The following is a 144,179-nucleotide window of genomic DNA, read 5'->3' on the forward strand; positions in this document are numbered from 1 at the left end:
TTTCTCTTGGTGGGTTGGACTAGCATCCAAAAATACTGAATCATTCCATTTCGAACCTGTCCGATTTGATCGTATTTCAAATGTATAGCAATCTTCCAGTAAAACTGCTAAATTTTTATAATCCACCCGGATCAACGAATATATGAAATGAATGCTGATGATATGAATTCCGAAAATGAGTCAGGTTAACATAATGAATATGAAGAAAAAAAAATCATCAACGAACAAATGCATTCGAAATGAAACAAAAAACATTTCTGCATGTCTACTGTTCATCAGAAATCTTCTGATTCCCAATCTCCGCTGCTGTCATCTTCCATTGTGGTGAAAGTTAATAGAACTAAGAGAGCGGTCACAAGAATGCCCGACTATTTCCGCCCTTTTTGCCCAGCTCCTCCATTCATAAAAGCCATTACTACAGCTTCTATGAATGAAGTGTGATCTATGAAAGAAGGACAGGCAGATGATTGAAAGGTCCACCCCTTCAATTCATAGATCACGGTTCATACTCACTATGAAATCAAGAGTCACTTTTTAGGAGAGTAGGGGAAAGCTAAAACCCTTGTAGGATTTATATTTCAGTCTTTGTCCCTGTTGCAGAGTTTCTCTTCAACATCTTGTTCGGGTAAAATGTTGTCAGCAGGACAAGAAGTAAGAGTGGATCTCTTTAAGCCTCCATTCACACTTATGCAGGTGCAATGGAATGTGCACATGTTTTCATGCATTTCTGTGCATTCTGTGTTTAGGGCAGCCTATTCATTTCAGTGGGCTGCCCCACATGCGAGAAATGTACAAAAAAAGTGCCAAACTCTTTTTAAAAAATTGAGCTGCACCAAATCGCATGATAACAATATTTAACTTTCCTCATCTCCCCCCCCCCCCTCCTGAACCATACCAGACCACATGCCCTCAACATGGGGGGGTTCTTTGGGGCATGGGGGTCCTCCCCAAGCTCCTTGTCCACATGATGATGAAGACAAATGCCTCTTCCCCACATCCCTGACCAGTGATTGTGGGGGTCTGCGGGTGGGAGGCTTTTTGGAATCTGGAAGCCCCCTTTAACAAGGGGGACCCCAGATACTGCCCCTCATGTGAATGAGTATGGGGTACATAGTACCCCTATGCATTCACTGGAAAAAGTTTAAAAAGTATATAAAAACACAACACAAGTTTTTGACAAGTCTTTTATTAAAAAAATAAAAAATTATTAAAAAGAAAATGTCCCCTGTTGTAGATCCATTGGCAATAACGCCGCCCACCACCACTGCCAACCCAATGAAGGCTCCTGCTGTTTGGCAGCTCCACTGTCTGAATGCTCTAGTGACGTTACCAAGAGACACCGCTCCCTTGTGACGTCACCAACCCAGCACACCCCCAAGGTTTTTTTTTTTCTTCTCTTTTCAGGTCGGCAGTGGCTGCAGGCATTGTGATTAACGATGGATCTACACTGAGGAACTTTTGGGGTTTTTTTTAAAAAAAGACTTATCAAAAACCTGTGTTGTGTTTTTATGTATTTTTCACACTTTGTTGGTGAATGAGTAGGGGTACTATGTATTCATACTCATTCACATGGGGGGGCTGGGATCTGGGGTCCCACTTGTTAAAGAGGGCTTCCAGATTCCTATAATCCCCCCCACCCGCAGACCCCCACAACCACCGGCTAGGGTTGTGGGGAAGAGGCCCTTGTCCTCATCAAAATGAGGACAAGGTGATTTGGGGGGACCCCTCTGTCCCAAGTTGCCAGCAATAAATTAAATGTGAAGAAAACTGTGTGGGGGGCCCCCCAATCTATACCAGGCCCTTCGGGGGGACCCCACACTGTTTTTTTTAAATTTTGGCATCGGGTTCCCCTTATCTCGGGCTCTTTTATTCAGTTTTGGTCTGGTGTTCTTTTTTGTATTTCTATGGTTTTACATACTGTTGCGTGCCCATTAAAAGAAACATTGCTATGTGGGAGCTGTCTTGCCAGAGCTATTGACATGATTTGAACTTTTCCTTCATTTGATTGTACTTACAAGTCTTAGTTTCCAATACCTTTTTGAGTATGTTGTTCTGCAAGGCGGTTGACAGATAAATGAAACCTTTCAAGAAATGAATCACTGCCATCACCTTTCCTAGGTAGACACCTGTCTCTGGACACTTGCTCCTGGCTTGATAAACCCTATATTTCTCCATGTGAAATCTGGACCAACAATGACAAAGGTTCTCTGACACATAATTCCTCACAATGCAGTGGGATGAAAGTCATTATACTAACTGCAGGAAATCTTTATTCTTTAGTTCATATAAGTCCAGACTTGAAAGTTGAATCAAGCTATTTCAAACAATGTAAAATTTAATGCAAATTATCAAATTAGTGAACAGCCATTATGATCACAGACCAACTTCAAAAAGACTAATTTTGTCACATGTGGAGGTCATGAAGTATCAATGCAGACCTAGATGAGGATTTTTAAGGGCCTTTGAAAGCAAGTTTAGAGGAAATGTAGATTTGAAAATTGTTTCAATTTGTAACAATAAAGAAATATTTTCTTTTGCATGGTGTATGTGGAACAGTAAAAACAGAGCTATGCAATAATAGCTCTATTCCTATACTTTGCATATTAACAAATTGCCAGTAAGCAACTGATAGTATGCTATCACCAGTATGCTAAGCCCAACTGCAGACACATTTTTAAGAGTTATCTATGCGTTGGGGCTGATTTACTAATACTGGAGAGTGCAAAAATCTGGTGCAGCTCTGCATAGAAACCAATCAGCTTCCAGGTTTTTTGTCAAAGATTAAGTGAACAAGCTGAAGTTAGATGCTGACTGGCTACCATGCACAGTTGCACCAGATTTTGCACTCTCCAGTTTTAGTAAATCAACCCCATTGTGTGTTCTAGATATCTCTATTGTGTACACTGTTCTGTAAATTATATACTGCACACTGTTCAGCTCTGAACACTGTGTTGTACATTATATAACCCACACTGTTCTACTCTGTAGGCTGTACTGTACATTATATATTCTCCACCACTCCAGTCTATACAATTTGCTGTAGAATTTATATATTCCACTGCTCCACTCTGTATTCTGTGCTGTAATAATATACTCGCCACCACCCCACTCTGTACACTGCCCTGTACATTATCTACTCTCCACCACTCCACTCTGCACACTGTGCTGTACATTATCTACTCTCCACCACTCCACTCAGCACACTGTGCTGTACATTATCTACTCTCCATCACTCCACTCTATACACTGTGCTGAACATTATATACTCCATACTGTACAACTTTGAACACTGTGCTGTATATGATATTCTTCACTCTGCTCCACTTTGTACACTGTACTATACGTTGCATACTCCACACTGCTGCACTCTGTAATATGTGTTGTATTTTATATAATCCACACAGTTCCATTCAATAAACTATGCTATACATTCCTTACTGCACACCACTCCACTCTGTGTAATGAGCTGTAAATGATTTGCTCTACAGGGCTCCACATTATACACTAAGCTGTATAGTCTATAATAAACACTTAGCCTATTGTTTCCCCTCAGACTGCAGATAGTAGAGACCCCTAAAAAAAAGTTTTTGTTTAAATTAAACTTTTATTTCTTGTACGTAGGGTGTTGATATTTTGGATTCTGGGATGGGTATGTGTATACACAATGTAGAATATATGCTCGGTGTGCACATTTAGTATCAAAGCGCTTGTAGTACAATAAGTCCTTTTGAGCAGTACACAAAGTACAACTCCAGGCACATGTATTTTTATATACTAAGTGTGCATACGACAGTTACCACTCCTGAAGTGAATCTTAATGCCTGAGCGCCATTGGACTCAGGATACTGCAGATATCACCGTACTAAGCAAAGGATAACCTGAGTTTTAAGAAGGATAGGAAGAATAGAAAATAGGAGAAACAAGATTCAATCAGTACAGCAATGCAAAATCATTGTCACTGCTTTGTCTTGCAATAACATGGGGGTCATCAGAAGAAGCAATTGAAAGTTGCAGGGTACCATATAGGCTGACACTACAGGACATGTCAATTTCTCAATGAACTTTGGAGCTCCGGTTCTCTGCAATGGAGCAGAACTGAGCTGAGCAAGCAGCAGAAATTATAAGTACAATCTCTTTTAGAGTTATATGCTTTGATTAAAAGGTTTTATAATGTTACAGGATCTCTTTAAGGCCAACCTTTTTTAAAAAAAAAAAAAATTAGTCCACCACCTGGTGTTTAAAATAAGAAAACAGATCTGGCTACAGGTCGTCAATCTTTAACTACCCCTGCAGTAATCCCTTGTTGCAGCAAGATATCCCAGTCTACTAGTTTGATTGACAACCAGCATCAGTGCGACTCTCTGAAAAGGCCAAGAAGTAGTGGACCCATGACTGGCCTAAACACAAAGGTAAATATAAAGCCAAACAGTACAGAATATACTGTTGGGGGACTCTAAGAAAATAGTTGCATGATTTGGGGGCAGGGAGCTGCAACTGAAATTGGTATTTAAAATCAGTTTAAAATAAACTATGGCAGCTAAATTTATCAGAACTGCAGTCTCTTTTCACTTGATTCTATGTAACAACAGCACTGTTCTCTGCAATGTAGACCAATGTAGAGCATTTCCAAAGATTTCACCATTCAGAAGGTTTGTACCATTTAATGGCAACATAATAACGTGTTAGAGGAGTGTACCTTTAAAGTCCAACTCTGGGAAAACTTACAATCATCTCTTGCAGTGGGGTGGCACCCATGCTGCAATGATTCCTTGTTTGTTTTGTCTAGGGGAGAGGTGAAACAATTTTACTTACCTGATCCTCCACTCTCCCAACAGATGGCACTCCCCCACTCTCTGACAGTGGACTGTCCCTCGACGTCAACAAGTCCAATGCAGGGCTATAGACTCTGATTTGATCTTGATTACGTGAGGATTCTAGACTGCAAGTGCATGGGGGAGAAGGGGCTGCAGGGAGGAATGGAGGATTGGGCAAATTTCCTCTAAAAACATAAATGAGTAACTAACACTTGCAGTGTAGATGCAGGAATAATTTTTTAGTTGCCCAGAGTTGAGTTTTAAAGGGACAGGCTCATTTGAAATCCTCCTAACCCATTAACTGGTCCTTATCTTTCCTGAACTTCAGTGTCATTCCATTTCTGTGTCAGAGCCATGAGCCTAAATCCTATGTAGGTTTTATATCTGAACTTACACTTGGTGAATGAACTGCCCCTTACTTCAACGTGCCAATGTTCGGTCCTGACAATTGGCTGCTAATGGCTAAAGCTGGTCATATACATGTAGATTTTCAGACAATAATATTTATAAGAAAGGTCGAACAGAAATTCTTTGAACATTCGATGAATGGACGAATGTCATTCAAAATTTGTCTTTTTTCTTTTAACATTCGACTTTAAAAAGAATGTAATTTCTGAATGATAACCACATACACTGGCTGATAATTTTTCCTTCCAGCCCCTTCAAATTTTTCTGTCACTGCTGTCGAAAATGAATATTGATTTGACCCCACTAACAATTAGAAAATTCAACGAATATTGTTGAAACATAAATCTATATGTGTATGGCTAGCCTAAGCATGGCATCCTGGGAAGAAAGGAAATTCATTACAAGCACCCTTACAGATGGAAGCACAAAATATTTCCAAGTGCTTTGATGACAGAATGACGTAGGGAGGAAGTGATGCAAAATGTGTTATCAATGGGTTAAAAGTTGTTAACCAGTGTTCTGCATTTACATAAATAAGGAGAAAAAAATAAAAAAATTTAAATTCCCATTAAAGCAGAAGTAAACTCTACAAACTCACGCATGTGCACAGGAGTCACTGTCACACCACACCACTCTCTGCAATCATGGAACACTCAGTGTTCCATGAATGCACGTGTTAATAATGTCATTGGCTAGGGCCAATGTGAATATCTCCAAAATGGTGCAAATTTAGTAAATATTCATGAAACCTACCGGATTTATTATACGCTTTCCTGTAGGGAAAAGTTTAACGTTAGACTTTCATTTCACTTTAAGAAAGAACATAATTCCAAGAGTACAGCCTACTGTAGCAAAAACTTTCAAAAGGTTGACTTTTTGTATATTAACCATCAAAAGTCATCAGCATCTTGTAATTCTATGTAGCTGTCTAAAACTATAATAATTTTCAGTATGTGACCAGGGAATATTGATGCTGACAGGTGTGTGCGAATGTTTTGTACCAAAAGCAGCACAGCAACAGTATACGGACTATTGGCAAGAGCGCACGGCATACAAATGGATAATTAATGCAAAGATCATCCTTTTCCCTGTGAGATTTGCCGTTTTAGTGTCAGCAGAAACCTTTTCTCTTTCGCCGCTCTATGATTTGACTTAGTGCAAAAATAGCTTCGCTGCTTCTAATCTGTGCATGAAATATGGATTTGCTGTGCTGAAGATCCTCCTAATCTTGCAGCGGCTCCTTAGATCTGATATGAAAAGTAGAATTCAAGTGACACAAGAGAACTGTCTTAATCCAAGGACACAGCAATTGAGTTGTGGCCTTGATTTCCAATTGAGTTAGTTAGCTAAAGAGAAACTATATGTGCTCAGTAAGTGCTTATTTTGAGTTATTGGAAGGTTTATTATAAACTACTTTGTTAATCATTGACTCAAAATGTCACCTTTTATGACTTAAAGTGTATGTAAACCCAAAACCAAAACTGTTATATATTGAAACTTACTAGTTCTTGGTGTGATGGCTGCCCTTGTTTTCTTTTTTCAACCTTCTTTCTTTATTTTACCAGGTAATCCTGCAAAATAACACACTTCCTGTCCATGGGTGGCTACGTCACTTCTCCACTGTATCTATGGAAGGAGCCATGGTTGCCACCCTAAACTGCTTTTCTAATATGGGCTACAACTATGTCTGTAGCTCTTCATCTCCATTACATGGAGGGGGGCACTTAGTAGCTTACAGAAGATAACTAAGAAAGAAGATATTTTTCTGTGCAGCTCCCAGGAGAATGTTCTTAGCTTGAAAAAAGAAAACTGATGCAGCCAGCACATCTAAGGACTGTAAGCTGCAATATATTGCATTTTTGTTTTTGAGTTTAGTCATCATTCAATGGCATTGTAAATTCTCCTAGATCAGGGTTTCTCAACCAGGGTTCCATGGAACTCTAGGGTTCCTCCAGAGGTTTCTAGGGGTTCCTTGAGCAATGAACATTTTTGCCTCTCAGGTAAGTTCCCACTGACACCATTGATCTTTTTAGCAATCTGAAAGGGGGTAATTCTTCCCAATAACCACAAGTGTAAGGAGCATTCTTACCTCTGATTATCACACTAATGTATGATGAATTGTAGATATAGTAATTTTTAGCTAGGATTTCCTGAGACCGTAAAGTTATGTCAAGGGTTCCTCTGCGTTGAAAAGGTAGAGCATGGCTGTCCTAGATTGTAAGCTCTAACGAGCAGGGCCCTCTGATTACTCTTGTACCAAATTGTATTGTAACTGTAATGTCTACCTTCATTTTGTAAAGCGCTGCGCAAACTGTTGGCGTTATATAAATCCTGTATAATAATAATTCTCAAATGTTCTTCCTTTGCTGTCTAGGTATTAATGTAGTCATATTCCCTGTGTTGCTTTTTGTTTCACCTTGCAACGATGGGCTCACATGTTGTGGCTTCAGTTTGCAGTGTCATGGCTGATTGATTACCCTATGCCCATGTATTGCTTCAGCTATCTGGTCCCTATGCACCAAGGGGGCAGGAAAACTTCTTGTTCCGTGTCACACATCATCCAATGTATGCCTCACCATCCCTTCTGCGTTGCAACATAAATGTGATAAAACATTGCATGTGAGCTCTCTGTGTGTCTGGAAATGCTCTGCCTGCTTGTGTCTTTGTCAGATCTAATTACTGCGTAGCTCTCATCTGCAGAGCACTAGACTGGGAGAGCCAGGGACTGCAGGATATGTAATTTCTTCATAGGAAATGCCAGTTCCTAAACTACAGAGAGGTCATACATTAACCTATACAGTGTCATGTTTCAACACATACTGAAATACAGAAATGTGAATTTACTCTGTTACAGGCTGTGTGTATAGGCAACAAATGACATCTTAAAACCACATGATCAATGAACATCTTATGCAGGTGTAAAAACAAGGTGGGGGTAGGAATGTTTGACGAGTCTTTAATTTATGGATGTGTAAGTTAAGCTGTGCAATCAGCATCCTTATGGAATGACTGTGGTAAGACGAAAAATTGGCCCCAAAAAAAAAATGCTGGCTAAAAGGTGAAAGCCTGATACCAGATCTCTGACCACTGACAAAGAATCCAGAAAGGTCATTCTCTGTGCTCCATTAAATAGAAAATAGTTGAATACACGGGTAAAATAAATATATGGAAGCTGATTTACTCATGAAAGAAAGAATGGTAAAATATAAAAAAATACCCACAACTTAAATTTTCATTTCTATTTATGATACCTAACCTTTCTTTTTACATTGTACAAGAAATGTAACAAAGTATAATAATTAGCATTAAGTATATTACAAGTATAAAAAGTTATCATTCCAACAAAACAAAATAAAGTGTAACCATTAACCACAGCAATCCATAACAATACCTCTAACCATATATCTTAAATAAATAAATAAGTTCATGAACAATTAATAAATAACATCCAGTATATATATTTTAAGTTTAATATTACCTATACTATTACTAGCATCAGCTTTGATTTAACATTCTGTATATTTAAATGTGACTATTAATAGTATCAGCTTTGATTTAACATTCTGTATATTTAAATGTGAACATAAATTGTTGTATCTCTGCCAAATCTAGAGTACAGTCTATGAACTGTTTCTACCTCCTAAAAAAATCATTAACTTTGGTCTGATTCGAGATTTCCACACCTAACTTTTCAATATATAGCAGATTTTTTCAGAACTGTTATTAATTCTGCCACCATAGGAGAGATACTAGTTATCTGGGGCCTTATAATGGCTATGGATTTAAACATATGTCTTGTCTATCCTGAGATTTATAGAGCCCTTTTAAACAGACATGTAATATATTGAAGTTTACTTGTCCTTATCTGTGGTAGCATTAGTTTTCATTTTTTTCAAGCTAACTACCTTTTCTTCAAGTACAGAAAATATTTGTTGATCTTATCAGAATTCTAGTGTCCTTATAACTTTTCAATCACTGCGCTGAAATCTCAAAACATTGTTATCAGCTTTCCCAGCTATCTTCTGTAAACTACATAGCACCTTTTACCCATGTTATGGAGATGAGGAGAGGGAGATATGTTTGAAGTCCTAATCAGGAGTGCAGTCTATGGTGGCAATGCTGCTACTCCATAGATACAATGCAGTTAGAATTTTCACCCTGGGATAGGAAGTATGTTACTGGCAGAATCACCAGGTGAAGATATAGGGAAAAAAAGACTGAGAAGAAAATTAGAGCAGTCATCACATCTAAGGATTTAGTTACATAGTTAGTTACATAGTTAGTCCAGCTGAAAAAAGACAAAAGTCCATCCAGTTCAACCATAGAAAAAAAAAAAATTATAATCCTAGACCCACAGTTGACAGACTGACAAGTTGTATTACATTACATTTTTGTTTTTGGGTTTTGGTACACTTTACCAGATGATTTTTAATTGAATTCTTTAAGGGACAATCCAGCTATTGGTAACATTTACTGTACTTGACCACTTTGCACCATCCATATACTGTACATATATGCAGGCTCTCGGCAGGTAGGCCTTACTGCTGAGCGGCTGCATATATGCGGCCCTGTATAAACAACTTACCATGCTGAGAGCATGCTCCCTGAACGCTCCCAGTGCGGTAGCCAATCACAGCGGTCACATCACCCAAATGCCCACCTCTGCCTCCAGCATCCAAAAACTCTTAATGGCTGGAGGCGTTGGTGGGAGAGAGTAAAGCAGAACTTAATCCTCCTATCCTTTACAGCCAAGCAAGCTGCCATCTTAGACAATCATATTGTGAAGTGAAAAAAATGCTGTGCTACATGAAACAATGGCACTATCCTTATATAACCAAAAAAACAAGTGATAAAAAAATTACATAATGAAAATAAAACAGAAAAAATATTAATTGTTAATATTAAAATACAATTCCATATATATGTGTGTGTGTGCAAAAACAAAAACCCACACGAAAAAAATAAAAAATAAAAATATGTTTAAGTATGAATCAAACAAAAGTCATTCAAAAACTCAAGTTCAAATCAATAAAGTGTTAATTCAGTGAACCCTCCTTTGGATAGCGAAAAATATGTGCATCTGTCATCAATTCCCATGCAAAGACTTCCTCCACCATATATTTGCTCTCCTCAGGCAGTGTGACCTCACATTATACAATGTTACTGTCTAACTGCACTTTTGGTCCCATATGGACTCAGAAGATCAGCTTGCTGAATGAAGATTCTAAAGTAAGCTCCCTCCTAATGAGCGTCTTTGTGTCAGCCGTATTCCTCATTAAAAAAAACTCAACATAGTGCTTTATCCTTTTAAACTTTTATTCATCAATTAAACATATGAAATACACTCACGTTCTGGAGGTGTATTTTGCACCAGGTATGATGAACATCCAGTAATGTACTGATTAAACACAAGATGGCAGTATCATCTCAGCAGCAGAGTCCTGTACAAAACAGACACCATATGTATTGTAATACAAGGCAAAGCACGGGCCCACTTAATGAATGGTATTGCCAGCTGTAATGTCGTTCCAAGAGCCATCTGTAGAGTACTACAGGCCACTATACAGATGAATGGTAACATCGTGACGTCATCTGCACACTGCTTCCCGATGCGTTTAGCCACTAGTCACGTGACTTTATCAAGGGGACATCCCTTTGATAAAGTGACGTAACTAGTGACAAAATGCGTCGGGAAGGAGTTACCATTCATTGGGATAGCGGTTGTAGTACTCTACAAACGGCTCTTGGAACGACATTACAGCAGGCAATAGCATTCATTAAGTGGGCCCGTGCTTTGCCTTGCATTACAATATGTATGGTGTCGGTTTTCAGCTTGTACAGGACTCTGCTGCTGAGATGATACTGCCATCTTGTGTTTAATCAGTACATTACTGGATGTTCATCATACCTGGTGCAAAATACACCTCCAGAACGTGAGTGTATTTCTTATGTTTAATTGGTGAATAAAAGTTTAAAAGGATAAAGCACTATGTTGAATTATTTTTAATGAGGAATATGGCTTATACAAAGATGCTCATCAGGAGGGAGCTTACTTTGAAGTCTTCAATCAGCAAGCTGATCTTCTGAGTCCATATGGGACCAAAAGTGCAGTTAGACAGTAACATTATATAATGTGAGGTCACACTGCATGAGGTGAGCAAATATATGGTGGAGGATGTCTTTGCACGGGAATGTGACAGATGCACATATTTTTCGCTATCCAAAGAAGGGTTCACTGAATGAACACTTTATTTATTGAATGACTTTTGTGTGATTCATACTTAAACATATTTTTATTTTTTCACGTGGTTTTTTGTTTTTTACATATATATATATATATATATATATATATATATATATATATATATATATATGAATTTATTTTTTTTTCAGAATTTTATTTTAATATTAACAATATTTGTTCTGCTAGTTTATCTTCTATTATTTTTTTTAACACTTGTTTTTTTTTCTGTTATATAAGGATTGTGCCATTGTTTCATGTAGCGCAGCATTTTTTCACTTCACAATATGATTGTATAAGTTGTCCCACTGAGACATGGGTTGTGTGCACTACCAGCTACAATATTTATAAGTTTAATTTTAAATTTTTGTTTTCATTTCACCATTAGCGCTTGAGTTATTCAATTTATTTTAGATTTCTTAAAGCTGGCATCTTCGGCTACTTTCACGCTGAGGAGTTTTTGAAGCGTTTTTTGCGTTAAAAAAAGGCTCCTGAAAAGCTCAAGAAAAATGATTCCCTTTGTATGTGAATGTATATCTATGTATGTCTTCACACTGAGGCGTTGTGCTTGCGGTGCGGTGTAAAAACTCCTGCTTGCACCATCTTTGGGGCATGCTAGGTGAGTTAAAAAAACACCCCAAAAATGCCTTTTCCCATTGAAGTAAATAAAAAATGCATGAAAAGCACCTGAAAAGTGCCTCAAAAATGCCTCTGAAAAGTGTTTTTAAGTCATGTGTCCTTTAAAAAATGCTCAGAAAGTGTAGCAAAAGTGCAGTAATAACGCCTATGCATTTTTGCTGTGTTTTTGCAGTGGATCTTTGTGAAAGTAGCCTTAGCCTCTGTGTGATCTGCAGTTGCCATGGTATTGCATATCATCAGTTATGATAACAGCCATTTGATGGCTCGACAGTTCAGTTGAGTGCACAAGCAACTGGACAGTTAGCATTCACAGCATGCATTGAATGTTACTTTTTTGGGAAACAAGTAAAATAGAAGTATGGGTTTAAAAAAGAAAATTATACTCACCAAGGTGGAAGCAGCTCAGGTCCAATGCTGCAGCTGTCCCCCTCTGACTCTAAGACTGAGAACTGAGCAATCAAACACCAATGCTCTGCCCCTACAGTGCTCACCATATGGTCAGGATTTTTTTTAGAGTCTGGGCCGGCTCTGAAGTATAGCTTTGGATACACTTCTCCTTTAAATTGATGGGTTTTGATCAACTTTAAAATACAGCTATCATTGTTTTTTAATCAATAAAACTGCATTGATTTGAAAGCAGACCAGCTGTGTTCATTCCCACTAGCAGCACACATTGGCTGCACATTCAAGGCTCTGTAAATAAGGATTTTAGACTGAAATTCCCATTTGCACGTTGGCTTTATCCACTGCAGCCAGAGCTGTAAAATATTACATTTCCCAGAAATAGCAGGGTTAAAAGTTAAGATCTTTGTATTTCTATGTCCCTAATAATCTTACCGAATTACGCATTTACATTTTCGGATAATAACAAGATAACATTTTCTGACCCTTTGCTAATGTGAAAATCTCTCAGTCGTGTATTTGTTCATCAACTTTGTCCCATTATATTTTATAACATGACATACTTTCATATCTATCTATGAAATGTACAGTAATAACATATTTTCATTTGAGAAATGACAGACGATCTGCAGGGATATATGGATGTTGTCATTGTCAGAAACCTTGCTAGCTGGCCTTCAAATTAATTACTCCATATAAGAATATTGTATCTAACATGTACTTTGCTGCCCTCTGCTGTATACATTTTTAATGCATTTTACAGAAATAAGAAAAGTTAGTAAAGTCACACTGTAGATCCCAATTGTTCCTGTGACATCAAGCTCTCCACCTTGTCCAGGCAGAGAATGATTTGCATTCATACAATGGCTGACCAGCTGACCTCCTGTGTTCATAATGTATCACGGAGGCCGCTCTGCACATGACCCAGAAGTATGAGAGTTCACTGGAGTACTGGACTTTACTATAATGATTTTCAGCTTTCCAGGTACAGTATATGCATAGTTACAATGGCCCAACTGAACTAATGTAACTATGTCACTATGTAAAAATATCCATTCCAGGAATTTAGCTTTAACATGTTACTAAACCCAGGACCCTGCATTCACTATATCTGGTCTCCCACAGTACACACAACATGGAAATGCAATTATTTTAACAAATATGAACTGATAAATACCTTTTTTCAGCAGCAGTATATATCAGTATTGTGGCTTCTATCAGTATCCAGCTGAGCACTGGTTAAAGCTTGAAGGATGAGTTTTCATTCTACTCTGACTGCCCTATGAGGCTGCATGACCTCTGACTCTTTGTCTGGATAGAGCTAATTGGCCCTGTTCTAGTCACATGCACCCTCCCAAAGAAACAAAAACCTCTATAGCAATACATGCTAAACTGAGCATGTGCAGAGTGACTCCTAGAGCTCTGTATCAGCAGATGGATTGGGGACAGTAGAAGAAAGGGAGGATCAGAGAAGACAGGATCAAAAAGCCTTTTTACACAATGCAGAGGAATAACCCCTTAGGTTCCACAATGAGTATAACAAGCATACTTTACTGCATACACAGACTGATTTTACTTTTGTGAGTTTAGTAACACTTTAAATATTCTGCTGACTTTTGGTCACAATTACAATAGATCAGTGTTTTTCAACCTTTTTTTAGTCAAGGCACCCTTTAGAATTGTGCACACCACTCAGGGCACACCAGGACTCGTTCACACCTGGAAGTGCAAGCAAGTGCACAGGCTTTTTTGCGTGTCCTATCCTGGCTGTCCTACGTGTCTAAGCCCAGATTCACACTGATGCGGTGTGGAATATGTACCCATTTCTGTGCGATTTCTGAACCTCATCACGATCGCATCCTGTTCATGTGATCTGCTGCGGGTGTGTATGCTAATGTTACACTGAAATCAGTTTGTAAAACTCGGTGCAAAATGCAGAATCGGATTGCATGGGTATGAACACCCATGCGATCCGATTCTGGTGCGGACAACAAAAAGGGTCCTGCATTGTTTTGGTATGGATGTGGTGCGATCTGAGCCATACAAAATGTATGGCTCAAATTGAACCGCATAGAAATCGCATGTGATTTGCACAGTAATGCGGTGCGGTTCCTGCTGCGAATCACATGCAATGTGCTGCACTGCATCAGTGTGAACCCAGGCTGAAACATGTAAAAAAGTTGGCAGCATGATTTTTAAAATCTGTCTGCACCAAAATGCATTGTACTGTGGTACCATAACTTTTTAGCAGGTGTGAATTTTAGCACATTTCCTAGATGCATGGAGGTGCCATTGGGAATTAGCATTTTGGTGCTGTGTGGGAAAATGGGCAACGAGACCAAAAAATGTAGTTTGTGAGGCTGTAATCTGTAGGTTGTATTCAGAGATCAGTAGTTTGTAGTGGAGAGTTCAGAGATCATTAGTTTGTAATGGAGAGTGCAGAGATCAGTAGTTTGTAGTGGAGAGTGCAGAGATCAGTAGTTTGTAGTGGAGAGTGCAGAGATCAGTAGTTTGTAGTGGAGAGTGCAAAGATCAGTAGTTTGCAGTGGAGAGTGCAAAGATCAGTAGTTTGTAGTGGAGAGTGCAGAGATCAGTAGTTTGTAGTGGAGAGTGCAGAGATCAGTAGTTTGTAGTGGAGAGTGCAGAGATCAGTAGTTTGTAGTGGAGAGTGCAGAGATCAGTAGTTTGTAGTGGAGAGTGCAGAGATCAGTAGTTTGTAGTGGAGAGTGCAGAGATCAGTAGTTTGTAGTGGAGAGTGCAGAGATCAGTAGTTTGTAGTGGAGAGTTCAGAGATCAGTAGTTTGTAGTGGAGAGTGCAGAGATCAGTAGCTTGTAGTGGAGAGTTCAGAGATCAGTAGCTTGTAGTGGAGAGTTCAGAGATCAGTAGCTTGTAGTGGAGAGTTCAGAGATCAGTAGCTTGTAGTGGAGAGTTCAGAGATCAGTAGTTTGTAAGGCAGACAAATCTGCCTTTTAAATTACTGAACTGTGCTTTACCAACTACGTAACTGTGCCTTAAGTCAGCCATAGATGGCTCGAAGGTCAACTGGTTCAGCAGGGACCGCTTTGGATTCGAACCATCTGTGAGCAGGCTGATTGTACACAAATCAATTGTTGTATGAATTGGGTACAAATAGCCTGCTGGATTTTTTTATGTGATTATTGCCAGCTGCTATGGCCACTAGCAGCAATTACTGTGTTCTTCCAGCAGAGACGGCTCCCCCCTCTACAATAGCTCCACGGGAGGGATTCCCCCCATCAACACTGACTGTGTAGATGGGGATGTAGCAATTGTGCACACAGAGATGGACGCGGTCATCCATCTTGCTAAGGATCCTCCATCTTGTATCTCTCCCCCTGCAATCCCCCCCCTCCCTCTCTGTTGAGTGACACGTGGTCCCTGTGTGCTGGGTTCAAAAGTGCACAGGCAATCAGGTCCAGCGGGACAGCTTCATGGTTATAAATCTCGAATTAGCTAGTGCCCTGTTGTCTGTTAGCTTCTCAATCTGAGAGAATCGTAAAACCATAAACCAGTCCTTCACTGGGCTTCAAAGACATTCCAGCTAGCCGTTAAACAGATAACACATTTAAAACCCACTTTTCCATATAATTTTATATCTGGAGATGGGAAATAATTACATAAAAACCAAGCATATATTCGGATAGCTCAGTTTATTGCGAGTCGTCTGATATCTTACACCCCTAGTTGAAGTCTACAGGAGAGCAGAAAGCCATATAGTTCTAGCTGAAATAGTGAACTATGCCATGTTTGATATCTAGACGTTCAGCAGATGATTTTGCATATTAATCTACCTGTGGATAGAATGTTACATGTACCTAGGGAAGGTTATTGCCCATGGTATAACTTGCGACAGATTTTGGTTCTAGTCTGAGTCCCCTGCCTACAACATCCCTCCCCAAATGAAGCGATTGGTTCTCTGCTGTAAGGAGACACCCTGCTGAGTTCCTAGAAAAAGGCTGTTATGCTTGGAGCAGTGAGTTGAAGAATTCTCCCCTTTTAACATCGGAACCAACTTGGGAGACTGTACCCTTGCTCTGAAACTTGATCTGCTTAACCCAGGACTTTTGGCAAGTACTCTACCTCACTAAAACGTCTTTCTGTTATCTCTTTGCTGTGTTATTGCTCTCTGAATTTATATATATATATATATATATATATATTGGCTACATCTTTTTCTGTAAATACTTTTATTGCACCATTTTGACCTTTTTAGTAATAAATCTTATTTTCTGAAAAGTGTTGAACTGTTTCTAAAGCTCTTTAATGCAAAGGAAGAATCCCTGTCTCTGAAGAGCGCTACTGTGTGTTTAAACCTCTATATATCTCTGCCTGCGGTGACAGTGGTATACAGAAGATTACTCAATCATAGTGTTATTGCTAATATTGGTGAGTTTCCTCCTTTTCTCTACAAAAAGGCGGTGGTGGCAGTGTGAAGGGTTAATTGCATAATTACCTGACCCAGTAACAATCGCTCTCAGGCTGCGGTACATAGATTGTGGTCCATTAGCTGGAAAATCTTTGTGCAGGGTGCAGCTGAGCGTGGTATGGTTACACACATCACAGCGCGGTTTTAGATTGGCTAGTCCTTCGGTCACAAGTTGGTGAGAAGGGCTGTGGGTCTGACGCAGCGATCGTCACAGGGGAAATCGAGTGATTTTCTTTTCTGAAACCCATGGCTGTAGGAAAGAAAATTGCATATATGGTTGGCTTTAGATGTGTCCATAGATGGACTGACAGTTAAACAAGTACCAGATGATTTTCAATCCATAGTGGGCAGGCTGGTTATACACAAGGCGATTTTTTTTTTCTCTAGTGATCACATAACCTTGTTAGAGGGGTGGGGATAAATAAGCAGCAGTACACTGATACTCCTAGTGAATGGCTGTGCGGGGGGGGGGGGGGGGGCTGGTCAGCACAAATCTGATCATTGGAGGACAGTCAGACTGTTCTCACAGCACCAGCACAGTCAGAAACTGACCACGCTAGGACAGATGTGCTCTCATGTCTAGCATGGTCAGTTCAGTTTGAAATAGGAAAGCATGACTGGCAGGAACACCAGGGATTTCACACAAAGAAAGCAATACCAAAAGATCAGGATACTTTTTAACACAATACATGGTACATCAGAACAGGTACATTTCTAGAATATCAAATGTTGGGGTAACATACCCTTTAATGACTTTCTCCTAAAGTAGTATTAAATCCAAAACAAAAAAATATATATATTGCAGCTTACCAATCCTTAATGTGGTGGGTGTGTTAGTTTTCTTTTTTAGGCATTTTTGCTTTATTTTTATCTGGTTATTTGGTCAGCAGCAAACTCTCTGTCTTGGGATATCTCAAGGAAGAGCAACATTTGGGGGTTAATACAGCTTTAAAATGTTACTAAACCCACAACAGTAAAATTAGTCTGTATACGCAGTAAAGCATGCTTTTTATACTCAGTGTTACCTAAGGGGTTAATACTCTGCATTGTGTAAAAAAACTGTTTGATCCTTTCTTCCCTGATTCTCCCCTTCTTCTAATGTCCCCAATCCATTTGCTGATAGTACAGAACTCTAAGAGTCATTCTGCACATGCTCAGTTTAGTGTGTATGGCTAGAGAGTTCTTCTTTGGGAGAGTGCATGTGATCAGCACAGGACCGATCAGTACTGTCCAAACAGAGGGTCAGGGGTTCTGCAGCCTCATAGGACAGTCAGAGGAGAATGAAAGCTCCTCCTACAAGATTAACCAGTGCTCAGCTGGATACTGATAGATGTCACAAGACTGCTATATACTGCTGATGAGAAAAGTTATTTAGCAGTTTCTATTTAATAAAATAATTGCATATCCATGTTCTGTGTACTGTGGAAGACCAGATATAGTGAATGCAGGGTCCTGGGTTTAGTAACACTTTAAGTGTTAATAGATATATAAGTTTTCATGATATTTCTATGACTCCTTTTCTTTTTAGAGTTTTGTAGTGAGAAAAATAAAAACATGATTCAAACTAAGATTACAAATAATGAAAAATACCACTCTATAGTCAGTTGATGTCATGGGTCTCCCATTTTTTTTAATTCTCTATTTATGCAGATACACTCAAAATAGACAGCTGGTTAAACATTTGTAGCAGTATCATTACATAAACAGAATAAGAATAATCATATGTCAGATGTAACTGTTACATAACTGTTTTATACTGTATATATATAACATTATGCTATATGTTATAAAATACACTTATCAGCCATAACTTTATGACCACTCACCTAATATTGAGTACTTCCCCCATTTGGTACCAAAACACTCCTTGACCATTGAGGTATGAACCCCATTAGACTTCTGAAGGTATGCTGAGGTATCTGCCACCAAGCCATCAGTAGCAATTCCTGTAAGTTGCAAGGTGGGCCTCCGTAGACCAGAAGTGTTTGCTTTTTTAGCACATCCTATAGTTGCTCAATTGAACTGAAATATAGAGAATTTGGAGGCAGAGTCAACACCTCAAACTTGTTTTTGTGTTCCTCAAACCATTCTTGAACCATTTTTGCAATGTGGCAGGTTGCATTAGGCTGCTGAAAGAAGCCACTTCCCTTAGGGAATACCATTTTTATAAAGGGGTATAGTTGGTCAGCAAAAATGTTTAGGTAGGTTGTATGTGTCAAAGTAACATGCATATGAATGGAGGACCCTAGGCCTCCAAGCAGAACATTGCCAAAAGCATCACACTACTTCCGCTGGTTTGCCTTCACCTCATGCTGCCTCCTAGTGCCATGTCTTCCCCAAGTACATGATGCACATACGCCCGGCCGTCCACATGGCATAAAGAAAAAACATGATACATCAGACCAGGTCACCTTCTTCCATTGCTCTGTGGTCCATTTCTGATGTTCACATGCCTGTTGTAGGCACTTTTCGCTGTGGACACAGGTCGACATGAGCACCCTGACCAGTCTACAGCTATGCAGTCCCATACACAACAAACTGCAATGCCCTTTTTTCTGCTTTCAACACATCAACTTCAGGGAAAACATATTTACTTGCTGCCTAATAGATCAGACCAAATTTCATATGCCATTGTAACAAGATAAACCATGTTATTCACTTAACCTGCAAGTGGCCTTTAAGTTTCGGCTGATTGGTATATATTCTTATATATCAGCGAGAGGGGATATTTCCTTAACACTTGCAGGTGACAATGGTCATTGACTCTTTTAGGCCTGAGGGTATTTAGGCATATCTAAAGATGCTGAAGCTAAATACTAAAATTCAAATCACTAATCTGAGAGGTGTACTCTGAAGTTGTTTTGGAGTGAAACTGGCTGAAACTATAGGTTTTTAAATTTTTCAGAGGATTTGTTCATAGAGAACATTGGGTCTTCGATTTCCACAATCTCATTGACTAGCAAACCATTGTGCAATATCTACAGGTGCTGTGGCTTTCCAAAATACTGGAATACCTACTTTTGCCAAATTGAGCAAGTGAATGAGTGGACTGTTTTATAAGCCTTTTTAGAGAGGGGTTGATACAGAAATGTAGAGCGTTGGGCTCTCCATCAAAGGAGAATCTCATTAATGAGGGTACAATTTGGCAGATATTGATCAAATGTTTTGAGCACTTCCAAAAGATGTGGAGTGTCGTACCTCTGTTTTGGTTTACTCGCCAACATCGATCCTATACTAATGAGAAGATTTCTCAAAGAGAGGGGTTGATATGCAAAAGTACAGCGTTGGGCTCTCCATCAAAGGAGAATCTCATTAATGAGGGTACAACCTGGCAGATATTGATCAAAAGATTTGGGCACTTCCAAAAGATTGTGAAAAGATAGGCACTTTGCAACAACAAAACCATATCTACAAAGCAATACATCTCTCTATATTTTATGACAGATATCATTGGGTGTAATATTACATCCTCCCAATAATGTCTTATCAATATTATCCTTTTAACAAAAATAGACGTGAATTAAATCTTATTAATACAGTTGCAGTCCTTTTGTGATGCCATGCTGTGAACCAAAAATCCGTGTGCTTCCACCATGTTCAGATAAATTAAGTGAATTGCTCACTCACCAAACTTATTTGACCCTGGTTGGGGTGGTCCAAAGTGCATTGTTGTAATAAATACAGAAAGATCCATCTCTGGCTTATCCTAAGGTGTTCCTCCCAGTCATCAGCACACCGTAGACAATGGCCCCAGGGGAATGATCATAAAATTGCAGGTGAACCAACAGTAGATGGATTCTCTATATCGGGCTCTACTTACCATTGAAGGAATGTTCCAAGCATCACAAAATAAATCAAATAGATTTTGTGCGTTCTAAGTGCAGTATTTATTGGATAAATTGTGATAAATAAAAATACAGCTATGCACTCACATGTAAAGGTGCCTTGCAGGGGCGGACTGACAACTCATGGGGCCCCCGGGCAATAGGGGATCATGGGGCCCCTGTGTCCTTGCCCAAACGCAAAAAAGCCTATGAAAAATGTACCAGGGGCATCTCATGGGGCCCCCTACTGACCCCGGGCCCTCGGGCACTGCCCGAGTTTCCAAATGGTCAGTCCGCCCCTGGTGCCTTGTTAACTGGCACCGGTCTGTATAGCCTATGTGATCTGAAAATGGCCGATGTGCATTTCAAGCCTCTCTTTCACTGAAATGTGCGTGGCATCACCAGAACCTGGAAGTGACGTAATCACGCTTCTATGTACATTTCACCTTGCAGCATCTTCAGGAACTGATGACAGCCATATCCGGGCTAGTTACATAGAGGCTAACCCTCACTGATTGGATGTCTCCAAAAGCAGAACTGACAACCTCATTGGACGGCTCCAGACTAGTGGCCGACATGTCGGATGACATCTATTTGTATCAGGCTACACATACTGCTGTGGTATATATTTAAACAGGGGCATTAACCATGAATATGTACATGAATATCAGCTAATGTAAAACATACACTAAATAAAAACAAATATCCCATTTGGTATCGACAAAATAATAATAAGTAAATAAATATGAAATATATCAGAATAATAACATAAACAACAGAAATGCCAATAGCGATCATAAACCAGCGTCAAATATCCTGGACATGTATGAAAACATCAAATACATCCACAGTGTAAAACTGCCAAAGAAAATCCTTTTTAAAATCAGATCCCAAATGAAGAATGTTTATCGCACTGTTGGAGTTGTTGCAGCAAAGTTCAGCTGAAGGGACTGCTGAGGATGATCACAATGCAGCATTCATCTTGGTGTCAGAGACCTAAAGACAAGATCTAAGCCAGAGGAGAATGTTACCTCCTTTACTGTCCTACTGGTGCTTTGTTTTCAATGCTTCATGATTCAATGATCTAAATTATGAATTATCTTAATTGACATAATTTATTTGCTTTCAAAGGTGAGGGCGGGGATCTGACATCACATACTGCACAGCAAAGAGCAGGGAGCGGAGTGTAATCTGAGACATGAGTGGGGGGAAGAACACACTCCCTTCTGCACAGTCTCATAGAGACACATGCACAGCTGAATCAATCACCTGCTGTGTTCTGGAGGTGGCGGGGCCATCTCCCAGGATTGTCAGGTATCCAAATAGACTGTCAGAATTAGCTCATGCCGATAGCAATAGAATTAGAGCAGATTGGAGTCACACTAGGTGCTTTGGCTCTGGCTCTAGACAAGTTCACAATATAGAAGGGTATGCTTTGCTTATTTTTCATTTCAGAGGTTTACAACCACTTTAACCTTTATGCGATACTGGAGGTTATTTACTAAAGCTAGAGAGTGCAAAATCTGGTGCAGCTCTGCATAGAAACGAATCAGCTTCCAGTTTTTATTGTTAAAGCTTAATTGAGGAAGCTGAAGTTAGAAGCTGATTGGCTACCATGCACATTTGCACCAGAATCTGAGTGCACAAGTTTTAGTAAATCTCCCCCACTACATTTGTACTGAAGCGATAAAACTATTCCACCTGTTAGAAAGGAAAATTATATTCAAGGCAAGGTACACCTGCTTTCATAATCCTAGAAATCAAAATGATATTTGTGAGATGATCATGCACCCAAGGTTCTTGTATAATAAAGTTTATGTGAAATGCAATCTTGCACAACATAAAAAATGTTTCTCATAATATAACGACTTCTGTAAGTTTAAAGTCATGTAATATTCATGACATGCATATTGTTATAACATCTGTCTCAATCCTTTTGCATTTGAGTATCTTTTTGTATTTATACCATTTCTTTAAATAGGAAATCTCATCCCTCTCTGTATTGTGCTGTACCACACAGCATGGTACTGTCTGGAAGAGCAAGAAACCTGTAATTTTCTCTGCTTTATTTAAAAATGGAACTGAAAATTTCATCTGACAGAAAGGCTTTTTATGACAGAAGAGGCTCTGTATTTCTCTTCTGTCATAAATGCTTCTTTCTACCTACCAGCTGAACTACACATACACAGCTCAGTGTACAGTCTGTTCATGATTTTGTAATTCCTGCATGTGATGCTGTGTGCAACCTATATGCTGAATATGGTTTGCACCTTAATGGAAGGGGGTCTGCTGTGCTGGGGGAGAGGTTTATGAGGAGGTTGGAGGAGTATTTAAACTAGGATCGAGAGGGGAGAGAGAATTCGATTATAATGCGGTAGACAGATCAGACAGGGGTCAGTCCTTGTTTGTGGGTGGAATGGGGAAAGATGGGGGAGGGCTATGGCAGCTGACAAGAAGGCTCCCATGTTACAAACAACCATTGGAGTTGGTACCATTTGTATGAAAATAAAAATATGCAAAGTACGTGTGCACAAGGTGTCAATGAATGAATGTGTTTGTTCACCAGAAGTCTTCCAGAAATCTGTAAGCAAAATAGGTGAGTTGGAAGCTTTCGTGCATGCACAGAACGATGATTTAATTGGTATTGCTGAATCGTGGCTTCATTCTTCACATGACTGGGCCATTAATATTCCTGGCTATGTTCTCTTTCGAAGAGACAGAGTAAAAAGGAAAGGTGGGGGTGTCTGTCTCTACGTGAGAAGTGATCTCAGAGCGAGTGTGAAAGAGGACCTAGTTGATGGAGAGTGTGATGAGGCTGAAGCATTATGGGTGTAACTGCACATGGGGGTGCGTACTACAAAGGTAATCATTGGAGTTTGTTATAGGCCTCCCATGTTAATGAGGAGGTGGAGACTCAGCTCCTTGCACAGATCAGAAGGGCTGCAAGGGCTGGGACAGTGATAATAATGGGGGATTTTAACTATCTGGAAATTGACTGGAGTAATGGTACTGCAGGAACAGCTAAAGGGCAACATTTTTTAAACCTACTACATGGTACAGTTCATAGAGGCCCCAAATAGGAATGATGCTCTGCTGGACCTGGTAATCTCAGACCATGTAGAGCTTATTACGAATGTCCATATAAAAGAACATATGGGTAGCAGTGACCATAACATGATTTCATTTATTGTTAACTGTAAACAACAAGCACATACAGGAAAAATAAAAACGTTCAACTTTAAGAGAGCTAAATTTCCAAGGCTGAGAGCTGCTGTCTAAGACTTAGACTGGGAGGGAATATTGGCATCAATGAACACAACACAGAAATCGGAGTTCTTCACAAAGACTGTATTTGAACACATTGCAAAATATATTGCCATGGGCAACAAGTTTATAAGGCTAAAAATCACGGCCAAAGAAAAAAAAGCTATAGATCATAATAAAAGAGCTTTTATTAAATATATATATAATGAAGGAATACTATCATTGTTTAAACATTACAAAGAATATAACAGAATATGCAAAAAGTAAAAAAAGGCTGCAAAAATTGAAAACGAACTACAGATTGCACAAGATAGCAGGACAAACCCCAAAAAACTCTTCAAATACATTAATAGTAAAAAGGTCAGGTTCGAGCATGTAGGCCCTTTACAAAATAATCTAGAGTGGGTGACTGGGGACAAAGAGAAGGCAAATTTATTAAATACCTTCTTCAGCTCTGTGTATACAAAGAAGCATGGGGGAGCTCTTGTCCTTAATGGGCATGGTATTGACACAGCTCCATCTGATCCACATTGGCTCACAATTGATATGATCCAGAAATATTTAGACAGAATAAAGGTGAATAAAGCAACTGGACCGGATGGCATACACCCACGGGTCCTTAAAGAATTGATCTCTGTCATTTTAAAGCCATTGTTTCTAATTTTGTGTTGCAAACGTTTAAAAAGGGGTCAAGATCTTTACCAAGTATTATATTATATTATTATAGACCTGTCAGTTTAACTTCTATAGTTGGGAAGATGCTGGAGAGTTTAATAAAAGACCACATAGATGAGTTCTTGCTGGAGAAAAATATTTTAAGCAACAGACAGCATGAAAGACAGAAGTTGTCAAACAAATCTGATTTCTTTTTATGAGGGAGTGAGCAAAACCTTGGGCAGAGGGGTGGCGGTGGACATGGTATACTTGGATTTTGCAAAAGCGTTTGACACAGTTCCCCACACATGGCTAATTTGTAAGGTAAAGTATACGAGCTTGGAAAAATCCGTATGTAAAATGGATAGAAAACTGGCTAAAAGATCGTATTCAGAGAGTAGTGGTTAATGATTCACACTCTGAATGGTCTAGGGTTGTCAGTAGTGTACCCCAAGGTTCAGTGTTGGGACCCTTACTTTTTAATATATTTATAAACGATATAGGGTCTGGGATTAAAAATCCCATTTCAGTCTTTGCAGATGACACCAAGCTTTACAGTGGAATAACGTCCTTACAGGATGTCTCCAATTTACAAGCCGACTTCAATGCACTGTTTAATTGGGCCACTATGTGGCAAATGAGGTTTAATATTGATAAATGTAAGGTTATGCACTTGGGGACTAAGAAAATGCATGCATCATACATACTGGGGGGGGTAGAACTTGGGGAATCAATAGTGGAGAAGGATCTGGGTGTTCTGGTAGGTCACAAGCCTAATAATGGCATGCAATGCCAAGCTGCGGTTTCTAAAGCGAGCAAAATCCTCTCTGGTATTAAAAGAGTTATAGACTCCAGAGAGAGAGAGATATCATTTTACCTCTGTACAAATCATTAGTAAGACCTCATCTGGAATATGCAGTTCAGTTTTGGGCACCAATTCACAAAAATAACATTGGGGAACTGGAGAAAGTACAGAGAAGAGCAACCAAACTGATAAGAGGTATGGAGGAGCTCAGCTATGTGGAAAGAATAGAGGAACAGAATTTATTGTCTCCTGAGAAGAGGAGATTAAGGAGGGATATGGTCAACATGTATAAATACATCAGTGGTTCATATAGTGAACTCGGTGTACAGTTATTCACCCTGAGGTCACCACAGAGGACAAGGAGCCACTCTTTATGTCTGGAGGAAATGAAATTTAATCTCCAAATACGGAAAGGTTTCTTCACTGTGAGAGCTGTGAAATGTGGAATAGACTCCAAGAGTTGGTTCTGGCCAGCTCAGTGGATTGCTTTAAAAAAAGGCCTGGATTATTTCTTGATACACAGAATAGAACTGGATACTAACATTTACAGTTGCAAGAAAACGTATCTGAACCCCTTGCGATTACGTAGAGTTTTGCATGAATTGGGCCTAAAATGTGCTCTGATCGTCATCTAAGTCACAACAATAGAAGAACACAGTCTGCCGAACATAATACTACACAAACATTAGATGTTGCCATGGTTTAATTGCACATAACGTGTAAACATTCACAGTGCAGGGAGGAAAAAGTATGTGAGGCCCTAGCTTAATGACTTCTCCCAGAGCTAATTGGAGCCAGGAGTGAGCCAACCTTGACTCCAATCAGTGTGATGATATTGGATGTGTTGCTGACAGCTGTTCTGCTCTTAAAAAACACACACCTGTTTTGGGTTTACCGGTTTCAAGAAGCACTGTCTGATGTGAACCATGCCTCGCAGAAAAGTGCTCTCAGAAGACCTACGATCAAGAATTGCTGACTTGCATGAAGCTGGAAAGGGTTACAAAAGTATCTCCAAAAGCCTTGATGTTCATGTGTCCACGGTAAGACAGACTGTCTACAAATGGATTTTAATCAAAAACCACCTCCTAAACAAATGTGATTAGAATAACCCACAACACAAACAACACCTTCCCCTGAAGGTGTAACAAATTTATATATGTGAAAGTGTTCTAAACAAAAATTAGATTTTAAATAAAAACTGTGAAGTCCATCAATCAGTCCATCAAACAGTTGTTACCCCTCACTATCCTACAACATCATAGTTCAAACTGTTCAGAAATTCTTCTAACGATCTCCCATGTGCATGTACCTCAAAAAAAAGGAAATAACATATAGTGCATTATCCTTTATATGACATAAACTTAATTCATCTCACACAATTAATCCAGTGACTAATAGTGAAAGTAGTGAAAAACCGTGAAAAACTGTGAGATAATCAGTGAAAACACTGTGTATGTGAATCACCCTTCAATCCCACAAAAAATTGCAAGCTGGTGTGCACTTCTATTTATAGTAAGGGTACCCTTACCAACACTCCAGAAAACACATGCTTATATTGATCCAACAGCTTTCTCAGGATGAATGATCTCCACAATCCTCCCTGGATTCCTTAATCACAATGATCCCACTGTCTCCAGGCACTTTACTCCATCCAGAGACAAAACATGAGGAACACAATAGTGTAATACCGCCAATAATATAATCAAATGACCTTTATTTGAACTGCTTACATCAAAACAAGCCTTTAAAACACGTAATCATTAGCAGCTTAAACCTCACAGCCTCACAGCCATCCAGGAAGAGCGTCCAGGTGCTCCAGATCGTTGGTTTCCCTTCTCCAAAATGGCCGCCAGTCAACCAAAGAGCACAGCGCAGAATGCTGCATGAGGTAAAGAAGAATCCCAGAGTGTCAGCTAAAGACCTACAGAAATCTCTGGCACATGCTAACATTTTTGTTGACACATCTACAATAAGGAAAACATTCAACAAGAATGGAGTACATGGGAGGACACCACGGAGGAAGCCATTGCTGTCCAAAAAGAATATTGCAGCACGTTTGAAGTTTGCAAAAGAGCACCTGGATGTTCCACAGCACTACTGGCAAAATATACTGTGGACAGATGAAACCAAGATTGAGTTGTTTGGGAAGAACACACAACACTATGTGTGGAGAAAAAAAAAGGCACAGCACACCAACATCAAAACCTCATCCCCACTGTAAAACATGGCGGAGGGAGCATCCTGGTTTAGGGCTGCTTTGCTGCCTCAGGGCCTGGACGGATTGTTGTCATTGATGGGAAAATGAATTCCAGAGTTTATCAAGACATTTTGCAGGAAAACCTATGACCATCTGTCCGCCAACTGAAGTTCCGCAGAGGATGGGTGATGCAACAGGACAATGACCCAAAGCATACAAGTAATTCAACAAAACAATGGCTGCAACAGCACAGAATATGCCTTCTGGAGTGGCCCAGTCAGAGTCCTGACCTCAACCCGATTGAAATGCTGTGGCATGACCTTAAGAGAGCGATTCACACCAGACATCCCAAGAATATTACTACACTGAAACAGTTTTGTGAAGAGGAGTGGTCCAAAATTACTCCAGATCGTTGTGCAGGTCTGATCTGCAACTACAGGAAACGTTTGGTTGAGGTTATTTCTCCCAAAGGAGGGTCAACCGTTATTAAGTCCAAAGGTTCACATACTTTTTCCTCCCTGCACTGTGAATGTTTACATGTTATGTGCAATTAAACCATGGCAACATCTAATGTTTGTGTAGTATTATATTCAGCAGACTGTGTTCTTCTATTGTTGTGACTTAGATGACGTTCAGAGCACATTTTATGCCCAATTCATGCAAAACTCCACGTAATCCCAAGGGGTTCACATACTTTTTCTTGCAACTGTATAGGTAAAGTTGATCCAGGGAATATCCGATTGCCTCTCGGGGGATCAGGAAGTAATTTTTGGCCCTGCAGGAGCAAATTGGATCATATTTTGTTGGGTTTTTTTGCCTTCCTCTGGATCAACTGTAGGCGTAGAATTATAACTTGTTTTTTTTTTTTTTATGGTTGAACTGGATGGACTTTTGTCTTTTTTCAGCCGGACTAACTATGTAACTATATGATCATCCTGGCCTAGCCAATCAAGTTGGGTGAAGACTTTGAACCTAGAAGACCAAGTGAAGATGAAAGCGCCAGTGAAAGAGTAATGAGAGAGACTACTCTCGTTACATTGCTGACATACATGAACATTATTTTTATTATTATACAGGATTTATATAGCGCCAACAGTTTGCTCAGCGCTTTACAATATAACGGGAGACAATACAGCAACAGTACAGTTCAATACAAGAGGGATAGGAGCTTGGAGCTCCTTGGAGCTTACAATCTAGGAGATTATAGCAAAAAGCTCCAGGGGCCACAAAATTAATTAGTGATTTAGTTACACTTTTAAGAAACACAGGTTGCTGTCCAGATGTGACTATACAGTGAAAGGAGAAGCAGAAGTCTGAGGAGCTCATCTGCTGGTCACTCTGCTGTTTCCTCCTATCAGCATCTACTGTAAGAATTTACAAACAGTTACAGAAACATTTTTTTTCCTTTGGTAAAAGGTTTTACATAAATGAATAAAAGGCTGATCATTGCAAGCACCCCTGTCAGTGTTAAATGGTTTGTCTCAACCCTCTGTCACTTTTGCTGAACAGCTTAGTCTGTTAAAGAAGTGGTTCCCAACCTTTTTGGCACCTAGTGTTGGGTACTGCCTCGCGTGTGGCCTAAGCAAGCAGCCGAGCCAACCCCCAATGTAACTTTGACCTTCAGGACAATGATTCTAGCCGATGTGTGGGAGGAGGGTGGAGTCCAACACCCAATACACCAACCTGACTGTGTCTGTCCCCTCACTCCCAGGGGTTCCAGACACTGGGGACCTTCTCCAGGCCCGACAGCCAGGGGACACCAGTAGAACTTACACTCTTCACAGCAGCATTCTTACCTAACAAAGGCACCGCAAGGCTAGCTATGGTTAAAGTTATTTACTGAAAGCCCCAATCAACCATGGCTCCAACAGAATAACAGAGTTCAGTAACTGACTCTTGGTCCAAGGTCCTGCCCTTGGCTGCTCTTGTCCCTGCAGTTAGATGAGCCTATTTTCTTCCTGACCCAGGATGGGAGAAACGGAGGGGTAAATCAGCTCTATGGCTCTCTATTTTCTCTCCTGGAATTCAGATGGGGAACCCCAGAGCACCCTGCACTCCCCCAAGAGGGGGAAGAGCCGAAACACACCATTGGATGTTGCGGATTCCTCTTCAGGCTGACCCACCTCCCTTCTAGGTCCTGCCTAGTCTCCCAGCCTCCTTGCGGGGGGAGGAGGCATCTTAAAGGGGGGGTTAAGGGATGGTTTTTAGAATGATTCAAACATATTACATTTATTATGCACTTTATTTCTATCAGACTATTCAGTAATCTCATTTTGGTTGCTGTCACTGCAGAAAACGCAGCTTCACAAAAGGTAGGATGCTGGAAATGGAAACAGGATTTTCAGTGCTTTTGTGGCAACCTCAGGATATTCCGCCTTGACTTTAATCCAGACCGTATGAACATCTGAAGTTGTCTCAAACATACTTTTAGGCCACCGACATTGCGATCCCAAGCAGTTGATTCTCTTTTAGTATGGACAAAGTCCATTAACCTGGCTTAGCACCAAGCTGCTCAGCAAAAGTGACAGTTACAGTTTAGACAAATCATATAAAACAGATCTGCTTATAATAGTTAGTTTTTATTCAAATAGTTTTAAACTAGCCTTCCTAAAGAAGTAGAAAAAAGGTTGCAGTAACTGCTTAAAGCGGAACTAAGCCCATCGATTTAACGGTTTCAAAAAACAGTTACATTCTCTGCATGCCAGGAATGCTAACTGCCACATTTGCTCTCAACCAAACTGTCAAACCATCAAATGGCTGTATCATAACTGATCACACTGTATGTGCAGTTCCATGGCAGTTGTAGATCAGAGGCTAAGATGACAGCTTCCTTAGCTGAAAAGGATAGAAGGGTTTAGTTCCGTTTTACACCCAAGCCTGACTTTGAAATCGTGCGACTTCACTGTAAGTCGCACGATTTCAAATTTGGGCTTGATGTGACCGGGGTGTAAAACGGAACTAAACCCTCCTATCCTTTACAGGTGCGATTTGTAAGAAATCTCACACAGATGTCTATGCAAATCACACCAAAAGTAGTACATGTACTACTTTAGAAATAGGTGCAGCTCCGACCAAGTTGGAACTGCACCTATTTGACTGCTGTAATTGCGGACAATAGGGTGCGACTTGGCATACGATTTGCATGCCAGTACGGTGGGGTGTTAAAGTATAATTGAAAGCCATACTTCCTTGTAGAATTAAACAGAGTTGAAGGGATAAAACAAAGGTTTTTAGTGCTGTCTGTGTTTCTGTTAGGTGGATTCATGCTTTGTAACTCTCCTGATCATCAATGTCATTGGGAATAAAAGTGAGGGAAAATCAAAAATTTTGAGTTGCAGCCATAACAGGAATAAGAGGAAAAACTTCAGCTGAGAGCCTGAGCCAACTGCTCCTACCCCCTCCACTTACAAATGAAATATATCCCACCTCCTCCCTCCTCCTCCATTGGGAGAACTTATTTAATTGTATAAACTTTTATAGCTCTGCTCAATGGAGGGTGCCCGACACAACTTTTCTGCAGCAGCTCAAACCGGAACCCAAAGCTATTAACTCCCGCACAGAATTTTTGGGTACAAAGCATCCCCTCCCTAGGATCCAACTACCTGCATGACGTTGGACATACTTAATTACTGGTAATTATTGTGATTATAGCTGTACAGAAGAAAACATCAAGTCAGCTAAACTTCAGCTTTAAGGCTAGGTTGACACCTAACATTTCATAAACATGTGTTTTTGCTTTTTTTTGTGCGTGCTTTCGTGCTGCTCACATAGGGCAGGCCATTCATTTCAATGGACTGCCCAATGCAGGATGTATCTGCCAAAGTAGCTCATGTAGTTTTCTGGGCATTGATATGCAGAAAAACATGCACCTGCTTTGAGTGTTTGGGGTGCCATCTACAATGAATGGCACTGCAAGCACGACATGTGTTTCTTGTGTGTTTCATAAACACATGCAAAAAGCACGCTTTTGGATGCACTTCTAAGGCACTTGGATGAGGTCTAATGCTGAAATGAACTTTCATTTTAGAGTGCCCTTAGCCTTTAACCACTGTGGCTCTCACACTTGTACACCCCTATGTACCAGAGCGCAGGGGTCTCCAAACTTTATAAAGAGAGGGCCAGTTTACGATCCTTCAGACTTTAGGGGGGCTGGACTGTGGCCAATAGTAGAACGTGCCCCGGCGTCATTTGAAGTAAACAATGCCACAGACTTGGATTAGGGTTAGTGGGAGGAATAGTGCCCATTGTTGGGGTCACTGGGAGAAATAGTACCCTGTCACTCTGGTCAGTGGAATGGATAGTGCCCCATCATTGGGGTCATTGGGAGGAATAGTGCCCCATATCAGTAGGGGATAAAATGCCCCAAGGGTCAGATAAAGGAAAGCAAAGGGCCACATCTGGCCAACAGGCCACAGTGTGGAGACCACTGGTCTAGCGGATCAGATTGGATGACAGTCAGATGTATATAGACAGAAGGTCAGTTTACATCTGACTGACCATAGAGGACAGCGGGTTGTCTTTGCTCTGCATAAGCGGAGAGGACACCAACTTGTCATCCGCCTTCTCAGTGAGAATCAGCAGACAGATCCCCTGCTGAGCAGGGAGATCCGTTGGCTGAGTCCTCCATGTGAAAGCAGCTTGCTGATTAGGGAATTAAGGTGTTAAATAGATGCATTTTATTTCACATATTGTTTTACTTGTCTGCTTTCACACTGCTCTGTTGCAAAATCACAGTAAAAATGCATGTGTGTTATAGCTAAATTTTTCCCGAATTTTCGGTGCATGTTGCAGCTGTGGGGAAAAAAAGACGTGACTCCAAAAACGCAACTGTAGTTGTGTTTTTGCCACTTTTTGATGCTTTTTCCATTTTATTGGGGAGGGGCGTTTTTGGTGCAGTTTTTTTTACCACACTAAACATGAACCAAAAATACAGCATGCAGGACTATACGGGCCTGCAACTGACTGGTGTGAAGAGCTCCATAGGTTTTACTGGTCATACATTTTTCTTCCACTTTTGGTAAGACAACGGAAGAAAAACTGATCAGTGTGAAAGAGCTATTAGCTGACAGCATCTGCAGATCAAAGTGCATCTTTGACCAGCAGATGAAGGAAAAAGAATAGAGTGCAAATGTAACAATGTTACTCTGTATCTCTCTGTTTGTTTGCACAGTGTTGTTAAACAGAGTCAGATGGATCTTTTATGACAGTGGAAGCTGCTAGAGCTGCTGTAGTAACACAGCAACTTCCAGCATCTTTTAAAAGATTAAAATTTCCACTAAGTGGAGGATGCAGCGGAGATACAGAAGAACTGGATGTGCTACAGAGGCCCAGTGTGCTTTGATGATTGTTTTGGGCACCTGTAATATGTCTTCAGCTAGTTCAAAGTCACCACTACACTCAAGTGCAAGTTATTTATCAGTGGAAGTCCCCTGCAGGATGAAATTACATTGTGTGCAAAGGCTGGATGTCATAGATAAACCCAAAACACTTTTAATGACTTAAAAAAAAAAATCAATACCACAATCAATAGTGGTCAGTGCAGTTTTACTCTCCCACCAATCATTGGTGGTCAGGGACACTTTAACTCCCCCTCCCCGCAAAAAAAAACCAAAACATTGGCACAACATTGGTCATAAGTACCATTTTAAACCGGCATTAAACCCAAAAATGTAATATAATGCAGTTTATCAATCATTAGATATGGTGGCCTCATTCATTTTAAGGCCTTTTCCCCTCTGTTTTCACCTGGTGATCTGGCCAGTAACACACCTCCTGTATTTGAGTGACTCCATTCTGGACGAAAGAGCACAGGGGGCACTTTTAGACAGCAGCATTATCAGTCTGGTGGGGGGGGGGAGCGTTAGATGTACTAGCAGATTTAAATACACTATCAAATTGAAGCCAAACTCCAGCTCACACTTTTTAGGCAGTTACAGCAGTGTTTTTTTTTACTTTTGGGATAAAGGTTTTACATGAATAAATAACAGCTGATCATTGTGGACATCACCCGTCAGTGGTAAATGGTTTGTCTCAACACTACTGTATAAAAAGTGATACTAAAAAAAAAAAAAGAATAAACATGTCATACGTACCTGCTATGTGCAGTGGTTTTGCACAGAGCAGCCCAGATCCTCATCTTCTCGGGTCCCTTTCCAGTGCTCCTGGCCCCTTCTCCTGCCAGGTGCCCTCATAGCAAGCAGCTTGCTATGGGGGCTTACTATGGGGGCACCTGAGCAGGTGCGCTGCTGAACCACGGCTCTGCATGTCCATTCACACACAAAGCCGCAGCTCATCCCCGCCCCCTCCCTCTACTGATTGGCTGTGATTAACAACATCGGAAGTCAATGGCTCTTGCTGCTGCCTCAGCCAATCAGGAGTGAGAGTCCCCAGAGAACCGAGGCTCTTGTGGACATTGCTGGAACGGGATGGGGCTCAGGTAAGTGTTAGGGAGAGCTGGGGAGCTGCTACACACAGAAGGTAAAAAACATTGAGCCTTTAGAACCACTTTAACTGATATGCTTGTAGGCCAGCTTGTTCTGTTGAAAAAACAACAGACTTACTGGCTGGATCATCAGGTAAAAATAAAAGACAGAAGGCCTAAAAAAGTAAGCTGATGCAGCCATCGTGTTAAAGAAGTGGTAAGCTGCAATGTAATAAATGTTTGAAGTTGGGTTTAATACTGCTTCAAACCAGTGCAAATCGTATGTGTGCCAGGCATGCAACCAACCAAAAAAAATACCATACAGGTATTTCCACTCACAACAATAGGTGTGCTGACCAGTTGCATAAAGTGGCAGTAAACTCTGGTATCATTTTTTTAGGGGTCCCCATTGGATTATGCCATAATATGCTAATATTCTTTGCTATGGTATATTATGCTATGCTATATTCTGTGCTATTCTAAATTAGCACATTATGGCAGACTTACCTGCTAAAGAAGCCCTCCAGAGCTATGGTGTGATTGATCCGACAGGCCCCGGGTGTTTCCATTTTTGTTCGGTCTACTTTCTGGGTTCCTAGTCTTTGGCTGCTTGAATGGCCACGATGATGTCACTCCCACACATGTGCACAGGAGTCACATTGCTGCGGTACTGATCTGAGCCATGGTACAGAGCAGGTAAGTATAACATTTTAATTATTTGAATAAAGAAAAAAAATAAAGCCTTTACAACCACTTTAAGTATTTACTGGGAAGACTGGAAGTTCAGGGAAGCAGCACTGAGAGAGCAGGAGCCAGAAACATTGAAAGCTGTAAAAAGCAAATGGTTGGTGTAGGCATCTGAACATATAGTTTACTGGAGAACATTCATTTTACTATGCTCAATGTGTTAAACAAACAAAAAAAATAGACTAAGGGTTTACTATTACCATAGGAAACCGAATGCAGCCAGCACATCTAAGGACTGCTAAACTGGAAGGTTACACTACACCAAAAGTCATTGTATTGTCTTGCCATCATTCCATTTTACACAAAAGGTGGACATAACATTTTATTACTATCCAGCCTACAGATTAAAACACCAGTACAATGAATGAATGACTTGCTATAAAACCTCCATTAACATTCTATGTGAAATCACTTCTAGTTGATAGGTGTAATACCCGAAACAACAAGACACCACAATCCGCCCTTCTCAAATATGGCACCCGGGAGCTCAACCGCTCCTGGCAAGCAGCCAACCCGACAGCTGATTATCCACTTCCTCCCCGTCACCCGGGAAGTAACGTAGCCTGCAATTGGCTGAGAGGTTCTCCAATGGCCCGCTGTGTGTTTAAGCCGTGCCAGCAACCAGCGTACACAGTGGGGAGTCCGGGAAGTGCCGAGCTCAGGATGCCTGAGGCCGGTGCGGAGAGAGCAGGCTGACAGAGAGCGCGGCACCACACTTGAGGGCTCTGAATGAGAGCGCGAGGGGAGCGGAGGCCATGAACCTGGGGTGAGTGCGCAAGACGGTCCTCAGTGTTCACCCCATTGCAGGTGGTGATGAGGGAATTATAGTACTGGAACGTTCCATCTGTGTCCTCTCTGCGGGGTCCCTTGTACACTGTGGGTGCGGGTCATACCATCTCCCTGATGTTCAGAGCTCTGGCTGGTGCCTGTACTGATCCCACAGTCCGGGGAGTCTATGGAGGGCACAGCCTGCTAACATAAAGTCATATCACAGCCTAGTATTAAAGAAGAACTCCGGGAATAATCATGTGCAGGCTTCTGGTGTACAAGGACTGCTGTTATATTGTGAACAAAACAATTAAAATGTACTGACAGAGGATAGTTACTGACAACCTGAAATATGACAGAAACTCTTGTTCCAGAATCACAATTTAGGTAGTAGGAACAAGATGTGACCCTCAACAAGCCCCGGAACAAGTCATCTATCCGGGAAAAGTCAGAACCGTGTGACAAAACGTGAGCCTGGCTAGGAGCATGAGAGAACGGGGAGTCCCGGGATGGAGGAGAAAGACACTTAAGAGGGGGGCATAGAGAATGGGGGGGAGGGGAGAAGGGCAGGGTGGAGGAGGAGAAGGGGGGGGGGGGAGGAGAGAGAGAACAAGGATCTCCGGTATGGAGGCAAAAAACATTTGAGAGGGGGGGCAGTGAGAATAGGGGGGAAGATTACGGTGAGGGAGAAGGGCACGGGGTTGGAGGAGAGAGTAGGGCACGGCGGAGGGGGAGAAAGGGGAGGAGAGAGTAGGGCAGGGGAGGAGAGAGTAGGGCACGGCGGAGGGGGAGAAAGGGGAGGAGAGAGTAGGGCAGGGGAGGAGAGAGTAGGGCACGGCGGAGGGGGAGAAAGGGGAGGAGAGAGTAGGGCAGGGGAGGAGAGAGTAGGGCACGGCGGAGGGGGAGAAAGGGGAGGAGAGAGTAGGGCAGGGGAGGAGAGAGTAGGGCACGGCGGAGGGGGAGAAAGGGGAGGAGAGAGTAGGGCAGGGGAGGAGAGAGTAGGGAACGGCGGAGGGGGAGAAAGGGGAGGAGAGAGTAGGGCAGGGGAAGAGAGAGAAGGGTACGGCGGGGGAGGAGAAAGGGGAGGAGAGAGAAAGGCAGAGTGAAGCGGGGGGATAGAACAAGGTAGGCTGGAGGGGAAGGTGAGAGAGAGAAGCGTAAGGTGTAGGAGTGGGAGGCTGGGCGGAGAAAAAAGTAAGGTGAAGGAGGAGGGGGGAGAGAGTAGGGCACGGCGGAAGAAGAGAAAGGGGAGGAGAGAGAAGGGCTCACCAGGGGAGGAGAGAAGGGCACGGCGGAGGAGGAGAGAAGGGCTCGCCAGGGGAGGAGAGAAGGGCACGGCGGAGGAGGAGAAAGTGAAGGAGGAGAGAAGGGCACGGCGGAGGATGAGAAAGGGTAGGAGGAGAGAGAAGGGCTCACCGGAGGAGGAGAAAGGGGAGGAGGAGAGAGAACGGCTCGCCGGAGGAGGAGAGAAGGGCACGGCGGAGGAGGAGAAAGAGGAGGAGAGAGAAGGGCACGGCAGAGGAGGAGAGAGAAGGGCACGGCGGAGGAGGAGAGAGAAGGGCACGGCGGAGGAGGAGAGAGAAGGGCACGGCGGAGGAGGAGAGAGAAGGGCACGGCGGAGGAGGAGAGAGAAGGGCACGGCGGAGGAGGAGAAAGGGGAGGAGAGAGAAGGGCACGGCGGAGGAGGAGAAAGGGGAGGAGAGAGAAGGGCACGGCGGAGGAGGAGAAAGGGGAGGAGAGAGAAGGGCACGGCGGAGGAGGAGAAAGGGGAGGAGAGAGAAGGGCACGGCGGAGGAGGAGAAAGGGGAGGAGAGAGAAGGGCTCGCCGGAGGAGGAGAGAAGGGCACGGTGGAGGAGGAGAAAGGGGAGGAGAGAGAAGGGCTCGCCGGAGGAGGAGAGAAGGGCACGGTGGAGGAGGAGAGAGAAGGGCAGAGTGAAGCGGGGGGATAGAACAAGGTAGGCTGGAGGGGAAGGTGAGAGAGAGAAGCGTAAGGTGTAGGAGTGGGAGGCTGGGGGGGAGAAAAGAGTAAGGTGGAGGAGGAGGGAGGAGAGAAGAGAAAAGGGTAGGGAAGAGAGAGAAGGGGAGGGGAGAGAAAATGCTAGGGTGGAATTAGAGGAGAGAGCAGGTTAGGGTGGAGGAGGGGGAGAGAGAGGGGTTGGGGGTAGGAAGGGTGGAGAGAGAGGGGTGGGGACGAACGTTGGTCAGGCAATGTGAGAGAGAGAGTGTGCAAGTCACAGACAGTCATCCTGAGGTTACAGCTGCCAGCCACTGTATATTCATGGACAAGTTCTCCTTCCTGTACATAGATTCTTACGAATGGGAGAAATCAAAGTTTTTCTGTGTCTGTCTGTGAAAATACAGATGGTTGGCAACCTTGGTGGCTGATGAGCTGCCAGTGCCCACAGTGCAAAGCTACACTAGGCCAGCTTGGAGCATGTGCCATACCTGTGGGATCCCCCTGGAAGCCGGCAATCACTGTAGTATACATTGTGATCCAGTGATTTCCGCTGGCTGCAGGTTCTCATACCATTATGAACACAAGACGTCGCTCACTCTGCCCAAGTGCTATCCAAAGGACACTTTGCACCTTTCCAATGAATGCAAACTGTTCTCTAATTTAGACAAGATGGAAAGGTGGGGCAATGATATCACAATCTCTACCACGTCTAATCAGAGTTTGCTTTTCATTCATTGAGACAGTGCAAAGTGTTTTCTGAATGGGCCCTGTGCTGTGTGGGTGATCTGTGTTCAGTAAGCAGCAGGGCAGCTGCTCGGCCCAAGACCTATCATTTTAGACTGAGCAGCCCCAAGCCCGGTGGCCCTTCCCTTGGAGCCCAGTGGTGAAACACCAGGGCCCAGTTGCAAGTGTTACCTTTGCAACCCCGGTAGTTCCACCACTGGTTTTTTTTTTTGTTTTTTTTACCATTTTATTGCACCTTTCCTCTTCTGGTTGCTGGGCTTCAAACTTCCAGTTCCCCCCGGCCCAGTCCACCCCTGCTCAGCTATGAATGGACAAAGTCAGTGATCTATATCGATCACTGACTGGCCATTCACACAAGGAAGTGGACAGTAAATTACATATTTACTGTCCCTTCCTCGCTTTCCATCCTGATAGATCCCCTACAGCAGTTGGCGACAGAGGGGAGGCAGGAACCCAGCATCGCTGTGGGGATGAGGGGGGTGGCCACCTGGGGAGTACACAAGAGCCCAGGGTAGCAGCTGATGGATAGGAGGGGCAGCACATAGTGGCACTGATCCGTCCATTTCTCACCAGCCGCCGGTGAATGTGTGAAGGAGGGATAGAAGGAGAAGCAGGGATTCAATGACTGCAGGAGAAAAATGGATGAATCATTTCCTCTATGTGTCTCCCCCCTTGCTATCTGGGCAGACCCAGCTCACCGGGCAGTTGCCTTGAGTGCCCTATGGCTAGTCCAGGGCTGTTTAGAGCTGTAAAAATGCATAGCTGAATCTGTGTAATGCCAGAGTATTCTGTTGTCCTATATAATCAGCTAAGCATACATTATATCAGAGTTTCTCAACCAGGGTTCCTCCAGAGATTGCTAGGGGTTTCTTGAGCAGTAAGCAATATCTGCTTCTCAGATTAGTGACCACTGACACCAATGATCTTTTTATCTGCTTGTAAGGGGGGGATCATTACCAATGGCCAGAAATGTAAGGAGCATTCTTCCCACTGAGTTTCACACTAATGTACTGTGAGCTGTAAATATAATGCTTATTAGCAGGGTTACCTAGAGTCAAAAAGTTAAATCAAGGGTTCTTCCATGTTAAAAAGGTTGAGAAGGGCTGCCGTATACTGTATGGTGCTGTGTCAAAGTATTGCCTTCTCACTAAAAGATCAGTCTATTCTCTAGTACTCTGAGTTCCGGAGCCAGCAGTTAGAAAGGGAATGTGTTATTTCACAGATTGGTAAAAGCTAGAAATAAACTATGTGCCGACTGGAATGGTTTTATTTGCAGGAATATTGCCTATATAGCTTCTCAGATTGTACCGCCATAGTATCAAAACTGTAGCAGAATTCCTGTATTGCAGTGTAGTTTGCAGCTTATTTATGGTACATTCTTCAGGATAATCAGTAGTATTTGTTTGGTGTACATAGTATTTCAACTCACAATAAAAAAAAAATATATATATTGTATCACACATTGTGCCCTCAGGGCTGTGCACCCGCACAAATGTCACATTCAGAGCAGCGGCTGGCTGTGCAGTCTCTGCAACCCAGTTTGACATGAATAGGACTGCGTGCGGGGGGATTGCACGGAACACAAGTGTTCTGATTACAGTAGTTTCACTGGAAGTGGGGCAAAGTATCCAAAATCAACAAAGAGAAATTAAAATTGAATTTTTTGGTAGAATATTATACAGAGTAAATTGAGTTTTATTAAAACGTGACCTGTTAGTAGTAGTTAGTAACCCTCTGTTTTTATCTTGCAGGGATGGATTGAAGCTTGAAACACAGATTTTGAATGGCAGAACCAAACTTATCTTGGCTCCATATGGTACAGTTTACAATGTACAGCATTATTAAAATATGGCATTTACACGTTATTTGTCTTGACTTGATTTAAATTTGTATTTTTCAGATGTGCAAGAGAAGACAAGTAAACAGGTACACAGATCTGTTTGGCTTAGCATTTCATTCATGTGGTTTTGAATATTTTGAGTAGTTGTAAAACAGAGGCTGTTCTGATGGATAGTATTTCTCCAGGCTATCAGTTCTGAAGATTAAAAGCAGACTTCAGATAACTGTAAGATATAAACTCAGGATTACACATTGGTATTAGTGCATACACACTCCTCAACTTCTTACAACTCTTTATATAGTATCTCACGGAAGTGAATACACCCCTCACATTTTTGCAAATATTTTATTCTATATTTTCTTGTGACAACACTGAAGAAATGACACTTTGCTACAATGTAAAGCAGTGAGTGTACAGCTTGTATAACAGTGTAAATTTGCTGTCCCCTCAAAATAACTCAACACACAGCCAACTAAACCGCTGGCAGCAAAAGAGAGTACACCCCTAAGTGAAAATGTCCAAATTGGGCCCAATTAGCCATTTTCCCTCCCCGGTGTCATGTGACTCGTTAGTGTTACAAGGTCTCAGGTATGAATGGGGAGCAGATGTGTTAAATTTGCTGTTATCGCTCTCACTCTCTCATACTGGTCACTGGAAGTTTAACATGGCACCCCATGGCAAAGAACTCTCTGAGGATCTGAAAAAAAGAATTGTTGCTCTACAAAAGATGGCCTGGGCTATAAGAAGATTGCAAAGACCCTGAAACTGAGCTGCAGTACAGTGGCCAAGACCATACAGCGGTTTAACAGGACAGGTTCCACTCAGAACAAGCCTCGCCATGGTCGACCAAAGGAGTTGAGTGCACGTGCTCAGCGTCATATCCAGAGGTTGTCTTTAGTAAATAGACATATGAGTGCTGCCAGCATTGCTGCAGAGGTTGAAGGGGTGGGGGGGGTCGGCCTGTCAGTGCTCAGGCCATACGCCGCACACTGCATCAAATTGGTCTGCATGGCTGTCGTCCCAGAAGGAAGCCTCTTCTAAAGATGATGCACAAGAAAGCCCGCAAACAGTTTGCTGAAGACATACAGACTAAGGACATGGATTACTGGAACCATGTCTTGTGGTCTGATGAGACCAAGATAAACTTATTTGGTTAAGATGGTGTCAAGCGTGTGTGGAGGCAACCAGGTGAGGAGTACAAAGACAAGTGTGTCTTGCCTACAGTCAAGCATGGTGGTGGGACTGTCATGGTCTGGGGCTGCATGAGTGCTGCCGGCACTGGGGAGCTACAGTTCATTAAGGGAACCATGTACTGAAGCAGTACATGATCCCCTCCCTTCACAAACTGGGCTGCAGGGCAGTATTCCAACATAACGACCCCAAACACACCTCCAAGACGACCACTGCCTTGCTAAAGAAGCTGAGGGTAATAGGTGATGGACTGGCCAAATATGTCTCCAGACCTAAACTCTATTGAGCATCTGTGGGGCATCCTCAAACAGAAGGTGGAGGAGCGCAAGGTCTCGAACACCCACTAGCTCCATGATGTCATCATGGAGGAGTGGAAGAGGACTCCAGTGGCAACCTGTGAAGCTCTGGTGAACTCCATGCCCAAGAGGGTTGAGGCAGTGCTGGAAAATAATGGCGGCCACACAATATATTGACACTTTGGGCCCAATTTGGACATTTTCACTTAGGAGTGTGCTCACTTTTGTTGCCAATGGTTTAGACATTCATGGCTGTGTGTTGATTTATTTTGAAGGGATAGCAAATTTACAGTGTTATACAAGCTGTACACTCACTACTTTACATTGTAGCAAAATGTAATTTCTTCAGTGTTGTCACATGAAAAGATAGACTAAAATATTTACAAAAATGTGAAGGGTGTACTCACTTCTGGGAGATACTGTAGCTGTTTTGTATGCTAACGTTATGTAGTGTGTAGCTATGGGCATGCATCACTTTTTTCGTGAAATGTCTGCTTGAAACCATTACCCATACAGTCCCATATCATATACATTGCTGATGTTGTCTAAATTAGCTGCTGGATAGGAGTGCTATGACAGTTCAGTCTGTTTATTCTTTCAGAGCCAGTTTGTTAAAGTTTACTGCTGTGCTAGTTATTGGACGGTTTTGTTTTAATCTTTTTGTCTGCCTGTAGAAAAACAGTAATTGTAACTTAAGTTAAAGGTTAGGTTCACCTTTAAAAACAAATAAATGCACATACTGTAGTTTTGCAGGAAAAACATGTTTTGTTTTTTTTTACACAGAAACCTTCAAAGCATTGCACCCTGTTTAGCAACAAGTTACACCCTAAGTACTGGCGAAAAAAGTGGAGCTAGCCTTTAAAGTCAGTGCAGTTTACCAAACTATAAAGCGAACCTGTTACTGATAACATAAATATTTCAGACAAACAGCACCTAATAGTTTATACTAATCTGGCCCAGCACCTGATTTGGAAGGTTTGCCCTGCAGCACATCTAAACAACCCTAAGGAACACTGCATCTGACATGTTTGGGAGTGTGCCTGATAACCTGGGTTTCTGCCATACTGTTAGGCTTCATGTGCACAAGCCTACCTTGACCGCTGGCCGCGGGAAAATGCAAATCGCAGCAACATGCGGCAACCGCAGTACCGCAATTTTGCCGTGGTTTCACGATTTCCCGCGGTCAGCAGTCAAAACGTTCCTATCCTGAACACGATTCTTCTGCGTTCAGGAGAGGGAGGTTTAACCTCACCTAAACGCGGCAGCTCCTAAACTCTAGTAAAAGCCTATGTGTAGATGAAAACGTAGGCTTTTATGGAGTTGAGTTTAGGAGCTTTGGTAAAATAATGCCAAAAGCTCCTAAACTCGAGTTTAGGAACTGCTTGTTTACATGATGCCTTAGGAGACACACACTGCTTAAACTAGAAGTATGGCCAAAGCATTTTTAGCCATACTCCTCTTCTGGGTCACAGGGGTGCTCTTACTTTTGCTCTCCTTTGACCTGGGTTATTGCCCGCTATCAGCTGACATCCCAGAGCCATTCCAGTGGAGAGTGGTAACTGACGGCCACTGCTATCTACTCTGAGCAGACCAAGAACTGAGCGATCAGTGGTCATGTGATTGCTCGGTTCTAAGGTATTGTCAGGATCCACCCAGCGCTTTGATAGCTGGCTCTTGGGCGTGAGCGGAGAGTGGTGACTGACGGTCACTGCTATCCACTCTGAGCAGACCAAGAACTGGGCAATCAGTGGTCATGTATTGCTCAGCTCTCTGGTTTAGAGACAATTTGGGACAGCTGCAGTTTCATACCAATGCTGCAGCTTGGAGGTGAATATGTATATTTTTTTATATAGTCCTAACTTCTCCTTTTAAGGTTATCTCTACAGCAATTAATGTTTTACTTCTGTAATCCTTACTGTCTGCAACGTTACCAATTACCAAACGTGAGTCACAAAGAGGGCATAATTGAGCCATCCTAGAATCAGAATGAACACTGCATAATGATTGGCTGTCTTTTAGTATAAAATGTAGGAAAAGGACAAGCACGTGAAACCTTTTGTTTTATTTTGTCTTATCTTTATTAATTTTTGGTTTGCAGGTGGGGAACAGGGGTAGGACGCAAAGAAATGCACTGAAATTAAAGCACCAACCTCAGGTCCTCCATTCTGTTCAGAATAACAATGAAAAGACCGAGCAGCCGGTGCTCAAGTCTAGAGCTGGGAAATTGGGTTCTGGGAAACCACCAACAAATGTTCTTAAGGAACTTGAAAATAAAAAGCTTACTCCTCTTGTTCAGCAAAATGCGCAGCAGACGAAGGCAGATGTTGGAAAGATCAAACCTGTGTCCAAAAAGCTCTCTAATGTGCCTAGACAAAGACCTCAGTACAAGCCAGTGATCACTGCTGACAATCTGAGGGAGAGTCTGGTTTGTCTCACCCAGGAGCAGTTCCAACAGATTTTAATGACCATCAACCAGAGTAGTAAGTCAAATGTACAGGAACAGACCTCTGACAAAGGTATGTTTCTCTGTTTAATCTGTGAGTCTTATACTTTGAAGCCTAAGAGCATTTTTAATTTTTGTTCAATACATTTTTAATTTTCAAGTGTTTTTTTTTTGTATTTTAATTGATTTTTGGTAATCTTCAAAAGCTTTTTATTTTATTTTTTTTAATTTTTTTTTTTTAGTTTCAGTGTGTGTTAGACTTTATTTTTGATACTACTAGTGTGTTGAAATTGCCTCTCTCTAGTCATCAGTCTGCTGTTGGTTTTCCACTGTCTAGCCAGTAGGATTGATGTGAAGAGAGGACTTTACTGTGTTTTTTTTTTTTTCTGCAGTCTGGCTGTGCTGTGTAAATCTCTGAATAGGATAGACAGAAATTCAAATATTTTGGGAGGCAAACAGTGTGTGTGTATTTTATTTGTGTATTTAGCTGTTTGCTTGGAGACCAACTTTAACATTTGACTGTATTATTAAAGAGTAACTCCACTTTTGTTGAGAAAAACATTTCCCTCTGGGTGATCAGTGTACATTGCAAGGATTTTAACAAACTTTGTTGCAGATTCCTACTTTTTGTTATTCTGAAGAAATAGCTCTTTGTGTCCATGTGCAGAGTGAATCTGTATGGGAGTGGTTTATCAATCAGCTGCTCCAGCTGTAGGGCTCTAATGCGGAAATTGGAAAGGTCTGCATCCCTTAAGGGCTCTTTTACACGAACATTCCGATCGGGTCTGCTTGCCCATTTTTCAGGCGGACCCGGTCAGGACCTCCATTCTCCTCTATGGAGCGGCTGGTGTAAATGGACATGTGTCCATTTACACCCGCCAACATCCATCCAATCCCTTCCGTTGGATCAGATATAAACGGACAGGCAATCCGTTTTCATCCGACCGCCCCTTGAGGAGAGCGAGCAGCTCTGTGTCTGCTCTGCAACAGCGGTGGGGACATAGAGCTGTCATCCGCTTGCTCAGCGGGGATCAGCGGAGAGATCCCCCGCTGAGCAAGCGGATCCGCTAAACGGGTCCGTCCCGTCTGAAAGAGCCCTTAGACATGTTTTGCCTTTGAGTGTATCTCACCAAAAATGACATTTTTGTTGCAAGGGATGCCAGAAATCTGACTTGTAAATTATGCAGGCCATAATTTAACCACTTGCCGACCGCAGATAGCCGAATGACGGCTACACAGCGGCCGGCCAGTTCTGGGAGGGCATCATGTGACGTCCTTCCAGAACGCACTCTCCTGCGCGCCCCCGGCGATATCCGTGATCGCTGTGTCCTAAGGACACAGCTGATCACGTGATGTGGTAAAAGGCCAATCACAGCGGCCTTTTACCACGTGATCAGCCGTGTCCAATGACAATTGCAATTGCCGGTTCTCGGCTGCACTGTCAGAGCGTGAGGAAAGTACTGCCGAGAACTGGCAGTTGTCAGAGCAGGGATCGGCACCGATCATCAGGGCACTGATGATCAGTGCCCTGATGATCGGTGCCCAGCAGTGCGCCCTCCTGTGCCCAGCAGTGCGCCCTCCTGTGCCCAGCAGTGCGCCCTCCTGTGCCCAGCAGTGCAGCCACCAGTGCCACCCACATGTGCCCACCAGTGCCCATCAGTGCAGTGCTGCCAGTCAGTGCCACCAGTCCGTGCCCAGTGGTTGTGCCAGTCAGTGCCCAGCAGTTGCGCCACTCAATGCCTAGCAGTGCCGCCAGTCAGTACCCAGCAGTGATGCCAGTCAGTGCCACCTATCAGTGCTGCCTATCCGTGCTACCTCATTAGTGCTGCCTATTAGTGCCCATCAGTGCTGCCTATTAGTGCCCATCAGTGCTGCCTCATCAACGCACATCAGTGAAGGAGAAAAATTATCTGTTTGAAAAATTTTATCATAGAAACAAGCTTTTTTTTTTTTTTTTAAGTTTTTGCACTTTTTTTTTGTTTATAGCGCAAAAAGTGCCCAGCGACGATTAAATACCACAAAAAGAAAGCTCTATTTGTGAGAAAACAATTATAAAAAATTTGTATGGGTACAATCTTGCATGACCGCACAATTGTCAGTGTGACAGCGCTGAAAGCTGAAAATTGGCCTGGTAAAGAAGGGGGTATGAGTGCCCGGTAGGCAAGTGGTTAAGGTCAAATTCCGAACAAATTTTCTTTAGAAAATTGTAACTAAGAATTTTTGTTCAAATTTCAGATCATTAGTGGATCGCAGCATCGGCCGATTTTTCGTGTGGCCATCGAATTTAAGGGATTGGGCATGTTGGAAATTTTTTGAAAAACAAACTAATTTCTAATCAATGATGGGAGAATTGTTCGAGAAATGAGCATGAGCTGTGACCTGGAAAGAAAAGTAGATGCCCAGCCACGAAAATTATTTTATGTAGCGATATGAGGTGAAATTTAAGGCTTGGTTGGTCGAATTTTGAAATCAATGGTGGCACCATCGGATTACAAAACGCACCAAATTTCCAATTTTCTAAAGAAAATTTGTTTAGAATTTGACCCATGTATGGCCTGCATTAAAGCAAACTACTGTGAAAATCAGCAGAAAATGACATTTTCAGGGGGCGTTCTGTACACCATCTGTATACAGAATGCCTCCAGGTAGCCATATTGCATTGCATTTTACAGAAAATTACAGAGCTGTAGATTCAAAAGGAAAGGTCATTTTTAAAAACATTCACTTACAATATGATTGGAGTCACAAGTGTATACGCTATATCTTAATTTTTTTTTGCAAATTTTTTTCTTCATCACAAAAGTGGAGTTACTCTTTAAGGGTACAAGTACATGTGGAAAAGAGGCTGTTTTTAGGTGTCCAGAAGACTTTGCAACTGGTTTACTAAAAATAAGAAAATCTGAAATGCTAGCCCATGGCTGCCAGTCTGATGCTATGGGTTATGGCCCCACATTAGCTGAAGCTTTCTTCGCTCTACTTTTTGTTTATCAGTCCCACTGTAGTTCTTCAGATATTTATCCTGATGATAAGTGGGGTCTCCATGGTAACAGCTCAATTACTGATCCAGAAAGTCTTCTCCGTACTTTTTTTTTTTTTTGTTTGTGTACATGACACTGTGGGTAGACGGAACAGTATTTTCTTTTCAGATACAGCATCTGCTTTGTTCTCATCCTGCAGCCAGTTGACTGAGCATCTAATGTTTCCAATTTATTTCTATTGACTTGCAGCCGCACTGAAAAGGCTTGCACTTCACAAAATCGACAGAAAAATACTAACCTTATAACCTCAGTTATTTGTGACATCGATGTACTGCATACATTTTAGGCTTTCTCGGTACATACTGTACAGTTGTTTTATATGCCTGTAAATTTTACCCTGATTATTAAGATGATACTTTTTCTTTTTGTATTAAAAATGGTTTTCTCAGTAAATTTGATTTAATTTGTTTCTTTTCTTTAAGATACACAAGAGATAGATGATCAGAGTGTTACACCACTTTTACATACCAAGGAGGAGGATGCTAATCCTGGAGTAGCAGAAAAGGATGAATCACCCTTAGTCAATCAGCCAAAAGATGTGTATGTTCTATTTGTATACAGATATCGTAATTGCATACTCGTTGCATATGCTGCAGTGTTGTTCTGTTTGTATTTATTTGGGGTTGATCATTTATGATTTAAGCAGTATAGCTTTATTAACCACTTGCCCTCCAGAGGATTTACCCCCCTTCCTGACCAGGCTATTTTTTGCGTTCCGACACTGTGTTACTTTAACTGACAATTGCGCGGTTGTGCAATGCCGCACCCAGATGAAATTTACATCCTTTTTTTTCCCCCATGGATTGAGCTTTCTTTTGGTGGTATTTGATCGCCTGTGCGCTATAATCAAAAAAAGACAGACAATTTTGAGAAAAAAAACAATATTTTGGACTTTTTGCTATTAAACATGTCCAGTAAAAAAAATTTAGAAAACCTAATTTCATCATAAATTTAGGCCAAAATGTATTCTGCTACATGTCTTTGCAAAAAAAAAAATCCCAATACAAGTAAATTAATTGGTTTGCGTGAAAGTTATAGCGTTTAAAAATGGTGATCTATATACTGGGATTTTTTTTGTTATTTCCTACTAGTAATGGCGATCAGCGACTTTTAGCAGGACTGCGGTGGGCATTCTGACACTGGGGGGGAACTAACTTGGTGTCACTGACATCCCCAGTGACACCAATACATTGATCAGTGCTAAAAAACAGCACTGACACTGTACTTATGACACTGGGCAGGAAGGGATTAAGGTGGGGAGCGATCAAAAGGTTAACTGTGTGTAGGGAGTATTTTACTAGGGGACGGGGGGGTGCTTCACTGTAAGCACACTGATCGGGATGGCTGTGCATAGCCATCCCGAGCAGTGTACCCGAGCTGACAGGAAGACTGTTTGTAAACAAAACAGTCTTCCTCCCCGTCAGTGATTGTCGATAATTACTGGGCACTGGCGGGTAATCACTGGGTGGGACCCGAGGATTGACATCCGCTGCCGTGAACGGCAGCGCGGGTAGGGCACACGCGCACCCCCTACTTGGTAATGCATTTGCTTTTGCACACCCGTGCCGCCGTGTAGCAGTATATCTGCTATACAGCAGCAGGTAAGCGGTTAATTGAGTATTTTTTCCTCCCTGTAAATTTGTAACATTTGGGTTTTGTGTTTTTCATTTGATGCCCCCCTTGTTTTGTACATTTTCAGCTCACTGCAGGAAGGTAGGTGCTCATTGGTTTGTGGCAGAACTTTTAAGTTCTTGCATTTTTTTTGGAGAATATAAAAGGGCAAAATTGTGCCAGCAACTGTATAAAAGTGAAGTATACATTTTTGAACATTTGAACCTGTTGCAAAGCTCTTTTACTGTCTGATTGGTATAAGTGTTTTTTTTTTATATTATTTTTTTGGTTTGAGAAATACTCTTCTGATTTATATAGGCAAGCGGGAAGCTTGTTCAGTACCCTGGGAGAACGTGAAAAAGTCAAAAGCCTGCAAGAGGCAAAGAAAGCTCAGTGGAAGCGTGAGCTAGGTGCGTGACCTTGCCTTACACTCCTTGTTGCCATAGCTGTTTCTCTGTTGAACTGTATACATAGGAGGAAACACTTCTAGCTTCAATGGTAGATTGACTAGTCTGTGTTTAAAAAGAAAGAGGACAACCTTCCTCTAACCAGCCATTCGCTGGCTAAGCCTTAAAACACTGTTCCTGCTAAAAGACTGTGATCATGCCTTTCTCACTATGGTGCAGTTTCAGCCTGGTCAGTGGTGGTCTGATTTCTTGATATGAGGATCTTCGGTATGATGTCAAACATAATATTTATTGAATGTATTACTGCAGAAAACAAGCAGAGACTGCAGACAGGAGCTTCAGCAGATGGTCTGAGACTGCAGACATATTACATGAGACTGCTGGGAGATTACTGCCACTAAAGCCCCATTACAAATCAGATCTTCCATATTTGTGCTCCCTACAGCTCTTCCCCCCCCCCTTAAAAAAAAAAAATACTTATTCCACAGCAAAATCCATTTTAAATAATCAGAGGGGAAAAAAACAGCAAAAAAGTATAAGACAGCACAAAACAAAATTGGAATTTGTATTTATAGTAAAATCCATTTCTTCTAGTTCCCTGAGGGTCATAGGAATTGAGACTATCGGGTTTTACTGTGGCTGCTCTGCTGAGAAAAGTCTAATCTTTCTTTTTGCTAGTCATTTTTTTCTTCAAGAAAATGTTTCTTCCTTTTTAAGCTAATGAGCTGGTCTCTATATACAGCTATCCAGACCAGCAGCTTTGCAGCTCTAGCGTTGGTGGCTGTATCTGGAGCACAATGAACTGGATGGGTGTGGGTCTAGCCTGAAATGTGACATCAGGCACTTGGACCTGCGTTTGGCGATTTCCAGACATGAGTGTATTGTTTAGTTAGACGCAACGCACTTTTGTGTTCAGAGCCATCTGCCGTCTGATCAGCAAGTTCTGTGCAGATTCTTGCCAAAAGTAATTCTTCTGGACCATCAGTACAGATCAGTAATTTAGGTGAAGGAGGCTTCTGCATTAAAGCTGGTACAGTTGGATGTTAAAATTACCCATGTGAGTGTGGAATTGGTTTTCCCTCTGCTGAATCTTTGCATATTTACTCTAAATCAACAATTCTAACTATTTTCAGTTGCTCATCTGAGCTTCTGTGGCTTTATATGCTAATAGTTTGATGTAATAATTGAGGGAAATTTAAAGGATAAGTTCACCTTTTGACAAAAAATAATGCACATTTTTTTGCAGGTAAAAAAATGCATTTATTATTTTTTGGTGCAGGTGCCTGTAAAGCATTGCACCAGCGATCTGCTGATCGCAGGAGACCATGCAGTTCTCCTGCAGACCTGTCAAGATATCTGCTTGCCCGTACGGAATGTACAGGCAAGCAGATATACGGACAGGAAGAATCAATGAACTACAAGCCAAGAGCCTCTTAGGCTGTCAGGACTTGTAGTTCATTCATTCATAGAACTCTGTGAATAATTGATGTGGCCGTGTGGGCGGAGCCCCACACGTCTGTGCGGAGCCCCACACGTCTGTGCTGATTTCAAAAACTGACATCAGTATGGGGAACCTCCCCAGTACTGCTGTCACGGGGCTTGGGGATGGGCAGCGACTGCAGCATTGGGAACGTGGAACATGTAACATGTTCCCAAAGGTGAACTTATCATTTTAAAATATTTTGCAGCAATGTTTTAGTTGTCCAAACTCCTCCTACTTAATTTGTGGTAAATTTATTACAGGGAATAAGAACTGAAACAGACTTCCACAGGACAATAAGGAGGAAGCATGTTTTATTCTTATGAAAGCTATTTTACGAAGCAGCTTTCCTGCTTCGATATTCAATTAGGCAGGAATCCGATGATTTTACAGTCTAGTCTAGTAACTATTTCGCTGCCAGAGCCGTTTTTGCATTTTGTACACATTTACAAAAAAAACTATTTTGAAGATTAGTTAAACCCCTGAAAGAGCTCTGAATATTTTTTTGTGACCTACTGTGAAGTTTTATAGCTCTAGCTTTTTGTTTTTGCTTTCCTATAGATGAACAGGTGGCCCTAAAGAAGAAACTGATGGAAGCTGATCAAGATGGAATCAACGTTAGGCATCATGAGGGGATAGAATCATCTGTTTCAGAAAGGACACCTTATTCTGATCTTCCAAAAGTAAGGAAGAATAACTACATTAGCCATATTGTCTGTTAATTGCCGCTACAGAGGTCAATTAGGGCTTATTATAATGCTCATTTTATTGCTTATTAAGACTATTTAAATACTTAATTGTCTCAAGCCTGGTCACAGGTTCATTTTATATACAGCATTTGTGGTGCATTTGGCATCATGTAATGGAGAGTTCCATTGTCAAGCAATGTATACTTAGCCTTGCTGTTTAATACAGAAGTCAACCACCATTTACAGGAAGCCAAAAACAATTGTGTCTCTGTTTTATAAAAGTTTTTTCATGATTGCTGTACTTTACATTGTAAATCTATTTTTAAAACCTGCATTCAAGCAGCTCTAAAACACCATTTAATCCAGTTATGTATTAATTTCAAAACCATTTCTTGCATTTCATATATAGCAAGTTTAAGTATATGCGTGATCTTTATTTATGCTTCATATAATTCCGTTAAACAGACTGGGATAGAGATAGCCAGCGTTCTTAACTGGGTTCTATTTTTAGTGTTGGCAGTCTACTACTGTGAACAAATTAGGGAAGTGAAGGCGATAAACTTAAAATATGCTGCTGCTTTAATTTGGCTTAGGAGCACCTGAAGTTAAGGAGAGGAGTTTAACTTGGATACTTTAAGTAAATTCTGCTTATTTTTCTAGAATACACCCCTGAATGATTACAGTACTCCAGATTCCATGTTTAAGACATCCCCTGGCACAGAGACAACTGATTACTCACCTGTTGATAGAGCTTCAAGTTTCAGCTCTCCAGAGCTCCCTGCCGCCATCCGGAGTGCATTTGTTCTGGGGGTATGTTTACTGCATTCAGCTACCAAATATGCTTAATGAGACATTATAGTTTAAATGTGTTTGCTAATCAGTTGTAAAGTGAAACTTTTTAGTATTGTGGAAAAGTATAAAAAAAATTCTACTATAAGAACAGTAACAATTCTCCCAAAAAGGAACCTGAAATATAACTGAATTAACCCCAACCTAAATAGTAATTACAAAAATCTCCAAAAAAATCTCAGCCTTATGCTGTTTGGTGTTTTGGGTTTTTGCGATTTATTTTTAAAAGAAAATTACCTAACAATACAGTAGCCAGCTGGTCGACTACAGACATTGCAATACACAAAAAAGATTTCTATTCCCCTTTATTTTCACCTGCCAGTCACACTTCCTGTCCTACAATGATAACCATTTCCATAGGGGTAAAGTTTCATAGCCCAGAGCTAGAAACAATGCTGATAAGATGGGGTTGATTTACTAGAACATGGAGAGTGCAAAATCTTGTGCAGCTGAGCATGGTAGCCAATCCGCTTCTAACTTCAGCTTGTTCAGTTAAGCTTTGAAAAAAAAAATTTGAAGTTGATTGGTTTCTATGCAGAGCTGCACCAGGTTTTGCACTCCCCAGTTTTAGTAAATCAACCCCATTGCATCTTATTTTTCATCCATTGAGGGGCACAGGAAGTCTTCACTGTCTGGTTATACTGCTACCTACAGGAGGACTGCACACTGGCAAACAAAAAATTTGTGGGCAAGCCCAGGAGAACCCCTCTTACAACCAGCATATCTCACTGTTTTACTAGTGTCCTAGGTCGATAACCATTGGACATCTTTCTTCATTGTACATCACAAAACACATTGAATTTCATATTCGTGACTACCCTCTATACCTGGTGACAGACTGGTCTAGTTTGTAGAACCTGGAGGCCAGGAGGTCCACATCCAATGTGACACAGGTCCTGGAACAGCTCTACATGTAGAGATCACTCCCCCAGTCCAGATACTGCTGAAAAAGACTGTTTGCCATTTGTCTATGCCTGGGACATAGATGGCACACAAGGCTGGAACGTGAAGTTCTGCCCAGGACAGGATCTGCTATACCTTTTACCACAGCGAGACTTCTGGTTACTCCTTCGTGGTTGATGTATGCTACTGCCGTTGCCGTGTCTGATGGAATCTGGATAGGATGACCCTCCTCCAGCAAGATGGTCCAATGCTGCAGAGACAGTTAAATCGCCTGACGCTCCAGGATGTTGATTGGGAGTCGAGATTTCTCCTATGACTAAGCCCCCTTTACTAACAAGGTGCCCAGGACTCCTCCTAAGTCCAACAGACTGGCATCCATCTTGACAATCTTCCAAAAGACCGGGAGGAAGGACTTCCCCAATTCCAGAGTTGGATTTCTGTGCCCTAGCCAGGGGCAACCTGGTACTTGTTGCCAAATAAATCTGTCAAGACACTTTTTAGACTTTTGCTACAATGACAGAATGTTTTATATAGAAGTCTGGAGTGGAACTGGTTAAATGAGATTGCTGCAGAGGAGGTTACCATCAGATCCAGGACTCTCTCATACAAAAGTAGATTCCAGACTGAAGAAAATCGGTTGCATTAGTGGCCGTGCTGTAAGCAGCACTGAAGCCATTAGTTGTTCTAGGGGCACCCGGTAAAGCCAAACTGTCCCTCCCATTTTTAGAATCCGACATATGGCAGCTGAATGATGTTAAGCAATCCTAAATCTCAGGGTACAAGACAAAACCAAGAAGAAGAAAAATCTCTTGAACTCAAGAGCGGTGCACTGGCAAGTGAAGGATCTCAGAATCTTGGCTGTTCTGTAGCTAGCCCAGGCTTTGCTGCCCCTATGGGCTGGTGATACCCAGGAAGAAAACTGGAAAACAAGGAACAGGGCGTTCTGTAGCTAGCCCATGCCTTGCTGCCCCTCTAAGAGCTGGGGATACCCAGGAAGAAAACTGGAAAACAAGGAACAGACGGTGCACCAGCCTTGCACACTACCTTTTGGCAGCTTTATTGTATAAATAGGATAAAATATACTCACAAACAGCTCATTAATACAAGCATATCGCAATGCACTCAGAGCAACTCTGTCATCTCGGCAAGTCCCAACCACATTAGGACCATCCAAAAGACTGACACCCTTCGAGGAGGGATCTGAGGAAGAGGGGAGTCAGTTTTGGATGGTCCTACTGTGGTTGGGACTTGCCAAGGTGACCAAGTTGCTTTGAGTGCATTGTGGACTCAGATGCCTGTATTTATGAGCTATTTGTGAGTATATATATTTTATCCTATTTATACAATAAAGCTGTTAAAGGTAATGTGCAAGGCTGGTGCGCCCTCTATTCCTTGTTTTCCAGCTCAAGATTTGTGCGTATCTGAAGCCTGGCCTTGTATCCTATCTGCTAGCAAATTAGGGTTGTATTCCCGTTGGTGACCAAAGTCACTGTAGGTGGGCAGCAGGAAGAAGAATGGAGATCCATGTTTCTCTTTGCAAGTAGGAGCAACAGCAGAAGATGCTTCCCCAAAGCTGTATGGTAAGAAATCAAGCCCAGAGTGTGCGCTACACTCCACCCAGCAAGTGATGTCAGCCCTCTGTCCCAACCCCTTCTGTGGGGTTTAGAAGCATTACTCCAAAAGCCAGGCTGAGAATGCCCGAGCTGAATTGCTGCAATTGAAGAGACCAGCTTTTTCCCTCTCTCCTTTTTCCTCCTTTTCCTTCTTCTACTGTGTTTTTTTTGCAGTATAACCTGAAGGTGAAATAGACTAAAAATCTTGAAAACAAACTTTTTTTCTTCGTTTCTGTTATAAAATTTTGAAAATAAGTAATTTTTTGTTCTTCACTGATGTGAACTGATGGGCATTGGTAAGGCAGCACTGATGAGGAGGCCCTGATAGGCACTCATAAGCTACACTGACGGACACTGATTGGCACTGATGGGGCTGCACTGACAATCAGGGCACTGATGATCAGTGCCCTGATTATCAGTGTAAATGCGCCTGGACAACCTTGCCAGTTATCGTCTCTCCTTTCCTCACACAGTGACAGTGAGTGAGGAAATGAATGCCCACACCTGGCAAGTTTGTTTACATGTGATAAGCTGACTGGATACATGGTAAAGAGCCTCTGTGATTGACCCTTTACCTCGATCTGTGATCAGCTGTGTCAAAAAGAGGGAGAAGCATTCTGGGAGGACATCCATGGACACCCTCCCAGAACAAGAGAGCCACGCTGTACCCATCTTTTGGCTATGGCGCGGTATTGAGGTGGTAAGCATTAGGGCCCACTGAGGGTTGATACTTATGAGTCAGGAGGACAGTATGTTGTATTCCCTCACGTAAATAAAGTATTGCAAGAGCTACAGCAGGTGCCAGTTATATTCATTCATTTACATGTGTTGGAGCTGACAGGGGCTTTACATAGTTACATAGTTGGTAAGGTTGAATAAAGACACCGGTCCGGTCCATTCAACCTGTATGGGTGTGTGTTCATGTGGAACATTATTTCCCATATCCCTGTATACTGTGTTCGCTAAGGTGCCCATCCAGGAGTTTTTTTTTTAAACTGTCAATCCTTCGTGTTGACACCACCAATGGTGGAAATTATTTCCACATTCTTACCACCCTGAGAGTGAAAAACCCTCTACGAAGTTCAAGGTTAAACCGCTTCCCATTGCACTGCACTTGCAGACATGCATACTTGACACAGCAGCTTTGCAGCAGCTTATTGTATACTTGGATATTGTCTGTATGTTTCTTTAAAATTATTGCAAATTGCCCTGTTCTCCACTCTGCATTGCCAAACTGTTTACTGTATGTATATTTCAGGAAGCAGCACCACTAGATCATCCGTTTAGTGCTGTCAAACGGCAGCAGCAGAAGAAGTGGCTGGAAGAGCTGAACAAGCAAAGGGAGGAAGCTGCACTACGCAAAATGCAAGAGAAACAAAAGATTCAGGAGGTACACATGAAAATGGATTACAGAGACATGCGTATAATGCTGGCTGCCCCAATGTTTTATTAATGAATAACAGGACCTTATTTTGTAGGGTGTTCCTGGGTAGATACCATATTCCGAAGCACAGATTCCAAATTTTCTTTTTTTAAGCGTATGTTTACACCAGATGCAGTGCTTACACCATTGAAATGCTTTCATGTGTGTTTAAAAAAATTACAGCATGATGCATTTTTTTGCACACAAACATACCTGAACGCATGTGAATGCAAAGCAAGCACATGAAACTAGAACTCCCTTAAAAAAACAACATAAATAATGTTGCAAAAATACACACTGCATATGTGAGCCACAAACACTCCATAAACACATTAGAAATGCATGTAAGCGTGCATGTGGGACTGCATTCTGAGAGCAGGGATTGTGGCATAAATGAGCCCTTAGTCAAATACTGCATAAAAGTATGAAAGATCCACACTAAAGGGTCTATTTGTGACGGATTCAGTTTGCAGTTTGCTCAGTGAATGTTTGCCGAACATTTGTCCTACTGTATTTTATGGCATTTATTTTCAGAGAATCCACTCTGTGTAAGACGGAAGATGAGCAAATCAAGTTTTGAATTTAAATGTGATGGGCAAATCTAGTTTGTTATTGCTCAAGGATTACAAAATAAATACAATTTCTACAAATGTGTATTGACACATGGACCATAAAAACATATATAGACAATGTTTTGCATAGCCATATTTTTGCAAATACCTCCTTGTATTTGGGACACCCATATACTATCAACATATTACTGTTAACATTAGATCACACTGGACCATTTTATTCTTCTGTGAATAGTGTATATGTGGGGTGTCATAAGCCTCAACACGTTTCACGGGCAATCACCCACTTCTTCAAGAGGATTTGAGGGAGTGTACAAAAGCATACTTTAAGCTTGTATGCAGTACATGTAACGTTTCCACATCAGTCATAATATAGTATACATCGCATAGATCAATATATTCATTGCATTTTGTTTACTAACCCCGCCTCGACTGGCCCTTACCACCAAGAACACTGTATTGGAGTAACTAGGGGGCACATCAGAAGATAGACATCATCAAATTTGGTTCAGCCATGCACACGGTTTGAAAATATAAAAGCTATAATAGCCTAAATAATCGATTCCCTCCCATGGGTGGCAAGAAAAAAAGATAGTGTAGCTCAAGAGCATACAAATGAAAAAGAGGGGAAAATAATAAGATATAACATCCCATAAAGTAAAATATGAAAGCAGAGGGCAAAGGGTGAGAGGGAAGGGTGGAAGGTGGTTTGGGTGGAAAATAGAAAAAAAAGGGAGGGGGGTGGAGAGAGGGAAAAGGGGGAGAAAAGAAAGAGAGGAACTTTACTAACTGTCTTGCTATGGTGATTTTCATTTGTCTCCAGGGTACCAGTGAACAATAGCAAGATGGACTGATGCTATTTAGATGGGCTACACACAGCGGGTAAAATAAGTGTTGAACATGTCACCATTTTTCTGAGTAAATATATTTCTAAAGGTGCTATTGACATGAGATTTTTACCACATGTCGTTTACAACCCATGCAACCCATACATACAAAGAAACCAAAACAAATATGTTCAGAAACTTAAATTATATGTAATAAAATTGAATGACACAGGGAAAAAGTATTGAACTGCTAAATGAAATTTATTTCATTCTTGGTACAAAATCCTTGTTGATAATGACAGGTTCAAGGCGCCTTCTGTATGGAACAACTAGTCGCATGCATTGCTCAGGTGTGATTTTGTCCCATTCTTTCACACAAACAGCCTTCAATATTAAAGGTTCAATGGGATTCTTCTATGAACTCTGATCTTTAGTTCTTTCCATATATTTTCTATTGGATTCAAGTCAGGTGATTGGCTGGGGCATTCTAGCAGCTTTATTTTCTTACTTTGAAACCAATTGATAGTTTCCTTGGCTTTTTGTTTAGGATGATTGTCTTGCTGAAATGTCCACCCTCCTTTCATCTTCATCATCTTGGTTGATGGCAGCAGATTTTTATCAAGAATGTCTTGGTACATTTTTCTGTTCATCCTTCCTTCAATAACATGAAGTTTGCCAGAACCGTATGCTGAAAAACAGCCCCACACCATGATGTTCCCACCTCCGAACTTCACTGTTGATATGGTGTTTTTGGGGTGATGTGTAGTGTCATTTGACCTCCAAACATGGTGTGTATGTGGGGCATTACAGTGGCTAAATGGTTAGCACTTCTGCCTGGCAGTACTAGGGTTGTTGGTTTGAGTTCCAACCACAGAACCACCTGCCTGGAGTTTGCATGTTTGCCCTGTGGCTGCGTGGGTTTCCTCCGGATACTCCAGTTTCCTTCCACAGTCCAAAGACATGCTGGTAGGTTACCCGTCTAAGTTTTCCCTAGTATGTGTATGAATGTAAGTTAGGGACTTTAGATTGTACGCCCCTTGAGGGTTAGGGACTGATGTGAATGTACTAATATATATATATATATATATATATATGTAAAGCGCTGCGTTAATTGATGGCACTATAAATAAGTACCTATAGTAGTAATATTAATAATTCTGGCATCCAAAGAGTTCAATTTTGGTCACATCTGACTAGACTATATTCTCCCAATATTTCACAGGCTTGTCTAAATGTTGTACAGCAAATGTTAAACGAGCTTCAGCATGCTTTTTTCTTAAGCAGTGGAGTCTTGTGTGGTTAGAGTACATACAGGCCATGGCAGTTGAGTGCATCACTTGTTGTTTTCTTTGAGACAATTGTACCTGCTACTTTCAGGTTTTTCTGAAGCTCTCCACCAATGGCCCTTGGCTCTTGGACAGCTCTTCGGATAACTTTTTTCACTCTTCTGTCAGAAATCTTGCAAGGCCCCAACAGTGCTCACTGAAACATTCAGAAGTCTAGAAATCCTTCTGTAACCAATGCCATCAGTGCGTTTTGCAACAATAAGGTTGTGAGGGTCTTGAGAGAGCTCTTTGCTTTTACCCATCATGAGATTTTTCTTGTGTGACATCAGCTGAGACTGAACCAGCTGATATTAACTTGCACTGACAAAGGGCAGGATTGCTTTCTAATTACTGATAGATTTTAGCTGGTGTCTTGGCTTTTTGTGCCTTTTTCACCTCCCTTTCTTTATGTTCAATACTTTTCCCTGTGTCATTCCATTTTATTACATTTAAATTAATTTCTGAACTTATTTGTTTTGGTTTCTTCGTATTTATGGATTGCACGGGTAGTTACCGACGTGGGGAAAATTTCTTGTCAATAGGATCTTTAGAAATATATTTACGTAAAAAATTGGTGACGTGTTCAATACTTATTTTACCTGCTGTATAGCCACAAATGATACTGTATGGAAGAAGGAAAGTGGGGAATCCTAATAAATCAACATCTGAACAGAGCCTATGCTGTACTAATGAGAATGTAACTCCTAAAGAAATATCAGGCCTCCCACTGCAGCTCCACAATTCCTCATATTTTCAGTTAAAATAGACCAGGCATATTTCCCTTAACCGCTTTAAGACCAGGCCTTTTCTGATACTTTTTGTTTAAAAATCAGTATTGTATAACTCCACATCACTCCACTCTTCTCTTCCCTCCCCACAGCCAAGATCCTGAGCACCGCACAATACAATTCTCCCAAAAGAAGCAAGACTATATGATGCCTTTACCTATAATGGATATTGTGAATCTGTGGTGCATCACCTCGGGGGTTTCTGCTGTAATTTGGGCCCCCTCCAGCTCCTTTATATGGCCCCACATTGGATGTTGACCCAATTTCTGGCTTGTAATGTCATGCTGGTCTGGACCCTGTAACTGCACACATGCCAAATTCCCGATGCATGTGCAGTGCCGGTGGTGAAGCCCCATGACATTAGATTGGAAGGTTCTGTCTGCAGCCAGGTGGCACTCTTCCCCAGCAGCAGGGAGGGGAGCCCTGGCAGGAGAAAAGTCCATGCACCTGAGAGCTCCTTCCCCTCTCACCCTTGCCTAAAAGATCTGTGCACTCGCCACACACTGAAAGTGTTCATCAGAAAGAAGCCTGTAAGCAGCAAGGGCATCTAGGGAGACAACCTGATAGCAGCATTGTTATTGACAAGACATAGACATAAAAACAAAAAATATGTCCTGGATTAAGTCACTTTATAAACCATATATGTATACAGCATTTTTGTGATGCACTTGCAAAAATTTCCGGTGGGAGATGTTTTACTGCATTGTAAAACATCTGTCACCGCAGGGACAATTGTGTTCTATGTGTCCCATTCACTGCAACGTAGAATTTTATTGCAGCGCACTGTGCCGAATTGCAAGGCAATGTGCAAAAGTGCAGCGCATCGAGCTGCTGTACATTGCTGTGAATGAAGTGTACATTTTGTACACTTTAATCTCACTTTATTAAGTTTGAACACCTAAAAGTACAGAAGAAAAAGCCATGTATAAGTCAGACCATAGAAACACATTTAGGTCCACATATAGGTAACAGTCACATGTCAACACATGTATATAATGTTTTTCTAGGCCAGGGGTAGGCAACCTGCGGCTCTCCAGCTGTTGCAGGACTACAAGTTCCATCATGCCTCTGCAAGTCATAGCTGTAACTGTCAGTTTTGTAATGTTGCAATGCCTCATGGGAAATGTAGTTCCACAACAGCTAGAGAGCCGCAGGTTGCCTACCCCTGGTCTAGGCAATTGACAGTAAATACAGCATAGTTATGGTACATGGTGAAGAGAGTAAGAATTACAATCCAGAACACATGGCATATGTAAAGTCATACTAATTTGAGTATATGCATAGAAACCAGGTGGGCAATAATGAAATTCCCAGTTGTATCGGATAATAAGCCAAGTGCTAACATGAGCAAATTGTGGTTAGTACCTCCTCTATGCATTAGCCTCTGATAATCTGACTCAAAAAATGGAAAGTCAAAGGGAAGAAAAAAGAGGGGGAAAAAAGGGAGGGGGGGCAGGGACTCCCCAATTGTCATGGCCAGATCCCAGAGGTGTTACCTCCCCAAAGTGGAGATAAAATTGGAAGAGTAGCAGCAGTGATTCCAGACTGTTCAAGTAAGTCTGTGCGCCTCAGATTTATCTTGCTCAGTAGCAAGCATACTTTCCAGAAATTCAATATTGTTCAGTTCACAAGCCCAAGCAGCAAGTGAAGTGAATGTTGACGCCAGTTCCTGTAAATAACTGACGGAGCCGCTGTCAAAAAATGTCTGATGAAACTTTTATTGATTTGTTTGTAGGAGCCTGGTAACATGAAGAGATCGGTAATTTGGGGTTGATTGGGGCATTTTTCTCCACCAGAGTATCATATAATTGCAATATTTTGTCCCAAAAGGGTACAATACGTGGGCAAAAGGGTACAATCCTGTTTATATGGAGCATGGTGCCAGGGGCCGTAAACAACGTCAACACATATCAGGAATGGAGGGATCAATTTTATAAAGAGTCGTAGAGCAACGATACCAGCAGAGAGAATCCGGTAGTTGCGTTCTTGAGCATAAGAGGCAACTGACAATTTATATGACAATGCTAGCACCTTATCCCAGTCCATTTCATCTGCTGATACATTCAGGTCCTGCTCCCATCTGGAAAGAAATGGAGGAGGGTTCCGATAGGATTCCCACAGCAATATTTGGTATATCTGAGAGTGGGCGATCAGGTCTAGTGGACCTAGACAGCAGTGACTTGAACTCCGTGGGAACCCTTGTCAGTAAGTCTGGGGAAGATAACTGTTTAAGGTAATGTTGTAGCTGTGTATAGTCAAGCCAGGCAATCCTGGGGTTATGGCAACTTCAGAGGACCCGAGAGAGAAGCAGGACAGTTCCCTGGCTCAATGTATGACGCAGTAAAGGATTATCACTCCTCTTCCACGAAAGGAAGTTAGGACTAGGCGGTGTGGGGGGAAAGAATGCAAGACCAAACAATGGGGTCATGGGGCTTTGTCTTGAAGAAAGCAGTCTCCGACACAGAGGGCCATCCCAGACACATAAGGTAGCGTCCACTAGTGTAGGCAGCAAATCTTTAGGTGGCTTATGAGTGGGGTCTGTCCAGAGCAAGAAAATAGGGTCTGATGGGATCAAGTCCGCTTCTATGTTAGTCCAAAGTTTGGTAGGTTTACTATGGTACCAGTCCACTATACGTAAAAGAGATGCAGCTTGGAAGTAAAGAGAAACTTGGGGCAGTACAACCCCTTCCTTAATCTTGGATAAAAATAGGGTGGCTTGCCTAATTCTGGGCTTCTTATTTCACCATATGAATGTGCGAGTAGCCGTGTTGATAGCTGGAAAAAAGCTTGAGGGCAGGAGGACAGGGATAGCCTGAAAGGTATATAAAAGTTTTTGCAAAACATCCACTTTCACTGCATTCATGCGGCCGATCCAGGAAATGTGAGGTTTATCATAGACTTTGAGGCAGGAACAAATGGTATGTAATAATGGGGTATAATTAAGATCAGCCAGACAAGTCAATGTCGATGGGATATGGAAGGCGAGATACAGTGGTATGAGGTAGGGAGATATTGAGAGCCTCAGCATTATCATAATTAACTTTGACATTACTGAAAGCCCCAAATTCCTGATTTTTTTTTTTTTTTTTTTTTAATTATGGAGGGATAGGAATGTGGGGATTGGTGACATATAATAAAAGGTCACCCTCATAAAGCGAAAGCTTATATTGACTCCATCCAATGTAAATGCCCTGGGTGTCTGGGTCTTGTCGTATGGCTACGGCCAGGTGTTCCATGGCAAGTACATAGAGCAAGGGGGAGAGAGGGCACCCTTGCCTGGTTCCTTTATGAATCCAAATAGAGTCCAAGAGAAGGCCATGGGAGCAGATTCTTATGCAGTAAGTTCTGGTCTACACTGATCTATGTCAGTGTATGTTCTAAGATCATGCAATGAACCTAGTCAAATGCCTTCTCAGCATCAACTGGGATCAGGCAAGCAGAAATGTGAACTTTTTGGGCATGCTCCATGAGAAAAATCGTTTTGAGGGTGTTATCCCTAGCTTCCCTGTCAGGGATAAATCCCACTTGATCAAGGTGGATCAGGGTCGGCAGCAGGGGTGTGAGGTGATTAGCTATCAATTTGGCATGTAGTGTCTTATCAATATTTGTTAAAGAGATCGAGCAATAGCTTCCGCACAAGGTGGGGTCCTTTCCAGGTTTAGGCAGTACAGTTATATGATAATATAATAATGAATATGCCACAATATAGTTGAAAAATCCCCCCTAGAACCAAAACTCCAGTGAAATCAAGTCCCATAAAAGTCCAAAATTTCAAAAATAGAAAAACCATACACAGAACAAAACACCATCAAATCCCTCTTGTGTAATCCAGATGAAACAAATGTGTCCAAAGAAATTTTTTTTCTCCCAACGGTTTCCACGATAAATGTTACCTCAAAAAAAAGAAATAACACATAGTGCATTATCTTTTGTACAGTCTAAACATTAATAAGTGACATCACTCTAGTGAGTATCCCATAAGCGATTCTTTTCAGTGAAAAATTAGTGAAAAAAATGTGAAACAAAAAGTGAAACAACACTGTATGTGAATCACTCTTCAGTGCCCAAAAACAAGCAAACACGGTGTGCACTTCTATTGGAATAAGGAGTGAATACCCTTACCAACAATCCAAAATTATCGCGCCTTTAATGTTATCCAATTAAATGAAGAATAATGGCCCTCCTGGAGATATCCACAAGGCATACAAAACCTCCACGGCAATACCTGGATCCATCAACCATAGTACTCCATGTGTCCCCATACACCTTGCTCCATCCAGATGCACATATATGAAGGATAAGAATAGTGTAATACTGCCAAGATATCTAAATCTATAAGCTTTAATAAAACTGCTCACATTATTACAGCCTTTAAAACCGCTTTGTATATATAATATAACCTTTCTGCCATCCAGGAAACATCCAGGCTCTTTCAAGTGCTCCTTTCCACTTTCCAAAATGGCCGTTGGTATACTTCCGGTTCCTGTGTACGTCTGACGTCACTTCCCTTGACGCGTTTCGTCATAGACTTAATCATTCACTCCTTATTCCAATAGAAGTGCACACCGTGTTTGCTTGTTTTTGGGCACTGAAGAGTGATTCACATACACAGTGTTTCACATTTTTTGCACTAATTTTTCACTGAAAAGTATCGCTTATGGGATACTCACTAGAGTGATGTCACTTATTAATGTTTAGACTGTACAAAAGATAATGCACTATGTGTTATTTCTTTTATTTGAGGTAACACTTATAGTGGAAACCATTGGGAGAATATAAATTTTCTTTGGACACATTTGTTTCATCTTGATTACACAGGAGGAACTTGATGGTGTTTTGTTCTGTGTATGGTTTTTCTATTTTTAACATTTTGGACTTTTTTGGGACTTGATTTCACTGGAGTTTTGGTTCTAGGGGGGATTTTTCAACTATATTGTGGCATATTCATTATTATATTATTGTTTGCATCTTCGGGGGGTGAAGGTGGTGATTGTGCTGTGGGGGAGTTGAATTTGAATTCATTTAGGAAGTGGTATTATTATAAGTACAGTTATATGGGCCTCTGACACCTGAGGCAGGAAAGGGGAATCTGATGAGATTGCGTTAAACGCCTTAAGGAGGATCGGGCCAAGAGATGCATGAAAAGATTTATAGAATTGGGCACTGAAGCCATCTGGGCCAGGACTTTTGTTACTTTGAAGTGAGGCTACAGCTACAGCAAGTTCTTCTGAGAAAGGACGATCAAGGTGAGAAGTGTAGGAAGGGCATTTCTAGTGATGTAGACTCATAGTAAACTGCTCCTCTGACATATTAGAGGGCAGATTATACAAGTCGTGATAGAATGTGCAAAAACAGGCTGTTTCTTTGGGGTGATCTTACCATTTGGGTCTTTCATTTTCAGAATAGAAGAGAGGCCATTCTTGGCATACAAAATACTAGCCAACAACCTGCCAGGTTTATTAATGGCTAAGTAAAACAGTTTCCGTGTCTTATCTGTGATGGAGTTGGTTTTCAGGTCAAAGAGGTGCAGACATTTGAAGTCTACCCTCTGATAACTGTGATAATGTATCTGGAGATTGCTGCCGTTTTGTGAACGATTTCGAATCGGAAATGCGGGCCAATAAATCCTGGATATGGGCTGCCTCTCCTTCTTAAGTCGGGAGCCATGTTTAATGAAAGTTTCACGCACCACACATTTCAGCGCTTCCCATTGTACTGGAGCAGGCGTGCTATTGGTTGGGTGATCCAAAAGGAACTTAGTTGTGGTGGAGTTAACCCCAGACATACAAAGTTCATCACGGAGCAACAAGTTATTTTATCACGTACCTGGTGTTAGAGGCCAATGGAGAGAGGGATTCCTTTGAGTTCCAGACTCCCCTGAGAGTGGGACAACAGGAGTCAGGCCCAAAGTGGCACAGGTCACCTGTAGGAGTGCTCGTTGGTGGTCCACCCAGGAGCACAGCTGATGCACTGAGATGGACTCTGCAGACAGGTGGTGCCTGTGCGAGGTATGCAAGCCTTTCGGGAAACAGGATCACAGGATAGCCAGTTCAAAGCCGAGGTCAGGTACCAGGTGGGAATCAGAGCAGACGTTGTCAGATGGGATAGCTGAGGTCATACACAGAAGAGCAAAGAGGGAATATCTGTTAGCCAAGCTGAGGTCAGATCAGGGGTTAAGCAGAGAAGACCGGTCCAAGAGCAAGCCAAGTCGGTATCAGGAAATCCCAGATCACAATAGCACAGGAAACAGGAGCAAGGTACTGGGAAGCCAGAGATCAACCAGCACCTGAGAGTAGGGCAGGGCTTCCTTTATAAAGGCCGTTTGGAGCCAAATTTGAGCTGATGTGAACTTCTGCGGCCATGCAAAGTACTGGCAGGGGTGCCAGGTCTTCTAACACCTCTGCCGAGGACAGAACCCTGATACATTTAGTGTCCAGGTCCACTCTTGAGAAGACCGGTCAGGTAGAGAAAGGGACAAGTATACTGGCGCATGATCGGACCAGAGAATGCTCCCAATGCTGCTCTGCGGTTGAAGAGTCAGAACAAAATGGCTAACAAGAAAAACGTTGATGCGAGAATGCGAATCATGAGCTGGGGAGTAAAAGGAATAATCTCTGTCCGTAGGATGAGAAAGGCGCCAGACATTAAATTATATTTCAATAGGAATTTTGTCATAGTATTGAGTCTCGAATATAAAGCAGAACTCTTTCCCACAGTGGTATCTAGCATGGGGTCAAGTACACCGTTAAAAGGAGTAGCGCCTCTTCTGCAAAGTCTAACAAGTTGTGAAGATAGCTTAGAGTGATTGATTTGATCCTGATTAGGTACATACATAGTCACCAGTATATATCTTGCCGGAAATGGTAAGTTTCAAGAACAGGTACCTACCCACAGTGTCCTCACAGACATCCAATATATTGTAGTTAACGAATTTGTTGAATGCCGTCGCAACCCCTCAAGATTTCGAATGAGTGTATGTACTGTGGTACCAAGTCGGGTAGTACCTTTTCTGTAAAGCAGGGATTTATCTGAGCTGAAATGAGTATCCTGAAAGAAAAAGCAATGCTAACTTTGGACTTTTGAAGGTGGTATAAGATCTGTGATCTCTTCTTCGGTTCTTTCAGGCCCCTCGTATTAAATGAGCAGAGCTTAATAGAGGTGTCCTGCCGGGATCCATCCATGGCAGCCCAAAAAAAAGGGGGAGAGGAGGAGGGCGTGGAAGGGAACAAAAGTACACACTAATAAGAAAAAAAAAAAAAGGGGGAGAAGGAAAATAGAATACAGACGTCAAGATCAGGCCACACAAGCCTGACCTAAAACATGAAAAAGGATGGATAAGATAGCCAGCAGAGGTCAGTTTGTCCTAAATCAGGGACAAGTCGGAGCCCTGCATTCTATGGGGGGTGGTGAAACTAAGCACTATCAATGTTCTATAAGCAGCACCCGCAGATAACCTTACACCCTTTAACATACGGGGAGAGCAGCCTGAGATTGTAGCACACTTGCTGCATATAGAAAAAGAAAGAGAAAAAAGGAGGAGGGGGGGGGGGGGGAGAGGGGATGGAACGGGGGGGGGGGGGTGAGGGAAGGGAAAATTCAGGTAGAGTGCTGGTTCCTGGTACGTGTACAGGAGGGCCCAATAACATTCCAGGGGTTTGCAATGATTATCTGGAAAGCGAGAGAAAAGAGGAAATCGAATAGTGGGCATGGAATAGTGCAGCCCACAGCATGGAAGAAATAGCAACATATTCAATACACTCTCATGAGAGACAACTCTCAATATCAACTTGATAGAAAATTTCCTATGTGACAGCCAGAGAATCCTATTCCAGAATCAAAAAGGGGGCTGGTATGCGTAGGTCATGACAGTCCAGTAGGCACTATGAGAGAGATAAGTCTGTAGCAGATAGCTATAGCTGAAGGATTTCGATAGATTCACAGAAATGAGGGAGGTTAGCACCGAAGAGTACGACCAGGTAGTGTCTTCTACACAGGCAAGAGCCCTTGACCAGCAAACTACAGTTCTTCTCAAGAGCGGATCCATGGAGAGAGGCCTGGAGTTGCTTCTGCTGGATGGCCTGCAACCATTTTGTACACTTTAACTTAAGTTTATACAAAAAAAGGGAGTTGTGTGATGCGCTGAATCTTGCACCACACTATACCCTATGAGACTGTCTGGTATTGACTTATTCAGATAGCAGAGGAAGGAGACTGCACAGTGAAATGAATTAGTACTTTGGATTGAGGCAAGTAAACACTATAAAATCATGTGCTTTGTTCATTTTCCATGTCTAAGGTTTACAACCACTTTTAAGCTTGCGGAACAAAGGAACTGATAGAAATGAAGACACATCTTTGTGTGTTCAGGGACAGGGTGTTATAGTGTCATAATCCTATTTTGATTACTAATTTCTGTGTCTTTATAATTTTTTTTTCAGGCTGAGCAGCCAGATCTTTGGACAATGCACTTTGATTCATTTAAGAAGGTGGCCAATAATCAAACTCCTGTGCATGAGAACAGTGATAATTTCCAGCTGCCTGAAATTACTCCTTCCTCTTCAGAACCAGGACCAGCAGATCATCAGCCAGCTCCTGCCATAATTAATCTGCAACAAGAACAGCCAGAAACAAGGAGGTCAGCAGAGGAAGAATATTTTCAAAGTCAGAAAGCTGGGTAGGTATGGGCCATGCTCTGTCTAACTTGAAGCAAGGGTATCTGTAAAAACTATCACTATCCAATTTTTGCTGAAGTACAATTTGATTCGGTGTCAGGGCATTCACTCGCTTACAATTCCTAACCCCTTCCAGTCCGCCCTGGCGTCCCTTTTTAAACAGTTTCAAACACCTGGGGGCAGGAAGGATCAGCAATCATGTGACCACATGATTGGAAGTTGGTCCTGCCAAGTACTACTGATCTTTAGCCCTGATGAAGAGCTTTCTTTGACAGATTGGCCTTTGTGCTGGAAGTGTGCAGTGAGTATCCTCCCAACACGTAAACGTTGGCTGCCCAGCAATGCATGTAGTCATACAGTGCTCAGCATAAATGAGTACACTCACAACAGATTTGTCAGAAAACTTTTACTTTCCTTTCAGAATCAACATTTTCTAGAAAAGAATTATTTGTGACACTAGATGAATTGAGATATTATCAATTAAAACATTTTGTTGCGAAGTTGCCTCGACCACTGAGTATGACGGAGGACATGCTCCCATTTGAAAAGATGTTGGGATCCGGTATGGCTCCATAAGATGTTACTTCTGGGATATAAAAGATTCTTGTTGAAGTGGGGGGCAGGTCCTCCCCTGTTCTTAGAGAAATGGGAAAGGGAACTAGGAACAAAAATTAATGAATCACAGAAATAAATAAAATGTTGAAATTAACACATGGGGTGATTAATATGAATGCGGTTGAAATTAATTCTGAATGTTTAACGAGGTGGTATTTGACACCGAGTGTTGAACACAGACAAGTAGAAGTCTCACCGTTATGTTGGAGGGGATGTGGAGCTAAGGGAACAATGGCACATATATGGTGGGACTGTCCAAAAATACAGGGGTTTTGGCAAGATGTAATCCAGTTTATACAAGTGATACTAGGGACAACTATACAGAAGGATCTGTGGGTGTGTTTATTCTACAGGACAGAAGTACCAGTGAAGCACTACAAAATAAGTGTATTATACCATCTAATTAGTGCGGCTAAAGGGCTTATTCCTAAATTTTGGCAGGTACAGGAACCTCCAACAATGAGGGACTGGTTAGACAGGGTGGAATTTACAAATAAGATGGAGAAGTTATACCATATAGATGAAGGTAATATGGGTAAATTTAGAAAGGAATGGGGAAGATGGTCTGACTTCAAGGCATCTGGAAAATAGTAGTAGTGGGAGGCCTAGGGATCTAATTTGAGGTGGAAGAATGGAGGGAAAGAAAGAGAGAATAATAAGAAAAAGAAAATTGAGACAGTTTACAGGTATGGATTGGATAGTTGGAAAAGAAGGGAAGAGCTATATGGACCGGGGAGTTGTACGGGGGTTTGGGGGAGGGGGGGTAGTGGGGAAGTTGGAATGCAAAATTTAGGGAATATGTTTATATTTTGGATGAAAATTATATTTTGCCGTGTTTTTGTAATGGAAAAAAAGTTTAATAAAAGATCTGAAATATGTATAAAAAAAAAAATCAACATTTTCTATGGGACAATATACTACAAATACTCTCAAAAATGCGGGCCATTCATTGCCAACAAGATTTGTTAATTTTGTACACACAAAAAGTTTATTTTTCCTAACAAATTCATTCAAGACCATGTTTCAAAAATGATTACACTCTAATGAAAGTCTTAGAAGCACAGCTAAATTCTTTACACAAGAAAGGTGAAGGCTACAAGAAGACTAGCAAAGCTTTACTTATCAGTTAGAATACTGTAGCAAAAGTGATACAAAAATGGAACTGCAGCCATCTCACAGATACGGGCTGTCCATGGAAGTTAACACCTCAACAGGAGCGTCTTCTGATGAGAAGGGATGAAGAAAATCACCATGCAAGTTCACTGCAGTCAGCTAAAGAAAGTCAAACTGGGGTGATTGTTTTCCTGTGACACAATACAACGTACACTGCACAGGAATGGCACGCATGGGTGCCATCCATGAAGGAAGCTTCTCCTAAAGCCCATGCACAAAAAAGCCTGCCTAGAATTTGCCAGGGCCCATGCTGAAAAAGACGACTACTGGGACTCTGTACTCTGGAGTGATGAGACCAAGATAAATGTTTTTGGAACTGATGGCTTCAAATCTGTATGGCTTCACAAGGGTGAGGAGTACAAAGAAAAATGCATGGTGCCTACAGTAAAACATGGTGCCGGCAGTGACCTTCCTTGGGCCTGCATGAGTGCTGCTGGTGTCGGCAAGCTGCATTTCTTTGATGGTATCATGAATTCACAAATGTACTGCTCTATTTTGATAGAGAAAATGCTACCATCACTCCGTGCCCTTGGTTGTTGTGCACTTTTCCAACATGACAATGATTCAAAACACATCTAAGGCCACTGTTGCATTTCTGAAGAAGAACAGGATGAAAGTGATTCAGTGGCCAAGGTAGATTAAGTTATAGGCCAAAATATGAGTTACAGGAGATTTTTGCTCTAGTTGAGGCATCCACCCATATCTCCACGCCTTAAGCGGAGATTGGTCCTTGACTTCAGAGCCACCCCTTGCTGGGGACTACAAAACAGGCTGTCAGGCCTAAGAGTGAAGGTTGAAGAATTCTCCCATTGACCATGGTAACATAGGGAGATCAAAGCACCCTTCTGCTCTGAAACTTGGATCTGCTAACCCATGACTTTGGCAAGTACTTTAACCCTTTCACCTCTCTCTGATATCTCTTTGCTGTGCTATGGTTCTTTGTATATGTATATATTTATCTTAGGTACATCTTTTTCTGTAAATATTTTTATTGCACCCGTTTGACCTTTTAGTAATAAATCTTTCCTTCTGAAAGTGTTGAACTGTTTCTATAGCGCTTTATTGCAATTTACAAATTCCTGCCTCTAAAGAGAACGTTACTGTGTTTGTTTAAAAATCTGTATAACCGGCCTGCGGACCGTTTTATACAGACGATTATCTCAATCATTATAGTGTTATAGCTGATAACGCCGAGTTTCCTCTTTCTCTGAACAAAAAGGAGGTGGTGGCAGTGTGAAGGGTTAATTGCGTAATTAACCTGACCCAGTAACAATCGATTCAGGCAGTTGGTACATCGACTGTGGTCCATTAGCTGGAAAATCGTTGTGCAGGGTGCAGCTGGGTGTGGCATTGTTACGCATGTCTCATCGCGGTTTTAGATCGGCTAGTCCTTCGGTCACGAGTTTGGTTGAGAAGGTCTGGGGTCTGACGCCGCGATCGTGACAGTTCGTGGGCAGTTGTAAATGGGTTAAAGTCTGACATATTAACATTCTGAAGTTGCTTCTCCATATCAATCAATCATATGCTTGAATCTAGTGACTGAACAAATTAGCTAGTTCTTAGGCCCATACTGTTGAAAGTTTTCCTAATAGGAAACTTTTTTTTTTAAGTGCTATTCTTTTGTAACATATGTTTCTACTCTCCAGTTTTACCTGTCATATGGGACCTGCCATTGGTGAGACAACTAGAGGGTCAGAGGTACCTTACAGTTAGACTTTTGCTGGCCAAACACTCTACACTTGCAGTGTATGACTCCAGGCAATTGACAAACAATAATGTTCACATATGAGGTGACCTCTCACAATCCAGCTAAAGTGTCTTTGACACACTAAGCAGGGCTGAATATTGGGGGAAAACGAATCTATCAGCAGCAGCAACCTGTGTAGAATAGCCAGTCCACTGCTAGGTTGTTGCAGAGAAGAACCTTTTGTCCTCTGTAATCTCTCTGCAGAGATTGTATACGAAAAGCTAAAAAACATCTCTGTGCACCACATCCTTAATAAGTGCCGAACAACCAAAATAAATATAGAATTAATGGTGACTTTTTGGGTGCCACTTAGAGTAGTCCAACATACAATAAAACACTGTAAGTATATTTTTATCTACAGCAAAGTGTGACAGAATATATCTGATGTGCATTAAAAACAATATTCCAGATTGTACATTTTCAACTATGTACCCATATATCACTAAAATATTGTATCTGATTCATCTATGTAGTGACGATCTTACAGTACAAAAACATCAAAGAAGTGATATTGAAGGAGTTCAGGGTACTGTTTCGTCAACATGTTTTGTTAGTTTCTTGACCAGCTTCCTCAGGAAGACGTAACATATATAGCATTGTGTGTTAGGTTGGCACGGTGGTATAGGGAACAACCCATAAAAGACTGTAAAGGGTATCACTAATTCCACTTGAAAGCCACCAGACCTGGGGGATACACCACTGCGCTGTGCACTAGGATGAATGCTTCGTAAGCTTACTAGGAGTGTGTGGCCTAAAAGAGCAAAGGAACCTCCCAATAATAGCAATTACCAACTTTGAGACCAGATAAAAGGATCATAGAGTTGATCTCACCACTTGGCAGTCCTCTTTTTACCTAAGGTGGTTTTCCTCTTTAGGAAGGGTGCTTCACTGTTTAGTTGTCTGAGCTGTTCAAATTTACCTGAGGTCTACAGCTTAATTTTGGCAGTCTGTTTGCTCTACCTGAGATTCCTCACAGGGATTAGGCTGCTTCCCCATCCTCTATTTCTAGATGCATTAGTCAGCTCATTTCTCAGACCTATGGTATCAAGGGAAAGGTTCTGCCTTTTCCAGTCAAGACTTAATCCACCAGTTGTGCCATTGCTTCCTGGGCATTTTCAGGCTCACACTTCTGTTGTACGGGCTTTCTGGTCTTCTCTTCACACATTTAGGTAGTTTTACTAGGTAGATTTTCAGGCCTCTGCAGGTGCCAGATTTAGGCAAAAGGTCTTTTAGGCAGCTTTGTAGTGGGGTTCTCTACTATTCTATTTTTGAGTTTTGGATTTGTTGGGCTTGTTTCTGTGTTGCCCCATCCTTACATTAAGTGTTTTGGTCATCCCAAGTAGTCATGAATATGAAGTACTCTGTGTCCTGTGATGTATGAATAACAAATCTTAGGATTTTGGTGTACCTGTAAAATCCTTTCCTTGTAGCACTTCACAGGACATGGGGATCTCTCCCCTCTTTGTGTACTTCATTGCTTTATACAAAAATGAGGCTTAGTGAAACTGGAAGGAGCTATATCTGGGCAGGGAATTAAAGTTCATTCACTTGAAGGTTGCAGCCAAACTCAAGTAGTCTTGAATATTAAGAGCCTAGTGTCTTATGATGGACTCAGAAAAGACATTTATGGGTCTTTTTTTTTTTTTTTTTCTCCAGGTTTCTACGTACCATGACAGCCCTGTTAGATCCTGCACAGATTGAAGAAAGAGACCGGAAGAGGCTGAAGCAGCTGGAACATCAGGTGGGAATCCACCATTCTACACATTTCCACATTCTAGAGGACAGTTCATATTTTTATTCCTGGCCATTCCATTGGGAGAAAATATATATGTAAAACCAAACATTCAAGCTAGCCAGTGCTAGTCCATAAATTATGAAAAAAATGTGATATATATGTATTGCTATGAGGTCTTTTCTAACTGAGTAGGATTGGAGCACTAGGTGGAAAAGTGTGCACATTTCTGCAATTATTTGTACATGGACAGTGCACTCTGAAGATCACTTGGGAGGATGTGTGCAATATCATTGTGGTGAATTGTTATGTCAAGTTGTTTGTTTTCTCACTTGTTTCAAGGACTGAATCACATTTGTTTTGGGCTTTATGGACATTCTGTGATCATTTAATTGTGATAATGTAATCTGTGAAAAGTTTTATCAACAGTTTTGTGTGGTTTGATCACATTGCCTTATTAGTAGGTATGTTAATGTTTTTTCATAATATGATTAGCCATGCACTAAATTTATGTTGATCTATGTTTAACTAAACTGTCAGTTTCCCAACTGAGGGAAATGTATAGCAGTGTACAAATTAGAGCGGTTAGCCTCATCCTTTGCCAGTACAGCCACATTCCAGAAGCCCAGGCATCACCTTTACAAGGCAGCTGAAGACTTTTTTTTTTTTTTTTTTTTTTTTTAATTTAAATATTCATTTTTCATATAAAATACATGTTCCATCACTACTCTCATATAACATACATAACCATCAGTTACATCCCTTTCTATCTTTATTCCCATTACCCCCACCCACCCTGAAACCTACCCCCCCCCCCCCCCCCAGAATAAAACCACCCACTCTGCATTCCTCCATTACACCTTTTCCTAAGTAAGGGGTACTTTCACATATCTCACTCTACTGCTTCATAATATTTCACCTTGGGCATAAAATCTTCCCATTTTCCCCACCTCCTGTAATATAACCCCATCTAGTCCTCTTGCATATAATACAATTTCTCCATCCTGCATATCTGATTTACTCTTTCCACCCATTCCTCTTCTCTTGTCGACGGCACTTATGTGTGATGCACTTCTGGCGTGGTGCCATCTTTATACACCCTAAGTGCTTTTTCTTCATGCAGTACACCTTATAAACTTTTGCCGTGCTCAGTTTCCCATCTCCACGTGATTCCAACAACCTCTCAAACAAATTCCAATCCTTTCTCAATCTCATTGGTTTCGGAAGACTCCCGACAAAGTGTTTTAATTGGTGATATCTCCACTCATCTATCTTAATGAAAAGTTCCCTTTTTGTCCTTTTTCAAATCCTTAAGTGTTCTCAATTCCTGCCATTCCATAATATCCCTCAGTTGAATATCCTCCTTTTTAAACCATTTTCCTGTGCTCTCCTCCCTACCTGGAGGGAAATACTCTGTGTTCCTCAGTGACATTAATTGTGAATTAAAATCCCATTTCATAAGCTTGTGCAGTTTATCCCAAACCTTTAAAACATTTAATGTATAAACACTCGTGGTATCGTTTAATCCTCTATATTGTGCTGGTACCCATATGATTTTACTCAAGTTAACTCCTCTTAATTCATTTTCAATCTGGACTCACCTTTTCCCCTCTGGATTGTGTGTCCAGTCATAAATTCTTGCTAGAACTACTGCTCTATAATACCTCTTAAAATCCGGCACTCCCAATCCTCCCTTCTCTTTATTTCTACTCAACAAATCATAAGATATTCTAGGTTTTTTATTCCTCCATATATATCTTGTCAACATCCTTCCAATCACCCTAAAAAAAACTCCGGAAGCTCAACTGGGATCATCTGGAATCTATATAGGACTTTAGGTACGATCACCATTTTTATCAGATTTATGCGCCCTATCCAAGACGGGTTACCTCCTCCCAATTTCTTTAGTTCCTCCTTAATCTCATTTAAAAGTGAGATATAATTTAATTTATACAAGTTCGTATATGAAGCAGTGAGTTTAACCCCTAGATATTTTATCTCTCTATCTTTCCATATAAAAGGGAATTCTTTTTGTATCTTTTTCTTTTTCACTATTTGGGAGATTTACATTTAAGATCTCAGTTTTTGTTGGGTTGATTTTCAGATTTGATAACTCCCCATAATCCTTTAGGCTCTTCTTTAAATTTGGGAGTGTTATCCTAGGATTCCCCACATAGAACAACAAGTCGTCCGCAAAGGCAGCCAGTTTTATGTTCAATTCCTCCTATCTGTATTCCTTTTATGTCCATGTTTTTCCTAATTGTTGCCAGTAGAGGTTCCAGTGACAATACATACAACAATGGGGACAATGGGCATCCCTGTCTTGTTCCATTTGACATCCCAATAGGTTCCGACCTCTCACCGTTAACCAAAATAATCGCGGAGGGCTCTCTATAGAATTTTGCTATCCACTCTCTCATTCTAACTCCCAATCCTAGAGTCTCCAGAGTGTCCATCATGAAGCTCCAATCTACTCTATCGAATGCCTTTTCAGCATCGATTGAAAGTACCACCGCCGGAGTTTTCCCCTTCCTAGCTTTCTGGATAAGCAATAAAGTTCTCAACCTATTGTCTCTACCCTCCCTCCCTGGTACAAATCCCACCTGGTCCCCATGGATCCATTCTGGCATTAAATCTTTCAACCTATTTGCTAAGACCTTTGCATATAACTTAGTGTCTATGTTCAAAAGTGAGATTGGTCTATAGCTAGAACACTGAGAAGCATCTTTCTCTTCCTTTTGAATAAGCACCACTTGGGCCTGTAAGGATTCTCGCCTCATTTCCATCTACCCACCTAGGGCGTTCATATATTTCTTCAATTTCAGTATTAATTCACTGTATTTTTTATAGTACCTCACAGTATAACCATCTGGGCCTGGGCTTTTCCCCGTCATGGTACTTTTTTAAAGCTATTTTTATTTCCTCCTGCATAATTTCTAAATCAAGGGAATTCAGTTGATCTTCACTTAACTTCGATAGTCCTGCATTTTTTAGATATACCCTTCTTTTTTCTCTACTCGCATTTCCACTTTTATTTACTGAATCCTGGGAAGTAATATTATACAGCTTGCTATAATTTTCTTTAAACACCTTGGCGATCTCTTTAGTAGAATAAATCATTTGTCCCTTTTGGGTTTCTTATTTTTTCTATATAATTCCTGTTTTTCTTTTTTCCTCAAGGCTTTCATTAAATATTTTCCTGGTCTATCTCCCCATCTATACCTCTCACTTGCCATTTTATTAAAAACTCTTCTCCTCTCCTCTTCCATCAGTATCTCTAGTTCTTCTTTCTTTTTTGTTACCTTCTGTCTTATCTCTTTTGTTATTCTATTTTTATGTATCTGCTCCAGGTCAAATATTTCTTTTAACAGCCCAGTAAGTTTCTCTCTTCTTTCTCTTTTCTTTTTTGCCCCGGACGCGATCAATATACCTCTTATGTAGGCCTTATGGGACTCCCATACTGTAGCCACCGACACTTCCCAGTCTCATTCTCCTGAAAAAATCTTTCAATCTCTTCCCTAATCTTCTGATCAATCTCCTGTTCCAGGAGAAGAGCCTCATTCAACTTCCATCCTATACCACCTGTCAACCGCCTCCCCCACCCCATTTTCAATGTAACAGGCACATGATCAGAAAGAGACATTGCCTCTATTTCTACTTTAGCCACCATCTCAATAAGCTGATGGTCAACCAATATATAATCCAATCTCGAGTACATCTCGTGTGCATTAGTCTCTCTTTTCCATGTGTTATTCTCCAAATATCCACCAGTTGGCACTCTTGCATCACCTTCTTTAAGGTTCTCAGAGACCTACCTCCCTCTCGCTGCACAGAAGAGGTCGTATCCAATTGTGGATCCATACAGAAATTCAAGTCCCCTGCCACTATCAAGCGCCCCTTTTTGAAGGCCATCAATTTTTTCAAAACACCTTTCAAATATAACTCCGGGCTCTTATTTGGGCAATAAATATTCGCAATTGTACATTCCATCTCTTGCAATCTACCTCTCAAAAACAAAAATCTCCCCTCAGGATCTATTTCTCTCTCCTCCAGCTCAAGCCTTATGTTTTTTGCAAACACTATTGCTACTCCCTTAGCTCTCTTAATTGGGGAATCTGCGTAGAACCATGTTGGGTAGTTTCTAGAATTCAACTTAATATTTGACTTAATCTCAAGATGTGTCTCCTGCAAAAAGACCACCAAAGTTTCTCTATGTTGCAACTCCTTGAATAGCTTGAATCTTTTCCCAGGACAATTCAACCCATTTACATTATATGTTATAAACTAAGGATTAAGGATCAATATATAGGTTCAATATACAGTCCAGCCACTCTCACTCACCCTCCTTCCTACTGCTTTTTCAGTGAGGCGGTTTCAGCTTTGTTATCCGCTGTTCAGAGTTCTCTCCTGTCTTTATTCCCTCTCTGGGGGGATTCCTCCGGGCCCCGCTCTCTTCCTTTACCCGCTCTCTTTTACAGGTAGCAGGCAGGGTGCTTTTCTTTCAAGCCGGCGTCTCCCCAACTCCTTAGGACGCCAGCCGGCTTTTTCCTTCCCAACACTCCTCCACGGCTGCCACGTGGTCACGCTGCTTCTCTTTGTCGCCTGGCAACCCGACACTCCATCCGGGTTCACCGCTAGGCGACATACGGCTCCTCTTGCATACCCGCACAGGCTTCCCTCCGCCGCCAAGACCCCCTCTCACACGGGTAAGTCGTCGGCGATCATTCACAGCAGCCAACAGGATACCTTTGGGGAAAAGCGAGGGGGGGGGGGGGGAAGGTTAACGGAGAGAGTCTACTCCGCTCTCTCCAACACCGCCATGCTCAGGCCCCTCACACACAAAGTGAAGTGACAAAGGCCTGGCAGCTGAAGACTTAAGCTGACCACAGATGCATCGACATTCATCTGGTTCAGCAGGGACTGGACGAATTTCAATCCATGTGTGGCTGTGCCTGTTTTACATAAATCAATCATTCTTGTTTGTTGAATGGGTTTGTTGGAAATGTTTTCCTGATCAGTGACTGCAGCCACTGATCATTGTATTCTGACAGGGGAGAGTCCAGCTGTCAGAATACAATGTCCCAGCAGGGAGGATTCCTCTATCCACCTTGCTTTCATGGATAGAGGAATCTCTTCCTTTTTTCTCATTCAGGCTGCTGGCTGAACAAAAAAAAAACCACAGATCACCTATGGCCAGATTTAGCCCTCATGCACAGTGGATGTTTTTACAGCTGCTGTTTTTGTCTTTGGCATTTTTTTTCTGCAGCCAGTAAATTCCCCAGCATGTTATCCTATGTGTCCATGCACACATAGACTTTAATTAGCGTTTTTTGGCTGGAAAAAAAACCCAGAACTAGGTTTTTTAGCTGTAAAAACGCTCTAAATGCTGAAAAACGTGGCAAACCAGTTTTTTTTTTTTTTTTTTTAGAAAAAAATTTATTTTTTTGTATAAAAAAAAAAAAAAAACAACAAACGCAGCTAAATGCTAATGCAAAAATGCTAAAAAAAAAACCACTGAAAAACTTGTGTTGTTAACACTACCAGTGTTGTTAAAACACCCAGTGTTCATGGAGCCTTAGTGTGTGCCTACACCAAAACCAAAAAAAAAAAAAAAATATGGCTGCCACTCTGATCTGTTTTATAGTAGAACAGACTTGATCAGGATCTGATCTTGAGGGATGCAGGGTGGAGGAGTCGTGTGGGAAGACAGAGAGAAAGGAAGCTGGGCTCATGAGAGATTTTAAAGGAGGTTTGAAGAGGGAATTGGTGGCATGTGGGTAGGAAAACAGCCTGTACCAGCTGGCTTGTTTCTAATCTGAAGACTAGAGAGCTGACCAGATCAGGGGAGTGTAGGGCCAAATAATAGGTATACGAGGAGAAAAGGGAACAGCAGCAGATTTAGATGAGACAGTAGAGTAGGGAAAATTGGTCATCAGGAGCAGATCATGGCTGAGGGGAGGCATTAGAAGATTATGAATGGTAAGGTGAGGATCAGATACTGAACTGCTGTTCCACCTTGACCCTCCTGTAGACTGGAGCAACAGTTTATAAGGAGTGTTGAAGGACAAATTAGAAACTGTGAGAACATTGGATAGGAAAAACGAGCATAGATGAGGGTCATTGGAAAAAACAGGGAGGAAGAACAAAGTGCATATAGACCAGAGAGACTGAGACTCACCGCATAGGACATCAATGCAGAATCAAGAACATGGTTAAATAACTATTTCTTCAGAGAAGAAGCAGGTAGGAATCTTTATCTTACTGGGATTCGATGTAGTTCTGCTGAATCCATTGTGAAGATCAGCAGGCTGCACTTTCACGTTTATGTTTGCACAAGTTAGATATGTCAGCAATGTGAGGATTTACATTCCCTGCCATCCCACTTACCAGAAAGCTATAGCGGCTCAGGTTGAAGAAAAGCGCAAGAGAAAACAACTGGAAGATGAACAAAGACAGCGGGAGGAGCAAGAGGAAGAGCAGCGGTTGGCAAGAGAACAGGCGCAGTTACAGAAGCAGTACGAGGAGGATATGTATCGACAGAAACAGAAAGAGGTATAAAACTTCACCTATATATGGTAGCATTTTGCTTTATCACAAAGTCTTTCAGAAATTCTCGTATTCTCTAGTACCTTGGGCGGTTACAGTTATTTCACAAGACTTGTGATGTAGACAGCTTCAGTCATAACAAAGAGACAGAGCCTGTAAAACCAATTCCTAGCAGGACTTTTAGAACATGGTCTTTATATAATGCTACACACTTATGGACACTTAGTTTTTATTCACTTCATCATATTTGTGAAATACATTTTGACTAAAATGTATTAGTTTCCAAATTATTAAAAATAGTATTGAGGTTACACTTTGTCAAATAGAATGCAAAATTAATTGGAACATTAGCGTGAAGTATATCTAAACCTAACAAAATTGTAATATTCACTATGTTGTCGAATGTACTGGGATGCCTGCCTTCACACGCACATGCACTTTAATGGCATCCCACTCTTAGTCCGTAGGGTTCAATATTGAGTTGGCCTACTCTTTGCAGCTACAACATCTTCAAGTCTTTTGGGAAGGCTGACCACAAGGTATAGGAGTGTGTCTATGGGAATATTTGACCAATCTTCCAGTAGCGCATTTGTGAGGTCAGGCACTGATGTCGAACAAGAAGGCCTGGGTTGCAGTCCCTGCTGTAATTCATCCCAAAGGTGTTCTGTCGGGTTGAGGTGCAGGCCAGTCAAGTTACTCCACCCCAAACTCGCTCATCCATGTCTTTATGGACCTTGCTTTGTGCACTGGTGCGCAGTCATGTTGGAAGGAAGGGGCCATCCACAAACTGTTCCCACAAAGTTGGGAGCATGAAATTGTCCAAAATGTCTTGGTATGCTGACGCCTTCAAAGTTCCCTTCACTGGAACTAAGGGGCCAAGCCTAACCCCTGAAAAAAAAAATCCACACCATAATCTCCCTCCACCAAACTTTACACTTGGCACAATGCAGTCAGGCAAGTACCGTTCTCCTGGCAAATGCCAAACTCAGACACATCCATCGGATTTCCAGACAGAGAAGCGTGATTTGTCACTCCACAGAACACGTGTTCACTGCTCTAGAGTCCAGTGGCGGCTTGCTTTACACCACTGCACCTGACGCTTTGCATTACACTTGGTGATGTAAGGCTTGGATGCAGCTACTTAGCTAAGGAAACCCATTCCATGAAGCTCACTATGCACTGTTGTGCTAATCTGAAGGCAACATGAAATTTGGAGGTCTTTAGCTATTGACTCTGCAGATAGTTGGCGACTTCTGCACACTGTGCTTCAGCATGCGCTGACCCCGCTCTGTCATTTTACGCAGCCTACCACTTCGTGGCTGAGTTGCAGTTGTTCCCAGTTGCTTCCACTGTGTTATAATACCACTAACGGTTGACTGTGGAATATTTAGTAGCATGGAAATTTCATGTATGGACTAATTGCACAGGCTGCAATCACGGTACCACACTTGGAGTCACCGAGCTCCTGAGAGTGACCCATTCTTTCACAAATGTTTGTAGAAGCAGTCTGCATGCCTAGGTGTTTGATTTTATACACCTGTGGCCATGGAGTTGATTGGAACACTTGAATCCAATGATTTGGAGGGGTGTCCCAATACTTTTGGCAATATAGTGTATTGCAGCTTACAATAGGCCATAGTTGATGCTTTTTAGTTTCCCCCATCAACTCAGTCAATGTTGATGCGGGATTCTCTCCTGCGGAGCTATTGTGTTCTCCCACCTGGAGGCACAGGGAGCCATCCCTGCTGGGAGAACAGCATGATTATTGCTAGCTGTTATAGCTGCTAGCAATAATAGCATATAAAAACTGACATGCTGGCTGTACCCAAGTCGATTGACCTGGGTACAATCAGCCTGCCCATGGATGGTTTCGAATCTTAGCCAGTTCGAACCATCTATGGCTGGCTTAATAGTCCTTTTTTTATGCAGGCTAAGAACATGTACAGCAAAATACCTGTTGATTTTGCAAGAAATAGTGTTCTTGTCACTTCTTATGAGCTATGCTAAAAGCAAAAACAATATTGTTTCCTATGTATAATACTAATCTCCCCACCCCTTATGTAATGGAGTGGTCCTCATAGGACTGTGCTTCCAAGGGACCAGTGGGGATCGATCTGATCTAGTCACTTTGCATGCACTGCTGTAATTACTTGGGTAGGAAACTGACTAATACCCAGGGGCGGACTGACCATAAGGAAACTTGGGCACTGCCGAGGACCCGGGGTCAGTAGGGGGCCCCATGAGATGCCCCTGGTACCTTTTTCATAGGCTTTTTTGAGTTTGGGCAAGGACACAGGGGCCCCATGATCCCCTATTGCCCGGGGGCCCCATGAGTTGTCAGTCCGCCCCTGCTAATACCCATATGCACACTCTCCCACTGCTTCACGCTGACTGCACACTTTGAAAGCTGACACTGCATTGTGGGAACCCAAACTTTTTTTTTCCCTGTTTCATAACTACTAGTCTGAGATGCTGAGAAGTGGCTACACCCGGAAACATACTGAATGTATCATATTTCTAAAGTCATAATACACTTACATGGGCTATTTTAGATGCAGAATCATGTTAAGTGGACTAAACTGTACATAACTTACATCTTCTCTTTTTTTTAATTATTATTTTCATTATTATTATTCTTTGTATCTTTTGTTCTTGAATGACATTTCAATGACAAAGCAGTGGAAAGAGTGAAGTTATAAAATGTTTGTTTACAGGAGGTTTTAAGCTTGAAGACCAGGGAACTCTATCAAAGTATGCAGAGGGCCCAAGAGGAGGCTCAGCGGCTGAAGCAGGAGCAGAGAATGCGTCATTTACTGCAGAAAGGACATGATGTATCCAACCTGCAGAAGAATGCAGCAGGTAATCTTTACTGTTTGTTGTGCCTGACTGCATTCTGTTATAGAATGGGACGTCAGATCTACCAGAAGAATGGATCTATTGTTGGTTTGTCAGGTTAATTTAAAGCAAAGGGAAACTGGCATAAAAGATGCTGAAATGTCAGTGTTGTGACATTACAGACACTACCAGGTTTCCACTGATTGCCCAAAAGCCAGTTGTTAGTGATGAAGAGACTTGACTTTCTCCCTGAACTTCGCTATTGGTCTATCAGTGTTATGGGCAGCCTTGCACAAATGAAAAATCCAGGTGGCTGCGCTCATTTGCTCTACACTTTATGTATTCAAAATGATCCATAAAAGCAGATCAGTGGTACAATAGTACACACAGGGGAAGAGAGAGATGGGTAATGCACGTTTCACACTTGCTATGCTTCTTCCATACCTAAACTGCCCTGTGTGTACTTTTATACCATTAAGCTGCTTTTATGGACCATTTTTGATTAAATAAAGTGTTGCCCAGAAGAACAAGGTAGTACAGCCATCCAGACTTTTCAATAAAGGGATCCTCCTGCGCTGCCAATACCAAAAAAAAATATGAACGTGACCCAACACATGATCAATATGAATATTATTATTATATCAGAGTAAATATATAAATCACGAATACATAAATAATGTACAATAACATGTGAAAAATGCAACAATGACGTGCACAGTTCCAATAAATCTGCGTATCTTCAAAAAAGTGTGACACATCCAGTGACCATTGCAAAGATCAATCCTCCACCAGCTAGCGTGCACGCTTATTTCCAGGCTGCGACCCACAAGCGGTCGTATGGCTTCAAATACACTCCGCTTGCCCTGAGGAAGTCTCGTGATTCATGACGAAACACGTAGGATGGAAGCATGCTGACATCGTTTCCAGCGTGGACGGCAGCTGCCATCTTGGTACACCTCAGTGTAATACACCTGTGTGTTAATAAAGTTTATATGCCTTATGGGTCTGTGGACCCTTGTTCTTATGTGAGTAGGCACTTTGCTGTTTTTCTTATCCAATAAATGTTCTTGCTTACTACACTATGGGAAGTTTTTTGGTTTAATTTTCCATGTGGGGGTCACTTGAGAGGCATTTGTTTGGCCATTTCCATGAGGGGACATCACAACTTCGGTTACACTCATGAGTGTTCACTATTTCTGCCAAGAGGATTGCCCTGATTACAGTAATAACATCGGTTGAGTGTATTTGAAGCCATATGACCCTTTGTGGGTCGCAGCCTGGAGGTGAGTGTGCACGCTAGCTATTGGGGGATTGATCATGGCAGTGGTTGCTGGATGTGTCACAATTGTTTGAAGATACAGATTTATTGGGACTGTGCACATTATTGTTGCATTTTTCACATGGTATTGCACACTATTCATGTATTTGTGATTTATATATTTATTCTGATCTCTTTTGCTCACGCAATATTCATATTGATCACATATTGGGCCACGTTCATGTTTTTTTTTGTTTGTTTATCACATTCATCCATTTCTGATCAATTATGTAATTTTTTTTTCTTACATATGTCACTTATTGATTATTTATAATACACGGGTCAGTTTTCCTTTAGCATCATCATATTTTTTTTTTCCATCCAGACTTTTCATTTGTGCATGTACAGTGGCGTGCTGGGCTAGCACCCCTTCTGCATTTGGAAAGTGGATGTTAATTGCCAGCTTACCTTGAGTAGCAGTAGAAGCTTTTTGGCAGCTGTACTGAACAGTAGTGAGGCACAGGAGGGGGGCAAGAACAGGGTCTTAAGCTGCACTCACTGGCAGTTTTATCTGAGCCCGGATATGGTTCAACCTTTTTGTGTGGTCCGTTTGTGTTTTGTGAGTACTCCAAACTGTTCCTGGGAACAATTAAGTGTACTATGCCTGAGACCATATGGACGAGTTCCAGTACTGTTTGTGTTTGTGTGTAAACCATACCTGTGCACAGAACTCTGTAGATGGCGGAGTACAGAACCAGGGATCAATGTGGGCTTGTTAGCAGAGGTGATGATGTAAGTGTGCCTGGAAACACTTGTGGTCCACTGTGTGTGCAGAACAGCGGGGCGGTGGTAACAGGACAATCGAACCTAGGCACTTCTGTCCTTTGGCCTAGGGTGGCGATGCTCGCTCACTCCCCTGTATCTTTCAAAGGGAACCACGGTTGTCACCCAGGCAGAACATCAGAAACCAGCATTTAGTACATCCCTAACAGGTGGCAAGTGTTGCTGACTTGCTGCAGGACTTCTGTTGGCCTGAAAGGCATAAACCAGATGGACACTGAGCCAGTGGTGCTGCCATTGCCGTTTTCTTAGTGCTTACTGGGATGAGTTTGGAAGGGAGATGAAGTGCACTGTAATTTGATTTCTCTCAATATACTAGCTCTCAGCGATGATGCAAGTATAACTGAAATTGCAACTTTAATGATAGCCTGTAACCCTCACACTGAAAGTTTTCAGTTTGGCCTTTTTTACACTTGCACTTGAGGGGCAACAGCGGGGGTATACATAATGCCGCTAGCATGGCAAAGATTATCCCCGCTGTTGTGTACGGCGGGGTGGTACTACCCATTAAACTTAAAGGGGTGCTCTGCAACTGTGTACTGTACACAAGGTTGCTGCATGCTGGTGTGGATGCAAAAGGTTAAAACAGACAGTGAGGAAGACATATAATGCACTCTAGAGAGAAATCCAACACGAATTGCTCTTAGAAGGCAGCGCGAATGTAAACAAATGTTGAAATAGATGCTTGGCTTTGTATTTTAAAAACTGTAAGAATTGTCTGTTTTTCCGGAGTCAGATGTTTAATTTTACATCCTTCAAAGTAAAGGATAAAATCTTGCTACACTTCTGTTTTCTTTTTTTTTTACACAGACTAGCTACAATTGTTACTGATTTTATTACTGTGTGTATCTCACTTGTAAAGCCTAGTATTTGTACTAGTGTGATTTCCTAGATAATATGTCTAGTGTTCATCTAATCTTTTTTTCAGATGAAGCCATCCATTTGGATCTCAGCCAGGCTGCTACTTGCACCACTGATGTTATACCACAGGGTTCTCGCAGCGAAGCCAACAGTGTTATGTTACCAAGTGTTACAACACTAGTCTCCCCCAGGAGAGACACCGCAGTGCAGACAGGTAGTAGATTTTTTTTTTTTGTACTTTGTAGATGTGAACAACTTGTAGCTTGCTTGTTATGTATATGCAAAACAATGTTTCTTGTCCATTGAGGGACACAGTCCTAACCTTGTGGGTTATACTGTTTCCTATAGGAGGATTGTAAACTGTAGGTCAGCCCAGGTTAACCCTACCTACTGCTAGCATGCCTCAGATTTTTTGCTAGTGCCCTAGAAGGATGGGCATCTTTTCTTTTAGTTCTGCAGGGAGAAGATTAAGCAAATATCTTATTTTTACAGTACAGGACACAAGATGCATATTCATAGGCACTAGGTTATAGTATGGTACCTTCAGGTGATTGGCCACTGGCAAACTTTTAAGGACATGAAGACCCCTTTCGGTGGTATGCCCCCAGGACGGGCGAAGCTTCGACTCTGTATAGGGACTAGCACCATGGATAGTTAAGGCAGGATCACCCTGTTTATTGAACAGTTACTGTAGCCTTGTAACCCTGAATATTATGCATTCATATGTTGTAACCGGAACTGTTTGGAGCTTATTTAGTATATTGTAAACTTATCAAAACTTGATAAAGTTCAAAAACTTAGAGCTTAGGCTCAGGTGGATAACAGAGTGTAAATCAAACCACAAGTCGCACGTTTTACTGCCACTTCTGCCTAGAACCCTTTTATAAGGTACTCAGGCTATTCCTTCTGCCCTTTTGCCACAAGGACTTTGCTACAGGATTTTCCACACTTGGGTTGCTGCATACTCCTTATGGGACATGCATTTTCGTACCCTACATATGGGTACCCCACAGGGGAATACCCTCACCTGGTTTCCTGATGGAAACCAGGCTTCAGCTGAAGAGCTTCAGCAGAAGCTCAGGCAAACGTTCACCCTGCTGAAGGCCCTCACAACACTCAGCCTTATGGTGACAATGCTTTTCTTTCATCAGAGGAGGAAGTAATTTTTAACACTGGTTTCTGTATCCAATTCTAGCTATCTTTGGCACACAACACGTGGCCATCAGTGTCAATGGTTCAAAAACAAAAGGCACCTTCCCCAACCCCACCAACTCTTACCAAATTCAGATCCCAGTATGCCTGCCTTAGAAGAGGTAGACCTATAAGGGAATGAAGAGGACCTGGAGAGGTGGTATTAGAGGAGGCTGTGACGGACGCGGGATCCCTGCCACCAATATGTGACGATCCCACGATCACTGTCACCAATCTGTTACGAACGTGGTGTCACACCCCAGCCCTTCTCACCAAACTCGTGACCGAAGGACTAGCCAATCTAAAACCGCACTGTCACGTGTGTAACAATGCCACACTCGGCTGCACCCTGCACAACGATTTTCCAGCTAATTGGACCACAATCGATGTACTGGCAGCCTGAATGCGATTGTTACTGGGTCAGGTTAATTACGCAATAAACCCTTCACACTGCCATCGCCTCCTTTTTGTACAGAGAAAGAGGAAACTCGGTGATATCAGCTATAACACTATAATGGTTGAGATAATCGCCTGTATAAAACGGTCACCGCAGGCCGGTTATACAGAGGGTTAAAAAAACACAGTAGCGTTCTCTTTAGAGGCAGGAATTCGTAAATTGCAATAAAGAGCTATAGAAACAGTACAACACTTTCAGAAGGAAAGATTTATTACTGAAAAATTAGAAAGGGGTGCAATAAAAATATTTACAGAAAAAGATGTAACTGATATATAAATATACAGAGACCAACAGCACAGCAAATAGATATCAGAGAGAGGTGAAAGGGTTAAGGTACTTGCCAAAGTCCTGGGTTAGCAGATCCAAGTTTCAGAGCAAAAGGGCACGGGTCTCCCCAGGTGGTACTGATGTTAAAATGGGAGACGTCTTCAACTTACACTCTTCGGCCTGACAGCCTATTTTGTAGTCCCCCAGCAGGGGTGTCTCTGAAGTCAAGGACTAATACCCCGTTTAGGGTGTGGAGGTCTGAGGATTGATTAGATATGAATTATGTGAAATGTACAATATATATATATGTAAAAGCGCTGTGTAAATTGACGACGCTATATAAGTACCTGAAATAAATAAATAAATCATGAATATATACATTGAAAGGTTCACGAGATCTACTTTTCAGCTTTCCTATGTATTTGAGACAAGGCGAGTGACCTACCAAAATGTTCGTCTCCTCTTAGCCAATCTAACGATATGTCCAGTTTGTATGCAAGTCTCTCATATTCCAAGATATGAGACATAGGGGAAAAATGGATTTTAACAAAAGTTATCTGGTCGTGTTTCCTTGGAATGTTCTTTGAACTCCGGGGAAAGCTTGCCTTATCTTATACAAGGTGTTAAATTGTACAGGTTCTTTGGACAGCTAGGCCCCGGTTCCCTTGGGGGTCCTATACCTCATAGCCCCCCTGATGGCTCTGGCCTGTGACACTTTTAACACACGCACACACACACACATGCTGCCATATGTCACTGTGCCTCTCAGAGAGGGAGGGGGGGAAGAATGAGGGAATAACATGGATACTCTTAACAAAATGGAGGCTGCGTCCTTCACTGTGTGTACACTGGTTACAGAGGCCACAGCAGATTTCTCACCTCCAGGGTCCTACACCCCATCACATCTAAAAAGGTTTTTGTTATTCCTGAATAAATATAATGTTCAATCTGTGATTATTGGGTAAATCCAGAAGATATTTTCACCCCTCCAAAAATAATTGCCAAGCTCTATCTAGTGCAAAAAGAGTTCCCCACAAAAATAGTGGTCTGGTAGTAGACTCCTCCATCGTAGTTTTGAACAAAGAGTTACTGTACCTAATAAAAGATGCTCTTTTATTTAAAGATTCTGCTGAATAAACAGATGAGACGCTCTTAAAGGCACTCTTTACTTTCACAGGCCCAGTTCTACAACCAGCTATTGCTGCAATTTCTGTCTGCCAAACTGCAACTAACTAGACTAGTGCAATGAACAACCAGTACGATCCTATATTCTAGACCAGCAGTTTAAGTGAGCAATTACCTTCTGTCTTGCTCTTTTATGTGGATGCCCTAGAACAAGTTAGTACATAAATCTCCAGAATGGCTTTGCTTTCTATTTACATGCACAGATTCTTGTGGCTCAAAGACTGTTCAGCTAAGCTGCCTGTAAAAGACTCCTCACACGCATGCCCTTTTGAAGGTGCACGTCTTTTTTTGGTGCGAGGCACTAGACAGAATAGAAAATTATGTCCTCCTTCCACAGCAAAATATTACAACCTTCAGGGGCTTCTACCTCCCCATGGAGTATTTGTTCCAGTATCTCTACAGGACAGGTTCAAGGGGTTTTGTTCAAACCTGTTCATGGTACCAAAACCCAACAAAGGTATTTGTTCTATACCCAAAATAAAATCTCTAAACAAATACCTTCAAAGCCCATCTGTAGATATCCAAGATGCCTATCTGGATATTCCCATTTATCCGGGGCACAGGCCTAGTGCATTACCATAAAAAACGTTTAATAAAAAATAAAGTATGTGTTGTACTCACAAACGACAATATAGTCAAGGCAGATCATAAAGAACAGCTGGGTCAACACCGCGCCGAGTAACAGTCCACAATAGGGAGTATAGACATCCAAAAGGCTGACGCGTTTCGAGGACTTGCCTCTTCCTCAGAGCCAACTGACCAAATGTCTGCTCCCTCTTTTATATGCTCTCTACTAGTTAAACCAAAGGTCACATGGGCCATCCTGGACACTCCCCTGTGCAGGTGGAGAAGTCACAGGGGCAATTGACATAGTGTAAGTAAACACGAAAGGTTTATAAAAATATATAAAAATATATATGTGTATAAATAAAACCATTGAAACTAGTGACAATCATAAAATCATATGAACCATAAGAAGTGTGCACAGTGAAAAATAAATAAGTGGAAAGTTACACATATATATAAAATAAAAATCCTTCCCTGGTGATGCACTGCACTGCTCGCCTTTAAATAAATGGATGGATGGATGAGCAACGCTACGAAGCTGCCTAGTGCTCTGCTTGCCATAGACAACCATGGGACATGGATTTAATATAGAGAGTAGATCTGAAACCCAGCAGAGACACTTATTAATTTATAGAATTGCAGCCTACAGGGTGTGTGCTTATCATTCTAGTATAGTCATATGATGAAACGTAGGCATGTGTGGCAATGTAGTGCACCATGGATGGATATGCATATGCGATACTATATACAAGAACAAAGGAGATAAATCACTAGTAAAACATAAATGTTGATATAAAAGTTACAAAAAACTTCTTAATATGGTTCACAAAGTTTAAATAAAATATTAAATAAGTATTGTTACAATATAGTATAATATCTGGTAAAATTGGTATAGTGTACGGTATATGTATGGAAGCATAAGAAATATAAATATATAGGAAATTAAAGAAAAAATTAAAACATTTTTCTTTAATATCAACATTTATGTTTTACTACTGATTTATCTCCTTTGTTCTTGTATATAGTATCGCATATGCATATCCATCCATGGTGCACTACATTGCCACACATGCCTACGTTTCATCATATGACTATACTAGAATGATAAGCACACACCCTGTAGGCTGCAATTCTATGAATTAATAAGTGTCTCTGCTGGGTTTCAGATCTACTCTCTATATTAAATCCATGTCCCATGGTTGTCTATGGCAAGCAGAGCACTAGGCAGCTTCGTAGCGTTGCTCATCCATCCATCCATTTATTTAAAGGCGAGCAGTGCAGTGCATCACCAGGGAAGGATTTTTATTTTATATATATGTGTAACTTTCCACTTATTTATTTTTCACTGTGCACACTTCTTATGGTTCATATGATTTTATGATTGTCACTAGTTTCAATGGTTTTATTTATACACATATATATTTATATATATTTTTATAAACCTTTCGTGTTTACTTACACTATGTCAATTGCCCCTGTGACTCCTCCACCTGCACAGGGGAGTGTCCAGGATGGCCCATGTGATCTTTGGTTTAACTAGTAGTGAGCATATAAAAGAGAGAGCAGACATTTGGTCAGTTGGCTCTGAGGAAGAGGCAAGTCCTCGAAATGCATCAGACTTTTGGATGTCTATACTCCCTATTGAGGACTGTTACTCAGCGCGGTGTTGACCCAGCTGTTCTTTATGATGTGCCTTGACTATATTGTCGTTTGTGAGTACAACACATACTTTATTTTTTTTTATTAAACATTTTTTATGGTAATGCACTAGGCCTGTGCGCCCTCTGTTTTTTCTTTCCTCATTCAGTATATTTGGATTTCCCCGGTCCATTTGAGGGCAGCAAGGTGTGCATGTTCCAGGACATTCCTTATGTGGTTGTAGCCTGCATCGAGTCCATCCCCAAGCGCAGGAGCATTTGTGTTTGCTGGTTCTTTATTCCCATTTATCCACCTCACCCGCATTTTGCATTAGAAGACAAGCACTTCCATTTTGTCACACTGCCATTTGCCTTTCCTCTGCCCTCAGAGTATTCCAAAAAAGGTCCTTGCACCAGTTCTTGCCCTTCTAAGTACTCTGAGCATCCAGTTAACATGTTATCTAGACCACCTTTGAAGGAATACTCTCCCTACCGGCTATCTGCAAAAGTGCTTCAGGGGGTATGCCAAGAATGACAGAGGAAGCCTGTACCTTTAACCACTTGGCAACCGCGCTATAGCCAAATGATCAGTGCCTAGCAGTGCCACCCACCTGTGCCCATCAGTGCCACCTATCAGTTCCGCCTAGCAGTGCTGCCCATCAGTGCCCATCATTGCTGCATATCAGTGCATCATCAGAATTTGGGAGTAATTCACCTCATTATGGTAACCCCTGACATTTTTGTCTCTAATGCTTCTCAGCACAAGCATTTTAAAATTGGTGGGTTTTCCCTTCTATCTAGGCTTAGTTTCAGAGGGATGAGGTAGCTATGTTGCACTTCCCAGATGTATTTCTGCCCTGCTGTTTTGCTGAGAACACAAGCAGTATATATTGCTGCATTCCAGTACCCATATTCTACAGAGACACAGCCACAGGAACTCAGTCAGCACCTGGGTTATAGTGATGCCTTTTCTGGGACATTCAAAACCCCATCCATTTTGCACTTCTGACTTGTGATCATCCCACTGGGGATCCCCTCATGAGGCATCACTGGAATGGGGAGATATCTGTTGATGTTTGCACCACTCTGAATCTAAAAAGTCCCGGACCTCTGCCATTTCAAAAAGGGGTACAAATAGAATTTGTTTCTGCCCCCTTCTCACTTTTTACCTTCTAGTCTGCCAGCTTCAAACTAAAGGAAGACAGATTTAATAATCGCCTTATACCAACTTTGCACACAAAGGGTAATTGTACTAGTTCTTTAACCACTTGCCTACTGGGCACTTATACCCCCTTCCTGCCCCGACCAATTTTCAGCTTTCAGCTGTCAAACTTTGACTGACAATTACTCAGTCATGTAATACTGTACCCATATGAAATTTTTGTCCTTTGTTTTCACACAAACAGTGCTTTCTTTTGGTGCTATTTAATCAGCACTGGGTTTTTTATTTTTTGCACTTATAAATGAAAAAGTGACCAAAAAATTTTAAAAAAACCCACATTTTTCTTCTGTTGTAAAATTTTTCTTCATAAATTTTTGCCAAAATGTTTACTGCTACGTTATTTTGGTAAAAACTTAAATCTGTGTATATTATTTGGTCTTTGTGAAAGTTATAGAGTCTACAAGCTATGGTACCAATCTGAAAATTGATCACACCTGATGTACCGATGTCCTATCTAATTTTTTGAGACACTAACAAGCCAGGACAGTACAAATACCCCCAAAATTACCCCTTTTTGGAACGTAGACAGTCCAAGGTATTTATTCAGAGGCATAGTGAGTTTTTTGAAGTTGTAATTTTTTCCCACAATTCTATTGAAAATGAAGATTTTTTTTTTTTGCTCCACAAAATTGTCATATTAAAAGGTTATTTCTCCCACACGGCATATGCATACTTGCAACTACACACCAAAAACACATTCTGCTACTCCTGAGTATGGGGATACCACGTGTGAGACTTTTTCACAGCCTAGCCACGTAGAGAGGCCCAGCATGCAAGGAGCACCGTCAGGGGTATAAATTACGCATTTAATTTCCTTACTACCTATTACATTTTTGAAGGCCCTAGAGCGCCAGGACAATGGAATTACCCACAAAATGACCCCATTTTGAGAAGCAAACACTCCAACATATTCTGTGATACAAAATGAGTCTCTTGAACATGTCATTTTTTTCCCACAAATTTTTGGAAAAAGTGGAAAGAAAATGAAAACTTTTTTTTTTTTTTACACAATGTTGTCCATTTATAAGATATTTCCAACACATAGCACGTACATACCAAAAATTACACCCCCAAATACATTCTGCTACTCCTCCTGAGTATGGGGATATCACCACATGTGTGAGACTTTTTTCCACAGCCTGGCCACATAGAGAGCCCCAACATTCAAGTAGCACCTTTAGGCCTTCTAGGGGCAAAAATTACACATCTAATTTCTTGACAACCTATCATGTTTTTGAAGGCCCTGGAGCACCAGGACAGTGGAAACACCCACAAAATGACCCCATTTTGGAAAGCAAACACTCCAACATATTGTTTGTGAGGCATAATGAGTCTTTTCAACATGTCTTTTTTTTTTTTCCACAAGTTTTAAGAAAATGTGGAGAGAAAATGAAAACGTATTTTTTTTTTAACACATAGTTGTCCCTTTTTATAAGATATTTCTCACACATAGCATGTACATACCAAAAATTACACCCCAAAATACATTGAGCTACCTCTCCTGATTATGGCGATACCACATGTGTGAGACTTTTCCACAGCCTGGCCACATAGAGAGGCCCAACATCCAAGAAGCACCTTTAGGCGTTCTAGGGGCAAAAATGATACTTCTAATTTCCTAACAACCTATCATGTTTTTGAAGCCCCTGGAACAAAAGGAAAGTGAAAACACCCACAAAGTGACTCCATTTTGGAACAAAAACACCACAACGTATTTTTTGAGAGGCATAATGAGTCTTTGTACATTTAATTTTTTTCCATAAGTTTTTGGAAAATGTGGAAAGAAAATGAAAATGTATTTTTTTTTTAACACAAAATTGTCAATCTATAAGATATTTTTAAAAACAGCATGGACGTACCAAGAATTACACCCCAAAATACATTCTGCTTCTCCTGATTATGGGGATACCACATGTGTAAGACCTTTTCAATGTCTGTACAGATTATGTTTCCAACATTGCAACAAGTGTAACACAAAAATCAACAAACACTGCATAGAAAACAATGTAAACAAAAGATTTCCTGTGGTATGAGGAGAGCATTGGCCCAGATCAGTACAGGAAGCAGGCTGACATCCAGGCAGCAGGCAGGAACAAGGTCCATAAAAAGTCCTGGGTCAGTAAGGCAGCAGGCAGATATATGGTCAGCACAGCCAAAGTATTTGTCCAGGCAGCAGGCAGGAACATGGTCCATAAAATGCCCTGGGTCATTACAGGGAGCAGGCAGAGATATGGCCAGCACAGCCAAGGTATTTGTCCAGGCAGCAGGCAGGAACATGGTCCCTAAAATGTCCTGGGTCATTACAGGCAGCAGGCAGAGATATGGTCAGCACAACCAAGGTATTTGTCCAGGCAGCAGGCAGGAACATGGTCCATAAAATGCCCTGGGTCATTACAGGGAGCAGGCAGAGATATGGCCAGCACAGCCAAGGTATTTGTCCAGGCAGCAGGCAGGAACATGGTCCCTAAAATGTCCTGGGTCATTACAGGCAGCAGGCAGAGATATGGTCAGCATAACCAAGGTATTTGTCCAGGTAGCAGGCAGGAATATGGTACATAAAATGTCCTGGGTTATTACAGGCAGCAGGCAGAGATCTGGTCAGCACAGCCAAAGTTTTTGTCCAGGCAGCAAGCAGGAACATGAACCATAAAAGGTGCTGGGTCAGTACAGGCAATAGGCAGAGATATGGTCGGTACAGCGAAAGCATTGGTCCAGGCAGCAGGCAGGATCAACAGGCTTAGGTCCTCGGTCAGATAGGACCAGGGCCAGGCTTCGTCCTAAAAACTGGTTTTCTCTACTCTGAAGCCCCTCACATATATGAGACCCCTGTGTTATCTTCAATCCTACTACTACAGTAGCAGGGCAAAATATCAATCCAAGCAGCAGGCAAAAAGCATGGTCAATTAACAAGCTGGTCAGTCCAGGAAGAAGGCATAAACATGGTTGATAATCCAGATGGCAGGCAGAAGCATAGTGGATAAACAGGCCGTGGTCAGTTAAGGTAGAAGGCAGTGGCATGGTTGTTTGTTTGAGGCAGCAGGCAAATGATCAGCAGAGATATTGAAACGGGGAAACAGCAGGCTGTTTGAAATATGGGCTAATATGTGTGAAAACTGGAAGCAGTCTCCAATGCATAGGCCTGGTTGGGAGGGACACTGGGGACAGTGAAAACTTGTCTCTTCTAACTCCTCCTCTGCTGCATACCTGACATCTTTTTTGGCATCTTCGACCTGCTTTTGTTGGTGGAATGCTCTCAGGGAAGTGACGCTAATGAAGTCTGCTCACAGAATCAGAACGAATGCGGATCCTTGCTAATCGATAAGGGACGAGACAACTTCTTCTATAAATTTGAGGAAGGCAGTAGGCCTTTTTGTGGATTTGGTGTAGGTGATATATGCATTACAGTATAAATAGCCAAATGAATAAAATAGACTGCAACTTTTTTTATACCAGAAACGGGACTTTCTTGTTGCTAAATAGGGCTGCAGCATCTGATCGTTGAAATCCATCCCCCCATGTAGAGATTATAATCTTAGCTGGCTGCAGGCTTTTGAATTGGATCGTGTCTTCCAGTAATTTCCACCGAGGTATTGTGGATGGTGGACAGGATGAAAATGTCTCTTATCCTTCTACTTCAGGGCCAGCACTTTGTTGTTTCTTAGGCTTGCTGATTCCCCCCTTTGTAGCCTGGTATTCTCCTGAGATTGTGGGAAGCCCTTCCTGTTTTTTCAGGAGGTACCTCAGAGCAAGATTTTCTCACGATACAGGTGTTGGAAAAGGGGCAGACTGGTATAGAAATTATCCATGTAAATGTGATCACCTTTTTGGAAAAGTGGATAAGCCAGGTCTCAAACAAATTTTTCCACTTGTTCCAATGTAAGGTTGGGCGCTCGGGGTTGGAGCTGGGAATCTTTGTCTTCATATACTTGGAATATATTGCTTATTTCCTATCCGGCCAGTGAAGTGGATAAGGGATTTGTCTACACATACTTTTTTATTGGGGACAAGAAGTTCAGCAAAACTTTTGGAAAAAAAATTAAGAAGTGGGCAAATTTTGTATAATTTGTCATAGTTGGGATGATCTCTGGGAGGGCACTGGGTATTGTCACTGAAATTAAGGAAACACATGATCATCTCATAGCGTGACTTGGGCATTACAGCAGAATAAATTGACGTGGTGGATTGGGTGTGTAGACCAGTATGCATGTCCTTCATTTTTTTTCTTGCAAGCCCCATGTTAATGGTGAGGCCCAAAAATAACTTAAATTCCTTCAGTGTAAGAGGTTGTTAGTAATGGGGTTGTTAGTAATGAATTGTGTGGCATAAAGGTTTGTCTGGTCCACAATAAACTGAAGTAAGGTGCCGGGCAAAAATAAATTAAAAAAAATAAATTTCTGAAAAATTCTCAGTGTTGACCTGCACACCTTGCTGTATGGTGAAAGGCAGAATACTTGCTGATCTGGAGATGGAGGGCAGCCATAATGGGTTGGCAAGAGCATCTGGGAGGTATGTTTGGGCCCTGATTCTTGGGGGTTGATGGAATATTCCAGTGCTGGCATTGGGTCTTTCATCTATGGCTTAAGCGCCATGGGCATTTCCAGATTGACCATTTGGGTGTTTGGCACTGCTAGTGGCTGCCTCTGTTTTCAGAGCGCCGTATCCTTTTAGAAGGGACCCTTTCCTCTTCTGATTCAGTCGCTGATCCACTGCTTTCTATGGGTTGATACACTGAATCTGTATGTGAGAGCTCTCATCTGTCATACTGAGGATGTTTTGTCATAGCTGGCTATGGTGGCCCTGGGATAGGTAGACTGCTGATGTTGGCCGTAGGATGGGTACTCTGGTGATTGTGGCGTTGTGTGACGGTACTCTGGTGATGGTGGCACTGAAGGACAATGTGCGACACATGCAATGCTGATGGGCACTGATGTGTGACAGGTACACTGATGGGTGACAGGTGCACTGATGAGCGACGGGTACACTGATGGGCACTAATGGGCGACAGGTGCACTGCTGGTCAGGCGACGGGTGCACTGCACATGGGCACTGATGGGCTACAGGTGCAATGATGGGCGACAGGTGGACTGCTGATTGGCACTGATGGGTGGTATGTACACTGATGGGCACTGTGACAGGGGCTGTAATGTGTGCATGCACTGTAAAAACTGACTCACTGTTAGAAGATTCCTCTTGTGTGTGAGGAGAGGAAGTTGGTAACAGTGAGTTACCGCTCTGTGTTTACATTTGTGACAGGCTGATTGCACACAGCCTGTCACGTGGTAAAGAACTGCAGCTATTTACCATGATCGGTGATGAGTTGTGTCCAAAGGACACAGATCACCAGTGATTTCGGCGTGCTCCCGGGACTGCGCATGCGCGGTTAGAGTGTGAGGACGTCATATGACGTTCTCCCAGAACAAGAGAACTGCCATCTGTCCATCATTTCTATATATGGCAGGCAGGAGGCAGTTAAAAGAACGGTTTCAAAGTTTCTATTCACACTTATTTACAGTATCAAAACCAAATGGGGGCATCTGCCCAATACTAAACTTAAAACCACTTAACAGATTTCTTTGTGTACCAAAATTCCGGATGGAAACTACAAGATCTGTAAATTCCTGCATAAGTAGATATAGAAGATGCTTATCTCCATATTCCCATTTCTCATCATGCCAATGCTCACTGCATTTTACTGTGGGAGACTAGCTTGTCAAGTTTATGACATTGTCTTTCGGGCTCTCCACTGCAACCTCAGCATTCACAAACATGCTTCTGGCTTTTCTACAAACCCAAGGCATTCATATCACAAGTTACCTGGATGACCACCTGCTGAAGGACTTCTCAGCCAGGACTTTGTTTTCCAACTTCCAAAGGAACACCCAGTTCCGTCCAAGTTTTGGTTGGATAACCGACTTCCTAAAATCTGCCTCTCAGCCCCCACACCATCTCAAGTACCTGGGTCTAAGACGCAGTTGGCCATCTTAAACATGTATTGCAATATGTGTGAAGTAAATATCCCTATTCTTTATTGCAAAGTTTGCTGGAGAGGGTATTTTCCAGTGTGCAGAGGGTCCTTCAGAATTTCTAGGTCTAATCTTGGTCTCATCTGAAGCCAGAATCTTCCTTCCTCAGGAGAGGGTTGCCTCCCGAAGGTTGAGCTCTCGGACCTGCAAAAGGTCACAGTGACAACTCTCAATTCTTTTCTGCATAAAGATTCTGGGCCTCATGGGGGCTTGCTTCAAAGCAGTACCCTTTGCCCAGTTTCAGTCCAAGACCCCTTCAATCTTATATCATTAACTGTGGTGATGACAGATGTGGGCTAGGGTGGAGTTTACAACTCCCTGCAGGAGTCAAAACTCTCCAACAACATTCTGGTATCGAGAGGCATCAGATTGTTTTACAACACCTAACCCGCCTACCTGTGTACAAGGTCACCAAGTGCAGTGGCCTACAGAAATCATCAAGGGGGTACCAGAAACGTGATATGAGTATGATAATGTCAGAAACTTACATTCCACCACTCAACATTACATTACGGGACTGGACAATTGGCAGGCGAATTTCCTAAGTTGTCAATGACTCTAATTTGAAGAGTGGTCTTTGCATGCATAGATATTTCAAAATCTCTGTCAAACAGAAAACCAAATGTGGACATTCTGGCCTCCAGGTTCAACAACAAAGTGAACAGGTTTGTGGCTAAGATCTGGGATCCTCTAGCCTTCACAGTAAATTCTCTGGAAATTCCTTGGTCTCAATTCCAACTGGTTTATGCCTTCTCTACAGTGAAGGTCTTCCCTTGACTGCTGCATAAGATAGTGTAGGAAACGGTTCTGGTGATTCTCATCGCACCACACTGGCCCAGAAGAACGTGGTACACAGACATAAGTAGATTTCTGGTGGACAAGCCTTGACCTTTTCCAAACAAACCATATCTACTGGCCCTAGGCCCTCTGTTTCATTTTACCTTTCAGTTATTGGTTTCGCAGCATGGCTGTTGAAACCTTAAAGGATAGGGGGCGTCTCTGATTTGGTTATTCCCACTTTACTTAGTGAGTAACAGAGGACATAACCCTAGGGGTTACAGTACCTCACCTGTATTTTGTCCTTCCTTCAGTCTGACGTTGACCAGCTTCTGGCCCTGAGTACCTTCACGGAACAGATTAATCTTATGCTCCTCTAGAAACCTCTTGTCTCACAATCCCTTATGAAAACTTTTCTACAGGGAGTTGCTCATATCATTCCTCCAATTTAACCTTTTGTGTCACCTTGGGATCTCAACCTGTTTCTCTCTGCTCTACTCAGAATGCCCCCCCCCACCTTGAACCAATTAGACACCCTGCTTCCTGCTCCACCACTGGCAGGTTAATCAGAGAACTAATTTCCAGTGCCTATGTTTTTAAAAGCTAAGTTCACCTTTAGAAGCATGTTTCATGTTGCACCCATATTTACAGTATAACATGCAATATGTTCCTATGAAGCCACCTCCCACCTCCAGTGCTCCCCACTTTTTAAATGCTGGCAGGGGATCTTCTCCCTGCACCCACTGTCACAATTTGAAAACAGAGCAGCCATACAGGGTTCCTCCCACACGGCTACATTATTCATTCAGTTTCCTGTGGATAAATCACACAGCCACATTCAGCCATTGCGGCTGATGGCTTGTAGTTCTCAATGAACTGCGATGGTGCTGGTGAGCACCCTCATAGTCCATTGATTATTCCTGCCATTCAGTAACTGCCTGCCCATATCAGGGGTTTGGGCAGACAGCTTACTGAGATTCTGCAGGATCCTGGCATTGCATGCACGATCTGCTCATCGTGGGTGCAATACTTTACAGGCTGCAGTGTAAACAATAAATAAAGGCACTTTTATAATCCAAATCTAAATGCTGTTGCTCATGAAAGGGAAAAAAACAATCAAATATAAACATTCCATAGTGCAAAAAATATATAAATGTGTAAAAAAAAAAGTCTAAACAAAAGTCCCAAAATATAAGAATGTGCTCCAATCCCAGAAATAGTGCTCAACAAAATCTTCAAAAAAAAGTGCTCACACCATCCGTGATTGACAATCCAATCCCCACTCACCAGATGGAGTGGACTCTTTGCTGGCATGGCTAAAGAGTCAAACAAGCTCTAAAGACAGAGTGTACCCTCCCCAAATACATCTGCACTTGATATCCTCGAAAAACTATTCCCACGTTTTAGATGGCAATGAAAAACAAAGAACACAAATATTGCAATACTGTATAAAAACTCTTTATTCCTAAAAAAATGCTGCCCTTAATGCACTCACATGATATAAATTGTGTTTGCGCTTCTATAATACGCTGAGAGGCTCATACTTATGACACAAATCCATATAAATTCCTCATTTGCTGAAGTGGACTGGCAGTAGGTAGTATGAAATTACAATCTCCCCTTAATAAAAGCAGGAAGTCACTCCGGAGCGCCGCAAACCAACATGCGCTCCGCTCACCAGACGTGACGTCACTACGCATCCACTGGAACCAGAAATACGTCTACGCGTTTTGCCCCTCCTCCAGGGCGTTATCCAAGACTTTTTTTTTTCCTACCTGCAAAAAGATATGCGATTTTATTTTATTTTTTACAAAAGGTGAACTTTTCCTTTAAGGAAATGTTGCTTCCTTTTCTAACAGGGCTATTCCACCAGGGCTGTTGGTGTCTTTTGTACTTTTCTGCCTCAAGTATCCCAGATTTTCAAGGCCACCACCTTGTCCTCTGTTCACATGTTTTCCGAGTTCTACCAGGTGGATGTTCAGGCCTCAGCTGATGTGGGCTTCAGCCAAAAGGTATTTCAGGCTGTTATGTAAGTATTTTGTTCGGGTTTTTTCAACACTTATTTCTTGTGGGCCTATTGGCAGTTTTCTGATACTATGTTGTTGCCAACTTCTCAGTTTTGATTGTGTCCCATGGTCTATGAATACAAGTCCCGTAATAGGAATCGCTCATCTTGGGATACATTACAGCACACAGGTCTCTTCCGTGAGATGATCATTTCTTACTGCTTGCTAAAAAAAAAAAGGGGGGGGGAGCCCTACCAAACATTTTTGCCATTGTCCAATCACCTGAAGATAGCACCCTATAACCCAAGGTCGATGAATACAAGACCTGCATCTTGTACTGAATTCAAAGAGAAGGAATGTATAGGTAGGTCAAAATTCCTGTTTTTCCAGTGGCAATACTTGAATAGGTAGGCTGTATTCCCAGAGCTTAGATTTGATCTTTCCAAAAATTGAGCTTATGTGTTTATTCTTCTTGACAGATGATCTGGGTCCTGGGATAAAGCCTACATCTGTTTCTAATGGGTTGTCCTGGAGACAAAATCAGAATGCCTCTCCTGATATACCTGTAGAATTCACCTACCAGCTTTCAAAGGCTGAACAGCCTGGGATAAAGGTAAAGTCTCAAAGAGACAGGAATGAATCTACAAAAGAAAACACAATCAGTGACATTTATGACCAGTATGCAAGAAATGAAAAGCAGGCCAGAGAACCTGGCCGAAAACCTGACTGGAACAGAAACAGACCTCAAAAGAAGTATGTCCCAGCTTCTGAGAGATACCCCAAAGGACTGCAAAAACAGAGAGAGGAAAGTAAAGTAAGGCGACAGATGGAGCTCCTTCATTTGGTGGAAAAAAACTCTTCCAATAACCTCAATGTCAGGAAAGACCATTCTCCAGAAAGGTCCCCTGTTCCTCGTGAGGAAGCCAAAATCTCCTACCCTCCTGAGGAAATCAGACATGCGCTTGAATCCCGAAAGGTAATGTGGAAATAAAGATTGGAACATTCTATGTATGAATTATAAAAAGTCCATGGGGTTGATTTACTAAAACTGGAGATTGCAAAAATCTGGTGCAGCTGTGCATGGTAGCTTCTAACTTCAGCTTTTTCAATTAAGCTTTGACAAAAAAACCTGGAAGCTGATTGGTTTCTATGCAGAGCTGCACCAGATTTTGCCATCTCCAGCTTTAGTAAATCAGCGCCCATGTGCTACAAAAACGTCACACTAACCCTGAATATTATTTTATACGTAACATCTAAGATTTGTTTTTCCCAGTCTGTAGTGTGCTGCAAAAGATGAAATGTAGTGCAGTCGTTTTTGTACGTTGCAGCACCTGATGCTGATATATATATATATATATATATATATATATATATATATATACACATATATTTATACATATATATATATACATACATACATACATACATACACACAGTTGTGTTCAAAATAATAGCAGTCAGGCATCACTAACCTGATCAATCACTGTTTTTGGTAGAAATGATATTTCTACATGGCAAATAATTTACTAGCAGGTGTGGTAGAGTAATAGAAATCCAACAGACCCAACAGTCATGACATGCATGCTGCTGATTCTGTGTAATTGAATCACTAATTGAAAGGGGCATGTTCAAAATAATAGCAGTGTGGAGTTCTATTAGTGAGGTCATTCATTCTTTGAAAAACAGGTGGCAATTATTGCCCTTATTTAAGGAAGGAAGGCAGCAAATGTTGTACATGCTGGTTACAGTGCATTTCTCTCTGAAATTCTGAGGAAAATGGGTCGATCCGGACATTGTTCAGAAGAACAGCGTACCTTGATTAAAAAGTTGATTGGAGAGGGGAAAACATATAAAGAAGTGCAGAAAATGATAGGCTGCTCAGCTAAAATCACCGCAAATGCTTTAAAATGGCAACAAAAACCTGAAAGACGTGGAAGTAAGCGAAAAACTACCATTCGAATGGAAAGAATAGCCAAAATGGCAAGGACTCAGCCAACAATCAGCTCCAGGAAGATCAAAGAAAGTCTGAAGTTACCTGTGAGTACTGTTACAATTAGAAGACTCCTACGTGATGCCAAGCTATCTGCAAGAAGCCCCCGCAAAGTCCCACTGTTGAAAAAAAGACGTGCTGAAGAGGTTACAATTTGCCCAAGAGCACATTGACTGGCCTAAAGAGAAATGGTGCAACATTTTGTGGACTGATAAAAGTAAGATAGTTCTTTTTGGGTCTAGTGGCCAGAGACAGTTTGTCAGATGACCCCCAAACATTGAATTCAAGCCACAGTACACTGTGAAGACAGTGAAGCATGGTTGCGCAAGCATCATGATATGGGGATGTTTCTCATACTACGGTGTTGGGCCTATTTATCGCATACCAGGGATCATGGATCAGTTTGAATACATCAGAATACTTGAAGAAGTCATGCTGCCTTATGCTGAAGAGGAAATGCCCTTGAAATGGGTGTTCCAACAAGACAACGACCTCAAACACACCAGTAAACGTGCAACATCTTGGTTCCAGACCAACAAGATTGATGTTATGGAGTGGCCAGCCCAATCCCCGGATCTTAATCCAATAAAAAACTTGTGGGGTGACATCAAAAATGCAGTTTCTGAGGCAAAACCAAGAAATAGAGAAGAACTGTGGAATGTAGTCCAATCATCCTGGGCTGGAATACCTGTTCACAAGTTGGTTGACTCCATGCAACACAGATGTACAGCAGTTCTCAGAAACAGTGCTTATACAACTAAATATTCATTAAGTGATTCAAAGGAAAGCAAAATCTTCAAACATTTTTCAGTTTATACAGTGATAGTTTGAGTTTGTAAAGAAGAATACAAACACTGCTATTTTTTTTGAACAGTCTAATATTCACTTTTCTTCAATTTCTTTTGAGGAACAACACAAATTTGATATATTTTTCTTCATTTTTTAATTTGGAATAGAATGTGTAGTGTTCCCAATGCATTTGTGTGTATGGAAATAAAAGCTATTAGGATTTTGAGCTCTATTCACTTTTTTCAACACACTGCTATTATTTTGAACACAACTGTATATAAACTTTTTTTTTTTTTTTTTTTTATTGTAATTTTTAAACCACGTCCACGTCACATGTGAACCAATAGCTCTCTATGTGATAGCATTTTTACAGTGACTGGTTCTCTTTAATGAGACACCAGGGGTCTATTAGGACCCTAATATCTTCCCTTCACTCAGTTGAAGCTATTGGAACACAGATCATGCTCCACTAACTCCTTTCCCAGCACTTCTCCTATCTTGGATTTAAAAGCTCTGAACGTCTTTGTACATTCTCAGAAGTTTTCAATAAAATCTATTCAGTTCGTTATTGCCTTCCTTCATCACGACGATGACTTAGCATCCATTGACATGAGGGATGCATATTAACACATTCCCATCTTTTCAGGTCATCATAGATTCTACACTTGGTATGGGCAACAACCACTATCAGTTTGTGGCCCTTTCCTTCGAGTATGCCACTGCCATGATTCACAAGGCTCTCACAGCAGTTCCGGATCTCTTTTATTTCTGAGGCATTCCAGTATCAGATGACCTGCATGATATTCTGTTGCGGGAACAGATCTCCCTAGTCTTATACTCCAATATGTCAATCACAGTGTAGACTTTGGATGGATCGTGAATATTATGAATCCATTGCAGATTCCATTACATTTCTTGGAGTATTTGGGCCTTCTTGTGGATACCTATGTGGCCAACCCCTTCCTGCCCAAGAGAATCTGATGAAACTACAAAGTCAGGCTTGGCAACTTGAATCCTGACATTGGTCATCCCTGTGGAGCTGCATGCAGTTGCCTGGATTGACGATATCTACCTTTTGAAACGGTTATCAAATTTCACTGCAGAACTTAGCAATGGAACATTCTCATGTAATGGGACAAATACAGTCTTTCTTTGGCCAAAATTATGATTACATCCTTGAGCTAGGATGTCTTTGCAATGGTGGCTACTGTCTCCAGCATTGTTGGAGGGCAAATATATTTTTTTTTCTCCCCTTGCAATGAAAGATTGTCACGATGGACTGCCGTCTATAGGGTTTCAGCTGAGTTCTGAGCCCTCCGTTCAGGTTTGTAGTCTGAAGAACAATCAAAGCTCCAGTCAACATTCTGGTGTAACAAGCAATTTCTCATTTCCTGGATTCCCTATTTGACTAGTCATCTGATCCAAGTTATATCAGACAGTGCCATGGCTGTGGCTTACATTAATCACTGGGAGAACCAGGAGTGTTGCAATAAAGGTAAAAGTCTATTCTATTCTCAGTTGAGTTCCATGTTACAGTGGTCTCTGCAGTGCATATTCTGGGTAAAAAAGTTGGCTGGTGTGTTTTCTCTGTACACATCTGGATCCAGGGGAATGGTCTCTCCATCTAGGGTTGTGTGGAGATATCTCAACATTTTTTTATTTGAAGAATTTCAGCCTAGAAACTGCTATATGCACGTTGTAGATTAATAGTTCTTATCAGAAGTCTTCTTTTATTGCAGGAGGAAATATTTCAGAAAGTTGACTCATATTTCAGAAGGTAAGTGCAACTGTTAGCATATTCACTGCCAGAGCCAACTTAAGTATTTTTTTAAACACATGGTAAAATCACATTTTAGACCTGAAGATTAGTTAAAACAAAACAACCTTAATAGGTTTTCTGAAAGCAGAGACTCGAGAGAATAAAATGGTTCCAATTTATATGTCCCACACTATTAGTGCAGTAGTAGAAAGTGGACTAAAGTAAATTTTAATGTGCACAAATGCAATATGGTATTTTTAAGTAAATTATAAAAAGATGAGGTTGCACTGAGTAAATAGATATCCAACATGTCAAGCCTTAAAGTTGCGTGTGCCCGTACAATGGCAACAAACTTTGGTATCCAAAATTATCCATAGGCGATGCTTTAAAAACCCTTACAAGTCATGCTATTAGAGTTAATTGTGAATAATGGACCTAGAATTATTTCTCTTAAGTGCGGGGCGATATAAAACCTGTGTAGCACAATTGTAAAAGCAGCACCCAGAGGAGACCAACACTGACTATATGTAGCACTGGGTACAACAATGAATTTCATAACTCAGAATAAGTATTCCATTTATAATACAGCGCTGTAAAAGTCAAAAGCTTTTGTGCACCTATAAGCATTCAAAAAAACACAATATAAATCATACCTCCATGGACTGCCACATGGGTGGGGGGTTAATACAGCTGCCCACTATTAGATTGATTCATTGATTGCTTTTGGGGGGATTTAATTTGCATTTTTCACTTTATAGTTGTTTCGTATATAATATCAGATTTTTTTTGGTGCCCACAGAGGTGCAATGTGCCCCTTCGGATGTGAGACTTGACAAATTAGATGTAATCAAGCTGGAAGTTTAAACAAAAGATCATTTAGAATTCAGCTTCAAGCACTTCCTTGCATCTGTTAGAGGGAATGAACAGTTGATAAGTTGGAAGGTCAATTTTTACAATGGCATATTGCAATACTGCATATCTTTTCAATTTGCATATCTATCAATCCCGCCCCGCAAGCCAAAGTCCTTGGGGTCATTCTGGACTCTAACCTCTCCTTCCAACCTCATGTCAAATCACTGACAAACACATGCAGGCTCCACCTCCGCAATATCGCCAAAATACGCACCTTCCTTACCCCAGACACCGCTAAACTACTTGTGCACTCCCTGATTATCTCACGCCTTGACTACTGCAACTCCCTCCTCACCGGCCTACCCCAGTGCAAACTCTCCCCGCTTCAGACCATCCTGAACTCAGCTGCCAGACTCATCCACCTCACCAGCCGCTCCACCTCTGCCACCCCCCTCTGCCTCTCCCTCCACTGGCTCCCTATCGCCCAACGCATCAAATTCAAACTACTCACTCTGACCTACAAAGCCATTCACAACACTGCCCCTAACTACCTCACCGACCTGATTCCCAAGTACCACCCTACCCGTACCCTTCGCTCTTCACAGGACCTCCTTCTATCTTGCTCCCTGGTCTCCTCCTCACACGCACGTCTGCAAGACTTCTCCAGGTCCTCCCCCATCCTCTGGAACTCACTACCCCAATCCATCAGACTGTCACCTTCCCTCCTCACCTTCAGGCGCTCCCTGAAAACCCACCTCTTCAGGGAAGCCTACCCCACCCTCACCTAACTGCTGCTCTCCTTCATTCCTCCTACCACTCCATCCCCCACAGCCACTTCCTCCTGTACCACTACCCCCTCCCTCCCAGATTGTAAGCTCGTAAGAGTAGGGCCCTCTTACCCCTCGTGTGCTGTTCGTAGTTGCTGTAATGTTTCATGTATTGTCCCCCCCTCTATTGTACAGCGCTGAGCAAACCCTTTGGCGCTATATAAACTCAATGTAATGTAATGTAATCTTTTGGCAGGCACAACATCATCCTTGGCAGTGATTCTAGACAATAGGCATTTCATGGGGCTTATAATATAGTGATGAAGAAATAACCTGTGCATGAGTCTGTGCTGTTGTCAATCAGGCATGCAAAATTGGATGCCCCAAATAGTATTGTTCCCATGATGGTAAAGCAGTAGTTTTGACATCTTCTGTGCTTTCTTCTTCATAGAGGTAAACTTTAAGGATGAACTAACAAGTTTGTGGAGTGATGTACAGCAGTCTTTGGCCTATAAGATTTAGTGTCCTCAGGACTGGGCATGCGTGATCACTCACCAACTTAAAAGTGAAGGCCAACTAGTGTTGTGTTAGGGCTTGTGCACACAATGTCTATTGAACTGTATTTTGTTCACACCATGGCACATGTACAGTGCATTCATAAAGTATCCAGAACCCCTTCACTTTTTTTCAATTTTGTTATGTTGCAGCCTGATACTTCAATTGTTTAAATTATTTTTTTCTCAATCTACACTCAGTTCCCCATAATGACAAAGCGAAAACAGAATTTTAAACATGTCTGTGAATTGATGAAAAAGAAAAACTGAAATATCACATGTACTTATTGTTACTAAACCCACAACCGTACAAATCAACCAGAGAAGATGTTCACCCCTCTGAAAATAATTGCTCTATCCAGAGGAAAGAGTTCACAGAAAAGGTGGCCTGTTCCAGTGGTGTGAACTCTGCTGCCCTAGTCTTAAACATCTTATGGTACCAACTGAAGATGTTAATTCAAAGATTTTGCACATAGGAAGCTTTAAAAAGGCTGTCTTTTTACTTGCAGGCCCAGCTCTGTAACATCTGCCACGTTTAGCTAATTGGACTAGGGCAATGGACAACTAATGCAATACTGTTTTCCAGGACTGTGCTTTAAAGTGTTAAACCCACAACAGTAAAATCAGTCTGTATATGCAGTAAAGCATGCTTGTTATATTCACTGTGGAACCTAAGGGGTTACCCTCTGCATTGTGTAAAAAGGAAGTTTGATTCTATCTTCTATGATCCTCCCCTTCTTCCACATTCCCAAGCCATCTGCTGCTAGAATAGAGCCTTGGGGGCAAGCTTTACATGCTCAGTTTGGTGTGTACTGCTAGAGAGTTTTTTCTTTCTTAGGAGAGTGCATGTAATCAGATTTGTCCGGACAGAGGGTCAGGGGGGTCATGTGGGTCATGCAGCCTCATAGGACAATTAAGAGAGAATGAAAACTCCTTCTACAAGCTTTAACCAGTGTTCTGCTGGACACTGATAGACGTCACAATAGTGCTCTAACTGCTGATGAGAAAAGGTATTTAGCAGTTTATATTTGCTAAACTAATTGCATTTCCATGTTCTGTGCACTGTGGTAGACCAGATATAGTGAATGCAGGGTCCTGGGTTTAGTAACACTTTAGGTATTCTGACCCTTTACTCAGTACTTTGTTGAAGCACCTTTGGCAGCAATTACAGCCTCAAGTCCTTTTGGGTATGATGCAACAAGCTTTGCACACCTGAATTGGGGGATTTTCTGCCATTCTGCTTTGCAGATCCTATTAAGCTCAGTCAGGTTGGATGGGGACGTCAGTGAACAGCCATTTTCAGGTCTCAGCAGAGATGTTCAATAGGGTTCAAGTCAGGGCTCTGGCTCTAGCTCTGGCATTCACAGAGTTGTCCCTAAGCCATTCCTCTGTTGTCTTGGCTGTGTGCTAAGGATCATTGTCATGTTCGAAAGTGCACCTTTGGCCCAGTCTGAGGTCCTGAGTGCTGTGGAACATGTTTTCATTGAGGATATCTCTGTACTTTTCTCCATTCAGCTTTCCCTCAAACTTGACCAGTCTCCCAGTGCCTGCTGCTCAAAAACACCCCCAGAGCATGAAGCTGCTACCACCATATTTCACTGTTGTGATGGTATTGGGCAAGTGATAAAGCAGTGCCTGGTTTCCTCCAGACATAACGTTTAGAAATGAGGCCAGACAGCTCAATCTTGTTTTCTTCAGACCAGAGAATCTTGTTCCTCACAGTCTGAGAGGCCTTCAGGTGCTTTTTTTTTTGCAAACTCTCAAGTGGGCTTTACTTCTTTTGCACTGAGGAGAGGCTTCCATCTAGCCACTGTGCCATAAAGCCCAGATTGGTGGAGGGCTGCTGTGATGGTTGTCCTTCTGGAACTTTGTCCTATCTCCACACAGGAACGCTGGAGCTCAGTGAGAGTGCCCATCAGGTTCTTGGTCACCACTTTTACTAAGGCCCTTCACTTCTGATTGTTCAGTTTGGCCAAGCAGCCAGCTCTTGGAAGAGTAATGGTTGTGCCAGACTTCTTCCATTTGAGAATTATGGAGGCCACTGTGGTCTTGGGAACCTTCAGTGCAGCAGACATTTTTTGTAGCCTTCCTCAGATGTGTGCTTTGCAATATTTCTGTCTCTGAGCCCTGCAGACAATTCCTTTTGCCCTCATGGCTTTTGCTCTGATACAGTAGCATTGTCATCTGTAAGGTCTTTTTATAGAGGTGCATGCCTTTCCAAATCATGTCCAATCAATTTATCAGAGGTGGACTCCAATCAAAGTGTAGAAACCTCTCAGCAACCATCAAGAGAAATAAATTGCAAGCGCTGGCAAAAGCTGTGAATATTTTTGCCAATGTGATATTTCAGTTTTTCCTTTTTCATACATTTGCAAACATTTCTAAAATGCTGTTGCTGTTATGGGGTACTGAGTGTAGGTTAATGAGAAAAAAAATATTTTTAAACAATTGTAGTATTGGGCTGCAACAAAATTGAAAAAAGTGAAGGGGATCTGAATACTTTATGAATGCACTGTATGATTTGGACAGGGCAGATAGACAACAATTGGTTTCTGTGTGCCCTGTTCACACTATAGTATGGTGTGCAGCAAAATAGACATAAACAAGTCCTTTTAGTACAGATATTTAGTTACAATATGTACTACTATAGCATTATTGTTGTGCATTAGAGTTGAGTTACGTGAAAAAAAAAATTCTTTTGCACCTAGGTCTGACTCGCCTCCAGTTCCTGCAGTGAAAAATCGATTACAACAAGCTCAGAGGAGATCAAACAAAACTCCTGTCCCTATAGTTTACAGTGGGAATCCAATTTCTACCCAAATTAATCTATCTCCAGAAATGGACAAGCAAGAAGCCCATAGACCACCTTCTTCACAATTTGTACCATATGTTAGGACAAAGGAGATCTATTATCTGGACCCTGATGCTCCAATATCAAGACCATCAACACATGACCCCCAGTACAAGCGAACTGGTAAGATTGCATTTTTTTGCCCAAAAATGAATGGCAGAAAGAAACCGTTAATTTTCTAATTTTTTCAATGTTTGGATTAGTAGATTTGTTTATCATCCAGTGAGGGGCATAGGAATATACTAATTCTTAGGTAATCGGGTTAGATGCAGCTGCCTTCAGGATGTGGACACTAGCAAACAAACAAAAGGGAGTTGAAGGCCAGCCCCATAGAACACCTGCCCCTAACAGTCATATTTCAGGTTTTTGATAGTGTCCTAGGAGGTTGGTGGAATTTTCTTCATCTGCAAGGCAAAAGAAAAAAAAATATTTCTATATAAAAACACCTGAATACTGCGAATGAATCTGCGCCTATTATGTGCCCTTTGCGCACTGAGCACTATATTGTGGCGTGTTCCAGAGCCTTTTTGTTCTGTATCAGCTGAAGACTACTTCCCAAGCTCATAGCCATGGCACAGTCTTTGGTATAACCCAATCTCTAGGCTGTCTCTCTGAGTAGGTCTCTGTTTTGCAGTTAGCATATCTAATATGTAACCCTAACACACTTGACACTGCCTTGCTCAGCTTTGTAAGGCTGCCACCTGGTCTTCAGTTCATACCTTTTTTCATGTTCTACTATTATTATTACACAGTATTTATAAAGCGCCAACAGTTCGCTCAGCGCTGTACTAGGTGGATGTCTAGGCCTCTGCAGATGCAGGCTGCAAAGCACTCAGTGGCACTATAATTTGGGTCCTTGACTCCTGTCTGTTTTGTTGGGCCCATTGGCATGGTTCTTTTTGCCTTGTCATTGTTCACCCCTCAAATTTATTGTTTGGGGGTGTTCCACAGCATGTGAATATCCAGTCCGTTTTCTAAGGTGAGGTGAAGTTTACCATTTTCTTCCCCACTTTGACCCCCAAATTTATAAAAAAAAAAAAAAAATGGTGATCATCAGACTTGTTTTGTCCTTGATGGTTTTCTCCCTTTTAGAGAAGTAAGAAATAGTACCTTATGTTCAGTACAATAGGTATTGATGGGTATCACTTTGTGTATATACAAGTGACATTTGTTATATGTACCCTGTTAGCAGTGTGGAAGTAACTTATTTTGTCAAATCCTGATGTGAAAAAAAAAAGGAATTTTTGTCTTGCCTGTAAACGCCATATTTACAGTACAGGACCCACTCCCCTCTGTGTTACTCTACATTTAAAAACTCTCATGAAAAAGGGGTAGGGCTTTGCCAGTGTCTGATCACCTGAAGATGGCAGCCTATATCTTAGGGCCAGGGGTCAGCAACCCGTAGATGGCAATCTACCTGTAGATCTTGGCCAGGTGACTGGTAGATCACGGTGTGGGCTTGCTGACTTGCCATCCCAGAACATCAAACAGAGTGCAATACAGAGGGACTATTTGTAAGGTTGCTGTAGTAGGGAGCAAACCAATGCCGGCTCCTGTTCCATGCAGAGTGATATCAACTGCCCTCCACCACTTATCCTGGCTAGCGGTCTCCAGAGCGATGCCAACAGCAAGAAAGAAGAGATCTTCAGGTCAGTGTGAAGCAATACAGTGGGCATAATAGTATAGGGCTGCTTTCACACTGATGCTCTGCAGTTTACTCACACCAAGGGTGCAGTGCAGCGTACCAGGAGTTTTGGTGTGCTTTCAGAAAGTGCACCACACCTGCAGGAAATACTAGAAGTCTATGGCTAAACGCAGCAAACCCGGGAAAGTTGCAGATGCACTATTCCAGAGTGAATGCAGCCTTATACAGGGCTCAGAACAGTAAGAGGTCATTTGCAGTTTGGGGAGTGGTAAAACCACAGGGCTAAGATGTTTTTTTACCACCCTGTCCTAACCGCACCCCCTTTAGCTGCAGTGGCCAGGGGTGTACACATGCTGCAGCAGCAGTTTTGTGCCCTGTTGATGGATGTAGCACCTATGGGGTGATGCTTCCTTGCGGCCTAATGGAGAGAGAGAACATGGTGCATGCACATCCCTATCTAGCTAATGTCAGTGCCCTGTCCATCATTAACCCCCTCCATGGTAGAGACTGAATTTTAAAGGTACCCATCAGTTCAAACACAGAACTCCCTGTGATTTTCCTGATTGGCCTACTTACAGAATTAGTTGTCAGAGACAGGGCAAGCTCTGATGCAATGATTCTGCACCTGTAAAGCTCTCTGTTGCTAACTTGTGACTAGAACAAAGTCTGGAAAGTGCTTAACCATGGAATCTAGTGCTTGAAGGTCACTTCCGAGGTAGCCCCTAATGTCCAGGTCAGCAGGGCCCAGGTACAGCACTCTGTATGCTGTAAGTTCTGCCAAGCTGTAGAAGGGCTGATCTGGATAGTGATAGTGAATGAATGAATGAATGACGCGGCCATGCAAGCAGAGCCCAGGTGTAACGTCTAACATGCTCCAAGAGTGAACTTATTCTTTAGTATAGAGAAGAAAAAATTGGCAGCAAAAATGGTAAAACTTTCCCAGCAGAGCTGAAGACTATCATTTTTCTAGGACACTAGCAAAAAAAACTGTGGCCTGCTTGTTGTAAGAGGGGTTACAATTTATTTGTTTCTCAGTGTAGGGTGGCAGTATACCATTGACAGTATAATGTCTGTATCCCTCAATGCATGAGAAAGAAAGGAACTTCCTGTAATTATTTTCCACCCAAGGCATGCTAGCTTCATGATAGGGGGAGTACAGTGTGTGATTCGACAACTCTAGAATGAAGGATTTTTTGGATGAGCTTTGGCATGATGTTAAAATAATGCAGAGTGTATCTGGGGTCATTTAAATTACTTTCTCTGGGGACACAAGCAATAGTCAAGAGCATGGGTCTGAAGTTTCCAATGCTGGATTTGTTTCTGAATCCAGTACCTGTGTGTGAACCATTTAGAAAAGCAGTGCTGAGAGAAATGTTTGGAGGATTACACTGCTGACTTTGGTGAAAAGCTTGCTGTCATGCTGATACAATGAATTTTCTTAACCATTGACTTGGAAAAACTATTTGTGTGACGATCGCGGCGTCAGATCCCAGCCCTTCTCACAAAACTCGTGACCGAAGGACTAGCCAATCTAAATCACGCTGTTACGTGCATAACAATGCCACGCCCAGCTGCACCCTGCACAAAGATTTTCCAGCTAATGGACCACAACCTGTGTACCGGCAGCCTGGGAGTGATTGTTACTGGGTCAGGTTAATTATGCAATTAACCCTTCACACTGCCACCACCTCCTTTTTGTACAGAGAAAGAGGAAACTCGGCAATATCAGCAATAACACTATGATGTTTGAATAATCGTCGGCACTGTCACTGCAGGCAGAGATATACCAAAGTTTAAAACCCACACACAGTCGCACTTTTCAGAGGCAGGGATTCTTAGTTTGCATTAAAGAGCTTTAGAAACAGTTCAACACTTTCAGAAAGTAGGGTTTATTACTAAAACGTCAAAAGGGTGCAATAAAAATATTTACAGAAAAAGATGTAGCCAATATATATATAAATATTCAGAGAACAATAGCACAGGAAAGAGATAACAGAAAGGAATTTAGATAAAGTACTTGCCAAACGTCCTGGTTTAAGCAGATCAGGTTTCATGATCCAAAAGGATGCCTTATCTCCCAACATTAGTTCCGATGTTAAAAGGGAGGAATTCTTCATCTTTTTTTCAACTCAGCTTAGCTTTTTCTAGGAACTCCACAGGGTGTCTCCCTGAAGCAGAGAACCAATCGCCTCATTTGGGGAGGGGGTTGTGTAGGCGGAGAGCTCAAGCTATGACCAAAGCCATCGCAAATTATACTATGGCCAATAACTTTTCCTAGGTACGTATAACATTCTATCCACAAGTAGATTAATACCCAGAATCATCTGCGGAACGGTTAGATATGAAACATGACATACCTGCTTGAATGGTTAAGGAGATATAATTTTCTGCTCTCCTGTGTATGTCAGATAGGGGGTGTAATATACCAGGCGATTTGTATTAAAGTGAGCCATCCGAATATGTGCTCCATGTTTGTGTAATTATTTCCTATTTGGAGATATAAAATTATATGGAAACTGGGTTTTAAAATGTAAGTCTGTTTTATGACTCCCTGGAATGCCTTTGAGCTCAGTGAAGGACTTGGTTTATGGCTTTACGATATCCCAGATTGAGAAGTTAACTGACATCTAGGCCCCAGCTCGGTTGGAATTTTATAGCCGTGGAGCTCTCCCACTGGGGCCTGTTGCCTTTTTAGCACAGACCACATTCCTGGGGGATGGAGGAAATTGGAGGAGGAAGCCTGATTGGGGAGAGATGATACAAAATGGAAGAATCTTAAGATGGATGACCGCATCCATCTCGGTGTGCACGATTGCTACACTATTCACATCAGGAGTTTTGACTTAATTGTGAATTCACTGGCTGAACATTTATTGCATATCACTGCTTCTCAAAGTGTGTAAACCACAGCCAGCAAGGGAGCTATCATTTATTTAATGCCGGTACTTTATACAGCGTTGTCATTTTTTTGCAGCGCTTTACATATGTATTGTACATTCCCATCAGTCCCTGCCCTCAAGGAGCTTACATGCTGAGGTCCATATCTCACGTACTAGGGCTAATTTAGACAGGAGTCAGTTAACCTGCCAGCGTGTTTTTGGAATTTGGGAGGAAACCAGAGTACCCAGAGGAAACCCACACAGGCACAGGGAGAATATGCAGACATCAGGCAGGTAGTGCTGTGTTGGGATTTGACCAGATGACCCTATTGCTGCTTAGGCAGAAGTGCTGACCACTGAGCCATTTTGCTGCCCACAACAGTCATTCTGAGTTCCCAGCCAATATCTTTCTCAGTAAACATATTTTTTTTAAACTGTTGTCTTGAGGCCACTTCTTATATGAATTTATGATTTTCATACACCTCAACCAACACATCAATGCTCTTTATTTGCATAAAAAGGTTTCCTGTAGGATACAGAGGGGTGATATTGTAGGTTTGATGATGGTGGACCTACACTCTTTCACTTTGTTCTACAGGATGTCCTACTCATCATAAGGGATTATCAGAGATCTACAGACAGCTGTCAATCAGAGCATTGGAGCATGGGCTTGAATGACTGCGTTGGGACTTGCTACACCATCAAATATGCAACCTCCTCTAACTGCAGTGCTCAAAATATGAACTAGGTCAAAAAAATGACAAAAAAGTGCTCATTTGTAATAACAGTTACAGTATTATAAGTATAACCACTACATTTAGCTATCTGATTTGAGTAAACACTTATTGTTTTTTATATTTTAGCTGGTGACCAAGAATCTCGACAAATATTCAGCTCTGACCATGCCAGGGACCCATTGCTGAATCCAAATGTTGTCAGAAACAAGGACCGACAGCAAGCAATACTGAGAGGGCTGTCTGAACTAAGGAAGGTTTGTACTGGTTTCCTGCTGTACTGTGCAGGCTTTGGTCTAAACCTTCTTACACAAAATGTGAAAAAAAAACCTCTCTACTGTGATATGCTGACAGATCATCTACATTTTCACATATAGTGGGTCTTAATTTCATGTGGACTTTGCCTTATTAGACCTGTTTGAAATGACCACCAAAAGCAGTTAAGGCCCACTAAATAGGTGAAGTGGGTGCTAATGTATCAGAATATGTAAAGGGAAAATGTTCTCTCTCTACAAGCCTGCTCTTGGAAGTCTATTGAGGGGCACTGAACTTTAAGAAGTCAGGTTTTACCGCTCTCTACAGGATTGCTCACTGGCAAACAGAAAAATGTAAACCAGCACATGGACAAACAGAGTGAAAATCCTCTTTTCGTTCTCAGCCATTGAGGGACACATGAATGCATTCCAACGGGGAGGAAGATTGTTTTGTTTACAAACAATCTTCCTCCCTGTCAGCTCGAGCACACTGCTTGGGATGGCTGTGCACAGTTCAGCCATCCTGATCAGTGTGCTTACAGTGAAGAACACACCCCCTGCCCCTAGTAAAACACTCCCTACACACATTTAACCCTTTGATCGCCCCTCACATTAACCCCTTCCTGCCCAGTGCCATTAGTACAGTGTCAGTGTTTTTTTGTTTTTCTAGTACTGATCACTGTATTGATGTCAGTGACACCAAGTTAGTTCCCCCTCAGTGTCAGAATGTCCGCCGCAGTCCCGTTAAAAGTCGCTGATCATCGCCATTACTAGTAGGAATAAAAAAATAAAAAATCCCATTATCTATACCACCATTTGTAAAAGCTATAACTTTCACGTAAACCAATTTACACGTATTGGGATTTTTTTATAGCAAAGACATGTCAGAACACATTTTGGCCTAAATTTATGATGAAATTTGATTTACATTTTTTTTACTGGACATGTTTAATAGCAAAAAGTCCAAATACCACCGAAAGAAAGCTCAATTCGTGGGAAAAAAAGCATGTAAATTTCATTTGGGTGCAGCGTTGCATGACTGCTCAATTGTCAAAGTAACGCAGTGCCGTAACGCAAAAAATGGCCTAGTCAGGAAGGGGGGGGGGTAAATCCTGAGGAGGGCAAGTGGTTAAAATATCAGAGCAACCAACATCATTGCCTGCAAATACCTCTCCTCACTTTCTTGTATTCCAGACTATATTCAGTAGAGAATTCAACATTGTTTTCTATTTTCTCTCTGTTTTATCTTTTTAACAATTATTTTCAATCTTTGAAGGAGAAGTACAGCCAAAGCTCTTTTGTCTGTACTTCTCCTGTGGATCACAGGACTGCAGCTGAAGAATGCTGTTGGCTGACGTCACTCAGCTGGTCCAGGCTGGGAAAAAAACTCCCGACTTTAAAGTCGGGATCCACCCCAGAGTCTGGAGCAGCACCTGGCTCAGCCTCTCAGCAATCCGCTGAGAGTGAGCCAGCCACTCCCTCACTCTCCACGGTCCAGCACTCCATAGGGGAGAGGCAGAGCAGACAGTGGTGACCGACAGGCACTGTTCTCTGCTCAGAGTGGCTGTGAGAACTCAGCATTATGTAATCGCTGAGTTCTCACACTTAGAGAACTCCCCTCCTGCTTTTTGTACAAGCAATCGAGCGGCTAGTACAAGAGAGCCGACCACCGGCTCTAAAACACAGTACCAGGGTGATGCCTGCCAGGCATCACTCCAGTATAACCACTGAAAGTATGTTGCTGGTCCGGAATTGTTTACTTGATGTAATTATTCACTTAACATTGTATTTAATTTTAGGTCACTTACAACAATTGAAGCAATTTTGGATTAGTGCTGCACATTTTTGTAGTTGCTTATTGTGTATTCAATATTGTGCAAGCTGCTTTTTTCCGATTTTATATTGTTTTTCACAAGTGATGTTTTTACAGTTTTGCAAATCTGTAAATACAAACTATAGAACAGCAAATAAGGCTTTAAAAGGGAATGTCACATCAAGATTATTTCTAGATAATCATTGAACTATACCTTTTTGTTTTTTTTCCTTAACAAATTTTTGTTTTCTCTCTCATATCAGGGTTTGCTTCAGAAACAAAGGGAACTAGAGACCGGCTTAATGCCTGATGTTTAAGATGATGGCACAAGACATCAGTCCAATTGTTTGTTATATCCCTTAGAGATGTGTTTGTGGATATTTGTTTAAATTATATGTATAGAACGTACTGTTAAATTATCAGTGTAAACCTTTTGTATTTGATGCGGTGTTGTGTTATTTATCAGACTTCTCATAGGAGTATTTGTCAATTTTGTAAAGCTTGTTTTCTAAAAATTAAATATTTTTTTAATGTGTACATTTTAATGTTTTTTTATTTATACAGACTCAATAGGGTGCAAATGTAGATGTGCAAAAATGTCCCTTGTTCCTCTGACTTTGGGTGCTGAACACTACGAAGTGCCACAATTGAACGTAAAAAAAGGAAGGGAAGCTGCTCTCCATTTTAAAAAGCATTATTCAGATTTATTGATGTATACGACGCAGAAACTGTTCCACCTTGCTTATCCATAGAGAGGATCATAGGGATGAGAACCCTTATATCAAAGCAATATTGCGAACACCAGTAGCCATTAAAAATGCACCAACAGGCTGGGCAGTTGCCCCTGAACCAAATCTATCTGTGTTTGAATAAACAAAATCAGGTACAAAAACTTACCCCTTGAATCTAAATAAAATACACTGTAGCTAATCTTTCATTTACCAAAAGTGCTAAAAAGACAATTAGATTAAGGGATGAACCAGTGATCAGCACAGGATTCTTAGGTGAGGGATTGGGTGACTGGATCGATCAAAATTGCAATCATTGGTACAGAGGCTCCCATACCTCATGGATACAAAGCACATGATAAAGAAATTACAGGGTCCTGAATAGTATAGAGACAAAAATGGAGGTGACCTGTAATGTGTCTACATTGTATTCCTTGATTTCTCATAAATTGGAGAGAGCATTGAGAATATCATGTGGACCGGTATAGTGAATATGCACAAGATTTGAGGAATGTGATCATTGAGGGAACCCATTTTTTTTTTTTTTTTTTTGCGGATGCTTAAATATTTTCAATTTGATCTGTCTCCAGAGACACGGTGCTTTGATGGGGTATAAATTTGTGCCCACAAACACCAATCTGTTTATGGGTTGGTGGAAAGTGTCATCTCTGAATTGGTGCCTGTCAGCCTCGGGGCACGCAGGCGCCAAAGACCAGCCTCGTGGCACGCAGGCACAGAGGCGGGAAGCTGCTGGTTTTGTTGATGTTGTGCTGGAGTTCAGGCTGAGCAGGGATCACGTTGCCATGTGCAGGAGGCTGAGGCGCCTGGAGAGCGTACAGAGGAGCCCAATGAGGGTCTGATGGAAAAGGCCAAGGAGCTGCTGGCTGCATCTGATTATATCATCCCTGGAGGGGACCTGCTGCTTCTGTCTGTATGCCTATGAAGAAATATCACCAGTGTGGACGGATATCATCCTGGTAGGGGAATCTGAAAGTGGAAGGTACTTTTTGATATATCAGCAAGCGTTTTGGCCCTTTGGGTCTCTGCAAGGTGGTGAGGGGGCAATTCAGCCGTTTACAGATTATTTCCTATTGATTGTCATGCTTATCCACTTTAAACACCAAAATATTTGGACTCTTCAAGCTTCTTTAAAACGTGCAGGTGATAAACACCTGTGAAAATTTTTTTTCTTTGGACTTGTTTTATGGTTCCTTTTTTTAATTTCACATTTTGTATTTTATTTTAAAAAAATTTGTCACATATATGAATGTTGATTTATCACATCACTTGTCACTTATAAATCTTTGTCCCGCATTCTGAGATATATCATAGCACTTGTTATCTTGTGAAAATTTGTCCCACATTTTGGGATTCACAGATGTCACTGTTTCTTCACCAAATATTCTGGCATATTTAAAGCATGTTGGTGCGTTTTCTTGTGAGGATCTTGATCCCATTATAGGGGTTCACTTTTACTTTATACATACATTGTTTTCAGATCATTTTTAGTCCATTTGGGCTTGTTTCAGTTTCACTATTTTTCACTTCTAGATCGGATTAAGGATCATTTCACTTTATGATCATATTTATTCACCTTTATATATATATTTGTATAATTTGTCATTTTTTAAGTGTGTTTCAATGTTGGTATTGGGTTTATATGATTGGTATTTATTTAGGGTAGCGCTGAACCAATACATTAATTATTGTTTTCCTAACACCTGCCCGATGCTTATGAACAGTTATGCTTTCTGCATGTTGCCGCTACTGTTCACCCTGGTGAGGGGCAGTCCCTGTAGGGAGTGGCTGTGTCCGCCGTTTGGCTTTGAGGTATTTGCCCCTTCTATTCTGCCAACGTGTGGGGGGCTGGGGTTTTGGCGCTCCATGGTGTGGTTTTGCAGTCTGCTCTTCACAGGGGCATTTCCTGCTGGTGACCAGAGGTCTACTATTACAAAATATTTCCCAGCGTCCAATCAAATCAACTCCATCAATGTGTATCCTTCAGTGTCTTTACAATTCTTCAGGATTCTTTAAATTCTTAATAAAGTGACATCCTCTTCTTCTTTTCACCCTCAAAATAACCTCACATAGAGAGCGCACCTAGTGCATTACCTATGCCATACAATATAAATCGAACTATAACATACACTCACAAAAAGTGCTAAAAACATGCAAAAATTCCACCAAGTGTCCTTCCACATGTGATATCTGTAATTCCTACTCTTACCTTCCTAAATATGAATAACTTGCTCAAATGTTTTCCCAACTCGTGCATTCTTGCTTCCAAATCACTAATTCTGAATAATCGTTCCTTCCAGAATTTAAATTCCATATAGTGTAGTATTATCAACAATTATTACCGTGCCACTCTGTGCTCCCGTGATAACAGACGAATGGCCACCAATGCATGAGACAATAAGAAAATCCACCACCTTCCAAACCATGCACCTTACTAAATAGTAAAGCAAACACAGCTTTTCACAAATAGACTGCTCCGTAGCCAATATCAAAAAAAGATCAAAACAGACACCATTGTGTAATATGTCAAAAACCTAATTTCTTAGATGAAACTCGTTTACATGGTTGTGATGTACATCAGGTTTATTTCAAACAATTAGGGCCAGGCCTTATCCAAAATGGCCACCACGCAACTTCCGGTTGGCATCTGACGTCACTGACGCGTTTCACCATTACAACTTTGTCAAAGAATCCAGGTCTTCTCCTTTCTGGGTCCTCCATCCACTGGCTTCTAGCCCTTCAAGGCACCCGCAGGAGGTACCAAGCGCCCCTGGCCTCACGTGCGCCCAAAGCCTGCAAACAAGTCCTCAGGTTGAGCGTTTGGTCCCACCCATTTCCAGGCTGGGGGGGCGGTTATTACTGGTGGTTCACAGGCCTGTGGGGCCCCCTCTCATCTACGTCATCTGGCCCCACGAACTAATTGTCTGGCTTCAATATTGAATTTCCTTCTTATCCTCTGGAGAAAATGTTCCTGTCCAATCTTTGTCTTTCCCTATTTCACCTGCAGGCTCTGTACGGGGTGGGGTAGGTCAGGGCTTGCTACTCCAGGGTGTGACTGTCCATTTTCTGGAGCCAATTCAGTTTCGGGGTTTTACTCCAACCTGTTTACAGTTCTAAGTGCAAATAGAATTTGCCCAATCGTGCCTGGACCTTCAGTCCCTGAATTGCCTTGTGCGGCTGCAGTAGTTAAACTGGCATTTATCCATCCATTCTGTGGCGACTTCCCTTCATCTGGGTGAATTTCTAGCATCCTAGGTCATTGCGTATGCATACCTACTTGTCCCCATCTGAGCTAAGCATCAATGTTTCTTCCGTTTTGTGGTTGGGTATGCACATTGTCAATTGTGGCGGAGCCTGGCCTTCACTAATCAGAGTTTTGGCCCAGGTACTGGAATTACTGAGACAGCGGGGGATCACAGGAATGGCTACCTCAATGATCCCCCCCCCTGTAACCGGAGACAAATTTTGCGCTGATGGACTACATGTAGATCACAATGCGCACTCTGAAATGCAGAACCCATCTGAATTCCAGCAAAGAGTTGCCTTTGACCCAGATCAAAAGGCAGGAGTATCTAGGTCTTGTCCTCGACTCGGCGTGGGCCAAAAAGTGTTTTTCCCAATGGACAAGCTTCAGACTGTGGTTCTGCTGCTCCTGCCCTGCAGCCGGTTCTCCCTGTGTTCTTGCATGCAGGTCCTGGGTCCTATGGATCCATCTCTAAAGGTAGTTCTGTATGCGTTGTTCCAAGTGACTGTTCTGCAGCATGAATTCCTAGCCAATGGGACCAATTACCCACTTTCCTGGTCATCCCAAATCATCAGGGCCTCTCTTTTCTGGTGTCTTTGGTCTTCCCCCTATAGCCTGGAAAGTCCCTTCTCCCCCTCCACTGGGTAGTCCCAACGGATGCCCACCTGTCTGGCTGGGGAGAGGTCCTGGGGTTGAGATTGGCTTGGGGTTGAAGGACTCCAAAACAGTCTCGGCTTTGCATTTATGTCCTGGAGCCACAAACAGTCAGGCTGTGTCTGGATTGATAGATGGATTCTCTTCACGTACACGTCCAGTCAGGATCCAATCAGAAAATGCCACTGTGGTGGCCTATGTCAAGTCCAGGGTGGTATGAGTGTGACAGCGGCGCTGGAGGCCTCCCACATCCTTCCGTGGGTGGACCTTCCTGTACCAGCTCTCCCCGCCACGTACGTAAAGACAAAAGTCCATTCAATTTAATAAAAAAAAAAGTTATAATCCTATACCCACAGTTGATTCAGAGGAAGGCATAAAAAACCCCTAGCAAACCATGATTCAATTTTCTCCTGCAGGGGGAAAAAAATCCTTCCTGATCCCCCAGAGAAGTAATAGTGCCTGGATCAAATATACTTGTAAATGTTAGTATCCAGTTACATTCCATGTGTTGGCCAGATTACCCTATTTATTGGATGCTGTACTATGGAGAGTGGTCCTACACCCAGATGTGTTTCGTCAGATCTGCCTTTGCTGGGGAACCTCGGATGTGGATCTTCTGGTGCCTTGCCTCCACAGGAGGGTGCCGAGAGTGAGGGGCCCTAGGCAGATTCAACAGGTGCACTGGTGGTGCGTTGGGGTCAGTATTGTTTCATTTGTGTTTTCTCCTCTCAAGTTCATTCCTCATCAACTCCATAGGGTAGAGACTGAAGGATCTAGTTCTTTTAGTGGCTGGCTGGTCGTGTTGCTGCCTGGCAGCGGCCCCTGGATTTTTTTTTGTACCAAGGATTGATTTACCACCCTGCTTTCTTTATCGTTGACTGCATGGCTTTTGAAAGCCTAGTTCTCAGTAAGGGGATATTCAGGTTTAGAGATCCTATGTTGCAGGAATGCAGGTTTCTCTCTAGGGAGATTTCTCCTTGCACCTTGAAGGCTTACATTGCCTGGTGTGAGGCTTGGGGTATCTATTCAAGCCCCTGCTTGGTGACTCGATTTTGATCTTTTAGTTGGGCATTGAACAAAAGCTTGAATTGAGTACCATGTCAGGGGTTCTGGCAATCTCCTTCTGAAAACTCCATGATTCGTTCCTTCTTCTAAGGGGTTCTCCATGTGGCACCTACTGTGGGTTCACTGTTGCCTCCAAAACATGGTTCTTTTGGTCCTCCGGAAGCCTTCCTTTTGAGGGAGTTTTGGAACATTCCCCTACTTATGCCATCTTAGTAGGTTGTCTTTTTGGTTGCCTTCACTTCTGCATGGTGGGTGCCGGAGCTGGTGACCTTCTCCTGTATGTGTCCCTAGGGGTCTTACACAGGGATAAAGGGGTTCTCAGTCTGTGTTCTTCCTCCTTTCTGAAGGTTGAGATAGATTTCCACCTGATGCAGACGTGTCATGCTTTCCGTGGCCATAACTTTTGCACTTTGAGGGGTTGTTGCAGTTCGTGTATGCAATCTAGGCAGTTTGTGCCTGTCTGATATGGCTTCTTTCCAGAGTTGAGATTCTTTTTCTTTTTTGTAATCATGGACAGACTCTGGAGTGGACTGGTGGCCTACTCTGCCACCTTTTCCTGGTGGTAATAGCAGACAATTGTTTTGATTTTGACTGTTAAGGGTCAAGCTCCACCCATCTGCATCACAGCACACTCTTCCAAGGTGATTTTCAGGCATTCCTACATCAGGTGTATGTCTCAGGTTTACAAGGTGGCTGTTTGTCTGCGCACACTTTTACCACCAATACTAAGTTGAGGTGTTCACATCCTCGGCTACTTGTTTTATGTGCCGTTGTTTAGGGTTCTTCATGGGGGGCAGGGGACTGTATGGGTGATTGGCATGTTTGCCTGGTTATGCCAGTTTTTGTTTTGCCCACCCCTCATGGAGGCAGTGCTTTATGACATCCCTATTGGTCAAGAATAGAAGAGCTATGTCCATCGATAAACATAAGAGAAAACTGATTTTTTTTTTTTCTTTTCCTTTTTTGTTACGGTAAAATCCCTTCCTTTGAGTCCATTGTCAGACACAGCACCCACCCACCTAGCAATAGAGAAAAATCCTGTTTTCTGAAAGTAGAGGCCCTGGAGCATACAACTATGGTTGTTCCAATGTTTGATAAATGGCTGCCCAAATGTCAAGTTAGTTTACAGACACAAATTTTCTGGAAAAAAATAAACTTAAAAGGAAATTTAGTGCAGATGAACACATTATAAAACACCTTTTTTTTTTTGGGGGGGGGGGTGAAAGATGATGTACCAAGTAAATTGACAGCCATCAATCAAGATTTAAAATTGCACACACCTGTGAAATGGTGATAAACACTGGTACATTAAAATTATCCATAGGCAATACTTTAAAAGCCTTTACAGGTTACTCTCATGCTAGAATTTCTGCTCTCACACTTACATGTGCAGCAATACTTCAGATACAATCACGGTTTACATGTTTGCATTTGCGTGCCAGTATATATATATGGGGGGGAGGGGTAGACAAGGATGTTTTGACATTTTTCCTCATGGCTTCTGGCTTCACTCATCACAGAGGAGCAGCAAGCCTGACCATTTCCAGGAAGCCGCAGTGGAATAGGAAAGCCCAGAAACAGCAAAAGCTGATCACTGGCTGTAAAAAGTGATAGCAGGATCTTGGCTTTAGTCATGATCCTGGCATAGCTGCTTCCAGCCCAGGATATTTATATATTTATATGTACACTGGATAGGAAATGGTTAAGCTACAGTGGGTATAGGAAACAAAAAAGCACCCCCCGTGGCCTTAAATCTGCTATAGGGTGGGTGGGACACTCACCGTTGTGACTGTGCGTCATATGACATCCAGTCAAAAAGAGCCGCTCAAGGGGGTGCGCAGCAGTGCGATCTGTCACCAGCTTTGCCCACAAGACACAGCCGATGACATCGCTACAGGGGTCATGTGACAGCTGTGACCGATCACATCAATTGTATACAATGGATGGCTTCCTTCCATGCCATTCATTGTATACAATTATTTTGTTGGCTGTGACTGGTCAAGGTAGTCACATGATACAGACAGGGCAAATCACAGTCCATCTATAGCATGTGATCAGCTTTGCCCAATCACAGCTAATCAGTAACAATGATTGCAAATATCAATGAAATACATTGGTATTAGCAATCATAATGTGTTTAAAAAAAAAAAAATGCTGATCACTTGCCCAGACTAGTTCAATGTTACCATGGTAACATTGTATTGCTTTGGTCACAGCGTGCTGATAAAGAAAATAGTAAAAAAAAAAAAAAATAGTATTTTTTTTTTTTAATGTTTCTAATTCAATTATTGTTATTTTCACCAAAGAAAATTTAATAGATTTTGACCTAAATTTATGAACAAATGTTATTTGCAAAATTTTAGAACAGAAACAAAGAAAAGTACATTTTTTTTTTTTAAAGTTTCAGGTGTTAGTTTTTTATTTTTTGCTAAATAAAACACAGTGGTGATTAAATACCACCAATAGAAAGCTCTATTTGTGTGAATAAAAATGATAAAAATTTCATATGGGTACAATGTTGCATGACCGCACAATTGTCATTCAAACTCTGACAGTGCTGAAAGCTGAAAATTAGTCTGGTCAGGAAGGGGGTATAAGTGCCCAGTATTGATGTGTTTAAAATAATCACATTTTGTTGGTTTGCAGCCTGAAATGAAGATCAACACAGTTTTTGTTTTTTCTAGCTGTATTACCTCAGTGCAAACTTATAATATCCAAGTGGAAGATACAGCAGGAATAAGGATTGAACATGTCACCATTTTTCTCCGTAAATACATTTCTAAAGGTGCTACTGCCATGAAACTTTCACCAGACGTCGGTAACAACCCATGCAATCCATACATAAAATACAGAACAAATAATTTCAGAAATTAAGTTATCCCCTATGTCATTCCATGTTATTACACATAAGTATTGAACACATGAAGAAAGGAAGGTATAAAAAGGCATGGAAAGCCAAGACACCAGCTGAAATCTATCAGTAATTAGAAAGCAATCCTGGACCCCCTCAATTGATGACCTATAAAAAGGTGTTTCTTTACCAAGGTGTCACACAATATCTCATGATGGGTTAAAGCAAAGGGCTCTCTCAAGACTGTTCCAAAACATACTAAAGGATTTCTAAACTTTTGAATGTTCCAGTGAGAACTGCTGGGGCCATAATCTCTAAGTGGAAAGATCATCATTTAACTATAAACTGGCCACAACCAGGTGCTCCTCACAAGATTTGAGAGATGAGTGAAAATAATTATCAGAAGAGTAGTCCAAGAGCCAAAGACCACTTGTGGAGAGCTTCAAAAAGACCTGGAATCAGCAGGTGCAATTGTTTCAAAGAAAACAATAATGCACTCAGCAGCCATGGCCTGTATGCACACTCACCACACAAGACTCCATTGGTGAAGAAAACACATGTTGAAGCTCATTTAAAGTTTGCTGCACAATATTTGGACAAGCCTGTGAAATACTGGGAGAATTTAGTCTGGTCAGATGAGACCAAAATTGAACTCTTTGGATGCCATAATACACACCATGTTTGGAGGTCAAATGGCACTGCAGGTGGGAACATCATGGTGTGGGGCGGTTTTTCAGCATATGGTACTGGCAAACTTCATGTCATTGAAGGAAGGATGAATGGAAAAATGTACCAAGAGATTCTTGTTAAAAATCTGCTGCCATCTATCAGGATGATGAAGATGAAATGATGGTGGACATTTCAGCAAGACAATGATCCCAAACACAAAGCCATGGAAACACAATTGGTTTCAAATAAAGAAAAGAAAGCTGCTAGAATGGCCCAATCACCTGACTTGAATCCAAAAGAAAATCTATGGAAAGAACTGAGGATCAGAGTTCATAGAAGAGGGTATTGGAACCTTCAAGATTTGAAGGCTGTGTAGAAGAATGGACCAAAATCATACCTGAGCAATCCATGCGACTAGTTTCTCCATACAGGAGGTGTCTTGAAGCTGTCATTACAAACACAGGATTTTGTACGAAGTACTTAAAAAATTTCAGTTCAATACTTTTTACCAATGTCATTCCATTTTATTACACAACTTAATTTCTGAACTTATTTGTTTTGGTTTCTTTGTATGTATGGATTTGCATGAGTTGTTACTGACATGGTGAAAATTTCATGTCAATAGCCCCATTAGAAATATATTTACTGAGAAAAATGACAGGTTCAATACTTATTTTACCCTCTGTATAGCACCAACATATCAGAAAAAAAAATAAAACCAGAATCACTGAGTTGGAAAAAAGAGAACACCCCTCCTATACATGACAAACTCAATCAGGTGTAGCTAATCACCTTCTCAATGGCACACAAAGCCATTTGATTTTCAACTGTGATCAGCTGTGGTCATTTTGATCAGCTCAGCATGAAAAGAGCTTTCCTGGAGCATTTCAGTCCCTGATAGTGCCACTGAAGCAATCAATTATGGGTGGCAAGGCACTGTCAAAAGATCTCCGAGATAAAGTTGTGAACAGGCACAAGTCAGGAGATGGATACAAAAAAATTTCAAAGGCTTTATCAATGCCTAGAAGCACAGTGAAGTCTATTATTAGAGTGAGATGGGTCCCCTGCCGGCACTCCTGGCCTCTCCCTGTCGGGTGCCCCCACAGCAAGCAGCTTGTTGTGGGGTCAGCCGAGCATGTGCACTCTTCAACTGCTGCTCTGTGTGTCCATGCACATACAAAACAGCGGCTTCGCCCCACCCCCTCTGTCTCATCATTGGCTCACTGGCTGTGACAGCTCCCACTGCTGTCTCAGCGAATGAGGATCGGGAGTCCCGGGATAGTCGAGACTTCAGTGCACATTGCTGAATCGAGAGGGAACTTTGGTGAGGGTGATGCTGTACAGAGGTGTTTTTTTTTACCTTCATGCATAAAATGCATGAAGGTAAAAAAAAAAACCTTGAGCCTTTACAACCACTTTAAAGTGGAAGGTATTTGGTACAACACAGACCCTCCCTGGATCAGGACGTCACTCCAAACTGGATGAAAGAGCCAGGAGGAAAATGGTCAGAGAGGCTGCCAAGAGGCCTACAGCAACTCTGAAACGGTTGCAGGAATTTAGGACAAAGAGTGGTCCTTGTGTGCATATGACGACAATATCACAAATTCTCCACAAATGTGGCTTGTATGGGAGGGTTGCAAGAAAAAAGCTCAAGAAAGGCCACATGCAGTGACGACTGAACTTTTCCACAACGCACCTTGAAGATTCTGAGGCCACAAGGAAAAAGGTGTTATGGTCAGATGAGGCCAAATCCATTCAATTTTAGTCTCAACACTTTATACATCTGGTGGAAATCCAATACAGCTCACCATCCAAATTCCACCATTTCTACAATAACACACGGAGGTGTGAATATCCTGTTAAGGAGTGTTTCTGTGCAGTAGGGACTGGAGCACTTGTCAGGACAGAAGGAAAAATGGATGGCAAAATACTATCAAATTCTTGAGAAAAATCTGCTGTCCTCTGCCAGAACAATGTCAGTGGGAAGAATGATGACCCAAAGCACACAACAAAAATGACCACAGTGGTTGAAGGAGAAAAAGGTCAATGTCCTTGCATGGCCTAGTCAGAACCCAGACCTAAACCTTATTCAAAATCTGTGGAATGACTTGAAGACTGCAGTCCAGTCACCATCAAATTGAACTTAACCTGAGCAGTGATGTAAAAAAAAGTAGGTAAATACTGCAAAGTATAGATTTGCAAAGATAGTAGAGACATATCCCAATAGTCTAAATTAAAGAAAAATGTGGTTCAACAAAATACTGACACAAGGGGGCAATCCTTTTTCCAACTCAGTGATTCAGTTTTTGATTTTTTTTTCCTGACATACTTGCGTTGTACAGTGGATATAAAAAGTCTACACACCCCTGTTAAAATATCAGGTTTCTGTGATGTAAAAAAATTAGACAAAGATAAATCATTTCAGAACTTTTTCCACCTTTAATGTGACCTGTAAACTGTACAATTCAGTTGAACAAACTGAACTCTGTCTTTTTGGGTATGAGTCTATCAACATGCCACATCTTGACTTGACAATATTTGACCACTCTTCCTTGCAAAAACACTCCAAATCTGTCAGATTGTGAGGGCATTTCCTGTGCACAGTCCTCTTCAGATCACCTCACAGATTTTTGATCGGATTCAGGTCTGGGCTCTAGCTGGGCCATTCCAAAACTTTAATCTTCTTCTGGTGAAGCCATTCCTTTGTTGATTTGGATGTATTTTTTGGGTCGTTGTCATGCTGAAAGATGAAGTTCCTCTTCATGTTCAGCTTTCTAGCAGAAGCCTGAAGGTTTTATGCCAATATTGACTGGTATTTGGAACTGTTCATAATCCCCTCTACCTTGACTAAGGCCCCAGTTCCAGCTGAAGAAAAACAGCCCCAAAAGAATGATGCTGCTACCAGCATGCTTCACTGTTGGTACGGTGTTCTTTTGGTGATGTGCAGAGTTGTTTTTGCACCAAACAGATCTTTTAGAATTATGACCAAAACGTTCAACCTTGGTTTCATCAGACCACAACACATTTTCCCACATACTTTTGGGAGACTTCAGATGTTTTTGCAAAATTTAGCCAGGAACACCCAACAGTAGGGGCATGGTCTCCAAAAAATGATCCTATAATGCGTGATATTAATACGCATGTGTTTTCCATTGCTTGTAACAGTCTGCAGTTATATTGCTTGCTTGTGGCTAAGGATAAGACACTATGGGGTTAATTTACTAAAGGCAAACAGTCTGTGCATTGCAAAGCCCAGTACACACGATGAGAGTATCGGACGAATGATAGTTTTTTTTATTTTCTTACATTCTAGTCTCATAATGAAAAATTTTGAGGTTACTAAAGGTATTAAAATTCTCGTATGACAGAATACAGCTTGGGAAGCGATATGCACTCACAAGCCACTTTATTAGGTACACCTTGCTAGTACCAGGTTTGACCCTCTTTTGCCTTCAGAACTGCCTTAATTCTTCGTGGCATCGATTCAACAAGGTGTTGGAAACATTCCTCAGAGATTTTGGTCCATATGGACATGAGTTACTATTGACTATCTCAAGCTAGCGTGCCCATTCTCCTCGGACATCAACAAGGCATGTTCATCTACACAACTGACAATCACTGGATATCTTCTTTTTCTGACCATTCTTGGTAAACCCTAGAGATGGTTGTGCTTGAAAATCCCAGTAGGTCAGCAGTTTTTTAAATACTCAGACCAGCCCGTCTGGCACCAACAACTATGCCATGTTCAAAGTCACTTAAGTCCCCTTTCTTCCCCTTCTGATACTCGTTTTGAACTTCAGCAAGTCACCTTCACTACGTCTACATGCCTAAATGCATTTGGTTGCTCCCATTTGATTGGCTGATTAGCAATTTGTGTTACCAAGCAATTGAACAGGTGTACCTAATAAAGTGGCCAGTGAGTGTAATTGCTGTATTGCATTGCAATGTATTCTTTTGTTTGAGCATGCGTGGTCTTGCTCTTCTGATTTTTTTCAGACACATAGTAAATGAAAATCGCACGATCTAGTATTGTACAAAAAAATTTGTCATTTCTAATAATTTCAGACAAAAGCTGTGTATTAATGATCAGATTATCGGATGATCGCTTCAAAAGTGGTATTTTTCATCCAGTTTTCTGATCATGTGTACTAGACTCACGTGTATTGAATGTGCAGTTGCGCTAAATTTGAGGCGAAGCTCTGCTGATTTCTATCATCCAATCATGTGCAACCCAAATTGTTTTTTTTATTTTCCTTTCATGTTCCCCTCAGATCTAGAGCAAGTGCACTTGCAGTGAACATAGTATTTGCCTTTATTAAGTCAACCCCTATGTATATTTTTCTTTGTATGCTGACTGTGCAGAAGGAAAAAGTGGAAGAGGATTTAAAAAAGGGACAGCATCATGATTACTAGACTGATTGATGTGATCTAGAAATTATCAGGAGTTGATTGGAACTGACAAATAAAAGGCCAGATATAAAGGGCAGATGCCATGATCCAAATCCTGAAACTTTTGGAGTAGAGGACTTGGAAAGCACAGACTTCAAATTAGTCCAGACCACTTCCACGAGAAAATTCACAAAGACCTTTTAAAGTTTGATTTAAACCCTGACCCTGAGGTTCTTCAGGAGAGGATTCTTTGGATGAGGAATCCTCCATATTCCTTTGTACTGAAGTATCCTCCTCTTCCTCCACTAATAAGGGGTGCTTCCATTTGCAACCAAGATGGTCCAAACCGACAAGTATGCCAGAAAGCTGCTGCTGACTCTCAGCCTTCAGGCCCAATCACTCACGATTATTGCATGAGTGATTGCACGATTAGCTGCAGGAGCCGGCAGCCTCTGATTGTTTTCAACGGGGCTGCCTCCTGAAGCTATGCCAGGTTTCGGGCTGGGGTTCTTGCATGTAATCAGCATTGGGTGCATTTGCAGATGTGAATGCACCCTTAAGCCCCATATACACATTTAGAATATCTGATGAATGATAGTCCGGTTTTTTTCTGCATGCTAGTCTCATATCAAAAGTGAAGAGGTTACTAAAGTTACGATAATTCTTTAATGACGGAATAAAAACATCGGAAGAATGTAATGTATTTGTATTTTCGGACTACTGTGCTGGTTAAACAAAATCATATGATCAGGTATCGTACCATAAATATTTTCGAGTTCATCACTTCTATTTTTTTTTTTTGACGATTGCTGTGTACCAACGATCAGATTATTGTACAATTGCTTTAAAATTGGCATTTTCATACAATATTCTGACATGTATACACTGGGGAAGAAACACCTTTCCTCCTGAGAAGTCTTTGAAGGAGGATATCTGGTGAGGAACTTGACATTCATTAAAGAGCATAAGTGCGTGCCACAAGATGCATATATGAATGGAAACCAGAGGCATTCTGGAGATGTGTGTCATGACCTGTTCTAGGGCATTTACACAAAAGATCAGGGCAGAAGGAGATTGCTTAAAGTGTTACTAAACCCAGGACCCTGCATTCACTGTATCTGGTCTCCCACAGTACAGAGAACATGGAAATGCAATTATTTTAGTAAATATAAACTGCTAAATACCTTTTCTCATCAGCAGTTAGAGCAGTCCTGTGACTTATATCAATGTCCAGCAGAGCATATGTTAAAGCTTGTAGGAGGAGCGTTCATTCTGCTCTAGGAGGATGCGAAAACACTGACCTGTCTGGACAATGCTGATTGGCCCTGTGCTGATCACATGCACTCTCCCAAGAAAAAAAAGAAAGATGCTCTAGCAATACACACCAGAGCATGTGCAGAGTAACTTCACACAATATGTCTTATCAGGAGGTAAGGGGAGCGCACTGGAAGAACGGGAAGTTAAGAAAAGTCAGTTTCTAATATCCTTTTTACACAATGCAGAGAATTAACCTCTTAGGTTCCACAGTGAGCATTACAAGCACGCTTTACTGCATGTACAGACTGATTTTACTGTTGTGGGTTTAGTAACACTTTAAAAGCACAGTCCTGGAAACAGTATTGCATTGGTTGTTCATTGCTCTAGTCTAATTACTTGACAGACAGAAGTTACAGAGCTGGACCTGTAAGTAAAAAGACAGCCTTTTTAAGCTTCCTATGTGCAAAATCTTTGAATATCTTCAATTTGTACAGTAAGATGTTCAAGACTAGGACAGCAGGGTTCACACCACTGGAACAGGCCACCTTTTTTTTGGGCAACTCTTTCCTCTGGATAGAGCTCAGCAATGATTTTCAGAGGGGTGAACATCTTCTCTGGTTGACCCAATCATAAATTGCCCATCTGTTCTTTTTGGATTCAGCAGGTCTCTGTATCCAAAGGGGCATGGAGAGATGGGGGAGATTTCTGTGCAGTAATGCACATGCGTTTGCACTCAGCAGTGATATCAACATTAGCAAGCATATTTTGTAAAGCCATAACATAAGGTGCAGAGGAGCCTGGGGGGTAAGAAATCTTCCACAGCCTCTTAACACTGCCTCCGGGTCTTCAATCTCTCCTGTACGCCTCTCTTAGGGAAGACATCTATGGATCTGATTCCTGAAGTAATGGAGGTGAAGGAGCTTGGAGTTTTTGATCCCTTGACAGAAATAGATGCATTTAGTCATTAGTTGTCCAAAGAATTGTGACATAGTTGCAGAAAAGTCTGCCTTAGTCAGAATGGCCACATGTGTGCCTGACCTAAAATTGGATGCAGACTGTTTTAAAAAGAGGCCCTGCTCTGGTGCAAAGGAAGCCTTGTCACTATGAGAGTGAATGTTGTGCAGGCCTACAGCAGAGCAAATGTTCACCTGAGCTTGTGTTGCGACTCCACTTTCACCTGGTTTCTGTCATTGCTACAAATGAGGATATTCCGCTGTGGGGTTCTCACAAAAGAGTGCAGAAAGAGTAAGCGTGTGCGAGAATGTACACAGCAACCCAGGTGCAGACTGTCCTGTGGCAAATTCTTTGTAGCAAATGGGCAGGAAGACATGCCTAAGGGATCTCAGAAGAAGTGGCAGTAAAGTACAGTTGTGTTCAAAATAATAGCAGTCAGACATCAGTAACCTGATCAATCACTGTTTTTGGTAGAAATTATATTTCTACATGGCCAATAATTTACTAGCAGGTGTAGTAGAGTAATAGAAATCCAACAGTCATGACATGCATGCTGCTGATTCTGTGTAATTGAATCACTAATTGAAAGGGGCATGTTCAAAATAATAGCAGTGTGGAGTTCTATTAGTGAGGTCATGCATTCTTTGAAAAACAGGTGGCAATTATTGCCCTTATTTAAAGAAGAAAGGCAGCAAACGTTGTACATGCTGGTTACAGTGCATTTCTCTCTGAAATTTTGAGGAAAATGGGTCGTTCCAGACATTGTTCAGCATACATCTAAATCACATTAAGGAAGTCACACATACATATATATATATATATATATATATATATATATATATTTTATTTCACTTGAACCACTGGAAGTTGTCACCATCATTAAACAGAGAGAGACTTTTGTTATATGTTATGCATTGGATTATTTTGATCACATCAGTATTTTAAAATATTTTTTGTGTTTGATTTGGGTTTATGATTCAGTTTAATTTATATTTTTTATTAACGCTGTATACAATATTGCGTTTAAAATAGGAGCGTGACATTCAGTTTTAGTTTGAATACGATTTTGCAATTTAGCTCAGTGATGTGCGAACTTGGGCTCTATTTCAAATTTCAGTGTTTTGGGTTTGATTACATTATTGAATTAAATTTATTATAATTTAAGATTTTGTGTTTCAAACTATCATACCCCGGGATGTTTACTAGACTCTTGTTTGGACAGATTTCAGTGAGTTATTCCTAAGAATTACAGGCCTACAATAAAAAAAACATATTTCCATGCAAAAAAATTTACCACTTTGAGCACAGAAATACTAACATAATCAGACTGCTAGGGAGGTTAAAAAGAATCTTCCGATCTTATGTGTAGACACAGATTTATTCCCACTGTTAAAACAAGGTTGCAGATTTTCTTGCCGACGAACACCTACACTGGGTACATTACTGTCACCTAGTCTGTTTTCTTCCAAGGATACATCTACCTGATTGTCATGCACAGTCTCTTATGCTTGTGGATACAAAACATGCAAATATTGCCGTTTAAACCTGAGCACAAAAACCTTTGACCCTTTATCCACAGGAGAGAGTTTTAAAATCTTACACTACATAAATTGTAATGCCACTTCTGTAGTATATCATTTACTGTACGCATTGTCATTTGCAATATGTTGGCTGTACATTATGTCCCTTGAGAAAAAGTATTGGAGAACACTTTTGTGTTTCAAGTAATTTTCAAGCAAACCAGATTTCTAGTGTTTCTAGGCACTTTAGAGATTTTAATGCTGGATACACTACTTTTAGATGTTGTGGCATTGATAAAGTTACTACCCTCCCCTCGAGGTGGGAACAAGCATTGTATATTATTACAAAAAGAGGCATGATGGATACATAAGTTACAAACCAGATCACCTCATGGGTTAAACCTCAGATAGAATATAGATATGCACCTAAGTTATTACCCGTAGTATCATCTCATATTTTGCCACATCTTAATTTTTCATGAAAATTTATGGTGTCTATTGAGTGATACATTTACAATCATGATTGTTGATTTTTATATGGTTTTGCTTTGATTATATTTTTCTTATATGGTGTTAGATTTGCAGTCTGCTTTTATTGAACACATGCATTAGGTAGTGGTGATCACTCATCCTTTTGTATTAGATGCATTAGCTGATAGCCATCCCTCATAATTGGCTCTTAAGAGAGTGATAGACCACTATATAATGGTGTGCTACACTACAAGTGACATACTATGAGTAAGGTCTTGTTTGACTGAAACACGTTAGTGTTGCTTGCATTCTGGAACTATTTTTACTCCGCATCTGAATATAACTTTTTTACAATTCATTTTCATCTTGTTGCCCATCCAATATGATTTGATTTACTGGTGCAGCGGATGGAAACCGCAGGAATCGCACAGTGATATATACACTCCTTATGGAAAATATGCTATGAGGGTTGCAGCACCTATTCCTTCTATGTGAGCAAATTTCTGTCTTGCAGTCCGTGGTGGCAGGAAAGAAATTTGCTCCGTCTATGGCCTGCCTTAGTCCATTTTCTGCATTGTATACTGATCTTATTTTGGGTTATGGGGTTTTGTGCTGTTTTGCTCTTTGACTATTAGCCTTTGTGTCTTAGTTTGACTAAATTATACAATTGAAGTTGATTATTGCTGGTCTTACTATTTATATGAGTATTTGCATTAGTATACAGTGGGGCAAAAAAAGTATTTAGTCAGCCAATTGTGCAAGTTCTCCCACTTAAAAAGATGAGAGAGGCCTGTAATTGGCATCATAGGTAGACCTCAACTATGAGAGACAAAATGAGAAAAAAAATCCAGACAATCACATTGGCTGATTTGGAAAGAATTTATTTGCAAATTATTTTGGAAAATAAGTATTTGGTCAATATCAAAAGTTCATCTCAATACTTTGTTATATATCCTTTGTTGGCAATGACAGAGGTCAAACGTTTCCTGTAAGTCTTCACAAGGTTGGCAAACACTGTTGCTGGTATGTTGGCCCATTCCTCCATGCAGATCTCCTCTAGAGCAGTGATGTTTTGGGGCTGTCGCTGGGCAACACGGACTTTCAACTCCCTCCAAAGGTTTCTATGGGGTTGAGATCTGGAGACTGGCGAAGCCACTCCAGGACCTTGAAATGCTTCTTGCGAAGCCACTCAGGCGGTATGTTTGGGATCATTGTCATGTTGGAAGACCCAGCCACGTTTCATCTTCAAGGCCCTTGCTGATGGGAGGTTTGCACTCAATCTCACGATACATGGCCCCATTCATTCTGTCCTGTACATGGATCAGTTGTCCTGGTCCCTTTGTGGAGAAACAGCCCCAAAGCATGATGTTGCCACCCCCATGCCTCACAGTAGGTATGGTGTTCTTTGGATGCAACTCAGCATTCTCTCTCCTCCAAACACGACGAGTTGTGTTTCTACCAAACAGTTCTATTTTGGTTTCATCTGACCAAATGACATTCTCCCAATCCTCTTCTGGATCATCCAAATGCTCTCTAGCAAACTTCAGACGGGCCCGGACATGTACTGGCTTAAGCAGGGGGACACGTCTGGCACTGCAGGATCTGAGTCCCTGGTGGCGTAGTGTGTTACTGATGGTAGCCTTTGTTACGTTGGTCCCAGCTCTCTGCAGGTCATTCACTAGGTCCCCCCGTGTGGTCCTGGGATTTTTGCTCACCATTCTTGTGATCATTTTGACCCCACGGGGTGAGATCTTGCGTGGAGCCCCAGATTGAGGGAGATTATCAGTGGTCTTGTACGTCTTCCATTTTCTAATTATTGCTCCCACAGTTGATTTGTTCACACCAAGCTTCTTGCCTATTGCAGATTCAGTCTTCCCAGCCTGGTGCAGGTCTACAATTTTGTTTCTGGTGTCCTTCGACAGCTCTTTAGTCTTCACCATAGTGGAGTTTGGAGTGTGACTGTTTGAGGTTGTGGACAGGTGTCTTTTATACTGATAAGTTCAAACAGGTGCCATTGATACAGGTAATGAGTGCAGGACAGGGGAGCCTCTTAAAGAAGAAGGTACAGGTCTGTGAGAGCCAGAAATCTTACTTGTTTGTAGGTGACCAAATACTTATTTTCCACCATAATTTGCAAATAAATTCTTTCCAAATCAGCCAATGTGATTGTCTGGATTTTTTCTCATTTTGTCTCTCATAGTTGAGGTCTACCTATGATGCCAATTACAGGCCTCTCTCACCTTTTTAAGTTGGAGAACTTGCACAATTGGTGGCTGACTAAATACTTTATTGCCCCACTGTATATCTAACTTTGGTAACACATATATATATTATACACACATATATATATATATAGATAGATAGACACACACACATACACTGTGTTCCAAATTATTATGCAAATGATATTTTTCTCATTTACCTAAATAATTGATGTAAATAACAGTGAGCATAATTCTCATGTTATCAACTATTAAGAGCACAATTCAAATGTTATTGAACAAACCTCCTAATAACAGGATTTTTGTTAAACAAAAAACTTACAATGCACTGTTCCAAATTATTACACACAGTAAGTTTCAAAACACTTTATAGGTTGTAAAGAACTGAAAATTGGCATTTGTTGTGTTTGCAGCATATTCACTGAAATCAAAAGCTATTTCAATCAAAGTTTAACCACATTTTAACTTTTTCAACATTTTAACAGGTCACGTTACATTGCAACATAGGACCCCTTATTTGGTAGCAGCTTCACAAGTCCTTGAACTTGTGAGTTTTTGGACAGTTTCTGCTTGAATATGTTTGCAAGATGTCAGAATAGCCTCCCAGAGCTGCTGTTTGGATGTAAACTGCCTCCCACCCTCATAGATCTTTTGCTTGAGGATGCTCCAAAGGTTCTCAATAGGATTGAGGCCACACCATGACTCTCTCTCCTTTTATCCCCATAACAGCCATTGATGCAGAGGTATTCTTTGCAGCATGAGATGGTGCATTGTCATGCATGACGATGATTTTATTATGGAAAGCATAGTTCTTCCTTCTGTACCAGGAAAGAAAATGGTTAGTCATAAACTCCACATACATTGCAGAGGTCATCTTTACACCTTCAGGGACGCTAAAGGGGACAACCAGCTCTGTTCCAATGATTCCAGCCCAAAACATGACTCCACCACCGCCTTGCTGACATCACAGCCTTATTGGAACAGGGTGGCCGTCCACCAACCATCCACTACTCTATCCATCTGGACCATCCAGGGTTGCACTGCACTCATCAGTGAACAGGACTGTTTGAAAATTAGTCTTCATGTATTTTTCTGCCCAATGCAGCCGTTTCTGCTTGTGAGCATTGGTTATTGGTGGCCGAAGGTTTATGCACAGTTGCAAGACTCTGGAAGACTCTACACCTTGATGTCCGTGGGACTCCAGAGGCACCAGCAGCTTCAAATATCTGTTTGCTGCTATGTAATGGTATTTTAGCAGCTGCTCTCTTGATCCGATGCATGGATCTGGCAGAAATCTTTCTCAATGTGCCTATATCTGCACGAACCCATCTGTGCTCTGATTCAGCCACAAATCTCTTAATAGTGCGATAATCACGCTTAAGTTTTCGTGAAATACCTAATGGTTTCATACCTCGTCCAAGGCATTGAACTATTTCACTCTTTTCGGCAGCAGAGAGATCCTTTCTCTTCCCCATATTGCTTGAAAATGGTGCTCTGTTTAATAATGTGGAACACCCTCCTTTAGTAGTTTTTCCTTAAATTGGGCTCACCGGCCAATCTAATTATCACAGGTGTCCGAGATTATTTTCAGTGATCAAAAGAGCCCTGACACAATGCCATCCATGAGTTAAAAAGAAAAACAAAATATTTCATCTTTGTGACACTTAAATAGAATTTGCATAATAATTTGGAACGCGGTGTATACACACACATGAAACTCGAAGAATTAAAATATCGTGCAAAAGTTCATTTATTTCAGTAATGCAACTTAACTACTTGCCCTCCTGAGGATTTACCCCCCTTCCTGACCAGGCCTCTTTTTGCTACTCGGCGCTGCTCAACTGATAATTGTACGGTCATGCAATGCTGCACCCAAACAAAATTTTCACACAAACAGAGCTTTCTATCGGTGGTATTTGATCACCTGTGCGCTTTTTATTTTTCACGCTATAAACAAAAAAAGACCAAAATTTTTGAAGAAAAACGCTATTTTTTACTTTTAGCTATAAAAAAATATATAGTAAACTCAAAGTTAGTTATAAATTTAGGCCAAAATATATTCTGCTACATGTTTTTGGTAAAAAAAAATCCCAATAAGTGTATATTGATTGCTTTGTGTGAACATTATAGCATCTACAAACTATGGTATAGATACTGCAATTTACGCCATTTTTTGATATACAGCTCTGCGCTAGTTTGCGCATTGTTTCCGGACAATTGCACAGTCAGGCAATACGGTACATAAATGAAATTTATGGGGTTTTTCACACAAATAGAGCTTACTTTTGGAGGTGGCGCTATAACCAAAAAAACATTTTTGAAGAAAAAAAAATTTTTTGAAAACAATTTCTCATTTCAGTCATAAAAAACATCCAAAAAAACCTAAAATTTCGTCATAAATTTAGGCCAAAATGTATTCTGCTACATGTTTTTGGTTAAAAAAATCCCAGTAAGTGTACATTTATTGCTTTGTATGAAAGTTATAGTGTCTACAAACTATGGTATAGATAATGGAATTTACACAACTTTTACTTTCTGACTGCCCATCACATTTCTTGAGGTGCTAAAATACCAGGATAGTACAAACACCCGCAAATGACCCCTTTTCGGAAAGTAGACACCCTAAACTATCTGCTGAGAGGCATATTGAGTCCATGTAAGATTTATTTTTTTCCCACAAGTTTCTGGAAAATTAAAAAAACTTTTTTTTTTTTTTTTTTTTTTTACACAAAGTTGTCATTTAAATGATTTATTTCTCGCACAAGCCATGGGTATATGTGGAATTACACCCCAAAATACATTCTGCTACTTCTACCGAGTATGGGGATACCACCTGTGACTTTTTGGGAGCCTAGCCACATACAGGAGCCTGAAATCCAAAGACCACTTTGAAAGCCTGAAGGTGCGTAACTTCCTCATTACACTTCCTCACTACCGATCAGTTTCGAAGGCCCTGACATGCCAGGATAGCACCAACCCCCCCCCCCCCCCAAATAACCCCTTTCTGGAAAGTAGACACCCCAAGGAATTTAAAAATAGGCATGGTGAGTATTTTTCAGATCTCATTTTTTCTCACAAGGTTTTGAAATATAAAAAAAAATAGAAAAAATATGTTTTTGGTTTTTTTTTCATTTTCCAAAAACTTGTAGATACAAATGAGATCTGCAAAATACTTACCATGCTTCTTATCAAATTCCTTGAGGTGTCTACTTTCCAAAAAAGGGGAAATTTGGGGGGGGGGGGGGTTAGGTGCTATCCTGGCATTTCAGGGCCTCCAAAACTGTGATAGGTAGTCTGGAAGTGTAATGAGGAAATAAAGCCCTTTAAAAGCCTGGAGGTGCTTATTGCATTTTGGGGTTCTGTACTTGGCTACACTGCCAAAACTTCTCACATGTGGTACCCCCATACTCGGGAGAAGTAGCAGAATGTATTTTGGGGAGTAATTCCACATATACCCATGGCATGTGTGAGCAGTAAATCATTTAAGTGACAATTTTGTGTAAAAAAATGTTTTTTCAAAAAACTTCTATTGATTCAACACATTCAGCAAATAGTTTGGGGTGTCTACTTTAAAAAAAAAAAAAGGGGTCATTTTGGGGGGTGGGGGCGTTTTATGCCCAGCATTAGAAGTTCATTATTTGGTAAACTATAAAAGATAATGGTATGCCGAGTAAATAGATACCAAACATGACATGCTTTAAAACTGTGCATGCCCCGTGCAACGGCGACAAACTGCATACATTTTTAATATCCATAGGCGACGCTTTAAAAGCTACCATTTTAGATTTACAGAGGAGGTCTAGTGTTAGAATTACTGCCCTTGATCTGACGTTCACGGCAATACCTCACATGCATGGTGCAACCGCTGTTTACATACCGACACAGGGTCAAGGCTTCTGCACACAGGTGTGCGTATATGGGAGGGGCAGTTTTTTTTATTTTATTATTTTTACACTGTACCTTTCTTTTTTTTTTGATCACTTTTAATGCTATCACAGGGAATGCAAATATCCCCTATAACTTCAATGGGCATTGTCATATATTCTTTTTTGATAAATCTGAGGTCTATCAGACTCTGGATATCTCCTCTGCCCTTACATTATCTAATCAAACCAAGATCGGTGTGATAAGATGTTTCCCCAATTTACAAATGGCGCTGTTTATATCCTGCAAAACTGAAGTGATGAAATGCTTGTAGCTTCCGAATTCTTAGACTATAGAGATGATTGGCACCACTCTGGTCTTCAATCAGCTCTATGGTCAGCTGGCAGAAACACCGGATGCATGCTCAGGTTCCCCCGATGGCATGAGACTGCCCGAGAAGGCCGTGGAAGGCAGCGGGGGAGGGGGGCATCATCTCCCCCTGCTTGTAAAAGCAATCCGGCAGCTAATTAGCCACTAGGATTGCTTTTACATGAAAGCTGATCGCCGGCTGAAAAAAACAATACCAGGATGATGCCTGCAGCTGTAGGCATCATCCTGGTATAACCAAAGTCCAGTGATGTACCAGTACGTCGCTGATCCTTGTTGGTTATATATGCTATGTTCTTTTTTTTTGTATGCAGCCTGTGGACTGAATGAAAAAAAGAAGAAATCTCTGCCAGAAAAAGTGTGTTGTATGCCCACCATTAGAATATACCGCCCTGCATCCACCCACTTCTAATGGTGGGCACACATTAGGTCACACTTTGCCACCTGCGCCAGTTCCAGGATTGTACAAATGTTTAACCATTTGCCGCCCGGCCAATGGCCGTTTGGCGGCCGGCAAAATACCTCAGCGTTCTGGGTGGACGCCATATGGCATCCTCCCGGGCATGCGCAGTTTGCGCACCTGCAGAGCCGCGCAGCAGCGCGATCTGTCACAGGTCATGTACCTCGGCCGATGACAGATCTGAGTACTGGCCCCGATGCCAGTTGTATACAATGGATGGCTTCATTCATGCCATCCATTGTATACTAGTGTGCCTAGCTGTGAATGGTCACAGCGATTACATGCACAAGCTGGGCCAATCACAGCCCAGTTGTTTCATGTAATTAGCCGTGGCCAAATCACAGCTAGGCTCCAAAAAAAAAACAAAAAAAAAACCCTGAATGAATTGATGTCATTCAGGTAAATGCTTGCTTATAGTAATTCTTTGCTATAAGCAAATTGTGTAAAAAAAAAAAAAAAAAAAAAAATACTGATCACTTCCCCAAAGTAGTACAATGTTACTATGGTAATATTGTACTACTTTGGTCATAATGAAATATAAAAAAAAAAAAAATCTTAAAAAAAGAAAAAGTAATAGAAAATTAAAAATAAAAATATTTTTTTTTCATACTGTCAGTGTCCCTGATCACTGCCATGCCAGTTATAGGACGACGCTGTACTTCACTGGTGACAGTATGTAAAAAAAAAAAAATAGTGAAAATAATTTTTTTATTTTCCGAAAAATGACAAAAAAAATACATCTTCAAAAAACTCGCCATGCCTCTTATGAAGTATGTCGGACTGTCTACTTTGGAGGATATCTGTACTGTTCTGACATTCTTGGACCTCAAGAAATTAGATTGGCCGTCAGTACTTCAGGATTGATCAATTTTCAGATCTATACCATAGTTTGTGAACTCTATAACTTTCCTACAAACTAAATAATACATCCTAATTTGGGTTATTTTCACCAAAGACATGTAGCAGAATACATCTCGGCCTAAATTTATGAAGAACAATTATTTATTTGCAAACTTTTATAACAGAAAAAGAAAAACGCGTTTTTTTTTTCAAAATTTTCGTTCTTTTGTTAATTTAGCAAAAAATAAAAATCCCAGTGGTGATTAAATACTACCAAAAGAAAGCTCTAGTTGTGTGAAGAAAATGATAAAATTTTAGTTTGGGTACAATGTTGTATGACCGTGAAATTGTCAAAGTGTGAGAGCGCTGAAACCTGAAAAATGGCCTGGGCAGGAACGGGGTAAAAGTGCCCTGTATTGAAATGGTTAAATAGTGGCACGCTTGAATACACATTGTCCACGT

At 41.5% G+C, this 144,179-nt stretch overlaps 1 protein-coding gene across 1 annotated transcript; it reads left to right on the plus strand.

Moving 5' to 3' along the window:
- The first annotated feature begins 35,427 nt into the window (after positions 1–35,427).
- On the plus strand, positions 35,428–118,661 carry CCDC66 (coiled-coil domain containing 66). The gene is made up of 19 exons (XM_089681888.1): positions 35,428–35,627; positions 40,083–40,147; positions 40,232–40,257; positions 43,757–44,174; positions 47,562–47,679; positions 49,069–49,160; positions 51,199–51,320; positions 51,987–52,136; positions 55,950–56,081; positions 68,065–68,300; positions 73,490–73,574; positions 79,956–80,117; positions 82,826–82,970; positions 85,973–86,119; positions 101,717–102,213; positions 105,756–105,793; positions 110,657–110,922; positions 116,187–116,314; positions 118,388–118,661. The coding sequence occupies exons 1-19, from the start codon at positions 35,617–35,619 to the stop codon at positions 118,439–118,441; spliced, it is 2,892 nt and encodes a 963-aa protein (XP_089538014.1). The 5' UTR covers positions 35,428–35,616; the 3' UTR covers positions 118,442–118,661.
- Positions 118,662–144,179: the final 25,518 nt, after the last annotated feature.

Source organism: Staurois parvus, unplaced genomic scaffold (assembly GCF_062004578.1).
Source record: "Staurois parvus isolate SC_StPar_1 unplaced genomic scaffold, SC_StPar_1.0 ptg000282l, whole genome shotgun sequence".
In the NCBI taxonomy this organism is placed as follows: Eukaryota; Metazoa; Chordata; class Amphibia; order Anura; family Ranidae; genus Staurois; species Staurois parvus.

Excerpts from the sequence above, each read along its gene's own strand:
- CCDC66 (XM_089681888.1), top strand. Across the intron at positions 47,680-49,068 it reads GTCAATCAGCCAAAAGATGT|GCAAGCGGGAAGCTTGTTCA; the intron begins GTATGTTCTATT and ends TGATTTATATAG. Across the intron at positions 116,315-118,387 it reads GGCTGTCTGAACTAAGGAAG|GGTTTGCTTCAGAAACAAAG; the intron begins GTTTGTACTGGT and ends CTCTCATATCAG.